Raw genomic sequence first — 144,179 nt, 5'->3', positions numbered from 1 at the left:
TGATATTCATTATACCGTATGTGGAAATAGTGTCCCAACGAGATATCAGCAGCTCCCTAAATTAGTGGCATGTGTCTGAAAAGTGTTGTTTTTGTCAGGCAGTTAAAAAAAATAATAATAAATCGGGTTAGGTCTAAACAAAGCATCCTGGTATGTCATATTTACAGATGACTGTTTACTGGGCCTTTCCCATATTTAGTCATTCGTTTCTACACTTCTTCTTTTTTTTGCTTATTCAATAGAGCTATGAGTCGTCCAGTGATGTCAAAGCCAGTATTTTTTTGCTTGTGTGGAAAGTCCAAGTGTTTACTTATCCTTCCCGAGAATTGACTGTTGCTAACTGTACTAACAGAATGACGGAGTAAAGATAAGTGCATTCTGTCTGTCGACACCGCTGAAGAATTACTCTCATCCCGGGTCTTTGCCCGTCCGTGTAACTCAGACGGACAGTACAGTAAGGGCTTGCTGTAAATAGAGGCTCTGAACAGCATTTGAATACTATTTGTTCAGTAAAACTATACTTAAGGATGGTGTTCCTGACAGCTGAATATCCCGACAAACTTCAACTAGTCAAATGAGTAATTTATTATTATTATTATTTTAAATTTTAAACAAGAAAGTATTGAAATCACGATGCGTTATGACAGTTTTCAGCCTGGTCTGCATTTGATTGTTCTAACAGCTTTGTAGCTGTGTCTATTTTTTTATGTTTGTGTTCCCAACTGGTCTTCTGAGGAGCACAACAGAAAATTGCATCCATTTCAGGGAGACAAGTGAGCAAAATTGGTGGAAGGATTTGCATCTCTTTTTCTCTAATAACTAGACAGTCCTGGGCCTTTGTGAGCCTCATGCGCTCAGAGTACAGGATTTTCCTCAGATGGTCCTCTGTTATTGTAGTCCAGCTGCCTCCAGGTTTGCTGTGTGATGCTTTTCAGCTCACCATAATTGATAGATTGTACTAACTGTAGGATTCCTGTTAGCTTGAACCAGGCTGGCCATTTTCTTCAGACCGCTCACATCATTAAGGCATTTCCTATTAAAGTAAGTGTACACATGACCCCGTCGATACCATTTAACGATTGCCGGTGTTAGAATCGCGGCCATGTTTTCACCATCTGCCAGGTTCAGGAGATAATGCAGACATTCCATCATTTCTAAATGTCCATTTGTTGTTTTTATTTTTCAGTCTCAGCCTGTCTTGGTAAGCTGTAGTAAGTCACCTCATCATTATGTTACTCTGACACGCCAGAATTTACACTGAGCTCGGTTCAACACCCTTGTTAACAGAAATCTGTTGTGAATCAACCCGGAATCAGTCTTGAAGAAAGCAGATTGCAAATAAGCCTGTGATGAAGGTTAATATCAGTTGTTTGTGGAGTGTTAATGTAGGTGTCGTTTTGGTTTCTGAGCACTACCCTTGAGAAAAGTGTTACCCATTTGGTGTGTAGCACATAGCAATTTGTCAAGTGGAAACGGTTTGTGTGGGGCTAACGTATAATCCTATTGCTAATTCAAACACCCCAAGATGGAATTTGTTTTTGTCTGTGTTTCCCAGAGGTACTCACTTCCACCCTCATGTCTCAGCTGCTTATGGACACATAGGGATCTCTCTAAATGCTCTCTTTATATTTAGCCCGCGGCTACTAAGTTGTAAATGAACGGTACACAATGTCGTCTTCTGTTCCGACACTGAGGTGACTTAGTGTTGTAGAGAGAAGTAGAAATGTTATAAACGCCAGCTCTCTTCTTATCTGCAGAATCTAGCGCTGTCTATTAGATCTAATGAATTCCTGCTTAAAATGACTCGGGGCTTTCTTTTTTTTTTTCCTCCTCAAAGAGGCGGACTGTGGGTCAGGCATACAGCGTGGCATTTGAACCGCATCTACAAATAGTTTGGTCTTGTGATTGTGTTTTATAGGCTTAATATGGTCAAGGAAAGAATGTTAATGCAGGTTTTTCAGCCTGACTGCTGGTGTTAACGAACACCAGTTTACTGTATACTATGATACTTTTCCTGACCTCGTGTTTCTTTCTATTAAATAAAGAAGAGCATCTCGGTAGCATGCAGAGGGGAAAAAATCTCTTAAATCCGCCAGGCTCTGTCTCGCAGGATCCGGCTCTGCTTCCTCCACTGAGCTGGGACACGAGTCAGACTGGGTTCTCAACACCAAGGCTAGATCAACAGGATCATGTGCTCCAACCAGCACAATGGGGGGAAACCCACCTCTTGCCAAAACCACTTCAGCCAATACTGTACTGTTTTTTTCCCCCCTGACGTTCTAGAACTAATTATTTGTTTAGTATACTGGTAGAAGTCGGAGACTGGATTTCTGTTCAAGGCTCGCTTGTGGTTCGAGGCAGTCTCAAATAAAACCAGTGATAAGTTCGCCCTGCCCGAGTTTGTCTCCTTTTGACCCCCCCAGCTCCAATGTGTCTGTCTCAGTAGCAGCTACATGAAGTCAAGGTTGATCTGGGTAGAGAAATGGCAGGATATGCAGTAAAGCTTTTGATGTGGGTCGTACTTAATCTAACAGGAAACGTTAACTTTATTTCAAAATTAGTAACAATGCTGACCGTGAACAAGGCCTACAACAATTATCAACAGCCTATGATTTCCTGTCAGCAGGGGTAACTTGTGTGCCACTTCCACTGACTCATACCTGTCCAATGTTTCCCCCTGTGCATTCTGAAACCACAGCTGAAGGTGAGGCAGAAAAGCAGGATTGAAAGGACACTAATGAGACAGGATAACCACTACGTCCTACAGCTTCTTTGCTCCCTTGCTTGTTCTGCCTTGCTCCAGCATCTCTGTGAGAATAATGACCCAATGGAGAAAGGGGGTGTTGTTTTGTGTTATTGAATCTGCCAGCAATGATCTACAGGAACCTGTAATACCTTATTTCAGAGCCAAAGAATGTTTGGTTTCCCTAAAACCTGGACATCCAGTCTAATAATGAATCTCTTTGTTCTGTCTTATTCTTTCTCAGACATTCTGCAGACAGAACCTTTTTTGGTTTTCAGATTTTTATTTATTTTATTTTTTTTGTCACTTGGGTGGAGCTCTCTGACAAAACATCTGGGAATAGTTACTTAACACAAGCTGCAAGAAGCCAACAAAGCCACTACACATGCAAATGTAATAAGGTTATAAAAATAACAAGGCGATGCTCAGCAGCCGATAGAACGGATCACGTCCAGATTTTATTAGATTTTTTTTTTTTTTTTAAGTTAATGAGTGAAAGGTTTTGCCTTATCCCTTTATTAAGTGGACTTTATCATTTATTCTTAGCAGGTCATGAGAATTTTTGATCCGTCATTGTTTGATAAATGCAATAAACCTTTTTTTGTTTTCCCAGTTTGTGAAACATTTTTATTTCTTCTTCTCAACTTTATTTTATTTCATTTGGTTTTATCCACTAATATATTTTTGAAATCGGACCAATCCATACGCTGCGTTCACCTTGGACTTGTACACAATTCAGACGCACAGACGCGGGGATGCAGATGAACTCTGCACTAATTCAGGAGTGATAATCTGCCCTCTCAATTACCATGTGGCTCTGATGAGATTACAGGGCTGGATAATTCATTTCCAGCCTAATTTCCTTCTTAATTGACTTTCATGGTCTTTTTCTGAACATGAGCCATTGTGGCAGCTGCGCTACCTGACGTTGTTTTTCTGGTTTTCATTGGAGAATCTTTGTTCATGGATAGAAGGACCTTTGTCCTCTGTGTTGGGCCTGAGCACTGCCTTCCGGACACCAAATCGAGTTACACTGACTGTGTGAATTGTCATCCTTATATGATCTGTCCTGCATTTCTTTTTTCCTCAAAGAGAAATATTGCTCCATAAAAGTTAACTGTTATTTATGTCATTACCCAGCAGCCCAACTATTTCCATTCATTCCTTTTGTGAATGTGGTGCCGTTGACCAGAACATTGCAATGTGCCTGCAGCGGGGAGATGGGATGGGAATAGTAAGTTGACAGCTGAAAAAGGGAGAAGGGAGAGAATTAGATTTTCACCTTGTACGAGCCGTTAATCTCATGACCATAGAGCTGCGTGTTGTGTTTGTGACTCACCTCTTGAACTAAAAACTGCAGTCATAAGATCCGACATTCCATTCCCCTTGGAATTCACCAAATTTGGAAGTGTGGCTTGGTTATTCATCAAGAACTGAAAATAACTTTTGTTGCTGTGCAGTTGTGCTAAACTCTATAGATATTTTTCCTGAAGGTGTATGACATTTCTGTTTATAGCAACAGACACGTTTAACTTAAAAGTCCCCTTAAAAGATTAAAGACTTGAACTATTAGCCATTGGTAAATTTCACGCATTTGGAATAGTTCACAAGTGCAGGGTTCCCCCTGCAAGCATCTTTACCTTTATAACCATTTATGGGTCATAATATGGATGAGGATAAGATGATGGTTAAGACAGACTGTTATTACGAAGCGGCTTCCCTCTGTCTCATTCTGTCTCTTTTGTCTGAAGCTTTGGAGCTTGTGCCAGGGCATCTGAGTAACCCCTATCACGGTGATGTAACTATGTTTGAGCAGAGATCACGACCTTATGGATATGCATTACGCTCCTTAGACAGCTGTAATGGCAGATTACCCGGACAGGAATGTGTCTGGTCAGAGAAGTGCCGGCCGTAGACAAGTATATTGCTGTCTCCAAGTGCTTGACCCGCCCTGGCCTGTCTCACACTCCAAACTGTCAAACCAACTGCAAAGAGTCACAGACAAGCATGAAGTAATCTCCATCTTTTTATAACCCCTAACCTCTAATATGACAGACTGACATGCTTTAAGAGCTCCAACTGAGTCCATTATTAAGAGGATGGAGTGCATCATAGCATAAGGAGAGCTCATATCGGGAAGTAAGTTGCATCCACCCTTCATTATCCTGAAACCCTTTTCAGCCCCAGTCACTTTCACCTTGTCATAGGGATGCTGATGAAAACCCCAAAGCACTCCACTAGCAGAGGTTCTAGTGGTAATGGATTGGCAGACAGTGAGACTAACACTGGATTTGTCATGTTGCCTTATTGCCTTTACCTCATCTAGTGTAACAGTCATGGCCAGTTAGGGTCAAAGCTAGGCTGGGCCATATAAGGAGGTTCGCGCCTTTGTTGCAGGCTTGATTTACCCAGTTTGAAAGTGATTTTCCCATTCCATTTGGGAAATATGAAAAGAAAATATCACCCATGATAGCTAGCTAAAGCATCAGTGGATATTTGTGGTTTGAGCTCCTGGCTTTAAAAAAAAAAAGAAAAGAAGAAATTGTGCTGCTCCCTCTATTGAAAGAAGAATATGGATCAACTGGATCTCCACAGCAACTACCACTAATCTTGTACAGTGTTTTGGTAAGTCAGTAGTTTCCCAGTCTTGGCTTGGAAAAGGTGCTGACGTCTCTAGTGCTGACATTTGAATAGTGCTGGAGTAATGAATTCACAAGGCTTTTGCGTTTGCACATCGTTTAAAGTACTGCTTGAGGATGATGGAGAGCCAAGCAACATAACCTTTATTTAACTTGGCTGGCGAACAGTTGAAATGCATTCGAATGAAGTTTAGCTTTAGTTACATGAATACACACCCTCAAGTTACAAAAATACCCTGAAATGTAAATGGAACCAAAAAATCATACTTTTAAGTTCTTGGGGAAATCATGCGAAGACTGCAGTATTCTTAACCATCACAGCTCGAGTGGAGGTTTCACTAATATTTTGACAATGCCCTCTCCATAGAGACCTTTGGTTTTGTTATCTGTGAAGCTGATCTGTTTAAGGTTAATTATCGTGTTAGCATTTGACCAGTCGTGTGTTCCAGGAAAACAGTCTTGTTTTACAGGGCCACTGGAGACCTACATGTGTTATTCCAGCAAAAGAAACAGTGAAGGTTCATTTCGAATGTGCTGTTACCACACTGAGAGCAAGCACTAATGTGGAATTGAAGGAGATTGTGTTCTGTATAAATGGATCTTAATGACCCATGAGACTAAATATTTTATTCTTTAGCTTCAGCATACAGCAGTGTTCTTTCTATTATATTTCATATCGCAAAAGTTAAATATGGATCTAAGTACAAATACTCGGTTGGACCCCTGTATTACAGTACCAGAAAGAGTTTTAAAGGGTTAAAAATGAAAGTTAATTGTACGTTAATCACGAAGATCTTGTAGACTGAAACCCAGACTACAACATGCTCCAGTTTAACCTGTTACTTAAGTGGTCAAGGTTTTTTTTTTTGTTTGTTTTTTGTTTTAATCTTCATCAGTAAGGCCGTGAGAGCAGAGCAGCACAGCTCACAGCTGCCTGATTAAAGGGTGGGTCTGAGTTTTGATATAGTTGTAGGCTATGGCATAATTACAGGCCTCATAATTTGAAATGATGGAGTCTGTTTAGATGGTTGTGATACGTCTGTTGTTAAGGCGATCAAATGAAGTGGCTCTGGAGTGGTTGGAGTTAGTGACGGTTGGAGAGCCTAGAGAGAAGCGATGAAGTGGACATGTATCACAGTGTGTGTGTGTGTGTGTGTGTGTGCACAGTGTGTTTAAGAAGCCATGGTGAATAGGGAGAGGCATTTTCTGTGGTACAAAACAAGAAGCGAGAAATTGAAACAGAAAAAAGTGAGCGTGAGAGAATAAGGTACATGGGTAATACCTAATAATGTATAAATAATGGTTCTTTATCACGCGCAGCATTTGAGGCCATCGGGTCAAACAGCAAGGGCCAGGTGGGGGAACAGTTGGGTCAGATGACTGTCTAATCTTTTCGGACCTAGAGAGAGAAAGGCATGTGGTTGGAAATAAAAATGGAATTTTAATTGGATTAAAGCCAGGTTGACCTTTCTGTGCCCCACCGACAAAGCTCATCCACCGGCACTGTGGCTGATTAACACGCTTCCATCTTCTGTCTGAAGTCATGTCTAAGCCACACTGGATCTGATGATGTCTGCCTAGTTTCCTGTTAGCACAGTCAGCACTTAGGCCACTTAGTATTGGGTAACATGTCTTAACATGCCAAAGAGAGCACACACGTTATGTTTCATATATATTAAACCAACAATGGCCAGAGATCCATGATAACACATTCATTGTTAACACTTTCTCTTTTTTTTCTCCCCCCCCAAACCATTCATTGTACTCGTGTGGTTTGATACAGCATTATGTTTGAATGAGGGCTTTATTTATTCAAATCAGAATCATGTTTATTGGCTACGTGTGTTGGCACACACAAGGAACATACAAGGCAAAACAGACAATACAAGTATTACATAGGACCATATACAGAGTATATTAGAGATCAGTAATGTACATAAAGTGTGAGAGTGCATGGTAGTGCAAATAACAGTATTGTTCACGTACGATAAAGAGTTTACTTTAGAACTTTAGCACTATATACAGCCGCAGTAGTCTGTGTAACATATGGGAATGTAAAGACTGTTCTGATTAAAGTCGCTTATTTAAGCATATAGTTAAGGTCAGCTGTTAATGAGGGTGATTGCCTGGGGAAAGTAACTGTTCCTGTTTCCGGCAGTTTTGGTGAACAAAGTTCTGTAGGGCCTGCCAGAAGAAAGGAGTTAAAAGAGGTTGTGTCCTGGGTGTAAAGGGTCAGTAGTAATTTAAAAATAATTTTAACTGTTATATGGCTTCAACTTTGTAAAATTGCCCAGGTAACACAGGTCAGCAGAGAAAAGGCGGCAGTGTGTCCCATCGACTTTCATCAGAGCCGCAGTTAGATCTGGCTTTGATTAGAATTGGGATTCAGTGAATCCGCTGCAGGGGAGAGAAAATCAGTTAAAGAAACACAGGCTGCATGCTAACCCCTGCTAACCTCCCCATGGCCCAGAGGCATGCAGGAATAATCTGCAGCTCGATCTCACACACTACACCTAGGGAGTGTGTGATAACCCCCCAGCGTGGCTCGTGACGCGCTGCACCTTGACTTGGAGTGGCGACCCATACGTTTGCTGCCACGTGTTATATGATTAAAATGTTTTGGCCGCTAGTCCAGCTGCTGCCACACAGCTTCTGTAGATCATCCCAGAGGGAGTGGTAGTTTCCACAGCAAGCAATTACAGCAAGCTTTGTGATACAGCAGGCACCCCCTACTTGTTTTTGTCCTCCTCCCATAGCCATGCCTTTCCTCACTCAGGGACTTTGAACCAATTTAGACATTTTTTGGTCCTTATGGGAGTTCAAAAGCAGTAATTTATGGCTTTACATTCTCACTAAAACGCCGTAGGCGCACTGTTATGATGGAATTCATTTGCAGGACGAAGTCTGTAATAACATAACATGGGTAAATCGTCGTGGGACTAGCACGATTCTGACAACTTTGTGTTTTTTTGTTTTTTTTTTCCCCCCAAGATCTGGATCTATATATTTGTACATGGTGACATTTCAAACAAACTTATTCAGAGAACAGACAGTATCCTACAAAAGTGAGTACACCCCTCACATTTCAGCAACCATTTTACTATAATCTTAAGGGACAATACAATGGAAATGAAACTTGAATATATTTTAGAGTAGACAATGTGCAGTTTGTATTGCAGTACAGATTTACTGTCCTCTAAAAATAACTCCAGATACAGTTATTACTGTCTAAATAACTGGCAACAAAAGTGAGTACACCCTAAGTGAACATGTCAAATCTGTGTTCAAAGTGTCAATATTTTGTGTGAACATTATTGTCATCTATCACTGCCTTAATCCTCCTGGACGTGGAATTCACCAGAGCTGCACAGGTTGTTGCTGGGATCCTCTTTTACTCCTCCATAATGACATCACAGAGCTGCTGGATGTTGGATACATGGCGCTTCTCCACCTTTCACTTGAGGATTCCCCACAGTGCTCAGTAGGGCTCAGGTCTGGAGACATACTTGGCCACTCCATCATCTTCACCATCATCTTCCTCAGCAAAACAGTTGTCTTCTTGGCAGTGTGTTTGGGGTTGTTATTATGTTGGAAAACTGCAGTTCGGCCACAGTACACGTTGGAATCCATGTTTCCCTCAATGATCTGCAGCTCCCCAGTACCAGCAGCACTCATGCAGCCCCAGACCATGATGCTACCACCACCATGCTTAACTGTAGGCAAGACACAGTTTTCTTCGAACTCCTCACCAGGGCGTCACCACACATTCTGGGCACCATCTGATCCAAACAAGTTTATCTTAGACTCATCAGACCACAGTAATTTATGCTCTTCAGAAGCTTCAGAAGATGCTTCCTTCTGGGACAATGGCCATGCAACCGATTTGTAGCAGTGTGTGGCGTATTGTGTGAGCACTGACAATCAGACCTTTTGCTATAACCTCTAAAACAATGCTGCAGCACTCATGCAGCTGTTTTTTGAAGCCAGCATCTGCACCTGACGCACAGTACGAGGACCCAACTTCTTTGATGGACCCTCATGAGGTCTGTTCCGAGTGAAACCCGTTTTGGAAAAACTCTGTATGACCCTGGTCATTGTTCTGTAACTCAGTTTTAGGATGTTACCGATCTTTTTATAGCCTCAGCCCATGTTCGTGTCAATTATTATGTCATGTCACTGTGAATGAACCTGGTCGGGACTCGGGAGTGTGCACTCACCGCCCAGAGAAGTTCCCTCACTTAAACAGGCAGGGTTTGGGTGATGTCACATCAGTAAGAAGAACTGAACCCAAATTAAAATTATGGATGACAAAGAAAGCTCTAAACCCTCTAAACCCTTAAAAAAGAAAAAAAAAAAAAAAGGAAAAAAAAAAAAAAAGTAGGGGGAAATGTGCAAAAGATAATGGTGTGTATGCAGCTCTATCGCTCATCTCTTGTTCTTAGGATAGTATAAACTACTGCTTTTAATGAAATAAACAGTTAGCCTAACAGTTAGGTCATGCTGTGTTGCCTGCTATGCTTTTACGCATAGAGCAATAATATTTATTTTAGACGCATAACATAATTTATAGTATGTAGTTTATTATAATGTTTGTAGCAACAAAACTCCAACCAAACTAGTCTAGTTGGATTGTAGTTAAACTAGCACTTAGTGATTTTGTTACCTTTAATTGAGATGATGTTAAAAAGGTTTTCTGTGATTGTACTGAATTGGTCCAGTTCAGTAAGGGGAATCTCAAGTGCAGCTTAAAAGTCTAATTTTAAAGACATATAAGGATAGAGCTCTTGAGAGATCTAGAGATGTATCTTAGGACTACAATTAGCCAAGGAGTTTGTTCAATTCTTGGTTCTGAGAGTTAAATAAATGATAAATGCATTTAGGGTGATATTTATACATGTATAATACTCTCACAAATGTATCCAAATTTGTGGACTGCTCGAAGAATATCTCACTTATCCAGTGATGGAAGCTGAAGCAGACAGCAGCTTTTCAAAGCTGAAACTAGTCAATGGGAAGAAGTTCATGGCGTGTTTCACCCAGGGCGACATTTAAGTTAGAACCACTGCCGATTGGTGGTATGTACTTAGCACCAACATACAGTTCAGTTTCAGTTTAGAGAGGAAGAAATGATGGAAGAAACCCCTGACGCGAACTCGCCACAACACCCGTGTCCTTATTTGCATGAGTTTTTGTTTTGAAGTTTGTTGAAAAGGTTTTGGACTCATGATCATTTCAATAGATATCAATCAGTGTTTAACTCATTGTCATTCTGTTAGAGTGATGTGCTAATAGTAACATTGGAGTCTTTTCACATATACTGAGTTGATTAGGCAAAGAGCACAATAGACAAGAGGATAATAGGAACATTACAGCCATAATGAATCATAATACTTTGCATTTGAAGGGAAATACTTTAGTACTTTTTCTCAAGTGAGAGTTTAAAGGGACACTTATTTTTACTGGAGTAATATTTTACTTACTGCATCTCCACTTTAACTCAACTACATGCTTTCTGCACTTCGTCCACGCTGCTGGTGCATCTTTGTGAAGAACAACAATTCTAATTCTCAAATCAGAGCCATGTTGAACATCCATAGTCAGTGTGAGAGTTAATTGAACTCAAAGCACCAGATTTTAACTGCTCTAATACAAGATTCGACACTATAATAGTCCTAACAAGCAGACAAAAACATGAAAATGATGAATAGGACATGTGGTTTTGGATTTTTAAACAACGTACAGCTTTTTTTTCCTTAAGGGCAGTGACCGGCACCGGTCCATGGGTCAATTGGTACCGGGCCGCACAGAAAGAATACATAACTTACATTATTTCCATTTTATTTACTATCTGATTCTGAACGATGTTTTATTGTGGAAAATTACTGGATTCTCTCTAACACTGCTGTCTATGACTCACTCTTGATTCATGTCATGATGCCTCGGTCACATGTCTTACCTCCATCCTCTACCTTCTTAAAGGGGCTCAGGCCGCTAACACATAATACATTACCGCTAAATTGAAACCCCCACGCTAACAAAATGAACAAAAAACACCACAGTGGATTCACATTTATTATTATATGTAGAAAATACGTTTTCATGGCGGTCGTATCATTTTATTTTGTTGTATTTATCCGCCACACCTTAAAGGCCGGTCCAGCTCACCTTCATGAGATACTTTACATGATTCATGATCTTATGAAACATGCAAATATACAATAAGAAAAATAGCCAGTTTACTCAAATTGTGGGATTTCACTCTTTCTTTGGTAGCCTTTATTTTCAGTCTAATGTTCGTAATGATGCAGTACCTAGCCAACTGCAATTACGGTTTGAGACCCAGAGCTTTTTTTTTTTATGATTAAATATGGTCAGAGGTGTCAGAATTGGTTTATTATTATTATAATTTATTTTTTTTTAACAGCACAGCCGATAAGCTCTGCCTGCCAAATCAGAGATGTCTATCAGGACATAGCTTTAGAATTTTTCTTTTTGTCACATGATTGGATGAGTTCTGTTTTTACATGATTTTATTTTTTATTTATTTATTTTTCTTGTCGTGAAGCCTTTTTTTTTTTTTTTTTTTTTTTTTAAACATTTTTACCATTCACTGTAGTGACACAATCTCAAGATTTATTGCATGTGGCTCATAACTGCTTATAAGGTTACCCATATTTTTGGGGAATTTCAGTCACGTTATGTTGCTCAATCTGTTTATATATGAATCTGGATTTTCCACTACCGTGTTTCTGGTTGAGTCTAAGCTTTGCCTCTACTTTCACATTCATAGTTTGAGAGCTGCAGCGGCTGACTTTAATGGGCCCTCCTTGGCTCATATGGCACTTGGGTCGTAATGGCCGTGGTGGGTCTGTACTGCCGAGCTTGGCAGCACTGTGAATGTCATGACTGAGACCTGAGTGTGTAATGTTCACCGTGTTCAGCTCACAGTTCTCTGCACCGCTGTATAATGAGAAGCCTGGAGCTGCAGGTCCTCCTCTCATTGAATGAGCTGAATAATGATGACGGCCTAAGAGCTGCAGAGCTATCACACCCTCACACTCTCAGTCTGTCTTTCTGTTTCTCTCAGATCACCCACTCTAGCAGCTCTTCTCATTCTAACACCTGAATCTAAAGCAAAAAAAAACCCTACAAAAAAAAATTCAAGACACAGGGACTTATGTTCTTTTTCGTTAAAGAAATCTCTTATGTGCTTCACTTTCTTTGCTTTCTTGCAGAAGGTTATTCTGTGTCTGGGAAGTCCTTTTGTACTTTTATGTTTCCTTTTCAAGCCTCAACCATTAATCTCCAACTTCCCTTCTAGGCATGTATGTGATCAGTTTGGCAAGTTCTCTTCTGTCCATAAAAGATTTTTTTTCTGTCTTTTAAAGACCACTCTTTTTTTTTTTTTTTTTTGGCAGTTCTTCAGCTTTCTGCTTCTTATCATATTGTTGCCAACTCTGGATTTTGTTCAGTGTATAATTGAGGTTAGAGCTAGTTACAGTCATAGTTGTTAGTTGCTTCAAGATGGCACACTTTATTTTATTTATTTATTTATTTTTTTTATTCCAGGTGTGATATGTATAACATCACTTCCATCCACAACTTTAATGATCATTACAGAATGTGATTCCAATAAAGCATTGTAACAATACAACACGTACACTACAACAGAGTGTCCTTCTGGTTATATAGTGTTACTGTATTTTACAAAGAAATTCAAAGTTTAAAATCTTCCCCTTGCTATTTGACCGCTTCATTGGTCATGTGCTTTTTTTTTTGTTTTTTGTTTTTTGTTTTTTTTTAGACTTAAGATTTGGGTTGAAACGATTTATCGAGTAACTCAAGTAATTCAAATACATTTAGTCAATTTAACTACACACGGAGCACCGTGTTTCCCCACAGACCATTATTACTGACGCAATACCCGCTAAACTCTGGACTCTGTCGTTACCCTCATTTTGCACGTACGCCACGTTTATAAATGAGACCCCTGGACACGTAACACAGAAGATACTGCAGAATGGAAACTGGAAAAACGGAGAGAAAAACAGTGAGGGGTGAGAAGATGATTCAGGCCAAAGAACACAACAGAAAGTTTTTAAAGTAATTTAAAATGTACTTTTATTTTTATTTGATTCATTTTATTTTATATATAAAATAAATAATGGCAATTAGATGCACGAAATGAGTTTAGTTTTCACAGTTTGCAATTTCAGCAATGAAAATCTAAAAAAAGGAAACAAATGACTTGTTCATTTTAAGAGACCCGTCTTATTTTCTCTTGTATATTTAGTATTGGTCTTTAATGAAGAAAAAGTACTACTTACTCGATTAATCGATGGACTAATCAGTATAATACTTGATTACTAAAATTCGACAGATGCAGCCCTACTTGCAATTGCTAGTGCTTATAAATATACATTTGAATGTTACATTAAAGACCTATATATATATATATATATATATATATATATATATATATATATATATATATATATATATATATATATATATATGACACATCCTTTTTTGCTAGTTCATATCACGTCCAATAAACTACAGTTTGGAGAAAAAGCTTCTCATAGGCGGTGGGTGGAAATCTGAGTGTTACTTTTGCTACCTGATTGATTTTGAAGTTGCTCCGTTTACAGTGCGCTTTAATCTTCCACCTTCATTCATTTAAGTGTCTGACAGACAGTCTTCCAAATTGCAGCGTAAGCTCATTACGTGCCGACTTGTTGAATATGTAAAGAGTCAAATACAGAAAAAGATCTGCAACATCTTTTATCTTTGTGCAGCCCAGAAGTCAGAAAGCACTTTCATTATGTATCTGTCACCTTGTATAAGTGGGAGCTTAAATGTTGTGTTATAGCAGCGTCATAATAATTAACTCTCTCATTCAACATCAAAATGTACTTTCTGATCTTTTTTTCCTCATTTAAATTACTACTTTTGTATTCACAATTTATGTAAATGTCTTTCGTTTGTATTTGAAATGGGTATGAAGTTATATGGAGTGATTCTTTTGTGTTTTATACTTATCAGTTGTTAATTTTAAGCATCTACAAGCACAAATGTCTGTTCCCTCAGTTAGCCTGGACACATCCATTGCGCTCAGTTACTGGGCCTTTATGATATACACTTTGCTGTTTTCGCTGGAGAAACTCTCGACTCTGTTCCTTTAACAGGCTGCTTAATTGCCTCTGTAAAACCACTGAGCATTTGTAGGCACAGAGTAATAAACGTGGTTTGTGTGTGTGTATGGTGGTCTGGATTTGGTAAGTCGGAATGTCTGATTAATGTCTGGAACAATCAGGTCAAGGCACTCTGGCATACCAAGGGCATATAAAGCCACAGCGGGGCAAATAACCCAGAGAAGCCTTTTGTCAACATAAGATCTTCAGAGCTCTAGGAAGACTAGTATGACTGTGTACCAGTTTCATAGCGCACGCTGGTTTGCCTTTAACTCCTTTTTAGGGAATTATGCTTTTCATTGGTGCAGTGCAGCCTGAAGGTCGAACAGATCATGACTCTGTGTGCCAGTGTTTGTAAACCATTACAAATGCAGGAGTTTTTCAACCGATCTCCACTCTCTACGCGCCAGATTGAAATGCAGTCTGGTGACGTTCAGACATGTTTCACCGGCTGTCAGATAAAAGTGACGTCTGACCTTTTGCATCGCATTTGTTTCATCTTATTGACAGTAGATTTTCCTTCAGTGGGCTTTATTGCGCGCGTGGTATTTGAGTAATCGTATTGTATTAATTCAATTTAGCCGCATTCAGGTCAGCTTTCAGACTCTTAACGCCAGTGGACAGAACATTGTATTGTCCTGTGTTAAACCTAGATTGAATAGAGTCCTACAATCTCCCTATTCAATTTCCTTAATCCATATCCTGCTTTCAGTCGTCAGGATTCGGTCTGAATGGCTGTTTGTGTGCCCTGAGACTGGCCTTTTTCTTCTTCTTCTTCTTCAACAATTCTCGAAAAAATGGTGGCAAGAGTCTTAAATATCTTCTTCGGGCAATCAAAGTATTTATGTAGCTGTGAATGGTGATATACGTATATATACATTTTACACCTCGGTGTAGTTGAATTCTCAAAAACTGAAGGTGTGGATTTCTTTTCTATAACAGCTCTGACACAAGTTGCAGCTGAAAGGTTTACAATAATGTGCTAGCTCTTATACATTATGTTGTGAATTCATAACGATTTGTACGGCAGAGGCTCCATATAATCTAAAGCTAATAACAAACATAATGAAAATAAACTGTACATGTTTGTCATTTGTTAAATCATCACTGATATGTAAAACTTTGTTTTATGTTTTCATTTATAGCCCGAATGGAAGAAAATTCTAGTGTCATTTCTTAACAATATTAGGTTTTCCCCTTATGACCTCATCAGCACAGAAAAGTTTCACTTTCGGGTTTTCTGATAGCATGACAAGTCTGCATCTTTGTTCTTTTACAAAAGTGAGGGAAAGAGTGCATGGTGAGGAAATGACTGTTTATAGCTACTATAAAGTAAGTGAACAGGAAGAGGAACTCAGACATACCATTAAATGGATTGTATCTATAAATTGTTAAAAGCACAATGTGTCATTTCTTACAAGCTTGAAACACACTGAAATGTTCTTTTTCAGAAAATAATCCACTTCTGGGTGGTAGCAGTATGATATGATGCGACACTACATTCGTATGAGTAATTTTGTCTAACAGCATACACCCTTGTGTTCTTTTCATCCTGACCTGGCATCTTACATATGAAACTGAACCACTTTCTGAATCAGAGTGCATGCAGTCTGGGAGTCAAGGCCTCCAGCCAGCCAGAGTTGAGTCGGTCATGACTCCAGCTGCGTTCTTCTACGCAATCTGTGCTAATTGGCTTGCTGTGCTTCCCAGTATGCATGAGTCGGGTCACTGATCACACCCATTAACCCCTGCAGTCAATGACCACCAGCATAGTACTGAGCCTCTAACCCCGGGGCAGCTCAAACACAGACCTTACCACCACCATCCTCTGTGCTGCTGTGTCCTTCAATCAGCCCTCACAGCAGTGGGCATCATGGCACTGCTGAAACCAGACTATTCCATCTGCAAATGTATATAGGGGTCAGAGACAGGGATGGGCATTACTACAAAATTAGGCACGTGGTCACGGGATAGTGTGGAAAGAGCGCATTGAGTCTTCTGTGTACAATTAATGAGCATTGAGAGATGTTGCTTTGACGGAATGTCTATCGCCTCAGTGGATTATCGCAGGAGGACTTCAAAGGCCAGAATGCCTTGTGTAGTTCAGGAATTCACAGTTGAGGATTTAAGGAATTCAGAAAGGAGTAAAGGGATTAGCCGTCCTCTATCTCTAGCTAACCACGGTCACTAACTTTAAGGCAAGGAAACTTTTGGACTAAAATGACCAGCAGAGCATTATTCTTAGGAGAGTTAATTAGATTGGAGTTTGGATCACAGCTAAGTAAGTGTACACAGTATACATGTTCCGTGGGTGGAGCATCTGAAGCTAAGACTATCCATCATCTGCCTTTCTCCATAGAAGACCTATATGCTGTAAAGCCTTGATAAACAAGGCCAGCCTGACTGAAGCGGCACTCAGATTTTCATATATTTGCCTCCACCTTGAAATAGGGTATTAGGCAGAACATTCAAAAGTAAAAATTGAGGCCAAAATATAGTTTGCGGTTAGTAATTTTTTCCTTTTCCATCTGTAGCCGTTAAAGCTTTGAGAGCCTTTTACATGAATTGGTTATGTACATTTGGCTGAAGTTGGTATTATGTTCAAATGATCACCGACTTGCCTTGTACACTCTGGCATTACTGTCGAAAACCGTCCATTTGGACCTTTAATACCCACCGTTTCTGACGAATCCTGACTTGCAGCAGAGTGTACTTTCTGCCGCCGAGTGCTGATCTATCTCTTATTTGCTCCCTCTCCCTCTTTCTGTATTCAAAACTAAATGGAACCACTGTAATGGACAGTAATTCACTTTAATGTCATGCTGTTGATTGCAGCGCTGCTGAATGTCACAGGAACGCTTTGCTTAGCGCTGTGCAAATTCGCGCCCCAAAAAAAAAGAGAATACCAGGCAATTACCCTCGAGAGAACCTGACATCTCCTTCTGACGTGACATTATGAAGATGGACCTTTAGCTTTTTAATACTTCAGGTGCAGTTTTATATGTCACAGTTGCTCCTGTACTGTTGGGTAAAAAGAACAAACATTTGTTTGTCACCACCTGCATATTTGCACGATATCTTTCTTTATTTTACAATTATAAATGGCCTCACTTGTGCTGCTTTTATAAAAAAAAAAAAAAAAAAAAAGAAAAATTCTGATGTGTAGGCAGAAGCTTGTGCTTTTGAAATGCAGGCTGTGGCGTGTGCAGTACCAGGCGAGAGTGATAGATGATTTGCAGACAGACAGGGGTCGGTGGTGCTGCAGAGCTATGGGGATTGGCGCTGTGAGGGAGGCTGCATTATAAACCAAGCGTTCTCTGACTGGCAATCATCTCCATGAGGGAGAGAAAGGAGCGTCGCTTCCATCCCATTACACCTTCATCTCAACCTGCCTGCCCAGCCAGCTGCTACTCACTCTCTCACACACACACACACACACACACACACACACACACACACACACCAGAGTACTTTCACAGATATAGTGACTGCACCTATAGAAAAGAATAGCTCAAGCAGAGGCACACAGAAGGTCACACACCCTGGAATGGAAATGCACCAGCTATATTCTCTTATAAGTACTGAAATACAGCTAAAACAAGTCCTGCCCTAATCCCTGCACACAGAATAGTGCATTATGGGTATCCTATACCAGCTGCATATGTTGGTCTTACTTATTACTGGATCTTTTCTCCTTGGCTTCTTGTCATCATTACATAGTGTGTAGCTGTCTGAGAAAAAACACTCAGTCACTGAGATGAACTTTTGTTAACATAAATACATTTCTCTAAATTGACATGGAAATAAATCTCAAGTAAAATTTCCCTATTTTGTCATATTACAAGGACCCAACAGTCAGTCTGCTTATATACGTATATCTTAAACTTTGATCAAGTTGTTGTATAAGCTACAGTTTGAGGGTAAACTGTCCAGTCAATTAAGAATCAGTTCAGTAATCTATGCACAATTGCAATTTTTAAATGCGTTTTTCAACTAGGAACTAGAGAGCAACGGTTTTAGGCAGGTGTAAAGACATGCTATAAAGTAGGAATGCTTATTAATTAACAAAATGGCAAATACATGAACAGAAGAGAAATCCAAATCAATATTTGGTGTGACTATTTAGTGTGAAAAGCAGCATCATTCTTGGTAGATTTCCTTTTTTTTTTTTTTTTTAAGGAACTCAGCAGGTAGGCTGGTCCAAACATCTTGGAGAACTAACCACCGATCTTCTGCAGATGTAGGCTTCTTTAAATCTCCTCATGTGATCGCAGACAGACTCAATGCTGTTGAGATCTCTTCTAAATGCTGAAAATAGTTCTTAATGACATTGAATGTACATTTGGATTCTTGCTGCAGAATAAGTTTGGGTCCAATCAGGCGCTGTCTTGATGGTATTGCATGATTGATACGAATGTGCATTTAGGACACCATTAATCCTGACCAAATCTCCAACATCATTTGCAGAAATGCAGCCACAGACTTCCAAGGAACCTCCAGAATGCTTTACTGTTGCCTGCAGACACTCATTACATTACACTACAGCCAAATATTTCAGATTTCGACTCATCAGTCCAGAGCACCTGCTGCCATTTTTCTGCACCCCACTTCCTATGCTTTCATGCATAATTAAGTTGCTCAGCCTTGTTCTCATTTCAGAGGTGTGGCTTTTTCTTCACAATTCTTCCATAAAGACCACTTTTGGCCAGACTTCTTCAGACAGTAGATTTCAGCCTGTTCTTCACTAATGGCATATCTTCAGGTGTTGAAGTGAGCTATGAATGATGATATACAGTATAGCTGCCTCGTGTCTTATAGCTGTATTCATTCTTGCCATGGTGCATGTCCTGTCCATGAAACTGTCTTACAAAACTTCACCTTAGTAGCAGAGTAGCATAAAGCCTCGTGCCCAGCTGTTTCTGTTTCAGTTAATGACTGCGTTTCAACCTACATATGGAATTAAAGATCATTATTGATGATCATTTGTACCAAGTGGGGAAAAAAGGAAGAATTTAGGAAAAAGCATATTGATTTCTTTTGGATTTTATTACATCTGCTGTATTACATTTTTTTAATTGCTAAAAATAATTAGAAAAATATATAGCTTATTTAAAGAAATATAAAAAAGAAATATATTCATATAGCATTTCCCAGTATTGTACATGCCAAAGACAAACAGATAGTTAGTGGTTAAAAACTGTTTATAAAGTGCCACCATGTAAAGGGTTTTCCCAGACTGTCGCAAATAAAGTAAATAAGATGCGATTCCAAACCTAATGTGTCTTTTGCTCACAGTCCTGCATTCCTCTGTACTGTAGATGGCTCTGTTCTCGAATGCTCACTTGCGGTTTGTACGCTTGTCCTGTGCAAAATGAAAAAAAGGGCATGCCTACTCCACTAAGACGATATGAAAGCGCCTGAGATTTATTCGCGAGGCCCGTCAGCTTTAACCTCCCGCTCTGCTTACAGAGCCTCTTTTCTCTGTAAATTTGCATGCTGTCTTTAAAAGAACTCAAGGTGGGTACCTGATAAGGAGAGAGTGAGAGTCTGAAAAATGAGGAGGGGGGCTGCCACCCAGACAGAGCAGCACCCCAACTGCCTAAAATGGCCACCTTCAAAGTTTCCTTCATGGATTAGAAGAACAAAGGAAGGTGAATTCCCAAGAAGTGGACGCGATGTAGTAAGAACGATGGCGTCAGTAATCAGAGTTAAGCTTTTATTTATGCAATTACGAGTTTAAGGAGATTTATCTAAAGAATACCAGCAAATATCAAAAGGTTTGATTCGAGAGAGATTTTTTTTGTTTGTTTTTTTGTCTGTGTTATCGTTTCGTGAAAGAGGAATAAATGTAACAGCCACTGGAATCTATTCAAGACAGAATATGTGCAAAATCCTCAGTAGTTAAAAGCACCATTCTTTTGGGTAATGTTGTTAATTGTCTGAATAATGAGAACTTGTGCAATGTGTGCAACATGTGTATTTCGTTCCCATAGTATCCAATTCTATCCTGAGTGAATTTGACATTCGAAATTGGATATTAACCCGGAGTTCAGATTTCAGATACAAGATCCTTGGTGTCGTGATACAGTAAATAAATAAAACTATTCTCTCTCTCTCTCTCTCTCTCTCTCTCTCTCTCTCTCTCTCTTTCTCTCAGATTTTTTTCCCTCTTTCTCTAGCTCTCATTTAGAGTAATTCAATTCGCAGAATCCTCTCTGAGCCTAAAAGGGTACGATTTTTTTTTTCCGAGTGACTGAATGGTTCTGCATAACTCACCAGAAATGAAAATTAGAGAGAATAAAATGCTCTAATATCATGTGGGAGCTTCTAAGCTTTACTGTTTTTGCACTTCACCGATCCACACACACACACAGTTGCAGAAAGTGAATTCTGAAGTGACATGAGGTTACAGCACAAGTGTTTCATATACTTCCTCTTGCCACATGGTCATCATGTAAAAGTAAAAATCAATGCCATCTCATTAGAGGAAATGATGAAAAACTGAAGCTATCAGAGAGATCTTTTGTTGCTGGGTAGGACTCTCCTAGCTATTGCATCTGATACCAGCGGGACTGGCGTTCAGAGACTGCCGGGGAGATTTTAAGGACCCTTACTAATTAGGATTGAAAATTGATGGCTTTTCACGAGGCACGGCAATTACTGCAGTAAAGGAGAACAGCACGGCAAAGTGGACTTAAATGAATGAGTTTGTTTTTAGCCCACAGCTTTATTGAGCGCAGATGCCTGCTGACATTCAGGCCGACTTTGACTGTTAGTCATAGCGATGGTATGTGGAAGGAAAATGAGAGCTAGCAGAAAGAAAAATGACCAATCCCCTGTTGAAGAAAGAGGGTGAACAGGCACTTCCCGATGCGAATATGACACCATTGTGTTTCCTGAGCTTGTCCATGAATTTTCTGTTGTTGTGTGTAACACAGTCTGAACCTCTGCACAGATTTTAGTTTTCTATTTTTTAATCCAGCAATTAAAAGATCACAAAATGATCATCATCGGTCAATAGTATGTTTAGATTTAGTATTTCTCAAAAGTCTTCTGTCGTGGTAAACCACGCATTTGAGAAACACCCCACCGTTTTAAGCCTAGTTTGCTAACAACTCAGTTTACGAATATTTTCTAATACAACAATGACAAACCAACCGCAGATAAACCTGAGGCTAGCAAACATAGAAATGTTTAGCAGTTGTCGCTTTGTTCTGGATCTTGCTGCCTTTTTTTGTGAGGTAGATTATTTTCTAAACTCTAAGAAAGGTAGGAAATCGAGCACTTTTTTCCGATTCGTATGCAGCCCGTGTACCATAGGAAGGACAGCTGGCAGCAAAGCAATATGAGTTCTCGGATAACAACAGAAACACCACTATTATACATACGAAAGGGGTGAACACATCTTGGGGGGTTGCCACTAAACACTCAGTGCTTATTGTTTTTTTAATAGGTGTTAAAGAATTAAGAGTAACTAGATTCAAGTAAAAAATATACATGAAGGATGAAGTCTGTGTCTCACATTTTATTGCACCCATTCTGATGTCTCCAGTAAGCAGAAGTGCTTTACACACACTTGTACTTGTAGTATTGCTGTGTGGTCTTCTGGCTCTGTGCACTTAATTAAATGGTAGCGATGGTCAGAGAATGGCTCAGTCTCCTTCACTCTCCAAACAGCTCATCGTGTCCTGCCCCATCCTGCCGCAAGGGAATCGATGGCGATGCAAAAGCTTCGTATAATCTATAACTCGCATCACTTGTGCAGTGCCAGCAGTTCAGCTAAACTCAATTAGGAAGAGTTGCGTTTGGGGCTGATTGGATGCATGAGTGGGCTGTGTGTTAGTGTGATTGTGCACTAAGTGTGGGTGAGGGATGGAAAAAAAATAAATTGTGTGCGTATCTTCATGGAGTTTATATTCAAGCATGTCATCAACGTGGCCCCGGTTTTAGAGGGGCACAATGAAAGTGATTTTTGTACTCAAAAACCCTGAACTACTTAGACGTTCCTTTTTTTTTTTTGTCTGCAATCTGGATTCGTTTCTCAGAACAGCTAGAAGCTTATACTCTGTGTATCCGTGTGTGTGTGTGCGCGTAGTCTTTTTGTTTGTGCAGGCCCAATCCCCTCCTGGCTTCTTTTTCGACAGTCTGTGACTGTTTCAGCAGGCGTCCTAAAATAAAACATCTCGCCCCGATCAGCGAATCGCTTCACCTCCCTGCCTCATCTTTCTCTCACCACCCATCCAAGGAAGGGAAACGATGCATGTGTTTTTGCGCATGTTGAATTTATACTACCAGCTCAGAGGAATAAATGATTGCCTTTCAGTTGGATTTGACTTGGCCAGTAATTCATGTCTTCACAAGAACGTGATCAGATGTGTGTCTAAGAATAATGACCAGCACACTGTTCCAACAAGCTTCTGCTGAAGATGAAACGCCCAAGTCTGTTGGAAAAAGAGCAGCAACTGATTTTTATTATTATTTCATATTTTACTACACCCTGTCCTTTCTGCCTGCACAAAGCCAGACCTTAACAAATTAGAAATGCATGCTATTACCTGTTTTTTCGTCTGTGGGCCGTGCCGTTTCTGCTGATAATTGCATGTTCCCGGTGCTGACTGTATTTTATAAGCACTGTTCCTGATCGAGTAATGGAAGCGATTTCTCAGAGCTGATATTAATAACCCTCTAATCCTTCATGTGCCAGAGATGGACGACTGGCTTTTAAAATGACCCGATGTGAAATCTCACCATCTTCATAGTTCATTCAGCATGGACATGTTATTTAATTAGGATAGCTATGTATTATTCAATTGAAATAATATAACACGTTTAACCACCATTCTGCTTAGTCTGTATCGCATTACACAATTGTTTTGCATTACAAGGCTTCATTGCTTCGCAAACATCTGGGCTTTCATGAGCTGTGTGGTCCCATGTTTTTGAACCTGAGATAAACACAGGTCTTTGTTTGGATTTTGATAGAGATTGTAGAGCGTGTAGGATGGCCAGTCCGTGTCTGCTGAGTCAGTCAGTCTCGTCTGCGCGAGTTCCTCCACGGACTGTGTTCTCTTTCTGCTCGGTATGCCGTGAAATGGCTTTCTGTAGGCCATTAGCTCTAAGGAACTGAGGTGCTAGGACAGTCCTTCTCGGTAGCCTTCATTACACAGAGTGCTCAACTTCACACTGTGGCTGCTGCTCTTGCTAGTGCTGCATGGCCATATGTCAGCCACACAGACCCTTGAAAATTCACCATTGATCTAAAGGAGCTCTAGTCGCTATCTTTTTATGCTGCTTTTATATGCACCAGTGGATAAACATGGTTTCATTGAGGTCCCTGCTGTACTGGAGGGTTCTGGCAAGACTGGAAAAGTTTGCACTTTAAAGTCATCCATGGACCTTAAACGTACACTATATTGCTGAAGGTTTGCGGACACCTGGTCATAAGTATAGTATGTGCTTTTTTAGTGTCGCATTCTACATTAAGTCCCTATCTATATATATATATATATATATATATATATATATATATATATATATATATATATATATAATAACTCTTTCGGCTTCTCCCGTTAGGGGTCGCCACAGCGGATCCTCCGCACGTTTGATTTGGCACATGTTTTTACGCTGGATGCCCTTCCTAACACAACCCTCCCCATTTATCCGGGCTTGGGACCCGCACTGAAAGTGGCTGGGGCTGGTTCCCTGACCGGGGATCGAACCCGGGCCGCAGCGCTGAGAGCGCCACATTAAGTCCCAATACGCTCTTATAATTCCCTCCACTCTTCCGGGAAGATGTTCCACTAGAATTTGGAGTGTGCTTATGGATATTTGTGTTCATTCAATTAGACACAAGGGTTCTAGTAAATTAAGGTACAAATGTAGGTGAGGAGGCCTGGGGTGCACTCAGCGTTCACCTTTATCCCAATGGTGTTCAGTAGGGTTTAGGTGAGAGCTCTAAAACAGGCTATAATGTATTATATCATGTATATAATGTGAGAAAACGTTTTGGAAAATGAACGCAAGCATGAAGTGACTAAAGATTGAGGTTTTGCATTTGGCAGATTGGAGGTGAGAGAAACATTATATGTAAGGCGTACGTTTGAAACTTCGAAAGCATTCCTTTAAGCTCATGTTCCGCTCCCCTGGTTTGTAAGTTGGCAGAACCTGAAGATTGATTTCTTTATGCGAACAGGCCAGGAGTAATCATATTCGGCCATGTACTTACTGCAGGACCAACACATTTATCATTGAATGTATCTTAATGTATGTGTTTAGGCCTGAAATCAATACGCCGGGAAAAGAGCGAGCGCGAGATTAATTTCAATGCAGGAAAAGGTTTTTCCATGACCAAACTCATTTAGAGGTTATTAACATTTAACAAGTGCCATTTTCAGCCTGAAATGTTGGCCCTGTTTGGACAAACACTCGATAATGCCACAGGTGGGTGTTTTAGGCGGTCAGATGAGATTTGTTTGGAGCCGCCACCTGTCTGCACAGCTCTAATATGGAGATTTGGTGACGGGGTGGAAAGTCTCATATCCTGCCATTCGGCCGGGTTGTGACCTGGCTCCTCTCTGCGCAGCTCTGTTTGTTTGGCTCGCTCGCTCGCGCTGCGCTGCGCTGCGCTGGTTTAATCGGGGTGATCGAATATTCATGAGCTCAAACCCATCATCTTAGGGAGAAGTGGAAAATGCACTCATTCCATTGAGAGACCTGGACCTCACAAATGAACACACAGGAGACACTGGATTGCACTCAGACAGACACACGCACACACAATCACACTGATTATCTTTGAGATACACATAAATCTGCATATAGTTCAACCAACAAGAGGGTTTTTGTAAATACCTATGAAACAGGCTTATTTTTTTATTTATTTTTTAAACAGTTATCACCAGTCATGTTTGGACAAAGGATGTATTTCATCCCACCTAAGAGCTGCTTTTTAAGTCTTTCTTTCTCTTTCTCACTCTGTTCATCACTTCACCTTGAGGTTCATCTCACCTGACTCTCACTATCTTTCACATCCAATGTGGTGTCTGGATTCGCAAAATAAACTTTGAGTGAGACGCTTCAAAAATCAGGTTAAATTCAGGAACAGCGTCATTATCTCATCCCTGCCTCACTCTATTACCTGCTCTCGGGAGTCAGGGAGCTGTTAGAAGTTGTTTCTTTTCAAGTATGTCCAAAGAGATCAGGTTCTTTTTAAACTGAGTTCAGGCTGGGTTCAGATGAAGGCACTGGACTGGAAAAAAAGCTAATCCGGAGTTAATCTTCGATTGTGGCTGGTCATCAAGAACAACATACTGGGCGAGGTCTGTTAGTTTCACTTAATCTTGCGTTGCTCGACGTCATACCCTGGCTAATATCACACAGTATGATCTGGTATTGGATGTTGATGTGGGAGTAGCAGGTGTTAATGAGCGTAGTATTGGACCGATATCAATGCCTCTCTTTTAGAATCAGTCTAGTCAAACGACTGTTTAGTCTGGTGCATAATGTGTTGCTTTGCTAAGATGGTAATGAGAGTGAATGTGTGAGCTATCTGCAATCTTTGCCAAATCATCAAGGAAACAAGGTAGTCCAAATGTATTCGAAATCTTTATTGCGCAACACTTTGGAATACGGGATACCCGTGGGAAAAAAAATTCGAGTCCTGCACTGGCACCGAGTTGTAATATCAGGCTCTAGGAGCTGACTGTTCTTTCCCAGTCTATAAGTGTTTTGTTCCCCTTGGGCTTGCCTGCTACACAGTCTCATCCTGGCCTTTTACCACACTGGCCTACAGGACTGTTTCAGCTAGGGGCAAAAAGATCCTTGACTCCATCTCAATTCAAAACACTTGATTCGGAAAAGCCTGTGAAAAATATAAAAAGGTGGAAATGCTGAGCATCTGACACTGAATACAGGGAACTGTATTTCCCCTCTCCCTGTTCATCAGGAATGCTTTGTCATTTACCTAGTCCATTCTTGCCCTGCTCATAACCTGTTTCTCAATTCCTAAGTAATGCATGCCTGTCCCTTTATCTTCTCACTGTGAAGACATGGCCTCAAGACATTTCCATGTTCACAGCTAGTGAGGAGAAATGTGCTTAATATGCAGGCAGTGGGCCAGCCATTATGAGCACGGCAGAGAGAGGTGGCAGCTCAGCGAGCGTATATTTAAAACCAGTTCATTGAGACGGATGACACAATTTCCCACTTATTGCCCTCGGAAAAGCAGCCAGTTTTCCATAATGGCTCTAACCTTCAATCCGTCAGCCGCAACTAAATCTACTGGAATAATTTTCTCATGGATTATTTGTCAGTATTTATAATTTATTAAGTTGCCGATATGTGTCAGGCTGAGATTCTCACCTACTGAAATGTCTATCACACTTGTCTTGTTTATATGGAAAGAAAAAAAATTGTGCAAGAACATTAAAAAAAAAAAAAAAAAAAACATGGGGATGCTATGTGTCTCTTCCTCAGAATTGAGACAGTGGTTAGGACAGGATGAGTGCTGGACCACTCAGCTCCTTCCTGTTTTTAGTAACTTAATCTAACCTCCTACAAACCCCCCACCCCCCTCCTCATGACTCCTGATGTTAAATCCCCAATAAGCATCCTTTGTGAGCTGCTCTCTCGCAGCCTTTCAGGCCTTGATTACAGAACCGGCCGGTATTTCAGACCGAGAAAGGGAACTTTCATCACTGCTCTTAATGCGGAGGAGGAAGGGAGCCGAAATAAAGCTGAGCTTAGGCGGAACCAAAAATGACTTGCGGTATTCATGTCATCTAATCAGTTCTGTAGTAATCCATCGCAAACCGTATGCGACAAGAATGGATGAGTGTGCTGAAACTCTGTGTTACAGTGAAAGGCTTTGTGTGTGGAAGTGTTGGTTCTCTGTCTGACTTCACACTCTGCTTCTTTTTTTTTTTTTAACAGATTCCTGTCAGGAGTTCTGACCCCAGAATGGCTCCCCGCTATGAGGATGTGGAGCGTCAGTATGCCTCCCTACCCAGGTATGCTCATTCATCTACCCATCCAAGACAGTGATGGAAAGATCAGCAATGAGATAAGTGTTGGGGAGTGAAGGATGGAAATAACTGACTGAGAGACCAGAAAAAAAGAGAGAAGTGTTGGATAGCAATAAATAAATGAGACACACAGAGAAAAGTAAAAGAACCATGATTAGTCAGAAGTGCAGAAAGAATAATGGAGCAAAACACAAAGGGACGTGGAGAATGCAACGAGGAGAGAGGATCGGAAAAAAAAAAACGCGGTTCAAGGGACGAATACGAATGGGAGCGAAAGAAAGTGGCGAGCCGTGGCCCTCACTGCGCAGTGCTGAGTAATCCTCTTTAAAGCTTATAATTAAATCTGGAGTGTCTGCCTTCTGAGGCCCTCTCCGCCTGGGAATTCACCTGATCCTCTCAGGGGAGACAGGCCGGCACTGCAACCTGATATCACACTGCATTTCTGGGCCTGAATCGGGTAACGGCATTGTCGTCTCTTTCACAGCATCTGCACGAATGGGTGTGAAACCCAGCTCGACTGATTAGCATCAATCAGCAAAATAAATACTCGCCAGAATAAAGGTGCTTAGGATGACTTTATGAAAGTGCCACTGCATGACGTATAATACAGGGATGAATTCGAGCTACAATGCATCTATCATCTCAGAAATGTTTTTTTTTCTTCAGTACAGACTTTTGCATAAACCCAAACACCCCCAGAGCCCACTTTAAAAGGCATTTTCAATCTTAAAGTTACCCCGTTACTCCAGTTCCATTACAATGAGATGTGTTTTTATGCTGACATAATTGCGATGAGCCTTCCACACAGCCCTTTGCTAACCCTAGACCCGCTTGTTATTCTAACCCAGACTGCCGAGCTGAGGTCACTGGTCCTCGCAGGTGGAGGAAGGTTGTTAGACCGATTGCACGCTCCTCCACATGCGCCCAATTATAACCATTAACCAAATAATACACACGCTCATTATCCAGACTGCTTGTCCAATCAAAAGAAGTGCACGCCCCTCCCCATCCGAAGATTATTGGATTAGCTGGCCAAGTCAAAGTTCCGCTTGATTCCGGAAGGGTTTTCATTGGATAGTTGGGGTGATAATTGGGTGATTAATGTGCAGATGGTGGCCTCTTTGGATGAACTCGGGGTGATGAGACACAGTGACGCAATTGCTTCCAGTTCTATAGAGTGCAAATCAGTCGCCACATCACCTACGCTTTCTCGCTCGCTCTCACTCACACTCGCATGCTTCTTCCTCTCTCACAGTTATTATTGCGACCAAACAGGCTTCTTCAGATTTCTTCAGCCCACTAGCAAAGGGGTGTGTGTGAGTACACGTGCGTCCTTATGTTCTGGTGGGGACTACAAAGTTAAGGAATATCAGACAGTTTTTCTCAATTAGACAGAGAAACCAAAAAAATTGTTTGTTTAATTGTTCACCAGACAAATTGGTAGCATGGAGTTAATTAATGCATTTATATTCCTAGCAATGGAAGGTCTTCACAAGTATAGTGCAATGTGTGTGTGTGACCAGTCACTTACACTGTGAGGTCCCATGTCGAGGACCTGCTGGCTCGCCTGCACAGCTCAAACGAGTTTAAAATCTGCTGCTCCGAGGTTTTAACAGCGCTTAAGAGACTTGTTGGAGCAATTTTGGACATTTGTTAGTACAGCATTCACATGTCAGTCAGACGTACAGGAGAGCTGTCAGATTCAGAACTGAAAATGCCAGAAAAAGAACTTGTGACAAGAAAGGGGGGGAAAAAAAGGTTACATTTGACGAGAGCTATGAAAATAATGCCATATTTCCATTGTTCTGCCTGTTCGATGTTGCCTTGGCAACCAAGCATCCACCATCTGTGCTAGGCTGGACCTCCTCACCCCTTTTTTTTTCCCCGCTGTCTCTCTCTCTCTTTCCTCTTCTTCTCTTCGTCACTCTTCCAGTGCCTACAATTTCTACCTCCATTTATTTCCTTTTTTTTTGTTTTTTGATTGGTTCTGTAGCATTAAAGGAATAATCACAGTCCTGGTGTATTAGTTTTGCAAGTATCCATAAGGCCAGGTTTATAGACCATCTTTATCAAATATGAACTTAGTCATACATGTGTATGTCACCCAACTTTCTTTCATCTGCTTTAATCATTTTGAACATTTTTAGCAAAACGCTTGTATCTTTAAATGGAAATATATGAAACTAACTTGCTGCCTTTTACCTTTTCTGCGTTTTCTTCTTATTCCTTAAAGGTTCTTTAAAGATCTCTTCTTTAACACTGAGGAATAAATGACAGAGCCCTAATACTCCTCTGTGTAAAATTTAATCTGAAGTATACAAACAAAGATCAGTTATTACACTTTGCCACCCAGTTCTCCATCACAGATTGCTGTTTATGGAAAAGTTTTCCTGTCATGCTTCAGGAGTTTGTATGTTTGCAAGTCCTCTGTTGCTGCAGCTTGTTTTTGCTTCAGCTCCGGCTCGTTTTCCCTCCAGCCGCTCCACTTAGCCCCACCTTTTATCGCAGGTAGATTCTAGAAAATAAAGCTGCTCTTTATATCCAATCTGCTGTAAAATCCAGCTCCCTGCTCCAGCCAACTTCTCCTCAATTGCATCAATAAGCGCGCAGGCATGAGTTTATTAGAGCAAAGCTCATTTAGTACAGCTCGGCCCACCAGGCATCAAACAACATCCCATTAGCGCGCCAGGCAGGTAACAGACGGAGAATGTTAGGTTAATGGTGTAATCAGGCATGGGTTAATTTATCGATGGTTTCATTGGCTGCTGCAGTAGAGAACAATCAGTCGTGATTTCAGGCGCTGAATGAGTTAGGAGCTTGGTATTTCTTACAGCAAGCGGAGCGGCGATACAAAAAGCCGTCGGCCTTTTTCTACAGGTGTCGACCTTCAGCATTCTTCTGCTGCCTCTCGGAAGGAATTCTTTCTGCGTGGGCAGGTTTCAGATCAAAAATACACAGAACTGTTTCTGCCTGCACAGCAGCATAAACACCGAGACCACTTAACCACCTAATTCATCCTTTCAACCATGCGCTAACTGTGTTTAGCTCTTCTTTTTTCTATACTGATTATTTAAATGCCACTAGAAGTGTTTGCTATTTCTCATATTTTCTTTTCATTGATATTAATACTCTTAAATTGACACTCTTTAGCCAAAGGGAAAATATTTCTTCATGCATATACATTAGAACTGACAGCTAAAGCTTTTAATGGTAGCGTGAATGTTTTCCTGCTTTCCTTTCTCCCAATAAAAACCTGGAATTCTAAATAATCCTGCTGGGATCTGGCCTCTGAGCCTCTCTTTTAGAGTGCTGGTGGTGTCTTGTGACTCAGAGGGGTCAGCAGTGTATGTGTGTTTGTGTAAGTGTGAGGGGTAAGGTGCACGGTTCCCTGAGGGCAGCTGTGCAAACATTGGCCAGCCTTAGAGGGTCCGGGGCGTCACTTCAGCAGCCAGGTGCTCTGTAGGAGATTAACACACGATCGCATCTTTACCAGTATAACACAACTGGGTTAAGAACATTTCAGGAGAGAACACAACGCCGACCGACCAAGATAAAAATCGAACAGTTCGACAATAATAGAAAGAAAGTACCTTCCATAAGAGCATCATATCAAGCAGAACCCTGCGTCTATATTAGAAGAGGAGCGTTTGAGAAAGACGCGTTGAGTGTGTGTACTGCTCCCTCAGCAGTGCTGGATGATAAAGCCATTTATCTTTCATTACACGTCACTCGAGCTTTATTGCTCTTTTGTTTTGGTCTCTCTGTCGTTAGTGCCTTATCAAGTTGGGTAATGAAATTTCACTCTCAAAGTGAAACTTTGTTACCTGGAGTTTTATGAGTACATAACTGGGTTAGAAACCCACATGAGCACTCGGTTCAGGATTGAACTTTGATATGATGAGTTTGTGAATGAGACGATCGCTCTATTTATTATAACCGAATTGGCTTCATGAGTGTCATCGCTGTTTTAAAGCGATGATAAAATTGGCTATATATAATTGGTAATATTTGGTCATTTCATGGTGGGTTTCTATCAGGTGGGGTTGCTTCTTTAATGTATTTTAAGGAATGAAGGAAAATGGTATTCGGCTGCATCTACCCATGTTTCAACAAAATGAGTATTTACAGCGTTTGGCAGGAGTTGAACATCCTCATGTTTATTTAAAGTGGTTATGGAGTAGAAATAACATTGAGTTTCCTAAACCTTTCTAGAAAGCATCTGGTTAGTACAGCTAAAAAAAAAAAGTGCACGTTTTCGCACAGTATGTGAGGATTTCTTGCAGTTCAGTCATCTGTTAACTGAGCTGGTCAGACAGCCGACACTAAGACAGACGAAACATACAGTTATTTCAGAAAGTATCATTGAAAGAGGTTTTCCAAACTGGCCAGAACTCTGCAGTGGATCACTGGCATGGTCTAAAATGTCTATGTTCCTGGATCTATTTTGTCACGTGTGATGGTGTAGGGTTTTCGCAGTCGTGGCTCTGAGATTTTCAGACAGCTGTTTCCCACTGACACTCCAGAAATCCCACTGCGAATAAGTACCAGCAATTTGGTGACTCTGGAATGTCCTCCTAGTTTCAGAGGCAGGTGTGAGAAATCCCAAAACAAGAAAAGGATTTTAGCTCCGTCACTGACACCGAATTCCTCCCAGATGCCCGCCATAACACATTAGCGCTGATGTACAGCAATAAATGAGCGACTGACAGATGTAATGCTCTCCTGCATGATATTTTAAACATAATGGGACTTATTATGTGTAATAAGAGTGTTATTACTCAATCCCCCATTGCAGATGGCTGTATTAAATGTGCAATTTCCAGTCTTTTCAATGTAGGTACTGGAAATCAGATGGGATATGACTATGGGCAATTAACTGGACAAATTTTGTTAATACCAAGGATTAAATAAAAAATGGAGGAGATTTGGATTTGAGTGTGTGCATATGCTTTGCAATTTAACACGCCAGAATTGGGATTTCTAAATGCTTCAGCTATTTTAGATTAGTGTCAGGGAGAAGGGCAGACATGTCTGAGAATTCACAGGGAGAAGAATATAGGTTTATTGTAAATATTTTTGGGGGGCGGTGGTAGAGGGGTGGTGATGGCGGATTGGACCAGGTGCAGACAGCCGCTACATGTGCCAAAGCTGATAATCTTTCACAGGAAAGATATAGCTGGCCTCTGCACTCCTCTTCTCTGTGTACATGCTTATCAGAGCCTGAGGAACTTGACATGGCAAGGCCATGTCCAGTATGAATGGGTTATAGAGTAGGAGAGTGTGTGTGTGTGTGTGTGTGTGTGTGTGTGTGTGTGTGTGTGTGTGTGTGTGTGTGTGTGTGTGTGTGTGTGTGTGTGTGTGTGTGTGTGTGTGCGGTGTGTGCGCATGCAGACGTCCGGCTGTCTTGCTGAATGTGTGGTCAGCACAGAAGAGAGATTAAGGGCATGCTGATGATTTTTGGAATGCCTGCTTTCCTGCCCTCTAAGTTGCAGTCCTGACTTGTTATAGCCCCCCATTCAACAAAATGTAGCTAAGATAAGCTGGAATAGCAGACGTCGTGCTAAGGACTCTTGAATCTAATGTTCTCCACACTCAGCAGGGGGAACCGAAGATATACACTTTGTGATATGGAGAATATGAGGGCTAATTGATATCTTGAGCGGCAGCTTGTTCGCGGACATGTGGCAGACACGTAAACATGGGAAGGGATCTACTGTGAATAGTTGGACTAATGTATCCTAGATTTTTAAGATGTGTCACATGGCTGCACTGATACTGACCCTGAAATTGAGCTATGAGTAAAGATGTGTTGCAGCTTAACAGAAGCAGCCAAGCTCATGACTGCATTGAGTTTCTTATAGCTTCCTCACACACTTTTTTTCAGCAAATGTCTACGCCTGTAAAAGGCACAGAGTGCTGGATTATGCCTGCCTGCTCTTGTGCTGCTAAACAGATGATTCCCTAATCAGCCACATGGGCCAGAGATGTCCAAATGTTTTATTGCCACTGGTTTTCCACTTGGTTGTAGAATGTGTTCTGATAGATGAATAATTGACGCACTTTAAAGTTTCTCTGATACTTTACTACATTATGAGTAAAATATCTGGTCGGCAGAAAAACTAATAAAATGACTTGGGCTAATAATATGTAACCAATCAACACAAAAAGGTGTCAGTTACAGTATGTTTCAGTTCAAAAAGCATCCCATCTTCCTTAAGAATTGAGGATTTCTAGCCTATTGACGGATCTCTGGGAACCTTAAATTTGAGTTTCTGCGGGTTTAATCCAAATTGCTGAGTGTTCCTTTAAACTTGTCATCATTCCTTTGAAGCATGTCATCTTAATCCTAAACTTTATGCAACAGCAGATTGAAGATGCCATTTTTGGACCGTAGCATTTTCGTTCACAGCCTCCATCTCTGTAGTTCAGCTGCTCGGATTAGAGGTCATTATTGTATTCCCCTATCTCCTCTCCCTCAGGGTCTGTATCCCCTGCCAGTATTTCTCTACCTCTGCTCAGAAGTCCTGGTGTCAAACACAATTCAGTCCCTCCTTTCCTAAGCTCCTATTAGCTCCTCTATTGCCACAGGAGTAGGTAGCGATTCTCAGGCACACAGAGAAAATGTTGAAGGATTTTTTTTTTTCTTTTCAGAAAAAAAAAGCTTTACTTTGTAGTTTTTAACTTTTTTTTTTCCACTTGCTCTTTCTTACAGAAGGGGGCCAGTGGATTCTACCGAATACCCCGGACAAGCTTGGCCTGTGCACAGGGACCCTGCTCACTATACCACCCCACAGCCAGGCTACCACTCCAACTATCCCCATCGCCCCCTGGATCCTCGGCACAACGACCCAGGCCTCTACCACCCCCACCCTCCACAGAGAGGCCCCATGCGCCAGGACGTGCCCCCCTCACCCCCTGTGGCCCTCCGAAGTGCCCGGTACGACACCATGAACCGTGGAGGCTTCAGACACACTAGTCCAGAGCGATTTACCTACACGGATGGTCGCCATCCGGACCCGCGACAAAAGAACGCCATGACTGCAGCCGTTTAAACACAGCAGTATATATCCTGCCTGGTGCACAACCACACAAAACAACATTCAACAACAACTCTGTGTTTTTATGTGCTTGACCTGTGGTTCACTTTGCCTCATCCTGAGTGACTTGCTGCCCAAGGCCACGTCTTAAAAAATAAAAAAAAAAGCACATACTACATTCCTGTCTTCCTGCCAAGTGAGCATTAATGTAACTACATTCAAGAGCTTCTCTTTTTCTCCAAATCTGTGATGCGACCAAAGGGTGGTGTATGTGTACGAGCATACCTGCTCCAGCTTCCAAGTCGAGCGAGATTCCTATGTTACCATGCCTATGTGAGCCAAGGCTTGGACGCTTCTTCACTTTATTCATCAGCTCAGTCTAAAGAGTGTATTATTGCCTTCTTTCCAGTGCTATCATATTTCGATTTATCCCGAAAACTTCCATTTTATTATTTCTTTCTTGATCTTACATGCGTATTATTCAGTAAATAAAATAAATACAGAAGGCACATGGATGTAATTGGATGGGTATTTTAAAGGGGTTATAGGTCACCATATACACTTTTGTGCACACCTTCAGTCCTGTCATATTAGATAAATCTGTTCACCGTCACATCCGTTGCCTTCTGCCTGTACACTTTAAATCCTTTACTTTCTGCATGTACACAATTATTCATTTACACTAGGGCATTTATTATTATTCACAACCACACTGTTTATATGCAGTTGTTGGTGACACTTTCAGATAACATCATTTAGAACCACTGACACCAGTAAGAGTCTTTTTCTATCTTAAAGGGTTTTTTCTTTTCATTAAATGTTATGTGAAGGTACTCTCTTCTATCTAGTCCTACTGTTAATGAGTTTGTCTTTTATATCTGTTCGATTGAAGTCTTATTAACCAAAAATTGAATGTGTTTGTCAAGAAAGGAACGAAGGAACCACCACATCGGAAGGACGAGAAGACGATAGAGTTGTTGCTCCACACGCTTCTTCTCAGCAAGCGGCAGCTTTCCGTTCTTATTTTCCGCCACGCTATTCGCACGTTTCGAACGTATAAACGACACAGTGAACGTTTAGAAAGCAGATAACGGACAAATTCGATTGTAATACCTTTGATGTACACGTATGACTCAAGTATATTTTCATAGCTCTGTAACAAACCAAACAAATGTTAATTGTGAACACATTTTTTACTAACCCCTTTTATAACACCACGTTATTAAATATGCATTGAAAATAGAATTGTCTCGCTTGAATTCTTTCGATAAATGTTTTCTCTTTAAAGTGTACATAACATTTTACCTCTGTGTTAGTAATTAACATCTGTCATTATCAGTTTAGATTGTCAGACCTACATAGAGATACGTTTGTGATTACAGGCAAGTTTCTATTCTAAAGAAGCTTCAGGATTGGAGAATTAAGAGTACATATTTGTAGATTTTTATGCAAACTGTGATATCTGCTATTGTATTGGCTCATTCCTCTGGCCAGGGAAACATGCACTACTTTCACACACAAAACCCACGAGTTCATTTTTCCTGGATGTTCCCTTTTTCACTTTCATAGACTGAACATTGCAAACTGGTGATAAAACAAGCAGACTGGTAAACGGAGTTCCTTTAAATGTTGTCTGATTTCAGTGGCGCAAGTGAAGTCCAGCTCCAGTCCACCAATCACACAAAGGATAAAGAGGCCTGAGCAGCCCTGAGACCATTCAGAAAAACGTTGCCACTGAACAGTTCGAGGAGTAAAGTAGAACTTCTGTGTTGGCGGCGGCATCAAGAGACACTGCAGGTGGTGATCAGGCGCTGCGCTCAATCTACAGCCAGGAGACACTCAGCAGCAAAACAGGGTACTGTCAGCAAAATGTTTAAAGGAGTGTAAGATAGCAGCTCTCCAGGAGCTTTACACATTCTGATGTTCTATTTTCAGCATATTGGGACAATTCTATTTGTTATAGTTTTGTATACATCTGCGTTCTTCAAGATTGGTTTAGGAAGTGCACACTTCCCATTTCCAAGCTTCCTGGTTTGACATTCTCTTTAAACTCCAGGTTACGCAAACGTCAGGTCTGATTGCTTCATTTCACCAGGTCTACACATTCCTTGTGCCGGTCTTGTTCCTATACGGAAACAATTTCACTTGGTGGATTTGGGGCAATTTCATAGATTCAGGACTATTTTTTATTCAGCTAAATGTTTATTTGTAAGCCATGATGAAATTCTTGCTGCTTTTGCTTTATTATTTCTGGTAGGGTTTTTTTTTTTCTTTTATAAAGTGGCAATTTCATTCATACCGCCTTCAAAAATATTTCTGGCGTAATTACTCCGTCCTCCCAGCTTTCCCAGAATCCATTTGGGCCGTGTAATTATTAGAAGTTATTATTAGGTGAACTTTTAATTAGCATCAGAAGCACTTTTGTGTTTGATGTGGCTTGTTCTCCACAGTGTCATGGTTGTCAGGAAAGGAAAAAGAGTGCGTTGTTTAATCGTCACCCCACATTGTGATGAGTGGGTCGTTTACACGATGGACGTTTTCTATGTTATTTGTGCTTTTTTGCTTGATTTATTTGCAAATTGTTCGATTCGCTGCTATAAGGTAAATTATGCAGGGTACAACAGTATCATTGTATAACGCTGCTGGAAGTGTTACGCAACTCTGCCACCGAATGTTTGAAATGGATTTGGTCTCACGTTGGAGTGTTTACAACTCAATCAGTACTTTTGGCAGCGTGTGTTATCTGGAACGTTTGTCCTGAGCTGAGTGGGGAACGAGGCATCCCTTGGAGAGATGTTAAACTCGCTTGGTGGAAATGTACGGTGAATTGGAAGTGACTCTGTGTATGTGTCTGTGAACGAACGTCGCAGATCGGATTTATGAAGGGTGGGACGGAAAATCTACACCCATTTCTTTCCTCATCAGGGCTTTAGAGCTTAACACCAGAATGAAAGTGCTTTCTCTGCCATTTTACAGTGGCTATCATTTTAATGGGAGCGGTGCTGGAGCGGGGTGTGGGTTCAGATATTCATTTTAGTACGCATTACTTATTTCTTTAATCATTTGTACATTCAAATCTCTAAAATGAATGAGTCCACACACACACACACACACACACACACACACACACACACACACACACACACACACATCCCTGTGTAGACTCCTGTGTGCTGGTCAAACTGCTGGTTCACATAAGTATGAACTGGTACTGAGAGTAAGCTAAGCATCTCCTTCAACTTCACATCTGCTGAATTGGACCTCATTAAGGTCACTGTTTGTGTATTATGTTAGCGCACATTATCCTGTTAAAGTGCACTAGCATGCGGCCACTATGCACACCGTGTTGTGTTCCTCGTATCCGTCTCAGTGCCTGAGAACATCACAGCAGCTGTTTCCTTCCCTTCTCTCCTTGACCCAAGATTACAGCACAGAGAGATTGTGGTTTGAGTTTCTTCTTTCAGTGAGCATGCGTTTTTAGTAGCGGACAGACTGTTCTTTGTCTCCTGAGCCCAGTGGCTTGGGGCTGATGGGCTTATTTTCTTTCTTTCTTTTTTTTTGTGTTTTGGAAAAACGCTTCTTTTCTCGCTCTCTCTCTCTCTCACAACCCATTTTTGGTTGAATTTTTTTTTGTTTGTTTGTTTTTGAGAGATACATGATTAAGGATTATGAGCAATCAGCTTTGTAATGGACAAATTTCATGAGTGAACATAAGTGGAGAATTATAGGTAAATTATGATCACAAACAAAAGTAAAAACAAATAAACTCGATGGGAAATCACCCAATAAGATAGTATCTTTAAAATATATATATATATTTGATTTTATTAAAAATTTAATTGGTTTTATTTTTTCATACCTATTTCTATTATTTCCAATATTCAATTTGTAATTTAGCTTAACCGTAATAACTTTAATAATGCACCAAACTCTGTGGTCTACATTACGTACAAATGTATAATGAAATTCTGTTTTCTTCTAAAAAAGAACCAAAGATGTATAAAACTGAATGATGTAAGGTAGGAGTGGCTTTTGCAGTAATATAGGTGTTTTTTTTTTGTTTGCTATCCGATAACGTCCTCTATGAACGTTCTGCTTTCTCCCCTGCGCTATCTTCATGCAGTCCGATAGACTATAACATGATCCTGATATTCGATTACAATCTGTGCTGTTTGTGCCTCGTTAACATGAATGCTCTGTGATTAGGATCAGAGAACTGAAACTACAGGTTATTGGAAGCTATAAATGTTGCCAGTTTGTTTGCAAGTTTAATAATTCCAAGTGCATTTCTCACTTTTGTTCAAATGTAGAAAAAAAGAAACAAATAGGTTTGCATTTAAAAATCAGATCTTTCTCATCTTCTTTTCTTTTCAACCCTCTGACTGCTGTTTGATAAGCTGGCTGTTTTTGGGGGGGGTTTTTTGTGGAATTGAGTTTGGAGAAAAGTGGTCCGAATAGTTCCAAGCTTTTTGCGAGAGAAAAATAATGAGGCTGGCAAGCAGGCAGATTTGTGCATTTCAAATGCCAAAGGAGTAAGGACTCACTCATTTAAGCTTCCTGTTTTGTTTTTCCATCTCTACTGAAACACAGAATGTGATTATTAAATGTTTTTTTTCCAAAAGCTTAGCTGTGATTAGACCCATGTCCATAAATGGTGTGGATAATATAGCAGATACCAGATGGAAAGAAAAAAGACATTAAAAAGAAAAAACGAATGACCTTGCATAGAAAGAATCCTTTCAGTCCTGATATGGGACTTAATGGATGGTACCTGCATGTCATAGAGGTCAGACACTACCTGCTCGTACAGTGCAGAAGGTGTGAGTTCCACTGCACAAAGTCTAATAATCATTTGTTCCTCGAATCGTGTACCGGTAAAAAACTCACGGATTTGCGATAAGTGGTCGAGGTCAAAGAAAATGTTGTTGAAAAATGCCTGAGATTCCTTTCCCTCTCTGTGACAGTGGAAATGGCCTTCACAGCCACATACTAGCATTTAAAATAACTTTGGATTAGTGGATGTTGAAATCGGATCCAAAAACTACTGAAGTGCCCGGGCAGCGTGATTTGAATATGTGAAGTTGTTTGAATCTGCTCTTCACGGATACCGAGCGTCAGAACCGCGCACGAGCTCGCGTTTTTACAAAACTGGCAGATCACTTTCACTCTCCACAGGAAATTATTTAAGTGAGCAAAAAGCCAAAAAGAGATTTTCCACCCCCGAAAAAATTCCAGGCCTAAATTACTGCCATGTGTTGTTTTGTGGAAAGCACGATAATGGAAATAAATAATGAAATAACGAGCGATGATTGCGCAAATAAATCCTGGATTTCACACTTTGCCACAAACTTGAATGTTTCCCCCAGCTCAGATGCTCACATGAAGGCAGGGTTGAGGAAGAGAGACCGAAAGACGAGGAAGAGGAGAGCAGAGAAGAAGGAGACACTTCGTTAACAGCTGCTGTGGCTGGTAGGTGCGAGTCGCTGCTTCTCGTCACTCCGTCACGCACACACTCCACGTTAATCCTCTGTGTTGTGGAGTTATGCTGCTTGTTAACGGGGTGTAAATTCAAATCCCCTTCAGTTGGAAAGCGTTGAAGTATTATACTTCTTTCCTTAACATCCATGCTTGTGTTTTGGATCTAACAGATAGGCGAGTAAACGTGCCAGGGATGCCAGCCACCATCTTACAACTAGCAGTCGCTATGGAAACCTCACGGCCGCTAGAGTCGACCCAGCCTCTTTGGTTGTCTTGGCTGGTGTGAAGGCTGGGAATAATGGCCGCTCACAAATTCTCTCTGAGGGGAGAGAGTGAGATGAGATCATGGTGGAGTGGTATGTGAGAAAAGCTCTGGATAAAAACAGTGGAGTTTTGAATACAGTCATGTTTGCTAGGGGATTTTTTTTTAGGAGTTAACTGTTGTGTATCTCACACCTGTTAAGTAAGACCCCGCACCTCATGCTCAAATCTCAAGGCGTTATCTGTCAAGATTTCTTGGGAATGCTCTTATAATGGACTGTTTCATTCAAGTTAATACATTTGGTGGTATTTGTATTAAACACACTTTATTAGTCATCCTCTCTTTACTTCTGCCACATTCTTAAAGCCTTATTATTCCACAACTTTGACCTTAACACAAACAGCCAACAGTCCAATTCCACTGAATTCCTTTAGATTTTTACTTGTATAGCATTTCAATTCAAACAATAGACATCCACTATGCAGAAGATGCAGAAGTAGATTTAGATCCCTAATGATTAAATTAGAGGTGACTGGCTTTTAGAAAAATCCTCCCTGAAATGACATAATGAAGAAAACTTGAAAGCAACCAGACTCAAGTGTCATGAGCATGACGATAGGTAGTGAAATTATAACTCATTACCACGTGTATAAGCGTATGCTGAAAATTTGAATTGTGAATCAGAGTCCTGGAATGATTAGAGTTCTTAGGTACACGTCTACAGTATCCATATGTTATTTACTGAAGCAAGGGTGAGAACTAAGCATAACTTTTAAAGATTTAAATATCTGTAAGGTGTCTAATGGAAATAATAGCAGCAGTAGAAACTGAGCCAAAAGCTCCTTTATTTGTAGATTTCCCCAATTTTCAGTCATTTATTTAGATTTCTTTTTCCATTATTGATTTCCTTTATAGGTTTTCATCCCATTGTGACTTAAATTTAATGTATTATTTAAAAAAAAAAAAAGGTACCTATGATGTGTTTTCCTTATGTTAAATTCCCTTTCTTTGCAGTAATTTCTAGGGACTTGTGTTAGGTCTCACAAGGTCTTCATCAATCTACCCAGAATTGAACACCGGTTTGTATTAACATTTAACTCTATCCAGATTGTGTGAAAAAGGCTATAGGCTGAGAGGATAGTCTGGCCAACAGCTCTATAAGTTCAGCATATTCCTGTGAAACATAATCTTTTCAGTCTTCTTCGAGGGTTCTTTAAATGTTCTCCCAGAGAGACAATGGAAACTCCCTTGTTTGAGATTAAATTCTTTGCTGAGAGAGTGCAGCACTATTGTTTTAGGACTGAACGTTCCAATCTGAGAATGTTTTACATGGTTTAAATGTTTTATGGTGTTTTGGAAGTTATAGTCTTTGGAGCAGAAACAAATCTTTTCTGCCCAAGTGAACTTGAGGACCATACAAAGTCTCACACTCCTTCACACACACACGGGTGTTTATGATGCAGCATGCCTTGTATCGTTCCTCTCAGTGAAATCCAAACATGCAGTTCATTATTATTGTCCTAAAATCCATTTTAGTTACAAACTAAAAATAGAGCACTGAGAAAATAGTTTGAGGAACCATTCGCACATGAGCAGGCTGTTGGTTTTCTACTGTAATGGATGTTCAAGAGGATTATTCCATTCGGCTGAGTGTATTTGAGGATTCATTTTTCCTCTTAAACACTTTCAAAGGGGATAAAAACCCCACCGAGAGGTGGAATTTTCGTTTTAAACAAATGGACAGCTCAAGTTAAACATTGTGAAGTTTTAACCCTCCACTTCCGTGCGTTTGGACTGTGTCCGTCTTTTTGTTGACACTCTGCTGGGACAGCGTGTCTGGCAAAGAGATAAGCGGATAGAAGAACACACCAGCGCTCTGTTCCAGAGGATGTAAACAACCTGACACCTAGTTTGACGATGGTGTACTTGTCTCGATCGCTCTCTGTCACTTTCCTTTTCTTTTCTTTTTTTTTTCTCCACAAGCTTTCTCACTTCCAAGCTTTCTCACTCTTAGATCCACACTCTCGCTCAGGTTCATCATCTCCCCTGCTGTTTGCATATATGTCTCAGTTAGCGGGTCTGAGTGGGCTGTCATGGTACACAGCTTAGCCCTGTTCCCTAGAGAGTGACCATATGGCATTGTTGTAACAGTGGGGTGTGTTTGAACCAGCAGTGTGTGCTTGTACACACGTAGCGTGTGTTTGTGCAAGACAAGGTACTCGCTTGGAGCATGCCTGCGGCTTTGCCGGCCTCGTCTACAAGCTGCAGAGCGCTAAAAATCGAGTGGCATTGAAGGTGATATCGTTGATTACCTGTAGACACAAGTGTGAGAAGGATCTTCTTTGTTCGGTCTCAGTGAAATCAGAAGCACTGTGGTGGTTTGTGGCCAGACATGAGTTAAATGAGACACGACCCACCAGTCTGTAACTGCTGAGACGTCACTTCATCAGCACGGTCTCATTAGCAGCACTTGGCTCTGGTTTGGTGGCTGCTGTTCCTGCAGATGGCCCATGTCATGAGTTTTTTTGGGCTTGCCAGTAGGGCTTCCAGAGCTCAGCTTCAAGTGTCACCGGTGCGCTGTGACTCATTCCAGCCGAGCCGTGAATAATGGCTCTCACCTGGACACTGACTCGGTTTCAGGCATACAACTTTTTCCGCCAACTGAACTACCCTCTGATCGTCACCTTCCTTTGACACCCCCCATGTTTTTCTCTCTCTTTGCCTACTAAATGCTTTGACATTCTGTGGACTGCTGGTTTTGGATATATGGTTACTTGGACAGCTATTATCTAAAACCTTGAAACATTCCAGACTCAGAAATGTAAACAAATGTTGTTGTGGATAAGAGTGATGCGGGAGCCCTTCTCTAGGTAAAGATGGATGGATTTCACCCCAAAAAACACTCTTCCTTTCACTTCCTGTCCTCGCTGATATCAGACCCTCACTAGGACTGAAAAAAATGTCACCTTAACTAAAAACGCAATTAAGATTAATTGTGCCCTAAACTGAAAATATAAACGACAGGGTCGTGTTTATTATTTTACTCTCACCTTAGACATTTCTCGCTCCTCTTCGATTGTCACAGTTAGATTTCACTCTTCACTTTTCCTTACAGTTGGCTCTTTTGTTTTTGCATCAAAGTGCTGATTTGTGATGTATTTATAACTTGAATACAGCTTTCTTTAAAACCCTCCTGTTTGACTCTCATCTCATTGAGATCAGTAAAGTTTTCTTCTTTCGGATCTCATCCAAAAAAGTGTTTAAACAGTTTCTATTGCATTCCAACTGCAGAATTTAGAGATATTATAAATTCATTAAAATGCCAGGGTTTTCAATGTGATGTGGATTGAGCACAAGTAAGATTGCCACACTAACTTGATCCCCGAGACATTTCATTAATACAGGCAATAAGCTTGAACTGGTGTAAAGTCTAATTGCACACAACTAATAAGCTGTAAATCCAGGGATCAGTCAATTTTTGAGGGAAAAGGCAAGTCATTTTAATGGTTAGTAATTAAGTATAGGCAATAACATTATTTAAGCTACAGCAATGTTTGAGTAAACGGTGGCATATTTTAAACAAATAATATAAGACTGTGTGCATATATCTGCATTGTAATGGTTCAGATAATGTTCTTCCTCAAGATCCTGCTTTGCTTGAAACTGGCCCTGATGTTATCTATCTCTGTACTCAGCAGCTGAATCCCTTATCTTTGTATCTTTGTGTCTTTGACTTCTTGTTCGTGTCTTATCCTTTGGTCCAGTTGCAGTCTCACATACACTCCGCATGTGACTTACTAGACGGAGGTTAGAGGAGACATAGATAGTTAACTTGAAGTTGGGTTTTCTAATGGAGCCGAACTTGCTCTGTGGGGGAAATGGAACATTTAGAGATGAAACTCCACAAGAGGTAAGAAATGAGGAAAAGACAGGCTTCTCAAAAACAAAGCTCTGGAACCCTCCGTGACCGGCAAATTTTTGGCTGGAAATCTGGTGATCATTCATTTTATTTCTATAAAAATCGTTTCACCACTGTTTCAGTTGCTATTATAAGATACATATAGAACAATTTTTTTTTAAATGTCAAATTATTGCATGCTGTGGTCCACTATTGCCTTTGCTTTGTGGTCCTCTTACAGGTGATGAGTGGTATAGACAGTAAAATCCACTGGCCCGAAACCAGTTTGGACCTGCACTTTGCCCAGTCGGGCCATTAGCAGCGCTGTGCGAGCTGCTTTACTGAGCAGCCAGAAATAACAGACTGTGCCAACAATCCATGCACAGCAAGCTGGGAGAGGTCAGAGGTCAATGCGGTGGCGCTAAACCGCAGCTGTGCCGACACCAGAGGAAGTGTGGTAAGTCAATCACCCTTAACACCACCTCTCTCCCTCAACTCCCAACACACTCAGCATTAAAGAAAAAAAAAGAAAAACTCAAGCTCAAGCTGGACAAGCCTAGAGTTAAAAATTTTATATGTACTGTGGAACAGAGCCTCATAACTGCCATATGAAAGGCGACTATGAGATGTGCTGTAAATAAGTTGACCCAGAGCCAAAAACAGGCTGCGATTTTAGTGCAGAATTCTGCCATGGACACCTTGTGTAATAAGTGTTTGCAGTAACAAAAACAATCAAAGGCCCCATGACCTTTGACCTGACTTTTGTGGGGGACAGATTACTCGATTGATGTGCCTGTTGCTAAACCTTGTTAGTTTGCGAATGCAACGCAAATGAGCCTTTTCCATTATCTAATAACTCGGAAAAGCTCCCTCTCAGCTGTCGCCCGCTTTATCCAAACATCTGCATGCAACTGCACACCAATCTGCATAAGCTAATTACAGCTAATCTAATCCAGGAGGGGAGAGGTGGCTGAAAAGACCTTTACAAATATCAGCTGTACCCACAGCTTCAGTAATGAAGAAAATGGCTAGCTTACAGATAGAGTGAGAGGTTGAGCTGGTGCAGCTTGTGTTGATTTTCGCTTGTGTGTTTTTGTGAGTTCGGTGTTAATCGCTAACGGACATTCGACATTTACTGTGGCACGCTCTCTGCTCGGCCAGAGGTCACTATGGCAATGGCCGATGAATACTCATCAGTTTACTGAAACTCGGCCTCGGGTTGATGTTCACTTTAATAAGCTTCCTAGTTCAAGAGAGAGGAAGAGTCAGGGAGATGTGTGTGCTGAACTACTGAACTCCTGACATTTCTGTGGGTCCTATCTAAGGACAGCACTTCAACACATTGTTCAAACCTCTCCCCCCCCATGCTTTTCTACACTTTAAGAGCGTCTGTTGGATGACGCATAAGAGGTGGAACGATTTCTTACACACAAGCACCGAGTTCTTATCTAATCTGAGGTACTGCTGCGTCTCTCTCGTAAAACCAATTCACTGCAAAGCCTGTAGCTTTATGCATACACACTTTACCAATACAGTGCAATCATACACATTGCCCACATTAACGTTCTATTATTTCGCATGCATTTATTCTCTTGATTTAATGTTGTGATTCTGTTAGGAGTAACACATAAAAATAGATCATATTGATATCTAATACGTAATTTCCAAAATGCGAACCCCTGCATACCATAAATGGTTTAAAGTAATTGATATTCAGTTATGCTGCGTGCACTGCCAACACTGTGTTAGCCACATGGTGTAAGTGCAGGAAATTCCACTTCCCAGGGGCACCCCAGCTCTAATGAATGTATAATAGCTACGTTTCTACTTGAAGTGACTGGTCCGAGTTTGGTACATAGTGCGCTAATGCCTCTTTGCTGTAAAGACTTGGAGATTACCCAAAAAAAAAAAAAAAACACTTCTATGTTGTAATGAGAGGAAAAATGGCTTAAAATTTTGAGATCACTGAAACAAACATTTTCCCCATCTTTGTGAGTGAGCGATTTTCTAAACTACAGACTTCAGTGTGAGAGGCTGGCTGAGATGGAGCACTTGTGTGTGCCTTCTCTGTCTTAAAAAAAAGTAAAAAAAAAAAATGAAGGCGAATTCTGTTTAATCTTAACTTGAGAGAACTTCTTGTGAAACTCCATGCCATTATCTTCTCGTAACTCCCTCATCAAATCACCCTACCCACTATCAACAACACCGCGAGTGTGTGTATGGATAGCTGGGATGGATGGCTGACCGCTCATTCAAACAAACATGATCTCTGACCTCTTGGGTAAACATGGCTGAAAATTGGCTTTTATATACACCTCTTATCTATCTTTCCATCCAATCACTGCCTAGTCCCCATCAGGGCAGCCAAACACACTTTAAGCTAAAGGCCTTGTGTGAGGGAGTGTTTGTGTACATGTTCAGTAATGGTTTTTACAGAACGTCATGGTCAGTGTGAATGCAGCCACTGAAGCCAAAGCGCATGCTGTTCAAAGCTCCACACAAACAGAGGCTGACTGCTCTGAAGACCAGCCTCAAGCTCCTTCAAGTGTTCCATGAGCTTTTATATGTACTTTTGGCAGCACTCACAAATAGGGTGCAATTTTTCCTTCTTCTTGCTTTGGATCAAGATAAGTGTGGAAAGAGAGGGGTGTTTAATTCCATAAAAGCACAATAGTCCTATTCTAACCAGGCAAAAGATTTTGCCATTTAATATCCTCACTCGCTCACCCCCCTCCCTAGTTATTAATCAGGATATTATAGCTCAGCTGTGTGTGGATATGCTTTAGGAGAAAATCTGTGACTTACCTTCCTCATACATATCATGTGTGTGGATTTGTATTTGAAGGTCTATTTGTGTGTGTGTGTGCATGTGATAGCTTTAGGTTATAGCTCTGAAGTACTGTGTGAGCACTTTCATTTTCTGAGGTAATTCTCTCCAAATATCCTCTGCATTTCCCTTCACTCTGACGCATGCAAAAAATGCGCTTATACACCGAGGAGACTGCTGCATCTATTCACAATACTTTCCTCCCTCTCTTTTACACTCTCTCTCTCTCCATAGGAGTAAAAGATGAAAAAAAAACATGCAGTGATTTCCTCTCTAATTTGTTTGTGTTTGCTTACAGTTCGTCAGTGATGTGCTGACTTAGCTGTGCGTTTTTCATGGGAAGCTATCAAATTCATACGGTAGGAAACACACTCCCAAGACAAGATGCCGCTGTTTTGTACATCATGAAGTCCCATTAGCATGAGAACTCACAAAACACATTGTACTTGCTCGGTTGGGTTAACTGCCAGTTAGACTGATGTTCACATTGAGAAGAATCTGCTGACCATGTCGATGCTGATTTCCTGTGTGTGTATATGTATCTGGATGCATATATACAGGTTAAGACCGGTTAAATATTGTCAAACAAATATTTCTACAGTAAGATATTTATTCCAGGAATGATATTTATATCTTTTAGCCAAAATGAATAATACAAAAAAAATGAATTTCGCATGTACAATTATATTTTTTATATTATACCGTTTCTGTGTACAGGTGTACAGACATTATGACCACCTGCCTGATATTGTGTTGGTTCCTCTTTCACTGCCAAAACAGTCCTGACCTGTCGAGCAATAAGTTCGTCAGCAGTTTGAGCTACAGCAGCTCGTCTGTTGGATCGGACCACACGTTCCAGCCTTCGCTCCCCACGTGCTACAGTGAGCCTCGGCCACCTATGACCCTGTCGCCGGTTCACCACTGTTCCTTCCTTGGACCACTTTTGATAGATACTGACTGCTGCAGTTTGGGAACAGCCGTCTAGCCATCCCAATTTGGCCCTTGTCAAACTCACTCAAATCCTTACGCTTGCCCATTTTTCCTGTTTCTCACACATCAACTTTGAGGACAAAATGTTCTCTTGCTGCCTAATATAGCCCACCCACTAACAGGTGCCATGATGATGAGATCATTAGTATCATTCACTTTACCAGTCCTAATGTTTTAATGTCAATGTTATGCCTGATTGGCCTATGTAAACACTGCTTTGACCTATTCAAAATTATATCATCCTTTTTTGTTGATATAATCAACTTTCTATTCTATTTCAATGTTAGACACCTGATAGAAGTTATTTTCAAAGCAATTGGCCACTAATGATTTGTTAGTATAAATGGATCTATTTCACTTGCATGATTTAAAGTCCACAAAACTAGTTATTTTTTTGTAATCTTGTTAAAGCAGCTATAAACAATTGTTCTAGAGTGTTATAGAGCACCTGGAAAGTACAATGTCCTCTGGTCTTATATTTCTTCAGGGCAGACAGCATAAAGAAAGAGCTTTACCTCGCACCATTAGAGCTGTTATGGAGCTGTTGTTATACAAAACTAGTTAGCACCTTCAGACCAGCCATATAGCAGAATGCTGTTATAAATGATGTGATGCAGACATACAGCATCTGTACATTAGGGTAAACCCCTCGAAAAGGTTAAAAATGCGTCCATTTGCCAAATGCATTGCGGTGTTGTAAATAAATAATTCAATAAAGCTGTAAAACTCCTGAACACTTTACACCCTCCTAATATCTATTTTGCCTAAATTATTTATGAACACACGTAATAAATACATACATTAATGTTCTGCACATGCACGCATGTGTGGTTAGCATGCTTGTGAGACCGTTCCATGTGCACTTTTCGCTTGTTTATAGCCAGGCCGGTAGTACAATAATGAGAAGCTCGTGAATTATGAAATAAAGGACAGTGTGCATCAATTAAAGCCATTTACAAACGTGCACGCACACACTCTTGTTTATGCTTGCAGTCTGAGAGGATTTTTGTTTATCCTGGCATAAAGGTTTGTGTGTGTGAGTGCACACATATGTCTAAGTATGTATTTGTTTTTAATGTGTGTCAGTGCAGCTAAGTGTGAAAGAGAAACAAAGATAGACAATCAGCCAATTAATTTTTATAAACACAATCACTGCAGTGTTTAATAGTGAAATGATTTGCACGTATTGAGGATTGATGTTCTTGCTGACAGTCACACACGGTGTTATTTCAGCAGGGGGTGGTGTCTTACTTTCCCCAGTCATTGTAGAGTATGTTATGTGTGGGTGCTGGGGATATCTGATGATCTGATCTGATAATGGAGACGGAACTGCTTATTTTTCTTTTCACCCTCTGTGTGTGTGTGTGTGTGTGTGTGTGTGTGTGTGTGTGTGTGTGAGAGAGAGAGAGAGAGAGAGCGAGAGAGACAAGAACCAATGTAAGAGCCTTCAAACCCAAACTTGTATTCTGATGATGAGGGATGTATACTTTTTGAATTGGTTTGTAGTTTCATAAATTACAGTGAAAATACTGACCTGTACTTTGTATAAATTATATTATTGAATTGTTTATTATTGCACAATGTAAAATTAGGTTTCCCCACTGTTTATTGTTGGTTATTGACTGATGGAGGCAGAAGCATTGCAGACAAAAGACAGGCATCAAGTCAGTTCTAGCTGATGTCTGTGACAAGCCCCTCCCCCTTCCATTTCATGGTGCATTATAGGACAGTGCAAAAGTGTCCTTCTTTCTTTCTACACATCAAACTTAATGTTATGCATTAGTATGTAATGTTCGGGTGAAGGCAGCTAACAGTTTTAATTAAATGCAGAGGTTTGCACACTAATAATGTTTTCTCACTGGTTGTAAAAATTGGTGTGTGCTGTAAGATAAAGATTTTGATGTGAGCCCTCTCTGATTTGAGACAAGTTTATCTTAAATAATAGCTTTTTTTTTTTTTTAGGCATAATATATTGTACTATATTGCACAAGGTATTATTCTGAATAGAAAATTATTTGGCCATAATCAATACAAAAAATTAAAAAAAATATTTATATAATAATTAATACATTTATATGTACAGTTTGTTGCATGTGTTCACAGTAAAGCAGATTCTCGTCGTCTCACCCAGACCGGGCACAGACAGGGCACTGTACTCACTGGCACCAGCTTGCTGCTGGACTTGGCAGCAGGTTACACATGCTAGCTTTGAACAGGACGCTGAAAAGTTCATATCCATTACATAGCCCAGTAATCGTTTTAAATGGTAAATGTGATCCTGGCGCAGGGCTTTTTCTTGAGCCCTATCGTGATGAACGTAACAGGGCCAGAGGGAGAGATGGGAGATATAGGAGTACTGAACCCAGCCAGTAGCACTGCTCCTGTTACCAGGCAGTCAGGACACAATTTTATACGAAGTAAAAAAAGTACAATTTGGAAAAGTGGTGGAAATTTTTTTTTTTTTTCTTTTCACTACGTAATTAAAAAAACAGAACCCAACAGTATTTAGGACTCTGGTTCATTTTCTGGTATTTTATTTTTTTTTAGAGATAACTAGATTGGTCACAGTGACAGAAAGAACACATTACATATACATATATTGCATTTGGCAAATGCCCTTTTCCAGAGCGACTTACATTTATCTTATTCATTCAACTGAGCAGCTATGGGGGTAATGGACCTGGGCTTTGAACTCACGACCTTCGGATCCAAAGTCCAGCACCTTAACTACTCCCCAGACTCCCGGAATGACCTACACATATGGTGTGTTGATGCAACTGCAAATCGAACATGGAAGTAACACTTGAGTATCTTTATTTGGTTATATATATTAGAGTTGTAGATCAAAGTTGTAAAAAAAATTAGCACTGTTTGCATATGGCGTCATTGTGTTTCTTGCCCCACTAGTTAGCCACAATTAGTTCCTGTTGGCGTCAGAATTGATCATGTACTGAAGCTTATACAAGCAAATATTTGGTGTTTGACTAGTAACAAAATGAAAAACCATAGTTTCAGTTACTGGTGCTTTGAGTTTACATTAATGTGCAATGTAAACTATATACCTGTGTGTGTGTATGTGTGTGTGTGTGTGTGTGTGTGTGTGTGTTCGGTTCTGCTGTTATTCTATTTATTTTTTATTAAGGTTTGCTCTGCAAACTCCCTCCCTGTGCCTGGCTGCTGCTGTGGTGCTGCAGTAATTTACTGACAGCCATTTGTCTAGTGTCTGCATTTTACAGCAGTGTTATAAAACTTGTGGTGTTACTGATGCCATAAAGAAATGGAGTTGTGTGTGCAAAAGCGCTTCATTAAATCCATTGTGACTGGCCTGGGCACTCTTTTGGAAAGGGAGAAGATGAAATTACAGTGTGCTGTTGGTTTCCTGGGCTCATCAAGCTCCCATTCCCAACCTCAAATAAGTCACACTCTTTTTAGATAATGCATTAACTACCCATCAATACTCTATTACTCTGCTGTGAGGCTCTTTTTTTTTAATGTAAAATGAACTTTGCTTTCATTTTCTAGTATTCACAGTGCAGGATGGCTCTATCTAGTTTTTGTCTCTTTTTGAATGCACAGCAAACATCTTTGAGGAGCAGATATAGAAGTGTTTTGGATGAGCTCATTTGTGTCCTCGTTTCATGATGAAAGCTGTTTCTTGTTAATAACAGTACTACTGGGCTTGGGAACATGATTGTAGCCCTATTCAATATGGGAACAACAGTTTGTTTCTTCGTGTATTATTATGTGTCTAGAATTAGGTTCTTCTCTTTTTTTTTCTTCTGGACGTCTTCTTAGCATCCATATATTACACTCCACTCTGCAAAATGCTAAGACTTTTTTTCCTGTTTTGCTCAGCACACATACACTTAAATGCTTTTTTTATATCACTATGTCTGTGGAAACTGCAATCACCCTCCTACCTCCCAACTTCCGAGACTAATGGAGGGACATCAAAGTGTGTATTGAGCAGCCTCCCCAGGTCTTCTTTTCTCTTCACTCACTACTCAGGAGCTCATTCACTGAGCCAGCCGGCCGCACATCAAAGATCGCCTAGCTACTGCGCTTGGCTATTATGCTTCCTTGTTAAAAGAGCACAAAAGCAATGAGATTTTAAATGGAATTATATTGGTGTGTGTGCGCGTGTCCGTGTGCGTGTGTAAAGCATCGAGAAAGACACCATATGCTGCTTTCGAAAGACTGCGATGTTCAGTGTTTATCGAGTTACCAGTAAACTGACGAGTAAAGTAACCTGCTAAAGATGAGCAACACTGAGCTCTTACTCATTGACATCCGTTGCCCACATGTGCTTTGAGTGATTGGTTATCTGTGCATTATCATTGTCACAACACAGCCTCCTCTATTGAGCCCTTCATTATCAGCTTCTCATTCTCACAGTGCACTGTTTTGATAACCTGCTCTGCACGAAGGCAAACCCCTCTTCCTCAGTCCACTGTCTGGGCTTTGATTAATATTGTCAGGGAGATAAATTTTGTAGGCTTAGCTAAAGTCAATAATCAATAGCTATTCATTTCTGTATCTGAGTTTCCGCACAGTGCCATATTAATCACAGCCTATTTAAACAGGAGATTTTCAGCTCCAGTAAATTTACTCGAAGTCGTACAGTGTTGAGGTCCGAGGATGTGTAAAACTATATAACAGATGTGGTAGATGCAGTTTCACCAGAACAGTGCAAAAAAAAACAGCGTAATTAATCTGTGTCGTTACTGCTCGTGCTTATTGATTGGAACATTGTTGTAGCCTTGGGCAGGGTTTTTAACCCTACTGAAAAGTTAATGGGAAAAAATAACTTGATTTTACAGAGGGGAAAAAAGTTTGTGGACATCTGAGTATTATACACTGTTGTGGAAGCACATAATTCAATAGGATGGCATTAAAATTTCCCCTTTTCAAGAAAATTAGAGACTCAGACATGTTCAGGCATGACAAGGCTCCTGTGCACAAACTGAGCTCCACAGCTGAAGTGAAAGAACTCAAGTGGTTTACATTTAGCTTTGAACTCAACCCCACTGTATACATCCGACTGAATTAAGTAGTTAAGTGTGAAAAATATATTATGATTCTTGATTATATGATGGGTCAAGTACTGTGTCACTGCTATAGGTACCTGATATTCCACACTAGTTTACAATTTATTTTGTATTATATATCATATTAAAGTGAAATTAACTCCTTACTGTAAAAGCTTTATCTTCTACTGGTGCATGTGTTCAGACATTGCACAAGATTACACATCATAGCACATAACATTGTTTTTTTTTTTTTACAACTGGTAAAATCCATGCAAGTTCTGGTGCATGATGTCATTAAAGCAAAAAGGGCAAGAAGTAAAAAAAAATAATAAAACCCTGTCTTAAACTAATAAAGAAAAATCAGGTATTGAGAAAAGCTTAATGTTGTGAACAGCAAATTGCTGGAAGAGAGCTAAGCGACATAATATGCATTTTATTTTATGATCCTTTCTCCATCTTAGATCAGACACAAACAAAATAGCTAATAGAAACCCTAATCATAAATTGAACTTCAAAAGAATATTAATATTAATTCACATTTTTAAAAATTGATTCCATAATGACAGTACTCTAAGTTTAGTTGATGTGGAACCACCCTTTTCTTTCATTTCTCATCACCCTTTTTTTTTATTTATATCTATTTATTTTTTTACTTTTGTTTGTTTCTACTTCCCTTCCTATGACTCCTGGCTGCTCCTCCATGCTGTATGTGTCTGTTAGAGCCTTTAGGGCCACAGTGGCCTTATGCTTGCTTTAGGGGTGAGATCTAAGGTGAAAAGGGGGGGTTAGTTTGGGAAAGCAGCAGATGTTACCCCTCATCCCTGTGATTCAGCCTATTGCTGCAACGCTTTTCAATCAATTAAACAGAGTTAATCAGTCACCCACATCAGATGGCTAGTGAGCAATCTCACCGAGACTCCAGCACCAAATCAAATCTGAGAGGCACACACTCATGTCTCATTTCCCATTCTCGTCTCCTGTTTCCTCTCTCTCTCTCTCTCTCTCTCTCTCTCTCTCTCTCTCTCTCTCTCACACACACACACACACACACACACACACACACACACACACACACACACACACACACACACACACACACTGTATGCATGAATCAGTGCTTGAGCTGCATAAATAAATGTGAAAAACTAGCACTGTTAACAAAGAATGTTAAGTTCACACAAGCATCAATTCACACAAATGTCAATCATTTGGCAGTTGAACAATGGACAGAAAAAGTAAACTGGATTTATTTTGTTGACTTTCAGAATATTAGAAGAAATTGAGTTTTCTCCACATATTTAGATTTGTATATGTACATTTTACTTTGGATGTACACAATGCTGTTATAACTGCTTAATGTGAATTTCTCTCTGTGTTTTCTGTCTGTCTGTCTGTCTGTCTGTGTCTGTCTGTCTGTCTCTCTCTCTCTCTCTCTCTCTCTCTCTCTCTCTCTCTCTCTCTCTCTCTATCTATCTATCTTGCTATCTATCTAGCTAGACAGACAGACAGACAGACAGACAGACAGATAGCTATCTATCTATCTATCTATCTATCTATCTATCTATCTAGCTATCTAGCTATCTAGCTATCTATCTAGCTATCTGTCTATCTATCCTGGGCTGATTGATCAGAAGGTGTTGATATATTGTCATTAACATCTTTATGCAAGGCTTACTGTATATTATTGCGCTCATTCTAACACTTTTTTGTTTCTATAGTAACAACTTACACGGTGACTTATATGGCACTTGCTTCACAAGAATGTGTGTAATTGATGTGGTGAGGATTTCTGTGAGGAGATGCTTATTTAACATAAGGAGCTGTGTTGTTTGGTACTGTCAGATATAAAGCTGTAACGTTATTGTTTTCCATCAAGGGATGGTGAAGTTTGTGGTTTCTCTCTTAACGTGACAAGTTGCATTTTATAGCTGGTACAGTGGCTGTCAAAAGTTTGGAAACACCTAGACTTTTGTTGTTTTCAATACACATGGGTGCTTCTTTTGTTTCTATGCAACAAACTAGGTAAGACGTGGAAAACACAAGGATTGGACAGTGAATGACTAGTGAATGTTCTGTGCACAGATGAGTAACATGAATGCGGCTGATAGAAACCAACTTGGTGATACAGCAAGACAATAACCCCAAGCATTTGTCCAAGCTCTGTAAGCGTTATTTAGAGAGCAAACATCGGCTGGTGTTATCTATCATGGAATAGCTTTCCCAGTCACCACACCTAAATCCTACTGCTCTGGAATGAACTGGACTTCAAGGTCAAAAAGAAATATTCTACTAGTCTAAACCACCTTTGGCAAGTTTTACAAGAGGCAAAGAAAAGTATTTCAGCTGATATTTTGGAAAAAGAACTGTCTGGATGCCAAAAGTGTCTAAAGCTGATATTCACGCTATTATTTAATTCAAATAAAGTTTAGCATCTGTACATTTATATATTTGTTTGATTGAAGTAAATCTTCATACTGTTAAATTACTTAGTTTGTTACATATAAGCAAAAAGAGACATGCACGTGTCCCTCAAAAGCAGTTTTCACATTTTTAACGAACCTTAACATTAACATTAACATTAAATTAAACAAATAAAAAGTATGAGGTGCCCATTTCTGATTAATAAAGGATTGATCTAATTTGAGAAAGCAACAATAAATGGCTCTGTGCCAAGTTTTATTTTCTGTATACAGTACAACTGTAATCTACTTTCTTATATTCATGCTCTAATGAACCATGATACAATCAGTCTCCATTTGTCATTACCTGCCTCTTGATTTTTTACTGCTGTTCACTGCCTTTCCTTTCCTTTTCCAGAGGTTAGAGAGCAATCACACCCTGCTTACCCTGAACAATGGGATGAAGAGATTCACTCAACTAAAGTGAGGTTTATCATTAACATGTCCTGTCCTTCATTGTTATGTGCAGAGGATTTGTTAGGGGCCGCTTCTGAATAGTTTAGACTTTAAGATAATCCCAGGGCTCTAAACTGTGGTGGCCTTTTAAACTCCCCCGTAGTTAATTTCCTTTCCTGGCATACCACACCTCTCTAAAATGTCACTAATCTAACTTCTATTTCTGCACATTATTTCTTTTGGAAATATAAGAGCTATTTATTTTTTGGTAAAGACAGATAGATTGGACGCCAGATGAAAATAATGAACACTAGCTGCAGGGCTTTAATTCAGTATTTATTGATTTAATTCTTGAATTAGTCACACACTGAGTACAGTTCTAACTAAAACCATGTCAGTGACAAAATAAACACTTCAGTTCTGACATTCATTGTTTGAGTATTGACACCTCATTTCTTTCTTTTATTATTATTTATTTTTTTATTGAAAAAACCTGGAATGTGTAGTTTAGCTGTGAAGGTTTCAAAAAAACCCACCGGATTTCATTTCTACAGTGCAGAAACAACGAACAGCTCTCATGTGGTCTGTCAGACACCCAGTAAATCTGTTTTTACTGCTTAAAGCCACCTCAGGGCAGACTCGAAGCGAAGTGGCAGAAGGAGAGAGAAAACGCAGATGTAAGCCGTATTTGTGATTTTATTAATCAAATTAATTACACAAATGGTTACTTCAGTTGATGAAATCCTATCAACATGCAGGAAAATGTCTGAATTGCAGTTTGGGTGAATTCTTTTAAAAGCCGCATATACCGTAGCGTGGTTTTGTGATTGAACACAGGTCGTTGTGCCAGCCCGAAGTTAATGATGTTTAGTGGGAGAATGCTGTATTCAGTAAATATCAGGTATAATGCAATCTGGTGTATGTATTACACAAACCAAGTAATGCACAGTCATCACTATCCACAGCTATTTTTGTAACTGGTGCTATATACTACATAAAAAAATCTGCTGATGTGGACACACAGCTCTTCCTTTTGAGATATTGTCTTTGAAATTTGGCTTTCTTGTTACAACCAGAGCACTGGCCGATGTACTGAGGAGTTTCATCCTGCCAATATAGCAATATACATTTAAGTAAAAAAGTTTGCAAACTCTGAGAAGACAAATTAGGAGATAAAAAAAAAAGATTTATACTCAAGTGTATGTCCAGTCAATCCCATTTTTTGTGTTTTAAAAGACATGTACATAACATATACATTTTTCAGTATAACAATGTGGAATACGGATATTGCTATGGAAGCAAAATTTTAAGGTACCCTTTTTCCTTTTTCCTTTTTTTTTTTTTTTTTTTTTTTTAGTCCATTCAACATCCATAATGTTATAAACTTTTGCACCCAAATGTAGGTGAACCCAAACTGTGTTACTCATACAACTCCAGTAAGTGAGCTACAGGTAATGTCATCTCAGCTTTTTATCTAGTTTTGCTTTGTTTTGCACAACTGTACATTCAAACATTTATGCTTCCCAAGACTCAAAAGACAAAAGGGGGAACAGCTTGAAGGCACTGTAGTCACAAGACTTACTTCCCACTGTCTGTGCATGCTCTCCAGAAGATGAGATTTACCGTAAACAAGCTAACGGCTTGCAGACAGAGGGACTAAGTGAACACCACTGGTGTAATTAGGACCAGAATAAATACCGAGCTCTAGGTGCAGGAGCCACAGCTGAGAGCATGTCGTGTTTTAGATAAGCATGCTGTAAAAGAGACAGAGACAGGGAGGGCGTGAGGACGGATGAGGTCGCTCTCATTGTTTGATCAGTGTCCCATCACTGGCTTGCGTCTCCGTGCTTGCTCAGATTCCAATCAGCCCAGTGGGGTTCCATAGACAGCCTTATCAGTGTTTGAAACCCTGACCTGTGACCCTCAGGCTTATCAATGGCCAAACTAACCCTGATGAATAGAAGTGTTGGGCCAAAGAAACTCATCACCGAATACTATTGCAGGCAGTGGTGTGCTGTAATGGAATCTCCTTGTGTAAGCTTCATCAATGGCTGTGGTGATATTCAGTACAGGCATAGCTTTGTGTAAAGTGTGTATTTCTGTCATTGCTACAGTGGTTGTAAAGGCACATAATTAAAAGCAAGATTAATAGATATGTAGCAATGATCTCAGTGTCCCTGAAAGTAAATGCACTTTAGAAAAAACAGTAAAAAGGCAACAAAAAAAAAAAGATAACCTGCATTAAAAAATAAATAAATAAATCTTTACTCTATTGCTTTTATCTATCATTCTAATTGCTTACTGTTTATTGATTCATATAATTAGATAAAAGGGGTGGTGGTGGTGGGGGGGGGATTATATGAAGAAACATGTGAGACCTGTGAGAGACCAGAAATAGCTGGAGGGGAAACAAAGAAGAGCAACTAGAATCGGATTAAGACTGAGTGTGTGATTATCATAGAAATGTGCAGGTTCCAGCATATGCATAAAATATAAATCTCTCTTCTTTCTTTAGCAGTAATCAGCACTGTGCACGTTTAGATCTACCTCTAATAAAAGCTTTGTACTTCGCTTTTTTTTCTCCAATCATCAAAGTATTCCTTTGATAGTGGTGATGTTTTCTTGTTCAGGCTTTACTTGACCACTTGTTTCTCCCAGTCATCCCTTGGCAGACATCTGCCCCCTTATGGATCAGCACAGAATTGCTGTCACCAAAATACGGGCTGAAGACTTGACACTAAAGAGGTGTTTCATTGTAATTTTTATTGTGTGTACCATACAGTATAATTTATTGTTAATTATCATGCAGATGCAGGAAATATCGATCACATTTAGGTTTTCATTAAAAACAATAGAAACCGAAATAATTCTCTGAGTGTCATTAAAAAAAAAAAAAAAAGGCCTGCAGCACATCTACAAGTTGGTGCCGTGTGCTGGTTGAATGAATGTGAGTGTACAGAGTAGATAGACCTCGGGAGGGCTGGATAGCTCTGTTGATAATGAGGTCTGCAGTTTCCTCAGTCACTATTGTGCCGCAGGAACCCCCGGACACCGCTTCATCCTACAGTGATAATCATGCCAGAGGCAGCAGCAGTGACACATGGCTGTAAATAGCCAAATAAAAGGCTTCTCCTGCAGAGACCTGGCCCAAGATGTACTGCGCTGTGATCTCGGCCTGCTGCACACAGCCTCGGTGCTCTGATGAACAGATCAGACAAGGAACGACGACCCGATCGACAACCAGCATGCGTATGTGGTCCGTGGGCGGGTTTGAAAATTTGGTCACACGTACAGTTTAGCTCTTAATGAACATAAAAAAAATGCAGTGGCAGCATGTGTGAAAAGAAAATGAACCCAAGACCCGAGTGTGTACATGTGTGTTAGTGTGAGTTTTTTTTCAGTTAAGGGAGAAAGATATCTATCAGCACAGCCAGGCTGTAAATTAGATTGTCACAAGCATCCATTTGCTGTTGACATAGTAATTTACTGTTCTCATAAGGTGAGGTCAGTACACCTCACTGATGGTAGCCTAAGGGAGGCTGTGCGTGTGAGCATGTAAACAAGAATGTCTCGACACATACAGAATTCTTACGCTGTGAGCACTGCCGCATATGGGGCTATACATGCTCCATAGACCATCAAAGGGAGAATGATTGACGCCATGTTTTCTTTAAGACGCCATCCACTGAGTGTTCCACCCTTAATTTGCCCTCAGTGGGCATGCCACATTATAACTTCTGATAACAGTGAAGAGAGAAACAGCGGACATGTTGTAAACACTGATAACACTGCTTTGTGTCTGACCTTTGCCCTATCTAAGGAATTTCTGATTCAGATTTGCATCTTAGAATAATGTTGTCCCCGATTTTTACATTCCACTCCAGATACTTAATCTTAAAATCAAGTGTCAGACCAGATGAGGACGGGTTCCCTTTTGAGTCTGGTTCTCTTTCAAGGTTTCTTCCTAAAAATCATTTCAAGGAGTTTTCTATTGTATTGTAATGAATATCTCAGTAGTAGATATGGGGACATGACACAGGGGTCTGTTGCTTGTATTTCCAAACAAATATTATTATTCATTTCTGTGATGCCTCCCAAGATCCCAATGCAGTTGTATCAGCTAATTTCTGATTCTTCTGTTACAGTAAATGAAACTAACTTTGATTTATGATAAAGATTTTGATTAAAAGGGGAAACAGGAGTGTAATCACATGGATGCCCAAGGAAGCAGCTACTACTCCTAAAGAATGTGGACAAGAAGCCCTAAATTCCCCAACCTTTGATCTCTTTTTGCATCTGTTTTTATTACTGTAATTCACCTTCCTTTGACCACCTTAAATGCTCACCCTGAACCACATTTTTGGATCATTAAAAATGATGTGATTACCTCTAATTTTGTGAACCGATAATTGTTAATCTGGATACACTGCTGTGTGAAATATGTTCACCTGTCCTGGTGTGTATACTGAAACTCAGACATCCTAACACATGCAGGGGGTCTTTGAGCTCCTTTTCCTGTGAGGCGGACGGTGCAGACAGCGCAAAACACCAAGCACAGAGTCTTCACTGTTCTTCACAAAGATCTCCATACTCAGCCTGCCAATAGCCCTAAAGATGGATGATTTTAGGTCGGTGGAGGGTCGAGCTAAGTGTAGAGAGGGCTGTCAACGCTGAGCCCAGAAAACTGTTCTGTTCTGTCTCCAGATCGGCACCTCATTTTCAAATATAAACTTTAACCATGACGACAAAAAAAAAAAAAAAAACCTGCGTGACTGATTTCAAAACATCTGACAGACAGCTTCAGTCAGCGCTACTGCTGACAGCCTGAGGTTCTCAGGTCAAACTGGTCAAACTGTATCACCTCCAAAGCTCAGAGCTCAGTCTTGGCAAAAGCCGACACTCTCAACTGTAGATAAGGACATCATAGTGGATCCTAGAGGCTCCCTTGAGGATCCATCATGCTGACTCATTAACACAGAGAAAGCCAGCAAATCTCTCTATTACAACAAGAGGATTTTATTCATGTTTCTTCAGCCTGCCACAATTACTGACTAGTCATGTGACTTCAGTAAAAAAAAAAAAAACATAGGACAAGACACGCAAAGCCCACAAATCATGTGCAGCTTTAGAGTAATTTAAAGTAATCTTAATGACACATTGCTTTTTGGTCCATGCTCAGTGCATCAGTGGGTGTTGTGGTCTGAAGCCGCTGCTTTGTCGTATGCTGGTTAGAATGCTTGAGGAGGAGCAGCTTTTGGAGTTTATTTTTGGAGGCTGCTGTGTCATTGAGGTCTGTGTGTTGTATATATTTAGGGGGCCAGTGAGGACCCAGCGCTGGGTGCAGTACATGTGAGCATGACAGTTGGTTTGGCTTGATCTTAAGGATGGATGCTAAAGACTTTGATGTGTGCAGTGTGGTATACTACAAGGTTTCATCTATTTTTGTTCCCTCAAAATGATCACTTCTCTTTTTTGTTCTCTTTATTGTTGAGCCTCATCTCCATAGTGTTACATCAACATGCACATCGCAGAATTAGAGACTGACTAAAGGTGGCGTGGGTGGACGCTTCTCAAAAATCTTTTTTTTGCTCATTACCAGAACAATGACTACATCATAACCTCACTGCTTTCCTGTGTCCGTTGAGAATTTCTGCATGTGCGACGGAACAGGAAATCAGTCATAAGAACAGCTAATGGTACGACGCAAGTGTACCAATTGACCACACGCCTTAATATACATCCAGTAAAAAAGGTTTTCGTTTTACGTTTTGTTAGTTTTCGATCAATGCTGTGAACAAAACATGACTAAAATTTTGACACTATAATAATATCAAGTCAAGAGTCAAGAAGCTTTTATTGTTATTTCAACCATATATAGCTGACACAGTGAAATGAAACAACGTTCCTCCAGAACCCTGATGCTACATTTAACAGCATAAAACAACAATCACAGAAACAGAAAAACACAGGGCCAAGGACTAGTAAGTATATATGTATATCCATGTATAAGCACCTTGACCTTGCGTGATCAAGTACATGTTCATGAATTCCAGCTCAGCTACGCATCGCCATATCCATCCCCTTCACCTGGCCCTCGTATATATCGAATCCTTAGCTCAGCACTTTAGGTTTGTGCTACATCTGTATTTTTATCTGAGTTTTTTTAGCCTGAAGCTGCTGAGCGGTATCGGGTTCTTAACTCCGGGCAGGACACCACACTAAAGACATGGCAATGTGGCCAGTTACCAGAACCATGTGCCTTTATGTCTCCTGAACTTTTTTTTATGTTGTTGTTATTACTGTTTTATTATAGTGTTATTAACATGGGTGAGGCGGTGCCTTGCTTTCCAGAAATACTCTCTAACCGATATGTGGCTTTTCTTTTCTTTTCTTTTTTTTTTCTTTTTTTTTGCGGCGGTGGACGTTGGCGTTTGCGAGTGTGTCTTTCACCCTGTCTTTTTATAACTCGGCCGAGCGCTCCTCTTTAATCACACACCGGGGGAGAGAGAGGGAGAGAGAGAGAGAGAGAGAGAGATGGAGGGAGGGAGGGAGATGGAGGGAGAAAGAGATGGAGGGAGGGAGGGAGGCGGGCCGAGGCGCTGCGTGTGTGTAACGCGATAGCTTCGCCGTCCTGATGCCGTTACACACACACACTCTCTCTCTCTCTCTCTCTCTCTCTCTCTTTCACACACACTCACATGCCGTAGGCTACAGCTCGGAGCCGCATCTCTCAGTGTTTGCACGCGCACGGAAGGAGCGCAAGGCAGCAGTACACCGCGCGCGCGCTCCACGGGAACGCCGCTTCTCCTCGCCAGTTTCCGATCTTCTCACGGGGTTTACGCACATTTCTCTTTTCTTCAGGAAAACTCAGAAACAAAAACCCCAGACAGATAAACACCTGGCGTCATCTGGATTTGGATAGTAGCTTTACTCACTTTCTCCAACAGCTCGTGGGGAAATCAAGCGAGTCGAACTTAACGCAGCTCGTTTCCCACACTGTCCTGCTGTCACTGGCATGTTTTTTGGTCAGACCTCAGCGAGAAAAAGTTCTCTAGAAAGCTGTAATGTTTCATTTGTTTGTTGTTTCTTTTGCCTGTACTGCTGCACGGGCATGTTGTTAAAGCGCGCGCTCTGATCTGATCTGAGTTTTTCTCTGCGTGTTGAAGAGCAGCGCGTGGAACAGCAGAGAGGAACAGCTCAGAGCAGAGTACAGAAGCGATCAACACCGTGCACCAAAGCTCTTCTCGGTGGATAAACCCGTTTCTCCACGCCGTTAATAAAAAGAGGGCCAGGATTCAAGAAACAAGAGTCCACTTTCACGCTTTTTTCCCCCTCCCAGGGTGGCACACTTCACCCGGAAAGATGGATTTAGCCACCAGACTCTATGGATGCTTACTCGTGCTTTATTTCTCATCTCTGGTTCGCGCAGATGAGGGTAAGTTCAATGCACGTTTATTCTAAACCATTCATAATTTCAGCCACATGTTTATATGCAACAGACAGATTTCCCCCAGTTTTAGTGTTTCGTGTTTGCATTATAGATGCAAATATAAATAGAATGTGCAGTGTGTGTTTTATTAACAGGTGGCAACTGGTGTTAAACCTGCAACATCCGTTTAAGATCACTATATATATATATATATATATATATATATATAGTGTGTGAGATTTTTTTTTTACTCAAAAGAAAAGAAAGTATAAGTGCATTAGGACAGTGAGCTTTTTTTCACTATGAGATTATTAATATTTATCAGTAAAGAGCTTTGTGTGTTAGTGTTATAGAGCAGCGCGCGCTGGATAAACATCAAGATGCCCAGATGCGTTTTTATTTTATTTCATTTTTGCATTTCACGTTGTAGGTGTGAAAGGTTTCCGTAGTTCGATCTTATTTTATCTTTATTAAAATAAAAAAATAAAAAAAATGAATGATTGCCTTCACCACACCGGGGAAGTGAATGGAGTGGGATTTGCGAGCTTTCGTGAAATCCAGCAGATTTGATGTATTTAATTATATATTTACTTGTATTATTTATTTATTTATTTTTTTTTGCATGAATGGGCTCGTTTCTCCAGGATTCATTAAGTAATCGAGTGCACACGCGGTAATTAAAGCTGTGCATGGACTGTAGAAATACACTGAAGAGATGGATTATTCATATTCTGTATTATTAACACCATCACTTTTTTGTGTGTGTTATGGTTTATCAGTTTTTTGTCCACAGAATTTCATAGATTTATTTACTAAAGACTCGTGAGAGTGGGCATATGAGGGTAAATCTCGTGTTTTCGTGATCAGTTTTTATTCCAGACCCTGTACCTGGGCTCTTCTTTATGAAGAGCTGGTGTTAGTCAGACCGAGCATTAGTGTTAGGATCGGATTGTGTGCATGTGTGGAGCGGGACATGGTGTGTGTGTGTGTGTGTGTGTGTAGAGCATGTTCCCAACCAAGTACAGTGTTTAAGAGGAAATACATTCACCCGAGACCTAAAACACACTGTAATGGATCTGCTTTTTTCACTGCAGTATCAGTTTTGGACTGGTGACAGATTTACTGATTTTCTAATGTGTCTTAAAAGCTTTGGATATGAAGAAGCTACAGGTATGAATAGTAATGTAACAGTGAACTTGTCCAAATCACTGCTATTAATTCCATTTTTCATGTGATTTTTTTTATCATAACCATTTGCATTTGTTGTTTTTAATGTTCTGAGTTGTCATAAAAGTGCAGCTGATTGATATCCATCATTTTAATTTAGTTTGAGCATAGTTTAGCATAAACAATTATTTTTATATTTCCCTGCTAACAGCGTAAATAGCGTCTTTTTATTTAAAATTTATTCTATTCTGATTTGACCTGTAGTCACCGATCCACAAGGGGTTTTTCCTCAGGGGTCTTTTCTGAAAGCCCAGATTTCTCCCCCAAAAACAGCCACTTCATTAGTCCAGTTATCGTTCTGAATGCCTTTATCGGATCTGTCAATGCCAAAGAGACATGTTGAGGGGGGAAAATTTTTTCCCCAAAAGAGGATACTTGTTTTCGAGGTTGCACTCTTGCTGAGAACTGCTGTGTTTGCGTTGTGCGGAAGACTTCAGTTTCGCATTGAGCTTAGGAGTAGATGAATGATATGCGTTGGATAACGCCTTCGATTCGGGAATCAGAAGGGACTGAAGAGAGGCAATGGTTATTTGACCCGGTTGAAGGAGCGGTTCAGTCATCAGGGATATGTGATAGCATGGAGGAGCTTAAGCTCTTTATCTCAGTGATTAAAAAGAAGTTAATTATCAGCTGAAGTCCGCTTGTGGAAATGGAAAACCCTTGTCAGTCAGCCTCTGCTGTTTTCTTTGTGCTTGGCTCTGGTAGTAGCTCTGCTCAAATCATCAGACCTGCTTCGTGTGTGTATATGTGTGTGCGTATATGTGAGTGTGTGTGTGTGGTGTGTATGTGCACTCTGTGTGTAAATACTTGTGCGCTGCACTTTTTTGACCGATTGTTGGGTCACCTGTGCCTGCAGGTAATGCTGGTGCTGGTGCAAAAACACACACTCACCTGGCCACCTGCAGAGCACCAGCACTGTAAACAAGCACCAACACGGCATGTGCAGGCTGCTGCTCGTGGCATTTGCACAGCGTGGCTGGAATTTAGCTTTAATATCTGCTCTTGTTGAGTTTTCTATGTACTTTCAGTTGGCTGATTGCACATTGGCTGCACTTTCCGCTGCCTTTCTGAGGGGAGTTGGAAAATGTTTATACTTTCGAGCCAGTTGTTTCACAGGATTCCAAGGGGATATGATTCCTTTAAAATTTCATCAGAGGGGTTTATCGTTGTCCTGCTAAACCCATTTGTCATTTTCTGTTTTGTTGTTTAGAGGTTTTGTGTGTGGTTTTTCCTCCCTGTGTACTTTTCTTACATATCGCTGAGGTTTTCTGTACCCTTTCTATGTTTGCTAAAGTAAGTCAGCAGTATGTTTTCTCAACCCATTTGTCTCTGCTTGTGTATGTGTGTGAACGGAGAGAGAGAGAGAGAGAGAGAGAGAGAGAGAGAGAGAGAGAGAGAGAGAGAGGAAGAGATGTTCATAGTCAGGTTCTGCCCAGTCTCTCCTCTTATTTCTTTATACTGTTGACACACACACACACTGATGAGACACAGATGTAAGACTTTGGCAGCCACCGAACAGCACCTGTGTGTGTGTGTGTGTGTGTGTGTGTGTGTGTGTGTGTGTGTGTGTGTGAGCACATATGTGCTAACAGCAGAATCACAGGAGAGAGCAGATCAGTGTTTTCCTGCATTCCAGTACAGACCCTCAGTCAAGGTTATTCCATGGAACACTGTGGGTAGTCAAGAAGCCAAAGCTCAGAGGCATGAATGGTGATGCCTCTCTGTGTTGTCTTCACTCAAATTTGCTGCCACCCCACAGTATCAATTCAGTGGGCAAAGCCAGAATAATTGCCGTAGGTTGAGTGGCAAGCCCGTTAGAACAGCATCTGTTGCTGTCAGATCTAATTGAGCAGAATTGGATAAATGTGTGGTATCTGTGCGAACAACAGCCATTATGGAGAATGTAGTTGCCTTCTCGTGTTGCTTTGTTTCTTTTTTCACATCTCTTTTCTTTTTTTGTAGAACAATAAAATCCTCTTTAAAAAGATGAGTCTCTAAATCTGAAAAAAAGAATGTCAACTATTTGCATTTGGGCCAGTAAACAACTATTCATGTATTTCATCTTTGTTTCTCTCTGTAGTTTTTTTTTTCTCTCTCTACTTCTTCTCATGAGGCGATAGTGAGAAATGTGCCGAAATACCCCTATTGCAATGAAATTTAAAACAAGAAAGAAAACCATAAATAATGCAGCCTTGTTCTCCTTCTCCTGTACCGTTTACAGTTCCATATGGCTCGGGAAAGGGTGATGAATGAGATAAGTTTAGAATTGCATGCGTACGTACAAGCAGCAAGTGCAGCTCTATAATCAGACCCGAATGCAGTGTTGCCTTTCCAAGGAAAGGAAATGTGGGAAAAAAGGGGGGGGAATCTGAAAGCCTGTATTGACAAATCATTGATCTTCTCTATTTCAAGCCAGGGAAACATCTCTGCTCAGCAGATCTTCATGCTGTCGTGTTTGCATCCGCTTTGCATGTGCGCATGAGTAACAAAACGGTGCACATTGATGCAATAAATCAGTCCTCGGTTGATCAGTTTATTGGAATTAGGAAATTTTTACGAGCATTTGTGTGGGCACTACTAAGATATGCTGCAAATTTTCCACTGTCAAGACCCAATAATCTTTTTACTGAGACACACAGCAATGCAGCTATTTGTCATTAATTTATGCAAATTGGAAAAAGGAAATGCGTCATTTCTGAATCTCCATAGTGCAGTTTTACAAATTTGCATTTCTGTAAAATCTACATTTCACTTTAAGAGTAAGGACGGCATCATATCCGTTTTGAACTCAAGCACACACACACACACACACACACACACACACACACACACACGTGTACACAAACCCCAAGCTTTGAGTGTGTTCTTGCTGTTGCCCCAGTACCCGTGACTGTTTGTTGCTATGATAGCATGTGGCACAGTGTGTAGATGGATCTACTCTTTTAGCAGCACAGGCACAATAATTCATGAGGCCATCACACTGCACAGCAGCATCTCTCTCTCTCTCTCTCTCTCTCTCTCTCTCTCTCTCACTCTCTCTCTCAGTCCATCTTTTTTATCTCCTTCTCTCATTCTTTCCTTCCTTTCTTTCTGAACCTATATAAATTCTCATGCAGTGGCAGGCTGGTGCTGCTGAGACATAGAGCCAGCAGAGGAAGAGCACCCCCTAATGAGAGCCTGCAGCCTATCGAACCTAGTTGCACCACACACACACACACACACACACACACACACACACACACACACACACACACACACACACACACACACAGACATAGAACAAGGTCTGTTAAGAAAGTGTTGAGGTGGCAGGATTTCTAAAACAAAACCCTGTACATGCTAAACAGCACTGAAAGAGCTGCAGGCAGTGGTGGGGTCACTTAATTGCTGTCAAACAGGCCGAAATGTTTCAGGCTATTGTACATATTTTGTGTGTGAGAGAGATGTAGTGGCGTGCTCTGTGGCCATCGGGGAAATGGGAGAAGGGCAGTCTGGCATATCAAATGCAATGGAGCAGAAAGCACACCTTTAAATTTCTAATAGCCTTCCAAATGTCACCCCTTGAAAGTCTATTACATCTCAGCCATCTGAGTCTTTTTTCCCCCAGTATTTGACATGAAGGGCTTTGGTGAAGGGTCCAGAGCCTAGAACAGTCATCTATATAAGCATAATAGTCAGAAATCTATAGCGATTCCTACAATTGAATGTCATGTGAAGGATATGGATGCTGCTATAAAGTTTTTGGGGTCTGAATAACCCCTGAGTGAACATATTTGTCATATACATACGACTTCACAATGCGTTGTGGAAACCTGCCATAGCACTTAATCAAACCTGTCACTTCTTTTGAACACATTGCCAGCATCCCCAACTGAGTTTCTCTGTGTGGCACTGGATCAACCCCAGATTCGTACAGTAATGTACAAGTGTGAGGCTATGTATGTAAGCCCTTGCTGAAGCGTCGGCAGTTAACTTTGATGGGTGAGTGTGTATTTTTAGATCAGAATGTGTGCGATTCGTCAAGTCATGTGAGTCGTTTACCTCCTATCAGTGCTAGGCATGGCTGCAATTTATTAAGCCTCCCACCCACTTGGTTAATCATTAATATGTTAAGTTCTTCTCAAATCTGAAATATGCAGCTCCTGAGAGTTATAGCATAAGATATACAAACAGAACTGTACACTCAGGGGGGGTGTATTTCAGCTGAGTTACCTGACATCTTGTAATAGATTAACCTGGTGAAGACACATCAAAACGGAGGGAAGAAATGGCATAGAGAAAATAATGAATGAATCAATGAAGGAAAGAGTGCCCTCTCTGTGCTCCTATTACAGAAAGGCGTCTTTGTGACCAAATGCTGATCTCACAGCATTAAGGTGACCTTTGACCTGAAGCAGACACACAGCCTGTATGTCGTTTCCTGTCACAGGATAGTGACTCTGTTTACTAGAGGGCTTATTATTTTACTGATGTATTATTCTGAAGATTGTATCAGAGATCATGTCCTAATGTTTGCAGTCGGCATGTTCTGGCTTTTACATGACAGGAAACGGACTCACTAAAGGACGCAGGACAAACAGTTTATAAACTACACTTTACAACTTTGATTCTGATGTTTTATGCATCAAATGCATCATATTCTCTGATTCAGGTGACAATTCAAATATTTGAACAATCCTGTGTTATACACTTGTGAAGCCTTTTAAATGACTTAACCATAAAGAACTCAATCATCTGAACTGTATTTGACCTTGTGCTTCATTTACAGAGCCTTGTGGTGGGCACCGGGATGCAAGCGATGCAGGCTATATCACCACGCCTGGTTACCCCCAGGAGTACCCACCTCACCAGGACTGCCGCTGGATCATCACAGCTCCAGAGCCTTCGCAGCGCATCGTCCTCAACTTTAACCCTCACTTCGAACTGGAAAGACTGGACTGCAGGTCAGAGGATGTTGCGTAACACACACAATTAACAGACGAATAAATACCTACTATATGCATGAATACATGCTTAAATTACTGCTTAGGTATGGAAAGTCTATTCAGGGTATTTATATAACCTATATATTCATGTATTCTGTTAAATATGTTATGAAGCAAAAACTTAGGTAACAAACACTGAACTGATCTTCCACTGAGGTGTGAGAGCTATGAATCATGGGCTACGTAGCAGATGGAGGATTCTGAAGTGTTAATAGACTCCGGACAGAAAGCCACTGATATGCCGATATTTCGTGCTTCCTTTTATTCTTTAAAATTGTTACATGTGAACAGAGTCTCTGATCTGGCACTAAGCTGCATTTAGAGAATCTCCCAGTGCTCAACTGGGGAGTATTGAGTCTGTCTTGCATTCATCTCAAAGGACGCATATGAAGCTTACACTATTACATTAAATATCCTATAAACACAGCATTGCTGAATCCCAGAGATTTATTGTAATGTATATTATAGATTTGAGAGCATTTCACAGGCTTGGTGGCTACTGTGGTTAGTTCACCCCCTGTTGGTCAGTAGTGGAACTGCATGGATGATGAATCAGAAATTAAGTTTATTTTAGGTTACTGCTCTGCTAATACAGATGTTTAGTGCAGTTAACCTTTATGATATAACACTATAGGATAACTAGGTCGTAAAGCTGTTTGTACCAGATTTTGCCACTTTTTTGAGTCTAGATGAACGTTTTTACTATACTAACCCTTAATGCATTTTGTGTATTTTTTATGTACAAGGATCTTCATAAACAGGCTTGACATTTCTTTGTTAGAATTAGTGCATGAATATTTTACTAGTTGTTGCTGAAAGACTTCCTGTCAGGGCTCTCTATCTTAGCTAACATGAAAGGAGAGCGAGCGGAGGGAGGGATGTGGATTTCTGATCTATTTCTCGTTCAGAGTTTTAGTTACTCCTCATTGTACATCGCTGCCATATTTTGTACTTTTCCTGAATTTCGACTTGATTTTGTTGAGTTGGCATGTTCCATTACATCGCACTTCTCACGTGGAGAGAAGCTGCTTTTTTTTCACAAGTGCATTAGTAAACACTACTCAGTAGGAAGACTCTCATTTATTTATGGAAACCTGGTGCACGTCATTCTTTTAGAAAAACAGGTCAGCGTGTGTTTTCCCCAGTTACTTGGAGAGGATGTTCTTCGGTTTAGATAAACAAAGCTAAAATCAGCAGCTAGGAGCATTTCTTTCCCTTCTCTCTCCTATTTACCTCCCAGCATGAAGGTCTCTGCTATATCCCAACTTCACATTTTTTCCACACGGAGCTTAAATTTTAGATTTCGTAGGCCGTTCTTATACTGATCTGAAGAGAAGTGGTACATGTTGGCCCACTGGTATGTGTTGGATTGCCTGCTGGGTATATTGCCAGAACTGGAAGCAAACTGAAAGCTGGTGGCTCGTGTAGAGATGAGGGAAAACCACATTTGTCGGTATAAGATTTTGAACACTAATTAAGGATGCTAGTTGTCTTGTTATCTAGGGGTACTAGTAAACTGAAGCTGAAGTGAAATGCTCTGTTTCTGTGAATGGTTAAGCCAAATATCAGCAAGCTTCTGTTGGCAGGTTATGTGAAACATCAGAGGTATAATTGTAGTGTGGTTTAGGGCAAGCTGTATCCTGTGTTCATGCTCATAATAAAATGATAAATGTTTGTGGCTTGCAATACATCTGTGTCATTACCCTGTTCAGGCTAGAATACATTTTACATTTTTATGCATTTGATCCAACCTGAATTAAAAATGAACAGTTGAGAGTAAATACTTGCTTATGCACCTAGCTTTCATGTCTGCTTTAAACTTGCCAGTATTTAATGCGAGTGTCCAATCGATACATCTCTAAATTTAGAAATAATTTTCTCTCCTGATGTTTTCTTTATTAGCATTACTACAGGTCTAAGTAGGCTTAGTTAGTTCTCTGCTATCTTTTGTAGTTCAGTGTTGTTTTATATAGCACTGTGTTCCTGGAGGATCGTTATTTCATTTCACTGTGTATTTTACTAGCTGTATATGGATGCAATGGCAATAAAGCCACTTGACTTGAATTCCCTCTATCATTAAGTACATTTTCTGGATCCAGATGGCTGAATTTAGGCCCGAGCAGCTACTACTGACACTGCTTATATAGCTAACCATGATTTTAAGTGAGAAAGTGCAGTCAACACAAGTGTCTCATTAAAAACAAGTAATAAAACTTGTACCCACTGGCACATAGCAACATTCACAGCTGTTTGGTTAGAGGTTTTCTATCTTACTTCTTTGTTAACTATCTTCATGAGAGTAAATAGTGTGTCCTAGCAGGATAGATAGCTGAAGGGGCTGCCATATTGGATATTTATAACACTAACATCTTTGTGAAGTGGACAGGCTTTTCTATTGTAGCATACAGACTTATAGTTAGACATCAATATGTAGTGTGTATGTGTGAAAGAGAGAGAGAGAGAGAGAGTCAGGGGATTTTGAAGATGAATTAAAAGCAGTGTTGTTCTGATGGCTCCTGTTGTGCCAGCCCCTCAGGCTAGAGTCCAGACTCTAAGGAAGCTGAAAAACAGCACACTCGCCCATGCACATGAGGGTAGAGGGGATTCCTCTACACCGTTCAGTATAGACTGCATAACCATTTGGGTAGCAAAGGCCACTTAGCCTGTGGCGGTGTGTTTCTTTAGCTTACTTCAGTGTGTATATCCCAGCTGTCTAATTTGAGAGCACATAAACAAGTGCTTATTTAAAACAGTTGAGGAAGAAGCATGACTTGGTGACCTGACTTCACATTGCACCATATAATTCTTCACTTCACAGTCAGTCTCTGGATGCATTTTCCTCTGCTCTACTGTATATGAATCACACCAGCATTATATGGTGTAGACTTTGTGAGCAGACTACTGTATTGTATATCTGATCCGCAGGCCCCATTTAGCTCTCTCCTGGCCACAAAGCCACTCCTTAGACAGCTAAGTGCCCTATTTAATTTATTTAACGTGAGAAGTTTTAACTGTCAGATGTTATTATGGAGCTCAGGGATCATGTCAGTGCCAGCCAGACAAGTTGAACCCGGTCTGGAGTAAATGTATACACCGATGTAACATGACAGATGTTACCAGATAGAGAGAAAAAATTTATCACCTTGCACTCAAACTAAAAGTTCAGTCTTTAGCGGTCTGGTCTACAGCCATACCTTTTGCCCTCCTTTATTTCTATTTTCCATTTTGTCATCCTCATCTCTGCCTCTGCTTTTTTGTTCTAGACCACTCCTACTCCTGTCCAATTTAAATAATTCATCTCCAAAGGTGAATCTCATTCTTTATTCCTGGTTCTCCATCACTGATCCATCTGCGCTGCTTGCGTTTAGCCTGCTTACTAAAGAGACTTTAGTTTAGATCCTGTAGTTTGTCTCATGAGTGGGGTAAAACTGCGAAGGCTGTTTTGAACAGTTTTCAAATAGCTGTTGGAGATGCATGCCAGAGTTCATCTAGAATGGATGAGTGTGCTGAGCAGAGGCAAATGGTGTTAAAAATGCAAATGCATTCACTCTGCCTCACAAACAATGGAGCAGAGGAAAAGAGATGAGAGAAAAAAAAACAGTGATCAGAAGACATTATTGTTTGTCAATAATGCTGTAATTTATTTAAACTTGCAGCGAAACTGTATTTTAAAGAAACCTGAACATTCAGATCTGCACATTCGAGAACATTTTCACAGGATCCTATACAAGAATAAAAATCCCACAAGTAATAGATTTATTCTACCTTCTTTGTACTTACATTCTGTTATCTGTGCAGGCTCCTGATTCATTTTGTCAAATTTCACATCTCGTGAGGTGCCATTATTAAAGCCAGTACAATAGTGTTATTTAGTATTCTTAATTAATATATTCGATACTGGTGTGTACGCCCACCATTGAATTCTAAATTGTTCCCATTCCCAGACATTTCCTCTGTTCTTTTGTATTAACTGTGGATTATCTTCTTGTGGAGAGTTCCCAGCACTAATGTTTTAAATCAGCTGCCTCAAAAAGGTGTCAGCATATTGTGTCATGGTTCGTTTTCCCAGTAATGTTTTTGCTTTTGTTCACTTATGAGGCTCTGGATAATTTTCCGTGCATTGTTCTCGTTGATTGTGGTGTCACTCTTCAATGGACTCTGCATCACATTTAACCTCTTCCTGATTAATTAGTATTTCCCACATAAAAGTGTAAGTGTAGAGTGAAATGATGGGAAATGAGAGAAAACCGGGGCGTCGTAGAAAGCAGCAGGCGCCGTGAGAAGACTGCGATATTTGTAGATAGGGCGAGCTGCAGTGTCAGTGTTTGCAGTGACAATATTTCATTGATTGTATTTGCATTGGGAAGAAGTGCAGTGTCAGGATGGGCGATCAGGTCTGTGGCTCACAGCTCTAGGCTCAGCTGGAATAATCATGACAACATCGCCCCTGTGCCTCACTCTGCAGTGTGCATTATAATTCAGATCACTCCACACAAACCTGGCACAGCGCCAACAGCTTCCCGCCCCTCAGGGTTATAAATAGATTGATGCTGAATGAATATAAAAAGAGCTACATGATTTATTATGATATATCTGTAATTCAATCAAGCAAGCCACATTCCTGAATGGCATGGATAATGGATATAGAGCGAGGATGAGCTGGCTGAAGGTGCTTTTCCGCTCTCTTTGTCTGTCTTTCTGTCTGCTCTTTCATCTCCTCCTTTATGGAACCCTCTCACTTTGGAACTCCTGCTTTATCTCTATGAAGTAAATAGCCTTTTACTTTTTGACGAAAGATTTCATTCATATGGAGTTTGATCACCGTATAAAGCACAAGGTTCAAACATTGTCATGGAACATGCCTGGAAATTGCTTGCTATCATTTAGTAATGAATGCCATGGTTAGCATGCACTGTGCATTAAGAATGTTAATTAGGTTCCGGTTTGGGAACAATTGGCAGACAGTAGTCTTTATTTCTTACATATTACAATATGTGTGGCACTCTGGGTGTATTTACCCTGAAGATTAGCACTAGTGCCACAACTAACCAGTGTTTAAACACTTCACATGTGTTCCACTGAGGGCTCTGTGTGCATCATTGGCCCTGTTTTAACATCTCTCAACAGTGATCTTGGATTACTACAGTAGCCTTGGAGCACACTCAAAGTTTTGTTTCCTCACGCATGCAGAGCTGCAATGACAGAGCCAGCGGCATCTTAATGTCCCCCAGCTGAGGACAGGAGACTTGTCTGTGGTGGATGGTTCTATGACAATTACATGGATTTAGATGAACTCTAATCTACCCTGACTAGGCTCAATGCAATGAATCAGACTCCGTTATTAGAACTATGCTGCTGTACATAAATCCAGACAAACAGATCCCCCATCTCTTTTCCCTTTTTTTCCCCTGATTGTTTTTTTCATTTTTTTCTTACTGTACAGTGCACAGAAAGAGCAGTACGGTACTGCTAGCTCTTCTGCAATGTGAATTGACACATTGATGATAACCTTGTCCTACACCACTTCCCGGGGGTCCACCTGATCAATGGTTATTTTTCTACATGTAATGAAGAATCAATGGACGGCATGAAGGAGAGCTGGACTACAGGGGACTCATTAATGTCCCACATGTATAACAGTCTTACTCAGGTTGCAGAAACATTTGTTACAGCCATTGAAGACGATTAACTTTTTCGTCGCAGAGCCGGAGGACCATGGCCTTGTCTAAAAGCACGATTTTTCTGAGATATAACACTGCCTTAATTGACTTAGGGGGACATACATCTATAAAGTCACTGCTATAAAATATTTAAAGCCTCTCATGACAGTTGGTTCTTGTCACACAGACACTAGATACCAGAAACTATGTCTCTGCCTTTTTTATTTTATGCAATTTCTTTTTTCTTTTCTCATTTCCCTGACTGACTGTTGGTAATAAGGAAAAAAAAATTACACCCAAAAAAATGACCAGTTCAAGTTTACACTGTGATTTACCTCAAACACAGAGTTAATGATTTGCAGCCAATTCCAAAATGTTTTTTTTTACCCAAAATGTTTTTACAGGTTCTTTGCAAGGTCTATTTGGTTTTCTTTCTTTTCTGAGTAAGCTTTGTACCGCAGGAAAAAGTGTGAAGACGTTTATATGCAGATACTTGGCAAGGCCTTGGGCTGTTTACCAGGGACTCTTTTCTCATTACTTTTTTTAAAAGCACTGTTATTTGTTAACATTACTGATGTTGCCTTACTGTAAACAGATCATTGCTTTGGTGTGTGACAGTGAAACAGTGATGGTCATTGTGTGGCACTGTGAAGCAGAAGGTGGCCGCTCATTAACCCAGTGTTACCAAGGGTGTGTGTGTGTGGGTGTGTGTGGGTGTGTGTGAGAGAGGGAATGAGAGAGAGAGGGCGAGAGAGGATGAGTGTAGCAGATCTCTGAAGCTTGATGGGTGTGTGCAGGTGTGAAAAAGATTCCTGTTTGAAAGATAGAATGTGTGAAAGGCAATTAACAGGCAGCTCAGAGAGCAGGAGGTGGTGTGTGTGTGCGCACACACACACACACGTTACCCTGATCATGTCAAACAAAAACTCCATGAACAGTTCCCACAGACACACAGGAGGGAAAAAAAACATGGCAAAATGACAGTAATAAAGGAGCGATACAAAAGGAAATTACAAAACGAAACTTTCAGTTCAGGAATAAATGTAAGCGAATATTCCAATGCCTCTCTCTAACTGCTATGAAACCACAGCAACGGCATACCATAATAAAATCTATGGAAATCGAATCATCCCTTTTACTTTAATGCTCCTGGTCATGTGACTGTCATGATTAGAGAGCAGGTATCGCACCCCGTGTGTCTTCATCACTGCATGAATGCTGCTATTGTAGCCTGTGTGTGTGTGTGTGTGTGTGTGTGTGTGTGTGTGTGTGTGTGTGTGTGTGTGTGTGCGCGTGTGTGTCCGCTAATTGATGGGTGGGCTGAATTGGAGTCTGAAGGCAACTCTAACTGCTCAAACCCCCCTGGAGCTCCCTCAAGAGTACCAAACCAAATAACACATTGCTCCTGGCTGTCAGCATGATGAAATTGTACCAGAATGAAAAAAAGATAGAAAGGATTCTGATTACTATTATTGTTATTACTTATATTGCTGTTTTTTTATATCCTTTATTTTTTAAATGCCAATGCCATGTTCTATTCCTGCTTTAATTATTCTTTTATATCAGAGCCCACACTTCAACAATGCAAATGTATCTTTAATTGTCATGTCAGTACAGAATGTTTAAATGCTGGAATGTCAGAGTGAGAAAATCACATACTCATTATGAATTCTGCCTTCTGAACCTTATCACATGAGACTTGTAAAGACAGTGCACACTAATGTTTCCTGCCAAGGACCACCTTCGATCCACAAATCCACAGACCACATTTATTTTATCCAAATACTGAGCACATTAGGCACAATTAAAGTTCCTGTATCCACAGATCCCATACCATTACACAGTGTTAAAAAGCAGCTTGTTTTCTAACCTTGCGTTAACATGCAACTTCATGTTATTTGAAGTTATTTTTACATCAGTTAGGTTTCAATTAAAGTGTTTTTTCACAATTTGGAATCCATTTAGTTATTTGGAATACATTAATTCATAAGAAATTCTTTACAAATAGCCTGCACAGCAAGGACTGCTGCTCAGGATGATTGCAATCCCCACATTCATTTATCTTTGAGCTATCACTGTTTTCGTTGTGTCATTTTTGTGCTCATAATGGTATGTACATGCTTAATGGTTTTGAAGACACCTGGTGGTGTCTTTCACGTAATGAACTGAAAACAGCGTTGGGTTTCGGTGTATCTTTTCCTTCCCCTTCCTTTCTTGGCACACAGCCTCCGCCTTCTAAACTGTGTCACACCTTCATCTTCCAGCAATCAGACTCACTTTGATAGTTATAAAAGGATGGGAAAAGGAAATAGAGAGGTGTCTCTTGCTGGCAGGGGTCCTGATGAGGCCAGTGAAGCATGTAGGTCAATGACAGAAGATAATGTATGAAAAGTAGTAGCATTAGAAGAGTAGAGTGCTTTATTTTCATTCTAGCTGGCAGAGTGAAACAGCGTTCTCCAGTGCCAATGCCTGAGATATTGTGGGAAATTGATAACAGTTTGGTACAAGATAATCACTGGGCAACATGCAGGGCAGATTAGGAAAAGTTACAGTGCAAACTGACAATAGAATAGAAGACAATAAATTTATGCTGTGCAGAACATTAATCACAACAGAGTCGTTGGAACAGTTTAGAACATACAGTACATACAATCAGCAACAATATAGTAGTTGGAATAGTTTGTGTGATAAGTAAAGTCTTACATTTTTGAAAGAAGTTTTAGATAGTAAGAGTTTTTTGATAATAGAGGGAAGATGCAAATCTACTTATTTGATGATATTTTCTCTGTTTTATCTATTGGAAGTGATTATTTTTGAGCCCCACAGCCATCCAGAGCCTAACCTAATGACTGGCAAAACCAATGGAATTCATTTATACATGCTTGATGGCAGCATTTAAGGAGAACTTAACCACACTTGCTGCTTCTCATTTCCTACCCAGGAAGTCCGAACCATCCTAAGTGATTCAGTTTTGTGAAGACGGAAGCCTTCAGAAGCATCTTTGCCTAGCAGAGTTAAGCAAAGACACTCGTCACTTAATTCTAAAAGCCTTCTGTGTGAGAACACGACTTGTCTTCCGAGTGCCTGATTCATGTGTGAGCAGCTGGAAGAAGAGAATGAGAGACGAAGCTCTTCACATTGGGGCTCATTGACTTCTCCGGCAGGCGACTCTCGAACTCTTCAGCTGGAGTTGATTGTTGAACAATGACTCTCCTCAGCTCAAGTGCAGTGAGGAGTCACAGGCTCATTAGACTGCGGTTAGATCAACCTCAACACACTGGCACCAGTCACGCTTTACTGTTGAACGAACTTGTGTGAGCAGTTCTATAGAAAAACCGTCTGTGTTAGTGTGATTGCACAGCGCTTAGCAGGACAGCTGTCTTCCTTTACATCCTCATTAGACTTAATGGCAGCTCAGCAGTTCCTTCTGTATTGTTCGGTCCTTTTCCCTTTTAAGACCAAAATTATTTTAATTTAGCTTGAGAAGGAAAAGCAGATTAATCAATTTGATCTAATCAAATTCCTTACAATATGAACTTGTAGTGAACCTCTGTCTCCCTTACTTGCTTTGTCATACGTGTTGCATTTGAGCTGTTTTTAATTTACTTGTCATTTAGGTCAGCTTTTTGTGTCTTTGAGGAATGGAGTCCATTTTGTGTAATCAGACAGGAAATGTTTGAAGTGCATAATAGGCGTGTTTTTTCCTTAGTTAACTGAGATCGAGGCCCCTTTGACCACAGCGAGCGTAAACTCCTCAGGCAACCGCTGCTTTTAAACCGAGGATGTAATGAGAGAAAAAAAAAGAGAGCGAACTCATTATAGTGGGTGCTGCTGAAAAAAAAACTGACAGTCTATAAAGACGTACGCATTGTGCTTTGAGTGTTTGTGTGTGCATACAGTATATCTGTTCTGAATATGTATGAGAACGCGTATGTGTATTTTGGCCTTCAGGGTCCTTTATAATCATATCAGGTTTGGTCTTATTCTATTAACACTAATTGTGTGTATTACTTTAACCACTGAACGCCTGTGTGTTATTCATTTATTCATCTCAAATCACATTATTGCTATACATTTTTCAGTTACAGTGAATCTAATATAACAGTTTATATTTATAGAAGTGAGAAAGTGTACACTTTGATTTATTTTTGTGTGGTGTCTGTTACATTGATTTTTTTTCCACTCCCCTCCAACTGTGTTGTCTGCTGCCAGGTTTTGTTAGAACAAAGATGCATCTAAAATCTTAGGAGAAAGATATATATGTTGCCAGCCCTCATTTTCACTGACAGACAGGAATGTGTGTGTAACACAGGTCACAGGGTCAGATAGGCTACAATTACTCAAGCATTGACCCCACTGGAGCTCTGCCCTTACATCTGCCCTGTGTGATTGGATCTGTTTTTCAGATACGACTTTGTCGAGATCCGTGATGGAAATTCAGAATCTGCAGATCTGCTGGGGAAACATTGTAGTAACATCGCCCCGCCGGCCATCATCTCATCAGGACCAGTTCTCCACATCCGATTCGTGTCTGACTATGCTCACCAGGGAGCCGGGTTTTCGCTCCGCTATGAGATCCACAAGACAGGTAAGAGAACTACACCACTAAGGCTGAACAATATGCTTATGTAATAGTGATATAGTGGGGAGGTGGTGGCTCAGTGGGTAAGGTGTTGCTACAGATCAGAAGGTTCAAATTCCTGAAACATCTGAATAAAATGATTGGGTCCTTCAGCAAGGCCTACTTCAGAAAACGACTTAGTTGTATCCCATCTCAAGTGTAAATAAATCTGCTTAAAAACCATTAACCAGGAACAAAAATGGCTATGGATTAATGTTGCATAAAAATTTTTCTTGTGTGTCTGATCTTTTTTGATAGACTCCCACTGTTACTATCAGATTCGCTTGTAGCATTGATATTCATCTTCAGGTATTATGGTATAATATATCTTTGACATATTGCTTTCACTTACTCACATTCAACAAGTTATGATATTGCCTTTGCATGAAGGTTTATTTAGTTTTTTCTGCCTCAGTTTTTAGTGTTTTTTTTTTGTTTGAGTATGTGAAGATTGCCACCACAGTATGAGCTCCAATGGAGCTGCCTGTATTAGCAGGCAATAAAGGACTCTTTCACACAGGATACACACACTTTAACCTTCCCTCTGATCAAACCAACATCAGCAGCAACGTGCCAAGTCCCACATAAATTACAAGTAGTGATTGGCTTTTGAAAACTGGAGGGAAAGACTCTCATTGGTCAGGTTGGTGTCAAGTACTTTTTTGTTAAATCCTGGAGGGAAATAATGCCACTGGTCAGGAATTGTCTTTGTAGCAGACAACAACATTGCGAATTGAAGGCAAAGTGTTCAACTGGTCAGGTTTGGTTCAGTAGCAGGAAGGTCATTGTTACGGTAATGTAGTGTCTTGTGACACTGCATAGGGCTAATCACAGCTGCCCCGGTATGACCCTGCCACCATACCCACTCTCCTTCATGGGTCTGTTTGACACACAGTGTGACAAATTCAGATCAAGGCAGCAGCGGGAAGAAAAAATAAACAGCGGGCAGGAATCTACTGTTCCCCGTTTCATCCTTCAGAAAGCATTCCAGGAATGCCTCTTTAATTGAATCCTGATCTCTAGGCTTTAAAGCAAGCAAGGGAACTAGTGTTACTGACATAATGTCTGTCTGTGTTACTGTGTATGTGCTGTCAAGTTCAAACAGAAGCCGCCTGACAACAGATACCAAAAATCACAAAGGCCCTTTTTCTACTCTACCAGATAACAAGAATTGCTTTTTAAATTGGCTAATGGCATAGTAATAAATGTTTAAGTAGTATTTTTTTCTTGTTTAAATTGGTATTAATAAAAAATGAACAGCACTGTAGTTGGCTCCTGCAACAATATACACTCATAGAGTAAGTCCATTTGATATTTTTCAAAAATCATCACAGTTATTGATGTCTGCAGCAGAACATTTTAGATTTCATATTATCAGTGGTGAAACTTTCTATCAGTAATTTCATTATGGCCAGTGTCTGATCGTTGAAAGCTAGTCAGATAAATATACAATGCTTATTGATGCACCTCATTCTCATTGAAATAAATATTCAGAAGTTTGAGCAGCACTCATTGTTGTTTCCAGTTTTTGAATATGCCATTGAAAATGCCTAAACTGGCTAGGAACTAGCTGGCCAGAGCCTGGATGAAGCTTAACAGATTGCAAAGCAGCCAAACATTCTCTAGTGCTTGATACCATCCTCTCTGTGAAATCCACACTTTACCACTAGTGCACAATCTGTAACTTCCTCTCTCAGGAAGAACTAACGACATGCAATCACAGGTCCCCTGATCTTAGATTGAGAGTGTCAGTGATGCACAGGAGTACTTCAGTGAACGCATCACAGATGCCAGGATGAGTGCTATCATAACGGCAGGTCACAAGCTTTCCATCCTAAGCAAGCAATAATGACGAAAGCCTGTGGGATATGGAGGCTTGCGGTTGCCATGGCATTAAGAAAATTCTGTAACACCTTAGAGGATTCGGGTGAAATTGTGTGTGGGAGAATGTGTATGCTGGATTTCAGCACAAAGATAAAGAGATTTATAGAATTTGAACGTGTGTGTGCTGGAAAACCCAATTTGATAATGTGTGGAGTGCCTCCCGCAACCGCTGCTGTTTAATTTGAACTCGCCAGCCTGTTGCCAGAGTGTGCTGGCAAACCATGTTTTATGAGATGCAAAACAAGCCTGAGGAAAGGTAAGACAAAAAAAAAAGACAAGCAGAAACAGAAAAACAAGCAAGCATTGAGCAAAAATCAAATCAAATGAAAGAAGAAAAGGGCTAAGGCATGGGCTCTGGGCACTGTTTACCATGACTATGTGTTGGCAGAAGCAGGCCAGTATCTCCATCAGCGATAAAAATCTTGAGTAAATACACAGCCTGGAGGTGTGTCTGCCCAGCATGGCACAGATTGATAGGGGAAAAGCCTCTATCAAACTACCTCCTTCTGTGGAAAGGAAATTTTGTCTCCACTCCACTGACTAGGTCAGTGCAGGACAGCTACTTCTCAGACTGCTTTCAGCCACACCAAGTTCTGTCTCGCAGCAGGACTGAGTGGTTCTGTGTTCCTGCATTTTGTCATCAGAGGTCCTGGATGGCTCTCCTATCTGTCATTACACAGCAATTTGTAATGTGTTGTATTAGCACCTACAGTGGAAAAATCCCATGTGAGCTAACAGCTTTCTGATGAAAACCTGCCATTTACAAGGTTTTATATTTTTCAAGTGCAAGGGGAAAAAAACGATAAATAAAGGGCCTGAAGGAGCTGTTAAATATTGGACAGGTCCTTTTTGGCTCCCCAAGGTACATTCACTGTAAAGGTACCCTCACACAGTCTCTGGTCCTTAAATGTAGTTTAACAGCACATTACGTTCACTGTTCCAGGTAATGAAAGGTACAAAAGATGTACCCTGGAGAGTAGCTTCTCTGTGACATTCTTTGTTCCCTGAGGGCTGATTTACACTCCTGCAAGATACACCTAAATGTGTTTGCATCTAGTCACAGAGAATGGTATTATGGGTAAGTGGAACTCAGCGGAACCCACAGGCATACTTCCAAAGCCTGCATGTTGAATGAATCTGAGATGCTGTGAGTAAAACAAATTCTGATTAGTTAAGTCTGAAAGTATATCTGGTATTGTTAAAGTCGGGACTTAATCCAAACCAGAACTATTGCTAACACAAGACAGAGCAGATCAAAGAATGGGTAGGTTGAAGAGGGTTGCAATTATAAGCTCCATCTTTAGATCATTTCCATAAAAGGGCAAAGTGGGGATCATAGGCAAGGATCTAAAGGTGTACACAGAAAATGGAAATCAATACTAAAACAGAATTTGGTATAATACTGTCACATATTAACACGTCTCAGTGCTTTGCTTGTTCTAACTCTTTTCCATGCTATAGGTATTTGATTGTTTGTATAATGAGTCTTGGTACATTCAGTTTATTCTTGCTATGTATTGTATGTTGAAAGACACCTATATGAATACCTGCATGTACATGTTTGCAGATTTGCAGTTGCAACATGTAAACCAGCCCTAAATTTTCGACCCTGTGGAGTTCCTTTAAAACTCCCTCACAAACCACACTATAGTTTACTCAACTGTGAATATAATTATGTTCTACTGTTGGGGAAACTTAACCAATTTGTTTTTCACTATTAGAGAGCTTGAACAGTTTAGGAATTTGTTTATTTATTAGAGGGACAGCGCATGTAGGACGTTTTGGTGATGAGGTGAGATTGAGGCGAGATTAAGATGGTTTGGACATGTGCAGAGGAGGAACTTGGGGTATATCAGTAGGAGAGTGCTGAGGATGGAGCCACCAGGAAGGAGGAAAAGAGGAAGGCCAAGGAAAAGGTTTATGGATGTAGTGAGGGAAGACATGCAGGTAGTTGGTGTGAAAGAGGCAGATGTAGAGCACAGGGGGGTATGGAGACAGATGATCCGCTGTGGCGACCCCTAATGGGAGCAGCCGAAATAATAATAATAATAATAATAAGAAGAAGAAGAAGAAGAAGAAGAAGAAGAAGAAAGTAGCTTGAACAGTAGATGTAAGGTGCCAAGGAAAGCCAGTGAGCTCTTACTATCCAGCTTCCCCACAGCTATTACTATATCACCCAGCTGCCCCTTCTCTCCTTCACTTCCCCAGGCTGTACAGACCGGACTCGGCTGTGTCGTGTGCTTTTGTAAATTAAAGCTTGTTGACTGATGGTGATAATGCTCTCGGGTGGTTTCTCTGTGCTGTCTTACTGATCACATCACACAACAGCAACTACTTATTATAGTTCAAGATTGGTAACGATGACTAAGTTTGAATTTTTCTTTTACTCTGAACTGTGTCTCCAAGCCTAGTCAAAAAATGGTTTCACTTTGAGCTCAAGTCTATGTAATAATTTCTGCTGCAGACAATGTTCAGAATTGTGGAATGTTACTGCATCAGCATGACACGAATGCTTAGATGTGAATGAATGCCGACTCCCAGCTCTAGCACCCTCCAGACACTCACTCGCACACATTATATGGCAAGGAGAATCTGTCTAACACACATAGAGTTCACTCATCCATGACAATCGTTTCCAGTTCTACCCAGCAGCGCTCTACAATAACAATCCCTCCCTTTCCCCCTAAAGCTACAGACAGCCCAGGTTCGAACACATGACCCAGTTACGGCACTTCTTTGCCGTGGATCAGAAAAGAACCCCCTGTGCACTGAGCTGCCAGTTTTTCCAGGCTCACAAACATGAATTAATGAGTACAGACAAAAGGCTGATGGCGTTAGGTTTACTCAAGCGTACACAGTGCAGTACAGTACAGAGACACAGCGAGGGTCTTCTGTACTGTCTGTCTCACCGACTACGTAGGCGAAGGAGGTCATCTTGGGTCACACTAAGACACATTTTCCCACAAGGATTCCATGTAAGAAAATTGCTAAATGGTTGAGGCTATGCTGGGGTTTCTGAACATATCTCTTACTCCAGGCTAAAGCTTGAGCAGAAGAAACCAGCTCTCCAGCGAGGAAATCAACAGTTGAGGCATGCAATAAATGCTCATTTACAGTTTGTGATAGTGTTTTATGGGTGTGGCTTTGAAGGAAGGGAATAATTGGTTTGTTTGGATTTCAAGTATCAAAACAACAAGCTTCCAGCTAAATTCTGCTAAATCAGTGACTATAACTGTAAATGTGTCACAGTAGGCCACATCAAGGTCAGACGGTCTTGTTCTTTACATAAGCAAGTCTCCCTATTAACTCACTGTGAAGAGGCGTGTACATCTGTGTATGTGTTAAACTTGAGTCTAGGACAGGTCTAGGCTTGTCCCACTGGAGGACTGTAACCCCTCACTAAGTCTTCAGACTCTGGGCCACTGTCTCCTGCTCTAAAGCCTTATATAGAGTTCTGTTGATCTCCACATGGTGCCAGGAGCCCTGTATGGACTGGGCTGCTCATTGCAGAGAGAGGAAGAGGTAGCCTTGTACTGTGTGTGTGTGTGTGTGTGTGTGTGTGTGTGTGTGTGTGTGTGTGTGTGTGTGTGTGTAAACATGAAAATTCAGGTGCAGGTCTGTGTGTGTGTGTGTGTGTGTGTGTGTGTGTGTGTGTGTGTGTGTGTGTGTGTGTGTGTGTGTGTGAGACTGTTTATAGCGCAGTTATTGCACCCTCTTAGTCTGAGTATTGTGTGAAGCTGCACGTGTTGCTGTCAGGCCTGCAGATGGCCAGCAAAGTATAAATAGTTAAAGCATTACGGTTATTTAGGAGTTAAGAGCAAGAAATTACTGACTGTTTGTTCTCTGATGCCCTGATATTTACCCCCTTCCTGAGCTCACACTTCTATTTCAGGCTCCTGTCAACAGCCCACATGCATATAGATACACAGTACTTATATTAAGTTTCTTTTAAGCATTTGAGAGAGTAACTAGTAACTGATCATTGCGTAAATTATGAATGCTCCTCATTTTAATTTTTGGTCAATATTGACTATAAAAATCTTTGAATTTAAATTTTCCATCCTATATTATGAACTGATTATAATGTAATATTATAGGACATGTTGGTGGAGCTGGAAATAATTCTGAGCATTGGTTGTTCAAACACAGTTGTTACAGAATTGTCACAAGTCATCAGTCAATCGGATAACTGCTATTTTGAAAAAGCTGAAGTTAGTTAGAATGAGGCGCACTATTCACATTGACCATATGGCAAGGCACTTTTCAGAAGTGCCTGATACGATTCTTGTTAAGCACAAACTGAGCACAACCTACAAATCTGAGGCTTATGTTTTTATTTTTTACTGTTTACTGTTAACAGCAGCATCACATTGGAAATTTTGTCATCACTAATGGATATGCCATAGGAAACAGATTTCCAGGTTATGGGTAGTTCCGGATTTAGTAACAATGTATCAGTTCCATCTATTTTGGCAGTGTCCCGATTAGATGACTAACAGATTTAAAACCTCCTATGAAATATCATATTGTGTGTATGCATGAGTGTTTCTCCTTCTGTGCACATTAGTTTTAATGTGGCGACTGTGTGTCAGCAGAGGGGTGTGCCACCTGGCACTGTGTTTCGAGAGCTGGAGAAGAGTTGGCATGTAGAACACGTGTAGAGCTGTTAAAGGTGAAGCATGACTGGGCATACATTTGAATACCCAGGATGCATTGGGAGTGCAGCCTGACCCTGAGTGCCTCCTTTGGGATGGCAGCTTGTTTGGTTGTTTAGCTATCTCCATCTCCTTGTAATGAAAAGTCAGTTTTACTTTAACATGCTCTGCACTGAGGAAAGGGCAAAAAAGTGGAGTGAAAGAATACTAAGGGGAAGGAAAGAGCAGGGGTGGGGTCATCGAGAGACACAAACAACAGAGATATAAAATATGAATTAGAGAATCGCTATGCACGCTTGCCTGCTCTAAGCGAACTGATCACACAGTCATAGATTTCTGCTGTAGCATTCGGTCACACCTCTTTCATTGAAGCATCCTGGTGCACTCAGAACAGATCCCCAATAATGCCCGCTGTCTGGGTTTGAAACAGTAACACTGCAGGTGTACTTATTTTGTACTTTTTGCCTTTATCTTCACAAAGAGGAGTGCTTATGTATAAAAAAGGCAGGTGGTCTCATATTCTGAAGTATGCATATGGATAAGACTGTAAGACAGTCAGTCAGTGTCTCTACATATAAAAACTTAATAAATACTTCTTAAACTATGAAGTAATTCATAAACATAAACTACTTGAACTAGTTGCATCATAAGCGAAATGGTAAATATTGCTTAAATGGTTTGTTAGTTGTGATATGATTCTCTATTTTAACATATTACAATTTGAAACATTAATTGAATTCAGAGATCTTGTTGAAGTGTTTGACTTTAGCCACTTATAAATAAATATTAGATTCAACGACGAGGCTATAATATTGTAGCTGAATAAGACAAGAAGATTTTAGCATCAACAAGCTAATAAGCCCAAACTGTGAACAAAAAAAAACACAAAAAGCAATGGGGAGCAAAAGTATATTTTTTCCATTTCTGTAAAAGTGTCAGTATTATCAGTGACTAAGAGTCTGCGCTGCAGCAGGCTCTCTATGCAGGCAGCGAGTGAGTATTGACAACAGCTCCAAGGTCAGGATATTACTGTCGTTTAGCTTTTTTGCAGATGGAGCATTTTTCAGCGTTTATTGAATGCTAGGCTGTGATGAATGATCTAATATTCACAGGCTTCAATGTGTTCCATCAGGCAGATCACTCCCTTACTGTCGACCTATGCTTTTGTGTGACTGTATGTGCATGTAATGGATACACTTAGCAGTCGGCACTTAGATTATCGCAGCAGTGAGTGTGTATAATCTCCACTGTGTGTTCTGTTGTTCTTTAACCCCAGTTATCTCCTGTGTTTTTAGGTTCTGACTGCTCCAGGAACTTCACCAGTCCATCAGGCATGATCGAGTCACCTGGTTTCCCTGACAAGTACCCTCACAACTTGGAGTGCACCTTCATCATCATTGTCCCTCCCTACATGGAGGTAACACTCACCTTCCTGACCTTTGACCTGGAAAATGACCCGCTGCAAGGCTCAGAGGGCGAGTGCAAGTATGACTGGCTGGAAGTGTGGGACGGCCTGCCGCAGGGTAAGTCTAGACGCTTGTAATCCTACAGTATGCAGAGTGCCGTGTTTTTTTCTGCCAATTGGGATTAGCACCCTGGTGTTGTTGAGTCTGGGGCCGCCAGTGGCACACAGCAGAGTGTATTTAAAAAGGTTTTAATCCACCATCCTTTTGACCTCATTATATGGCTCCATGCAAATCTGGAGCCTCAGTTCCACATAAAACCATAATTCAGTCATCATGCCGATATTGCGGCTGCATAGCAACATAGTGTGCTGCTCTTGCTAACCATCTGGCTAGGCGGTGTGCCCATCTCAAAGCCAAACGCCTTGTGCCCAGACTGACAACAGCCATGCCAGTGTAGAACTGAGCCATGACGCTGCCATGATGCTCAGCCTGCACGTCTAATTGTTATTTTAGCACAGTGCGTTGGAAGATGAAAGCACAGCCTCAGGCACTGCTGCCTTATCTCTACCAGTCGGGCCACAAAGCCACAGCACCCATGTTATTCTATAAGGAGAGGGACTGAGAGGATAGGCAAGACAAAAGACACTGGAGAAGAGAGGAAGAGTGGTGGTGTTAACCCTTATCAGTAGAGAAAAAACAGGGCATGAATAATACTACAATAGGATTTAATTATTGTCTTTTACTCTTTTTTTTTCCTCAATCTGGTGTAATAGTGTCACATTCCTGAGTCATTTGCTGATCCTTAGCCCACTTCAGCCAACATGGAGACCCAGTTGTATACTGGAGCCAGATTTCTCTCTCACACCTCATACAGATGAGTGCTACTCTCTAGATAAGCCACTATAACAGGACTTGAAGATGACTACTGAGTACTGCAAATCATTGAAGTCTAAAATGACTTTCACCATCAACTTCATTACAAACGTTTATCTTTCACCACTCAAGAGCTGAAGCGCGCCTCCTCCGTAACATTCTGCAATCGATCAATGGGCCGTCCACTCATATACGAGTGGATACATCCAGAGATCTGAAAGCTGTGAGTCCTCTGAGGATAGAACTTAGCTCTTGGATCTAAACTGGCTGCCTCACATTTATTTCACACTACATCTTGTTTCGCCGACTGTCCTAGCTGTCAGCAGAGAGAATGAGTTATCTGGTGCGTTTGTTCAACAGACATTTCTACTTCAGATCTCCTCTGTCTCGTAAAAGGGAGGAAAATCAATGTGTGTAATCAATAAAGGGCTATTTCTCTAGCATTTGTGTATGTGTGTTTTTGGCTGTTATATTATATATTTTAGGATACTAGGTCACTAGCAGAGGCATAGGAGCCCCTTTTAAAAGTGTGGGCACATCTGTAAAACCATAGCACTGGTAATACTGAAGGGTGTAGTTTAAAGGTGTTGACATTTAAAGTTTCTTTCATTCTTTTACTGAAATTTTCATCACAATACACCATGTATTGTGATTAAAAGTAAATAAATGAACTATTTACAACTTCAAGTATAAAAACAAGTTCAAGTGTGAAGGACAAAATCATCCTTATTGGGAAGTGGGGTGGTCACGTCCCATCGTTTTATAAAAAGCTAAAAGTGAAGCATAGGTTAGTTATAGGTAAGAAACACCTATGATAAGGACAACTCTGTGAAATGAGTAATTCTTTGTGACAACTAAACAGCCATATAGTAAAACATCAAACTGTGACTACAGAACCATCACACCTGACACACACTGGTCTTTACACTGGTCTGTTTTTCCTCTTGGGCCTCTCCATCATCTGCCTTGCTGGATTTAATGCTTTAAAGTCCAGCCTTGAGTGAGTCTGTCTGTGAAATATCAGGAAAAAAGTCTGTTGTTCATTAAACAACTGTGGGAACAGCTCAGGATGCAGGATATTGGTATAATTGCTGAGTAGGATGGTCAAATTTCTTTCATTTGTGTTTTTTCTAGTTGGACCTCTCATCGGACGCCACTGTGGGAATAAAATTCCCCCAGAAATCCAGTCGTCTACCGGGATTATCTCGCTCACCTTCCACACTGACATGGCCGTGGCAAAAGACGGCTTCTCTGCTAGCTATAACATGACATTAAAGGAGGTTAATGACAGTGAGTATTGTTTGTTCTAAGGAGGTTTTTGAGGTACAGGGTATCTCTGCCCACATTTACAAAGCATTTAAAGAGCAAGTACAGGACATAGCCTTGTTTGTCCCTTTGTTCTGCAGAGGTGGAAGAAACACAGTCAATATTAGTAAATACAAAAATATGAATAATTACTTCTCCCATGAATAATACTCATCATCCTCATCATCAGCAGCAGAAGCATTATGAAGTATTTTGTATATCTATGACTGGATTGTATGTTCCTTAAGCAACTTTTGGGGCGATATATAGCAATGTTTTAAGCGGTGGGTGAATGGGACAAAAACCAAAAGAAAAGCTGTTCATTTGCTGGGGTCTCTTGCAGATTTACATTTTACATTTCAGAATTTTTAAGTAAACTGCAATAGAGCACACCAGAGAACACATAAATATTTCATAGTGAACAACAAAGAAGGTACTGTGTTCCACAAACCTGTCCATCAGCATTGCAAAAATGACTAATGTTTATAAAATGCTAGTAAAAGAGCCATAATTTGTTTGGCTGTCGGTCAACATACTGTGAGCAGTAAAATATTTAAACTACTTTTTAATAACAGGGACCGCACATCATTTATCATTCACTCAGCACTATAGCTAAAAGTATGGAACAGTTGCCCCCGTTTTGGTCCAGATGCAGAAAACCTGGAGCTTTCACAGCGGTTAAAATATGCTTTAAATCATCAATTTGTGTCTTTCGTAGCAATCTTGTGCACAAGGAGCATTTTTCTTAGAGATTGCATACACACATGAACAAATAAACCTGCAGCAGAAATAAAGCAGGAAGGATATACTCTTTGTGTCTAATAGCTGATGTGCTGCTTGTCCTATTTTAGATTTTCACTGTAGCAATCCGTTCGGGATGGAGTCAAACCGGATTACAGATGACCAGATCACAGCATCTTCATCATTCAGCGATGGGCTGTGGTCTCCTCGACAGGCTCGTCTTAACTACGACAACAACGCCTGGACACCCGGCGAAGACAGCAACAAAGAGTACATCCAGGTGAGCTTACCTAAGCCTGGTTCATTCTTGCTGTCTTTTACACACATTCATTCTCTATTTCTATCATCTTCTCTCTCTCATACACAGGAGGAAAATGCCATAACCTTTTCTAGGTTCCTCCTCATTTTATTAACAGGGCACACAGGCAGTGTGCTCACAAGGCTAAAGGCTGAAGCTTGGGAGATGTGGGGCTATTGTTAGTGTGGAGAGTAATGAGAGCTATATTCTCTCTCACACATCAATCTGTCCTTTCTCATTTTACACCATGTTGTAGAGTCCCAAAAGGGATTTGTGAAATAAATTATTTTTCAGAGATATAACAGCAGGGTTTATAGCAGGGTATATATATATATATATATATATATATATATATATATATATATAAAAATTGTAATTTCATGAAATTCCTTGCTTTGAACATTTTGGATGAGCAACTAACATGACTACATGGCACTTTCATTTTAATACTTAAAAATTATTGATTCTTCATGTGTTATATTTCTTACTGCTTTATTTCTTAGTAGTTTTATGTTTCCTCTTTTGACTAGCCCTATAGACTTAACAAATCAAACACTTCAAACACAATTTACTGGCTTAATATCTGTGTCCCTGTAGCTCGATTCTAGTTCAATATGCCTCCTTTAGTTAATTAATTTACATTAATGCATGTACTTGGAAAAGGTGCAAAAAAGGATCTGCTACAGGAACCATGGTGGATCATGTTTAGAAATCTGGAGTCACAGAAGTATCGCTAGTTCACATACTGAACACTCAGCTACAGTATTCTTTCAGTTCTGGCTGCTAAAATGCTTTTTATACGATTTCACACCAGTGCTGTGCAAGCAGAGAAGTTTCTATCTGACAGATTTGTCTGCACCTATGTGCTGTTCAGGCTTGTATGTGGAAAAGGCTCTGTCTTGGCATTTGTATTCAGCTACCGGCTGTTGTGCTGCATTCACACCTCACATCCCTTTCCCTTGTGACCTTGGACCCTCCTAGCCACACCACATCTCACTACAGTGGAAACTTGATTTAAATTACACTGCATTACAGAGGAGGTGGGTATTTGTGTGTTGCGAAAGAGATGGTGCATGTATGTGAGTCCATGCACATATGGGCTTTGGAGGTGTGCACACAGCAGTTGCATTCACACTGTTTTCCACAGTGGTGGGTCACTGTGTAAAATAGGTAAGCTGTGTGTGTGTGTGTGTGTGTGTGTGTGTGTGTGTGTGTGTGTGTGTGTGTCTATTTATGTGTGGGTTTGTCTCAGAGGAAGCCTTCTATCTGAAGTGCCTGCGGTAGACATTAAGATCTCATCACTTTCCTCCCCTCCTGGCTGTTTTTCAGGTGTCACTGAGACAGAAACAATCTGGCCCTATCTTCATCCCCCTGCCTCTTTCTTTTTTTTTCTTTGCATGCGCTCACTCTCTATTTTTCATCACTTCTCTTCAACAACTGATGTGTTCTACAATGCAATGTTTGCAACAAGCTCACTCTTGCTTTCTCTCAAGATTAAGAAGCAGCTGCATTCCCCTCTCTCTCTTTCTCGCTCTCTCTCTCTCTCTCTCACTCTCTCTCCGCCTTTCCCTCTCCCTTTCCCTCTCTCTCACACACAAGCAAACACATTCACTCACTCACTCTCTCTTGGGTTGATGATGCGCACCCGGCTCTGATGGTAACAGCCACTTGATTGATGATGGTCCTTTCCCAGGAATAAATAGTTAGCAGCAGTCCTCTGTGCTATTGATTTTTTTTGTGTAGGTGTGTTTCTTTGTGGCCCTAAGCTCTGTGTGTGTGTGTGTGTGTGTGTGTGTGTGTGCGTGTGTGTGTGAATGTGTGTGAGTAAAAATTATGCCAGACGTCTTGACAGATAACAAATGTTACAGTTACCCTCCTTGCATTCACATGACACCTAGCTAGGACGATAGAGTATTATGGGTAGCCACTCCTGAATAGTCTTGCCAGTGTGTATGATGAGATGCCCAAATGAAGGCAGGAAGAAAAGGTGTACATCCTCATGCTCGTTCTCATCCCCGATGCTGTGATGCAGTTGGGTGTGGAAGGGAAAGAAGAGCTTCGCCCTGTTCCGTATTGATCTGAGAGAAGTGATTAATGTGACTAATGTCAGGGTGAAGACTGATAGCACTGCATCTGCAGTAAGAAACAGAACCCTCATATTTCCACAACTCACATATTTTTCTCACATCATGACTTCCTCTCTCTTAATATATTTCCTTCTCTCATTTCTTGTTCTCATTCTCTCTTAATTCCACTTCTTCAATTTTCATCACTCCTCACAGAACAGGAAAACCATATCATGATGCATACTGTTGTAAAACATACAAAAATGCTATTTGTGTTTGCTAAATTGGTGCCTAAACAAGTTTTACATACAAAGAGCTACGTGTAAACATCATGCAATCCAATAAACTGGTATTATTAGTGACAAAATATTCTAGAATAATCTCTGAAATGTATTGTGACATATTTTATTCAATATCAATAAATCAATATTGTATTGTTACCTTAACCAGTCCTTTCTCTCACATTCCTTCTATCATTCTATCATGATTTCTTTTTCTCCCCCTGTCATGTTCCTTGCTTATTTCTTATTTTCCTCTTTGTTTAGGTGGACCTGCACTTTTTAAAGGTTCTGGCTGGCATTGCCACCCAGGGAGCCATCTCTAAAGAGACGCACAAGTCTTATTATGTCACCAGCTTCAAACTGGAAGTCAGTACCAATGGTGAGGACTGGATGGTTTACCGCCACGGCAAGAACCCCAAGGTAGGAGGACACAAGTTACATAAAATAAACTAGAAAGTAATGTGAGGATATTTGTTGTTATCTTGTTGGCGCATTGGTTATCATTGTTTTTTAAGTGCTGGTCCCAAAAAAACTGCCCAAGAAATCCAGGAAAGGAAAAACGTTGCTACAGGTTAGTTAGGTGATAGAGTTCATTCCTTGGCCTGATGGTACCCTATTCTGAGGCAGAGTGGAGAAACTGGAGAGGGTAAGTAACTAGCAGACATTCCCAGAGGACTCAAGTCTCCTGCACTCAGCTTTAAATGATGGAGTGAACAGACAGGCAGATGTGAAGGGATCAGGGAGGGGGCAGGGGACAGCAACTAAAGATACAGTGATTAGGCAGAAGCTAATAAATGTGCCGAATGCATGTTTAAGGAAGAGTGGACAGCAATATACTCTTGTTTTATTACCCGAGAACAAATCTGGTTGGATCTCTAACTTACTGAAGAATGTGTAAAAAGATTTCTTTTGGGTTGATGGTTTCAAGGGGAAGTGAGTGAAGAAAAAACATTAGCAACAGCTGGGAACTGGTGTTGGAGTCAGCTGTGGACTCCCTGCAGCTTTAATCCCTCCAGTAAATCCCTGGACACAGTGCATCACAATGTGTTTTGCTGATCCACTTTCTTTATGTGCAAAACTTTATTTAAATGTGGCATTCTGACACACATTGTGTCCATTTCTGCAACAATGAACCTATTTTTATGTATGGGTAATTTATTCAAAAACCTGAAGTTGTATAAAGTATATTTATGTTGCCATTCTTTTGGAAGGCACAAATGGTATCGCTCTATGGACAGATTGCGTCTCTGAGTGCTTTTGGGTTTGTTTGGTTTTTTATTTTTTTTAATCCCAAATGCTACAATTTGGATTGACATAGAAAAATGTGCCAACAATGAATATAATCCAGACTTATACTCAGTGATAGGCACATCCTCCCACGCTAGCACCGGTTCTGTAGTCGTTAATGTGATGTGTGTTGTCATGGATTGCACTCAGAGGTGCATTTTGATTTGTTAACCTTTTGCTGGAGAAAACGGAACTCTATGAGGAGGAACCGGTGTTAGACAAACATCATAACCTCAGCAGGAGAGCAGATGACCGCACATGATGGGAGTGTATAAGTGGAATGACAGGTCCTTTGGACTCAAATGGATTGGGAAAGTGTCTGTGTGATTTTTTTTTTTTTATGCATTCCATAAAAAAATGCAAGTATAGAGTGTAGAACAAAAGAAGACAACACAAGGGTATATCATTGTTCTCAGGTTAGTTGTGAGTTTGGTGTATTTAATATCTCTATTATAAATGTGATTTAAAACATTTTTTATTCATCTTAAAAGTTTTTTGCTATGTGTAGTGTTTTTTTTTGTGATTTCTTCTTGGTGTAGAAATTATTTGGAGCAGGTTTCAGTAATGTATTAATTTACATTTATTATTTTAATGACACGAAATAAAACTGTTTCAACATTTGTGGTAAGTATCGAGCTTAACACAGCTATGTATCTTAGTGCATATTCTGACAAAAAATTTAAATTCTAAGGATAAACTATGAAATGACTCTGACAACTATAGCAGTGGGTTCTACTGTTATCATACCATCTGTTTTGTGTGCGTGTTTGTTTGTGTGTGTGTGTGTGTGTGTGTGCGTGTCATATTGAAAGTGTGGTATCAGCATTGCAGTGCTTAATGGCCCCTCTGGTTGCCACCATCTCTGTGGCAGTTCAACAGAGATGACCTTTCCTTCTCCCTCTCTGTCCTCGAACCAAATTACCTGCACCAGCCTCATTCAGCGCAAGCTAAATCAGCTCTGATAAGAGCTCTCTCTCTCTCTCACACACACACACACACACACACACACACACACACACGCACACGCTGGTCTTTCTGCAAGTAGGATAGACAGTTTAACATGCTGAAGGGATGTGTACACTCAGGCCTGGGCAGAAGTCTTTCCTTGACACAAGCACACACATGGACACACATACACACACACACACTCACAAGTCAATCTCGCTTGCCTTTCTCACACACGGTGGTGACCAATCACTCCCTTGCTCCTGCAAAAGAGCGAGTGCATCTGATAAAGCCATCACTGAAGTGACAGGAAAATTTATGTTGTTTCCACAAGTGTTACTTAGTTTCAGATCAGCGGGAAACATGTACTCTCGAGGGGTCTTAATCTCCATCCACTCAACAGGAAAAAAGGAAAACAGTACCTAAGCCAAACATTTGTGTTTTTCCATCCATATTTGATTTACAGTTGAGCCTCGCTTCCTCCTCACAGCCCCTCAACACCCCGTGTGACATCCTTTTCAAATTCCACGCTTGTTCTGGATCATTATGTGGGTCTGGTGGATGCGTTTTGTGGCTTATTACTGCTTTTAGGACAAGATGTGCAAAGCATATGCTATGTGTGTTAATACTGAGCGCTCCTGAGGCGGCGCAGCACACAGAGGCGGGACACCAAGGACAGTTCATGGCTGTGATGAAGACAGTAGTCGTGCAGCTCAGTCTGTCTCTCAACAGATTTTGGATTCGGACAGAGTGCATCGATTATGCAAGGCTACAGCCCTTCCCCAAGACATCCCTCTTGCCTGGTTTTCTGCTTTTTGTGACTTTAGTGTTTGGCACACAGAGAACAGAGTGCCATTCAGGAGACATGACAGCTGGAAGTGATGAGAAAGGATCAGTTCTGCAAGCAGAAAATGAACTTCCTGAGTATAGGTTTTATTTCCACTGTCAGCAGCTTTTGTTGTATCTATAGTTTATGTTTATTGTAGAATACAGGTTTTATAGCAGAGAATGTTTACAGAAGGTGCCTCAACAGTTCTTTTATTGTCAAGTCAGATGTTGGAGATGCTCTTGCAGTATAGACACCATTCCAGTTCATTAGTTACTTCTGCAAGACAATGGGTTGGGAACACAAGGCAGTTTTCTTTCATTACTTTCCAATCTAAAGGAAGCTAAATATGTAGGCTGTATTTTCAGGGAGGTTAGTTATGTGTTTCCAAGATAATGACTATGCCTGTCCTTTGAACACATGCCCACTGAGGTCCCTTTTTTGTTGCCATATTTGAAGGCAGTAGCACATGGATTCCTCTCTTTGTGGACTCCATCCATTTACAAAAGTAAACGGTGTGTCACTTAGCTATCTAACAAGCAATCATATCTGTGCTTTTAAGTAGCCCAAAGAAATCTGCCTCAAAAAATCCAATAAACAAGTAATAGTGGCTTAGCAAACATGTGTAACGTCTTAAATGTTTTTTATACCCCATAAGTATTCAACAAAAAGACGGGAATTAGTAAATGTTATGGATTTTACCCTATATTTATATTGGTTTGGAGAACAGCAAGCACTGGCTGGATGAGAGATGGATCTAGCAATATATTGATAAACGCATCTGTGTTTATGGTTTTGAGGAGATTAGGTTTTTAAATTCATTGCGTAAAACTGTGATTTTGTATTGTCAAATGATTTAATTTTGAGATAATGATTGAGAAAAGTTGTATAAGTAAAGATTGTATCACACAGATGAACAGAATCTATTAATAAAAAATTGTGTATACCTACGCTATTGTGTTGCCTTAGTCTAGACTCCTGGCTCCGAGCCACACTGAGACAGGCAATGATGGAACATCTCACCCCTCTCTCTGAAAAGTCACATGGGCCATCAGTCAGCAAGCACACTGACAACATTCAGCAGGGCCACAGAGACGCACGTTGGCAGTGGAGAGAAGCCAAGGCCAGTGATCCAGGGCCAGTGTGGAGCTGGAATGGGATGAGTTTTTGTGAAAGCCATAAAGAGAGACAGGAGACAACAGATGGATGGGGATAGAGACAAAACATAAGAGTAAGACAGAGAGTAAGAGAAGAGGGATTGTGTGCATGTGAGAGGAAAGACAAGAGAGACAACCTGGGAAGAAGCAGGCACTGATAATGTCCGCTGTATACAAACAACATCAAATCCCTTTCAGTGTTTGCTTCTCATTTCTCGCCATCTTTCCTTCTCTCTTACTGAGTCATTGCTGGCTTTAAGCCAGCTGGAACCAGTCCTTTCTGTCAATGTCTTCATCTGAAATGCCGAGGTGTGGGAGAGAGTCGACGAGAGAAGGCCATGATGACAGAGCGGGAAGGAGAGAGTAAGAGAGACGTGAGATAGAGTAATATAGAGTAATTGCTGGAGCAGAGAAATGAGGGCTGACTGCATTTCCCAATGGTGCTATCATTTTAAAGGGAAACAGTGCGGCTGCATGCCAATGCAAAGGCAGCAAAGGAGGCAGGCAGTAAAGAAGGTAGCATTCTCCTTCTTACTGGTGTTGTAATTCCCCTTCTGGACTCTGTATATCTTCTCTTCTATAGCTGAATAAGAAATAGGGGGTGAATAAGACATTTGATGAGGGCACTCAGGTGCTGACTGCATTAGACATGAATGTAAAGGTTAAAATGGAGTCTTCCTCTAGGTAACTGCCATCCCCGCTGTTTTATATGATGAGTTTAGATACTTGGTGTGTCTTTGCTTGTCCCGTCCTTCACATACCTCAAGTGGCTTTCACTATAAGTCCTTCCTTTTGCCTTTATTCAATTTCAAAATTAATCCCTCAATAGCATACACAGTCCTTTTGTCATCCTACGCTTTCTGGGTTTTTTTTTCTTCCCATTTCACTTCTCTTCACTAGGCTTTATTTTTCCTTCATATTTTTCTCTCAGTTGTTGTTTGCTTTGATGGGGAGGGATGCTTAAAATTGAGCCTTTCTCTATTCACTAGACCATTTACAGTTCTGAAATGATGACAGACAGCTTTCTCTCAGCTTCCCCCCTACACACACCCTCTTCATCTCTAGGCAGGGGGTCTTTACTATTTCAACCATTCCACAGTGCCACCAGACACAGTCTAAATAATTCAGGCTGGAATTTTTGCATCTCACCTCAAATATTCTTCAATAGATCCTATAATCTGAGCACTAGAGACCACACACACTCAAACACACAGTCCTGCTCATGCCCTGGTATATGTGTTCTGTCACTGTCAGCCACCGATTCCCCAAAGAAGGTGAACTAGTGAACTATCAGCCCTTCACTGTTCTCTGAGGAGCTATCTGAGGATTCAGGGGAAAAACCTGGCAGACTTCCGTTTTCAATTATTCACACAGCTGTTTACCTCCACCCACACTTGCTGGCATGTCCATCTGTCTGAGTAGAGTTAGGCCCTTTATATCTACACACATAATTATCTACATTTTTGATGACTGCTTTAGTAAAAAAAAAAAAAAAAGAAAGATGCCTCTCGAACGTTGTTTGCACGCATCCTAATTTCTTCAGTTTTTTTAACTGTTCTGGTTCGTTTTTTTGCAACTTGTATTTTTAGGGAAATTAGAGTATCTTATGTGGTGGATTGAAAATGCTGCTCACACAAATGTTTTTTTTTTTGTGGCCTTAGAATCCGGTGAGTTATTTGTCTTGTCTCTGTAAATCTCCTGCCGGCTCTGCAGAGTCATGTACTGTATATCAGCGTAAAGGTGGCACTGCAGTCAGTCGTCTCTAATGAGATCGGCTCAGCACAATCCTACATAGCTGTAAAACCTGCACTGCAAAGAGGCAGTGCAAGTGGAAGAGAGGAAAACACAAAGAGATGGAGGAGAGGAAACGATGAATGTCTGCCTTCCATAAAAAAAGAAAATGGAAAATGCCCCTCAGCCAGTACCACATTTCAGGTCTAATATGTAATTATAATGTGTGTGTGTGTGTGTGTGTGTGTGTGTGTGTGTGTGTGTGTGTGTGTGTGTGTGTGTGTGTGTGTGTGTACTCAGTGAGTTCTGTGCATATACTAGCAGCAGCATTAGCAGTAGTGCTTGTGGCTTAGCTCTCAACACCACTTCTGTTCCCCTCTCTGCTGTGGATTATACTTAGACCTGTAGGCCTACACATCTACAGCACAGTCCCTTTAGTCTCCTAAAATTCCACTTAAGGAATGAATCATACAGTAAGGTTCTCTTTGTCTTAAAGAGACAAATATAAAAGTAATATTTTAAATAACTTAAATTATGGTATAGTCCTGAAAATAAAACTGCTTACATACATACTCATGGCTATATTCAGAGAAGCAACTCATATTGATATATGGTGTGTCTGAATTTCCACCATAAGCTTTTTAGCATTAATTGCATGGTGCTAGGAGCAAACTAAGATCATTGAGAAAAAACAACAGGTGGCAACAAATACATATTCCTTCCTTTTGTTTTAAACCCATTCACTGGTTGTCACTGTTGCACTAAATGTGTTTAGAGACACGACTGGAAAACTCTCTCAAATTATAATCCATGGCAAAACTTTGATTCTGGTATTAAGCTAACTGGCGAGTAACTCTGCGGGTAAATGTGACCACAGTCTGAACAAAAAAAAAAAACATGCTGGCTAAATGATATGACCCTACACTGAGCCCTAATATATCATGTATATACCATCTATATATGCTTCAAGATACATGCAAATAAGTAGGCTGTCCTGCTTTATTATGTTGATAATAACTTAAAAAAACACTAGGATCTGTTTTTCACTTTCTTTGAAGTTACTACTACTACTTATTATTATATCCTATAAAATAATTTCTGCAGGACTGGTAGGAATACCGGATGTGCAGTGCATGTTAATGCACTGTTGCAATTTAGCTGAAGCCTTCGAATGTCACAGTGATGTGCTGCAGCCATTTGTTAAAGCAGCGGTGCTTATGCACAGCAAGTGTGTGAGTGACAGCTACTGCAGAGCCTGTTCTGTATGAAAGAGAGATAAAGACAGATAGAAGGGGTAGGGTGCATGTGGCAAACTCAAACGGAGCCACATTGAGTAGGACGCGAACAAGAGAGATCGTGGGAAAGGGAGAGAAAGAAAGAAAGGGAGACTGATAGGGTGAAGAGAGAGAATGGAAGAGTGAGTAATAGATGAAGAGAGAATGAGAGAGTGATGGTGGCCTTGGATCAGTAGATGGCGGGCAGCTCATGGCAGGGCTTGACAGCAACTCTCCTGTTTCAGGATGTGGGAGTCTGTCACTACTGGCACCTGTGTGTCTTTCAATGCAGCACCAGTCAGGGGCCAAGCTAGTGCAAGGGGAGTAGTGGCAGGTGTGTGTAAGAAAGAAAAAAAAAACATGTAATATGTGTTTGTGTGTGTGGGTGCATGAATGTATGAATTGCAGAAAAATGTGTAAGCCTATCAGGAACACTAGCTTGACTGAAGACAGATGCATTCCAGGCCATAAGAGCAAATTTCATTGGGTAAATTGTATTTAGATTTTATACATATTTAAATAATCAAGGGCTAATGATGTACAGTGTAATGTTTAAGTTGTTTACTTTTTTGACTAGCAGTACACCCAGGTTAAAATACACACACAAGCTTTTATTTATTGACGGGCAATCCCCTTCACTCAGGTCAACAGATGGTGACGTTAAACTAAAAACAAACAAAAGGAGAGATTTTTAGTTTGCTCTGTGCTTATCCTGCTTAGTGACACCTTTGCTTAGCTCATAATTGCATATACACTTAACCCCCTGTTCAGTGAAAAAGAAAAACGAACAAAAACTGAAATATCACAGGCATGAAGATTACATCAGCCACCATCCTTTTGCTGTTTTACCTAAACTACACAATCCCATCTCAGACTCCCACTAAGGCACACCCGACCTGCCACACCTATATGTTTTAAGTCTTTTGAAATGTGTTTTATTATTATTATTATTTTTTTTTCCAAAAGCATTAAAATGTAAATATTTGTTCCAGTTTGTAATGTAAACCCATGTAATGAGTCTCTATAGTAATAATGAAGCCCTTTGAGATTTGGTTTAACTGGGATTTCATGGTGACTAATACTTGAATCCTGATTCCATAAAGCAAACCAAAAACTAGTATTGGCAGTAAATAAATAAATAATACATAGAAAACAAAGCAAATATTCTGTGGTTTATACAATTTGAACACAGTAGAGCAGTTCTGATACTGCTCACTCTGTCTGTGCTAGTATAAATCTGCAGTCTCATTAATATTTGACTGCATTCCGATATTAAATCTTTAATGTAATTAAAACTCGAATGCAATTTTTAAATTTGACATTCTTACCATCTATAGAACCTGAGGGAAATCATAGCTCTTTGGTCTCATTTTAACCATTTCCCCCCTTTGGGCTCTGCTAATAATTGGACTTCCCAATCCTGTTATACACTTTTACTGCTTTTCAGTTATTTTTTTTGTTTTTTTTGTTCTATATCAGTGGTTCATTTCTAAGTCACTAAGCTTCTTACATTTAGCTGGACTTGGATTCCAAAGATCCCATTTTATAGCAGGGCTGATTGTGTAAGCTGTATGCAGCTCTTGGTTTATGCGCTGTATGAGCAGAAATTGGATGATATTTTATCAACAACTGTTAGTGTTTGCCTGTGCTGAGACCTGAAGGTGCCCTTTACTTTATGTTTCTCAAAATATATCTCTAAAACTCAAGAGTAAACAGTGTGCGATAAGTGTATTGTTTTTTTGTTTGTGTGTTCTTTAAACTAAGCAGGGTGTGTGTGACTGGAATGTGGGAAATAGTTTTCTCTCATACTTTGAGGTGATTTATTACATGTCATTTGCCCTTGGTCCATATACATGTACACACCATGCTGTGATGAAGCACTTCACATATAGACGGGGAGAAAGGTCACACATAAATGAACTTATTAAAGAAGCATAATTTTTGCTGTGCTTGTGTGGGTTTCCTGTTTCTGACAGCTTCTCATTGTTGCAGTCTGGGAGAAGTTTTTCTCACAGTGCATCTGAGATTGTGTGTGTGTGTGTGTGTGTGTGTGTGTGTGTGTGTGTGTGTGTGTGTGTGTGTGTGTGTGTGTGTGTGTTTGTGTGTGTGTTTGTGTGTGTGTGTGTTCGCGCGCGCTTGGGCATGCGTGAGAGAGTAAGGGGAAAAGGAGGGTTTGATGTAGTGTACTGTATACAAACATCAAATCTGAAGCAGCCACTGTGCATCATTCTGTAATGTGTGGTGTGTGCACAACAGTCTCTTTCCCTTTCTTTTGCTTTGACTCTTTCATCTCCATATCTGACTTCCTTGCTCTCCATCTCTCTCATTTCCTCACTCTTGCTCTCTTTAATGCATTTTAACAAACCATCTACTCAGTGATTAATGACCAAAAGCCTTTGGTTCTGTTCCTTCTCTTTCATTTAATGATGTATTGGGAGTTTGTGCCAAATGTCGACTAGGAAAATCACCTCACATCTCGCTTTTCGTCCTCCTCCGCCTTCAGTCGGTTTGCCATTTCACCCTGCTTCCTTTGCTTCCTACACAAACACACTAAGGTCTGACTCGGGCCGGTCCCAGGCCATCTGGCTGCGGAGTCATTGGATCCCGAGGTGGGTCGTGTCCTTAGGGTCCGGCTTTTCTGTGTGTGCAACGAAGCAGAACTTATACTGGTCTGGTTCTTCTCATCTTTCTCCCTCCTCTCTCCTGAGACCAGCCCGAGACTGGCACATACACACAGAAACAACCGAGTGAGAGAGGGAGATGAAGATATGCTATCTGAACTTGTCATCTTGTCTCCTCTCACCACCCCTGGACCTACTGGTTTAAACACATGACTTTGGTCAATAAGAGCCAACTTATTTAGGAAGTGTAGTTGAACCTGTAGAAAAGTATTGTAATTTTAATCATTATAATTATACAGTACAATAGAAATAATAAACTGTTATATGCAAAACAGGAAGAATGACCAAATAAAGTATACATTTAAAGAAATTGTGTGTATAGACTGTGTTTATGTGAGCCTGTGTGGCTTTGTTACTATATCGTATGCTCAACATGGTGCCTGTGTCAAAATGTACTCATTCGTCCATATGCACAGAATAAACACTTATTTATGTGTAAGCCATAGCTGCATGTGCAGGGGTGTGGAAGTGGGTGTCTGTTTGTCCAGCAATTAACAAGATGATCTTTCCTGGCCACAGTAAAGACCCGCTGATTGCATGTTTGTTTACAGTGTGTATGATTGTGTGTGTGTTTATTTGAGTTACTGACATTGCATTGCAACCGGGGCATATTTTTGTACTTTGCTAATCTGCTCTTCTCTGTTTTGTCTGTGTAGATTTTCCATGCCAACACGGACCCCTCTGAAGTGGTCCTGAACCGGATCCCTCAGCCCGTCCTGGCTCGATTTGTCCGAATCAGACCGCAGACTTGGAAAAACGGCATTGCTTTGCGCTTTGAGCTCTATGGTTGTCAAATCACAGGTGTGTATATAGTCTCCGTGCATCAGCACAACACTGCTGGTATTGTCATGATTTATCCTCTGTAACTTATATCCCAGTTTGTAGAACTATTTCTCTCAGCAATGAACACACAGCTCACTCCTCTCTTCAGCATCATCTCTAAACCAAGCAGCTTCTGGTGTACAATAGATGATGACTATCATTCCAGACGTCACCATTGTCCCTGTCACCTGAACTCAGCACTGTATTTATCTGCTCTATTCAGGCCGTGTAATTGAGTTTGGCTATTTATGGAGATGTGGAGATTAGAGCACCCTAATTCTGTTTGTTTCCCCTGACACAGACGTGAGCTTTTTTTTGAGCTGATGCTATCACAAATTTCCATCACACTAAATCATTATAGCGTTAAGCAATGATTCGCTCCTATTTATATCGACAGTAAGCAGGACAAATGCGCTTTTAGGGATGGGGCCTTTTTCAACACTGACACAAATGATACATAAACATAGAACTCACTACCATATTAGACCCTGCTCTGGTCCTGCAGGGGCCCATGCTTGCGGGCACATAGCCGAGAATGGCTTGCTTTTAGTTGGCAGAGGAAGTGCCCTCACTGCCTAACTTATATAGACTGGTATCCACCTTGAATGAAACTAAACAGTGCCAAGCCCATAAACGCAATAATGAACACAGTAGCTCAGTGATCTGGCATTATTTACAAAGTTTTATTTTTTTTTTCCTTCAAGTGTGGGTGGAATACAATAGAGATAGTGTAGGATGGGGTTCTACGTTTGTCTCATTTTACTTTAGTTTTGTTTTTAAGCCACAGGCTACAATCAATCATTTATTTCTGGAATCATCTGTCTTTCCCGGCCCTATGGCAGAGAATGGGTGCTCAGAGAAAGTAACATCTAAAGAGTAGGAGTGAGAAGAATGGTATTTTTTATAGCATTTTAGATGCCCTTGAGTGGAGTCATCTCTCTTTGGGAAGAGCCTCCTAACACCTGAGGTCATAGGTTACACCCCTATCCCCGCCTCATTTATTATTATTTTTTTTTTATGTTGTTTCCTTTGACAGCAGGAGATTTAAATTCCTCAAGCCTTAAATTGTGAGTCCTCCTCTTTCTTACTTGTCTTTTTTTATCTCTTGCTCAGATGCCCCATGTTCAGAGATGCAGGGAATGCTCTCTGGGCTGCTCCCGGACTCACAGATCTCTGCGTCCTCCATGCGGGACATCCATGGCTCCATGGGTGTGGCTCGGTTAGTGGCAAGCCGTTCTGGATGGTACCCAAACCCCACACAGCCTGTAGCCGGGGAGGAGTGGCTCCAAGTGGATCTAGGAGTCCCGAAAACAGTGCGGGGTATCATCACACAGGGGGCACGCGGTGTTGACGGCAGCACCAGTGCCGAGAACAGAGCCTTTGTGAGAAAGTACCGGCTGGCGCACAGCATGAACGGAAAAGACTGGAGCTACTTCCTTGATCCTAGAACCGGCCACCACAAGGTAAGGGATTAATCACTGATCCGGTGTTCATGTTAATCCTTGAAAAAGCGTGACTTAATTTAAGAATGCAGTCATCACTGCCTTGGTTTATTAATGTAATGTGAAATTTACCACAGCATTCAACTAATAGTCTGCTGTATTCTCCATTTCTGAATCAATAGCAAGTAACAGCCATTTCATTCATTTTTGCTCCTCTCAGCAGCTCAACACTTGCGCCATCCTTTTTACTCGATCCATTCTAAGAACAGAATTCAATTATATTCAGTTATGCTGCCAGCGTTGATAACATTCCAGCGAAATCATGTACAGTTGTGTTAATTAAAACTTGTCTAGCTGAACTTCCTCCTCAGGCCATAAGAGACTCCTAAATCTAAATACCCCAACAGTTTATCCGTTTTTTCTCTCCCTCTGGCTATTTGTCTTACTCTGTTCATTAAATCTCTGATGCTGTTTATGCTTTTTTAGATTTTTGAGGGAAACACACACTTCGACACCCCAGAGATCCGCCGATTTGATGAGATTGTGACACAGTTCATCAGGGTGTATCCGGAAAGATGGTCACCCCCTGGCATCGGGATGAGGCTGGAGATCCTGGGATGTGAACTGCCAGGTTAGAAAATGCACATGACGCATGACCTATCAATCACAGATAGATGACACATTTTATATGCTTAAAGACAGACAACATACAGGCAACATTTCCCTGCTGAAATTAAGTACTGGGTGCTCATGTAGCTGAAAATGCCACTTGACTTGTCCTTTGCCTCTTTTCCTCTTCCTCCTCTGCCATGCTGAATGCTACACCTGTCGTTATATGATGAACAGTGGCATGGACAGGTGCCCACTCCCCTCGGGGCCTGCTGCAGCTCCATAAAGAAAAGCCCGGGGGCTGCGGCCGACAGCCTGTCGCTCTGACTCTGTGTCCACATCACTATGAGGAGCGCAGGGGCTCGAGTGCCTGAGGTGGAGCCTTGGGGCATTGCCCAGCTTTAGAAAAGTTTTATCACAGTGACAAAAAAAAGAGAGCGAAAGCTAGAGGGCAAAGAGGACTGTCAGCGTGGGGGTTAAAGACGGTCTTTTGTGCAGAGATTGGACAGGGTTAAATATTTTTATCCAGGCTACCTGTATTAACAGTATTTTTCATGTCATCTGTATTATCAGGTGTATATGGAACTTGGGTTTCGAAAATATTATTATCAAGGGTTAGCTTGATGATTTCTAGGAGGTGGGATTTTATTTATAAGCAGCTCCTATAGAAAGTACAATTTTCCTTGTGATGATTGATGAATCTCCAGACAGCGCTGTGTCACTGTATTAAGAGTGATGTCTGTGCAGCTTCTGCTGGCTTTGAGTAATAATACTGCAACTCAGTGCTTTGGTTTTAGAGTTGCAAGTTTATTCAGGTTTACACTTGAGCTCTATTTCTTTAAACTGACAGAACAATAAACATAAGGCTTATACTGTATTTATTGCAATCTATGAGCAGTATGCTGTCTAGACCTTTTGATTCTGTCTTAAATGTTCCAGCTTGGTTGTAGTGAGACTTCGGGTTTTGGAGAGGCTTATTATCTGCTTTTAAACACTCTGTACTTTGCTTGTTTTTTTTTTTTTTTTTACCTAATACCTTTGACTTTTATTGTTTGTTGTATGGAACATAATTAAAAACTGCTCTAATTTTAAATCCTCACACATTTCAAAAGCAGAACAGCATGTGGAGTTGAAACGTCACCTTGTTTCAATATTTCTCCATACTTACGAAGGTAGCACTTCAGTTAACACTGTGCCAGATGTTTTGTAGATACGTTGTGCAAGGCATCATGGGATTGTGGGGTATTGTGGATAGAAGAAGGGTGTGGTTGTGTGCTGTAAAGTGAGTTTATACTACAGTGTGTGTGTGTGTGTGTGTGTGTGTGTGTGTGTGTGTGTGTGTGTGTGTGTGTGTGTGTGTGTGGTACAGTGTAGTATGTCAAGTTGAGGCAACAGAATGACTGATTCAGTGAGTAATAAAGCTGTGCAGTGCTGTCTGTGCACCAGATGTGTAAGACACAGGGGGTCGACTCTCCTCCTCCCTGCTCCTACAAACCCAGCAATACGCTTACCACTCTACACACACACACACACACACACACACACACACACACACACACACACACACTCACACACACACACACTGCTTTTTTCCCTCAATCTCAATTACACATATGTAACCACTTGTGTGCAATTTCTTGCTTTCTGTTTATTTCATTTGCTTACACACACACACACACACACACACACACACGCACGCACACAGAATCCTACACTCTGCTCTCAAACTTGTTCACGCATACACCCAGTGCGTGTCTTTAAAAATAATTAGTCTTTTGCGTATTTTGTCTGTTTGTTATTTTCAGCTACAATCCCACTTCTTTTTTAAATGTAGTTCAACAACAGATGCCATCGAAAGCATATGTTATTATTAGTATGCCTCTCAGCACAACACAACACTCCAGAAGACTCCAGCATGACTGAACTGTTGTTTTTTAAGGAGTTCTGCTTGCTTAAGCAGCCAGAAGCGCAAAGACATAAGAGGGGACAGAGGACAGTGCTGAGTGGACAGCACATGGTGGCTGTTGGTTTCGGGTGGAGAGAGAGAGAGAGAGAGAGAGAGAGAGAGAACGGGGAGGGAGAGAGATGTTAAATATTCAGTAGACTAACTCAGTTTCACTTCACTGAGCAGCATGATTTTCCTTACACACATCTGCTGCTACTATTATAGCCATAACCTGCTCTGATAGAAGCACACTGTACAGAGTAGGGCTGCCAAATTCCTTTAAAGTTTTCATTTTCTTTAAAATTCCAGTACATCAATAGATGAAGCACTTCCACACTTGATAAAGGGCTTTTATCTGAAGCATCTTGTTACCCTGAAAACTTTCATCAGCTTTAACGTACAGGCCTAACCGGCTTTTTGTTCATTTTGAAAAACCCATAACACCATTGAGTTTAAACTATTGACTTATTTAGAATATAGACCCTAAATAGGGCAAAATACATGACAGATTAATAATTATAGTTAATTTAAGCGACTGAAAAGTGGTTTCAATGAGTGTCTAAAATTGATGCTGCCTTTATTAGTTTTAGATGCGAGCAAGAAATTAAGTAATATACATAATGTCCTTGTTTTGTAAAAAAGAACATTATACTTTAATCATTCAGCGATTCAAATTTCTTGAACTGCAATTCAACCTTCACTTTTCAAATAGTGTACTATCTGTAAAAGCTGAAGCAGAGAATATGATTGAAGGAGGGGCAGATATAATGAATAGATGAATAAGTAAAAGCCCTTCAGAGCCACCACTGAGTGAAAGCGTGAAAGACACACAGAAGGACTTTGGACTATTTCAATCTGACTGGTCTCTCCATTATTAATCAACAGCCCCCATGCCATGACCTGACACAGTTGCCTGTGCTAAGAGGTGAGATGATAAAGAGAGACAAAGAAAACAGTGACCTCTACAGGAGCTGCTGCTAGACACTAAAAGAAAAAGAGCTCTTTTTCTTGTCCTTGTTTTGAAAAGTTCAAAAAAGTACAGTTTTGTTCACTTAATGTCTTGTCTAGCCAACGTTTTTAAACTGCATTGATCTGCTGTGATAAAATAAACAGTGTCGCAGCAAAGAGAAAGAAAATAAGGAAAAAATAAAAGTGTATAACGTCCGATATAACACATAGAGAGCTCTGTTTATTCTCACATTTGTGGGTGGCCAGTTTTTGCTGTCAGTCAAGGAATGGGTGAGTATAGTTCAGTTTACTACCTTCTAGTCCTGAGAAAGTCTCATAGGAGCATACCTAATAGACTGGTGTTAAGAACATTTAAAAAACTTTTCATTTTCTTATCGACAGGGCGTATCCAACAGTGGAAAATTCCCTGAAATTGAATCACAGTGCTCCTCTCTGCCAAGGATCGTTCTCCTCTTATGAAAACCAAACTTTCAGTAACCTCTTTAAAATAGTTCTGACTGAATCTAGAGCATATCCTTCCCTGGGCTGCTAGGCACAAGGAAAGACTTCACTGTGAGGTAAACAGTGTTGGAGCAATTTATAGTATAGTTTTCTGTTGTTTAGATTGTTTGTGGAAGGTGGGAGGGAACCAGAGAACTGTGAAGAAACCCCACATTGATGCAGGGCAAACTGGCAAAACTCCCCACAGACAGTAACCTGAGCTCAGGATTAATCCATGGAAGCCTAGAGCTGTGATGCAGCTCTACTCACTGTACCACTACTGCCCTCCAAAAAAACATGAACGCCATGTCTGTCATTTTTTTATTATCAATAACAAAACAGGTAACATAATCAAATTCCAAAGGTAAAACTTTGAGAATGTAATGTTGAAGACAACTTGCTTGGTGTACATATCTCTGTATGTGAAGAGTAGGTGTGGGAGATATTAGGTCCCAGCCTGCAGCTTGCTTTTGCTCTTTGAAGCTATCTTACACATGTTTCTGTTTAGGTCTGGGCACCAGCTACTGGCCCAGGCTTACACAGACACACACACCACACACAGGTTCAACAGTCCTTCTGTAAACACTGTCTGTTCCCAGCCATATGACTAGAAGCACCCCATGTGTATTCCTCACACATTCTCCATTAGTAATATCATATTTTTTTAAACCCCTTTCAGGTATATGTGTTTTAGCTGCTGGTCCCAGGTGGCAGAATGTGTTTGGGATATTGTGCTGTTGTTTGTACAATGTATCTTGGAGGGAAAGTATCTTTCGCTTCTCTCTGTAAAATATGAACATCAATAGTCCGCTTTCAAATGTTCTTGGATATGATATTTATCACCTGGAGATGATGTGCCGTTGTGTTTTCTTGGCTCTTGGGCAGAGACCTTATCACAGGCCAAACAGGCATACCTGCCAGCTCTATCCCTTTCTGAGTTTGTATGTGTGTCTGTGCGCATTTTATTAAAAAATCTCAAAGAATGAAATATTTTGGGGGGGAGATAAGATTTGTCCTAGATTTATTTTTGCAATAGCATTAATTAGCTGCATTATGTCAGTGGATTTTTCTTAAAGGGGGGAGTAAGACAACCATGTGTGTGGAGGTGCAGTTTATTAGAAGAATCCTAGACAATGACCTCCTTGAAGACGAATGAATTCTAATATAAGGACAACATTTAAGAACATCATTCATGTTTTGTCTGCAAATTAATTAGATATGAATGTTTTAATTGGCTTGGTGCTTGTAGAAATTTGTTTTGTTTTTTATTGAATCGTGGAGACGGAGACGCATTGTCTCGCTCTGCTTTAGTGCTTGATTAGGTGTGGGTGGGATGGAGTGTGTCTGTGTGTGTGTTCTCGTTTTTTCCCTGATTCTCTTGCATTTGAACTTTTATGCCCTCTCTCAGACACTTTTCTCTATTATTGTTTACATCTTTTTATAAACCAGTCTTTGATTTTCAGTCCCACTTCTCATCTGCTGACCTGATTGGTCTGCACTTCTTTCCTGGAAACAAAACAGATTATTTGGTAATGCTGCATCTGCTGCCAGAGTCTGCACACAGACATCAAGTGTTTCTCTCTCTGCCTGTCTTCCTGCTTGCCAGAGGTTCAGATTAAGGTTTTCTACATAATTTAACTTATTTTTTCACTCTCTTGCTCAGAAAGAGCTGAGTCAATAGCCATGGAGCCATGGAGCCATGGAGTTGAGTGGAGGGTTAATGCTGTTACTCCATCTCAGCATACCAATGCATGAGCAAAGATGACCTGACTATCAGCTCCTGCATATAAACTAAGCCTCACACATGTTACTGGGAATCCTCTGTGTTTGCTGTGAGAGTTTTAAAGAGTTTTAAACATTTCACCTGCCCTCTGGTCTGACTTCATTTTGCGTACGTATACCAGCCGAAAGAAGAAGAAGAAGAAGAAGAAGATACTTTCTTCTTTGAGTCCAAAACTGATCAAGTGTTTATTCTTCTAGTCAAAAACGAGTAACTTGTTTGAACCAAACTCATAGAATAATCAGTCCACGGTATTTCTTATTTTTTATGCTACTGCCCTTTTGTCATCATTAAAAGGTACAGTGCATCTAAAGGGTGTTGTCTTTGTACTCTGGATACAGGTGACCTTTAAACAAAGAGGGGACACGGGTTTTCAAAATCCTACAGGGGCCATGTACGATCGTGCACACTTGCTCTGACTAATTACAAAAGAGAGAGGAAGAGTATGTGTATGTGTGTACATGTCTGTGTGTGTGTTTGCCTGCGTTTGAGCTCACTTCCCCAAGATGCAGCTCTTGCTGTGGGTTAATTGCATTTGTAAAGGGCATCAAATTAATGGACTTTAATGTCAGAAACCCAATCAGCTGGGGCTCCTCTTTCATGTCCCCTCCTGCTTATAGATATTAATAATATATTTACATAGCTGCCCTCTCTTTTCATGTTCCACAGAAGTGCCAGCTGGATTATGAGTGCTGTTCACGTATTTGCCAATTAAGCAGCAAATTGTAAAGTGTAATGACACTAATGAAACTAAGAGCTGACAATCATTAGTCACTTACCTGCTTGTTTTTCTACGTCTGAACGCATGAACAATGGTGGGACTGATTTAAAAAGCGTTCTAATAACAGTTGGACTGGATGTTTCATGCATCTGAATAATGCCATATGTGTTAGCAGATGAGAATGGAAAGAAGGAGTAAAGAGGGATGAGGATTTTAACCTTTATCCGAGAAAAATTTTTGCAGAACAATATTAGTGTCTTCACATACAGTCTGTTTAGTTCACAGTTGTTCTCATTGGCATACCTTAAGCACGGGGCACACGTTCACATTTCCTGTTACACAGGAGGTGACGAATACGTGTACGTGACACATAAAAAAAAAAGTATTTATGCTGAATTCCCAGTGTCTGAATCGTTTCTTTTGTTGCAATTTTTCACTTCCACCTTTTGTCAATTCATTGTGCTAACGAATTAAATCAGCCGCCTCACAAGGTTTTAGGTTGTGAAATAATCATCAGGATGTGATCCTCTTTTTCTCTAATATATCAGCTTCCTGTTACCATGTAATTTTCTGTAAATTGTACATTTGCGGTGACAATCTTCTCGAGATTTTAACTTGCACCCACATTTAACCCCTTTTTGATTATTTACAGTTGAATTCCTGCATAAATGAGCGTGCTTAAAGAGAGTTTAATGATCCATGCTGACTCATGAAAAAAGAAAGAGACACAGAGTAGCAGTGGTTTGGTTGCGGTGGCAGGTTTTGCTGATCCATAAAAAGAGCTCATATGGGTTGATGCTGCAGCCTCAGGTGCTATGATGGAGGTAAAGCTGTAAAGCTGGCACTAATGGGGTAAAGCTGTAAGGCTGGCACTAATGGGGTAAGGCTCTTTTGGAGGTCTGTCAGTAATCGAGTGGGAGGTAAGGGGGGTTTGGATGGGGAATGATTGCAGATTGGCATAGTGATGTGAAGAGGATTAAGAAGGAAGTGCCTATGTTCTTTCAGGCTACTCAAACTCAGCTTAAACCTTCTGCTTAATTACATCACTCTTTCGGCATGTCTATCTCCTTCTCACTCTTATCTCTTTCCCCTCCCACTCGGCCAATAAGTGCTGGTTTAATCCTGCATTAGCGTTCACTAACCCTTTGCAGAGGGTTGTGTGCTTTGAATTGATTTCCAGCTGTGTGTGTGTTTTATTCAGGTTGTTTTTGAAAATGAATTATTTTCCTCTTTATTGTGTATCAGCATGTGATTCTTCCTGTCTTTGGCACTTATATGCATACTTGCTCCTCCAAGGTCAGTGAAGCTAAAGCATTCATCAGGAGCAGCAGGAGCCATATGTGTGTGCACAAGAGAGGGCTTTTTTTTTTTTTTTACTGTAAAAGATAAGCTTCTCATGTATAAACCAGTATTTAACCTTTCCAGATGAACAAGCTGATATCTGAGGCTACAGTATATTAATTTATCGTCAGTATAAAATTCTTATACCATGATTACCTCAAATTCTTATACCATTTATCTCACTTTATTTCACACCTCTCTTCATGTCATCTGTCCACACCAAAAATAAAACAACTTTACCAAATTTGTGTTCTCTCTCTGTCTCAGAATCCACCACTACTGTTGACACAGCCACCCCAACCCTCGCCCTTCAAGAAGAAACCACCACAGTTCAGAAGACAGGTGAGTGACAGGCAAATCAACCAAACATGACACTCTTAAACCTGAATTTTCAGCTAAGATAAATTTGCCAAAGTGTTGATTGGGACTGCGGGGGCCCTCAGCATGCACTGAGCTCTTCTCATTAGAGCTATCAATAAATGTTGTTACTTCTACTGTTCTGTACAATATCAGCACAAGCCTGACATTGAGAAATGAGTCCATCACTTCTGTTGCTGATTGTGTGCATTGCTTGTGTTTGTGTATATGCTTCCTCAGTGGTGTTATGGATGATTAAATGCATGGTAGAAAACATCTATACTTCCTGAAACACTTTCTATTCCTTATTTAGTGTTTTACGTATGAATCTTTTTTTCCCAAACTGTAAGCTTGACAAGTAGGGGATTTATGAAAGAGAATGCGACACTCTTTCTTATACTATTTGACAGAAATAGCGAGTACAGAATAATTTTGGACAGTTTTATTTACAGTACACTTTCAGAACCGCATGTTTTGCGCCCATGATAATAATAGATTGTGGCTAGATTTGTGGAGACTTATGTGTCGATAAACAGCAGAATGCAGCAGGAGTGCTAACATTATGCTAAGCAGCCTGGCAGTGTTTGTGCCCTGTGTTTGGATTGATTGCTGATGGAGGGCTGGTGCACAGCTCCATATAGATGAGGCCAGTGTGGCTCTGCTTGGCTCAGGTCCCTCTCTTATTTTCTTTCCCCTTACTCTTCCTAGCTCAAACAAGCCACAATAACTCTTCCCGCAGATAGGTAATCCGCCTCTGCACTCTACTTAAGACTTTCTGTAAATGTTAAATATTAATCTGCATACAAAAAAATCCTAATTACAGTTGAATATGCACACACATTCTCTGTAAACGTTTCTCAAGTGTCTATGTGCTGTAATAAGACTTATTGTAAATGATATTTAACGCAATATGTCTTTATAGTAGTTGTGGCTTGCAGACTGTACGGCGTGTTGACATGCTCAGACCGTGCCAAACTTTTTCACACCTACTCAGAGTGCACGTAGAGCTGATAGGAGCTGAGAGATGGAAAAATAAAAGGCGGTGCACGTCAGCATTCACAGTGAGCACCGAAATAACTGGAGTGGTAGCCAGATTAGTTTTTTAACGACACAGCAACGTGTTTATTTGGAACAAGCGTGCAGTGGGCCGCCGGTTAGGAAGTGCTGACAGTGACTTGAGAGAGAAACTTGGAATAGGAATGACATAAGATGGTTATTTATACATTTCCAGAGTTAAACTGAAGAACTTCACTTCAGACATAAATGTCAGTATCTCATTAGGTTTTTGCAAAATCTAATTTTTGCAGCCAGAAATCATCACTGTTTGAAAATAAATTACAAACCTGCTAATGAATTTCGGACAGATTAGGTTTAAGATTAATATATAAATATACTGCATTTTAGAGCTTTTTCTAAATCTAAAACACATCAGGTGCAGTGTGTTAAAATATATATATTTCAAGCAATTTCTATCATACTTGCTGCTTTAAATTGAATATTTTATCATATTAACTTGTATTAAAATCCAGTTCATGTTAAAATAGATAGGTTATTGAGCTTAACTATAATAAGTTGACTTACGTTTAATTGCAGTTAATGCTGATCTGCAAAACTGTAACATCATTAAAATATGAATAATAAAGTTGTGGACCCTCAGATTATTTTAGAAGAATCCCTGAAGAACCATGGTGTTAAACAACAGCACAGAGAAGAGAGTGAGAGAGTGAGAGAGTGAGAGAGTGAGAGAGAGAGAGAGAGAGAGAGAGAGAGAGAGAGAGAGAGCGAGAGAGAGCATTATTCCTCTCAGGGCCTGTTAAGTTCAGTTTCTGGAACGGGAATATGGATTTCACTGGTTAGAGGCTCAGGGCATTGATCAAATCTGTGAAAATGTGTGTGTGTGTGTGTGTGTGTGTGTGTGTGTGTGTGTGTGTGTGTGTGTGTGTGTGTGTGTGTGTGTGTGTGCGTGCACTTTTAAATAATTGTATAATTTAGATGGCAGGATATGGGTTTTCTGAAAGTAATGCGTATAACCTTCTTTTTCTGTTTCTGCACTCCCTGTTTCTTTCATTCTTTCATTTCCAGCTCCCACCACTGTGTCGTCTCTGGGTGGGTTGTGTGATTTTGAGCAAAATATGTGTGGCTGGACCCATGACCCCACAGGTGGTGTGAACTGGGCTTTGCATAGCCCCTCCAGTCCTGGTCTGGAACTGCCCCTGGGAGTTGACGGTATGGAAATCTTTCACATATTTTCACATATCAACCATATGCACATGTGCAATATCCCATCACAAAATAATCCCATAACATTATATTAAGTGTCTTCTTATATGGTGCATTTATTGCACTTCTCTATCTTTGATAAAGACATAATGGAAAGAGATCTTGCTCTGGCAAATGGCTACTTGTCTATCGTGCTTAGAGATTATGTATAATTAGATTTGACCATAATTAATAGCGCGCACTATAAACAGAAACCTGTGCTCTGTCTAAAAGCCAGGGCTGTATATCTAATTTAGGTAGGTATATAGGTAGATAAGAAATAAATAGCAGCATGTACAGTGACTCATAAAGACTTTCATTTGCCTTTGCAACAACTACACACACATGCACACACCCCATGCTTCAGCAGCCTGTTATTGCTGGAGTAATTATTGTGATAGCTGAAGTCTGAAAATAGTCCCCTCACTGTCACCTCTCTTCTGTGTAAAGAACTCTGGTCACTTTTTCATATCCTTGAAGCAGTGGGGCAAGCGTTTCATGTGAACCATCAAACCTATATACATACATACACACACATACCCCCTGCTCCCAAGGATCTCCTATGCAATATACCATCTGTGTTTGTCCATCTGTGAACTTATTTAAAAACAGAATCAGAAGCCGAGAGGAAAGAATTCTCTTCTGTTTAAAACATTACAAAATCAAATATTCTCCTATTCTTTCTTCCAATCAGTATCCTCTCCTCTCTCTCTCTTTTTTTTTTCTTCTTTCTTCTTTCCTCATAGGGAATAGTCCCTTCACATTTGATACATTTTCCAAACTAAGGCTTTGTCCTGTTTAACCCATTCACTTAATGATTCTCTATCTTAATGCACATATTCTGATCCCTCCATGTTGTAACTAAAAGAAGAGCCGAGGTGAGAGGGCACGCATTCCCACAGCTTAATTAACTTCAATGGAACATTGTAATAATGCTCATCGACTAGCCTGTCCTGCTCCTTTCCTCCTCTATAGGCACATCACTGTGCTAAATATCCACTCAATCACAGTAAAGCCTCTTTAAAAATGGCTAATTCATTCTTATTCCTTGGATATAAAGCAGTGATCCTTATTGATTGGACACTCAGTAGGTTGTTACAGCTCACACCTATTATAGTCATGGTAAGAAAAGAATTTACCAAGTGTAATAGGGTTTATGGATAAAGCTATTTACATTGTTTTAGATTGAGCTTTTCAGCAAGGTTAAGTGATCTAAATATGACTTATGGTATTGTATCTTTAAGAGAAGAAATGCTGCACAGTTATATTTAAGTAAAGTGCCTGCAATGACTAAAAACAAACGCTGAGTTTAAAATTATACATGTTCATTTTTACATATATATAGACCTTTTTTATTTAAATAGATTTGCGAAATGCTGATTACAAAAAATGCAGATTACACAGCACCAGGTGTTTCAGCAAAGTTAATTTCAGTAAGTAGTAAAGCTAAAAGCTTCAGTTTATTTACATGAATAATGCTATACCAAACATATACTGTTTATAAGTTGTGTAACCACCATCTTTTTTCCATTCTCATTCTCGTATGAAATCAGTCACACCTGCTCCTGATGCAGTGATTGCTATGATTACTTGCTAGAAATTAAATACAAGCCATTTTTTTTTTATATTATTATGCTATGATTGGTAATGTGTATTTTGGTATTCAGGTTTCTTTAGCATATTTATTTGTTAATTTTTTTTCTTTCTTACTGAAGTGACATCAGTGTGAATGCAGACACTAAGCTCTATAATTTCGTTAAATAAAAGCCAATACAACAAACCTGCTCTTGTTTTGAGAGTTTCCTCTGCTGACCGATGAAAGAAAGTGGCACAATCATTCATTTAAATAGGCCCTAAACTGAAGTGTTGTTCCACCCACTGAGCCATGCTGAGACACAAACAGGGCTAAATATAGTTATGGCAGCATTCAATAGCTCGTGATCTCTTTAGTGCAGATCTGGTGATGATAACGGTTGAGCTGCACCCGAAAGATACAGTGACACCTTTTAGAAGTTTAATGGAGTTCCACGACCCTCAGCTGGTAAGAGGACTACTGTGTCACTCAGTCAGTGAACTATGGAGTTTAACACAATCCCTCTGGTGGAACGATCCTCTGCTATGCATTCAGATAGAAGTGCAAAGAGGAATATGAGAATCCTCTATTCAACACATCTATGCTGGTATATGCTGCATAAGAATAAGAGTATTCTTTTTTTTCAGACTGGTGTTTGTTCAAAGATTTATTAATTTGAACAATTACGGCCTTCAATGTACTATGCAAGAAGGGGATGTTTTTTGCTTTTGTCAGTATTAACATTGTATGAATGATTTTAACAAATAATTGCTTTTTGATTTTGAGCAAAAATAAGCAAGACTATTTTTTTATCATTATTATGCAGTACTCTTTGTGTGTCTGGTGTAGAAGTTACACAAGTTTGCATTTGCTCCCATCATTCTTACTGTAATGAGTCAGGGTGTGTGCAATTAGTTGTGGCTTGTCAGCTGTCCTAGGGGTTCATGTGTTCAGACCCTGCCAAATTTTTTCACACCCTCTCAGTCTATACGCACAGATCTACAGGGAGTATATTATGTGCACAGAAATAACACAAGGTTTGACCTGCAATAATTTTTTAGTCCTCTCCCTCGCTATCATTAACCTCCTTTTCAATCCACATCTATTGCAGATTATGGCGGCTTTCTATACCTGGAGGCGAGTCCTGAGACTGAGCATAAGCGTGCAAAGCTCTTGAGCCCTGTGGTGGGACCCGAGCAAGGACCACTCTGTCTGCTTTTCCGTTACCAATTCTCAGGAGAAGCCCAGGGACGGCTGCAGGTTCTGATTCGCAACGACAATCAGGATGAAACCCTTCTCTGGACTCTGAAAGCAGATGAGGACCAAAAATGGCAAGAAGGACGAACTATCCTGCCTCAGTCCCCAAAGGAGTACCAGGTGAGGAGATGTAGTCTGTCAGGTCTTTCCTCAGAGTCTAGATTCATCTCTCAGACAGGAGAAGGTGTGAATCTGTTCAAGCTCTTTTGGTTTCTCATTATCAAGTGCTGACATAAGCTGGCGCTCTATCCCAAAAGTATATTTCAACATTGCTGTAGGACAGAGCAAGTAATTAGTAACTGAGAAACTGACTTTAAAAAAAACTTTTTACATGCAGATCATAATGTTATAAACTCCTTAATCATCTTATATGCATACTAAGTGTATTTAGTAACTACATTAAAACTAATAGGAATGATTTGTGGTTGTAGGAGCAAAGAAAGTATGGTCAAATTTTGTAGAATCTTGGGACTTTTGTCCATTTTGCATGTTTTGTGCAGTTCCAGAGATGGCACATGGTGTGCAAGTGGTTTGCCAGTGTTCAGTGTTCTCCAAAGACAATGGGTGAACAAAACATTTGTGAATCTAAAAGACATTACACCACATTAAAAAGAAAAATATTTTAATACAAATGAACAAAGTAACATGGTGTAATTTTTAAGTACATCATAATATAGAATGTATACATTATTTTAAACCCATAGTATTTGGTTCAATTGTAATAACATTAATACGACTATATATCTAATATTTCTGACGCTCTGTGTTCTATCAGGTTGTCATCGAGGGCTTGTTTGAGCACAGAAACCAAGGCCACATTTGGATCGACAATATCCATATGAGTTCTAGCACAGAGCTGGAACAGTGCACTGGTAAGTCAAAAGTCTTGATTATTCCCATTTTGCCCTTTTTTTTTTTTTTTATCTTTTCACCTTCTATATGTTTATCTGTTTATCCATGGCAGGTAAAATATCTTGTGACATCTCAGGCTCATTCAAGTTCACTGCAAAATGAGTGAGCTCTCATAGTTAAGTCTTCACACTGCTCAATGAAACTAGGTCACACTTGCCTTGTGGGCTCTGATCCTAATCTGGGTTTAATCAGATTTTTCTTCTTCATCTCACTTTTTAGCAATTAGAGCTTTCCAGAGTTGAGGAGGGGAATTATTAGACAGCCGTCTTCTCAGCTAGGAATAATTTTTTTGTAGATACACACAAGAGACCTTGCAGAGAAGTCAGCATTTGCAGTGTAGCTCTGTACCCATTATAGAGAAAAATACACAGGGTTTTCTCTGTGGAACATTCTCTTCTCTTTCGCATGTGATATGCATAAAAGGCCAGATAATTAATAACTGTTGCATTGCACACTTTCTTTTCTTAATGTGACGTTTGGGAGTACACTTATCAATTAGTGTTGTGCATCTTGGACACAACAGCACTCGCACTTATGCCAAACCAGCCCCTGCTCTATGTGCACAGCTTTTTCTAATTGTGTCTGCATTCCAGACTTTTCTAAACACCCCTTCTGTTTTCTGAGAATGTGCAGAGCACGCAGGCGCCTGTTCCTCTTCGTTGTCTGTCTTTTCATTTTCTACTCTCTCCCACTCTTTTTTCCCCTCATCAGCATAGCTATTCCCCTATGTGTTTGTGCAGATCTGAAGGGCCTCAAAAAGGCATCCTTTATGCTCTAGTCAACTGACATTCACACTTAAAGGAAACTTCTGCATTTTCAACCAAACTATATGAACAAAAGTACTGGGACACCGGACTTATGTGTTCAAGCCATTTGTGGATTGGAACATTGACTGCACCCCAGGCCTTTGCAACCTACATCAATACTTGACTCTGTGCCCTTGTGGATGAATGAGCACAAATCTTCACAAGCACACTCTAAAATCTAGTGAAACATCTTCCCAGAAGTGTGAAGGGCATGACCAAAACAAATAGGGACTATGTGTGAAATGGGATGCTCAAAAAGCACATATGAAACTTATGGCCAGGTGTCCATAAACTTTTGTCCATATAGAGAATTCTGGGTTTGTTTGAATTCAATTTTCTAGAAATGGCGATGCTTCCCTCCATTAAGAAAGGCACAAAAAGCATTTTGAACTGAAAATCAATTATATTAAAAGTCTTAGGGCAGTTGACAGGGTATCAATAATGATTTGTACAAAATGTATTTTTGTACACCCGTCTTCTTCAATTTGGCATTCAAAAGGTTTTGTAAATTAAGCTCTTGTGTAATTTGTTTTCTAAGACTACATCTCCAGTTTGTGGTTATCCGTTTACAGTGTGTTTTTAAAGTTATGATTGCCTGTGGATACCACAAAACCTAAGGGAAATATAATAATGCAATTACTTTTACAGTATTGCTTCAGTGTGAAAAGTTGAACAAAAGAAAACGAAAAAAAACAAGTTGGTAAAATGTGTTTTTATGTCTGCTACATCCGAACACAGAAGTCAACAACTACCTACAGGCTTTAATTATAAGTGAGTTCATATTGGAAAAAAGGCTTGTGGGCTTTATTTTTTGTTTAAAAATTCTTGTCGAAAAATAATAATGAATTATTTCTTTAAGGATTCAATACCAATGAAAGTTAGCCCATTACACATCAATGCTTAACCTTAATGAAAGCCAGTCTATATTATTAACTCCAGGCTTTTGTATTGTATTTTACTTTTAATTGGTTTATTCTGCAATCTAAACTCACTTTGCATATTTCTCTTATTTCAGAACCCTTCCCTGCCTTTCCACCAGAGATGACTGGTAAGTCTTCTTGTCATGTATTCCTGTGCAGATGTTTTTGCTTCCTGCTTGTTGCCCAGCACAGCTTGCGGCAGCTGATTTGCTCTGTCAGAGACCATCTATTGGTTGAGTGTTGTGTCCTTATTGTGATCGAGCTCCACAAATACGTTTATAGCAACCTGAATCAGATCCGTTGTCTGTGAGACACATGTGTCTGTGTACTCTTCAGCATCATCACCGTTATCATCGTTACCTTGCCATTCGCAGCATGGACAGTATCCCAGCATGCAAATGATGTTTCATGTGAAATACTCTGTGATGTTTTGTCGTTAGTATTGTAGTGATGAACTGTGATGATCGTGGCATAAATGTGGATGCAGCACCAGCACTTTTTCGCCACACATATACTGTAGCGCCAGTGCAGCATCCTGACCCTAAACAAGCAGGCAGCTTTCGACATTAAGTTTAGACGAGTTATCGCTCTGTAGTCAGCATGAAAGGTTGTGAGGAATGGAGACAGTAGGTTCAGTGGGCAGCAGTGCCATAAGTTATATTAGTGCACAGGCTCTCTAAATGACGTATTCCTCTACTATCATCACATGCTCTTCTCTATCTCTCTCACTCTCCATATATTTTCCACTGCCTCATATTCCTTGACTCTCCACTTTTGTGGGTTTCCTTCGCTTTGTATCGGCTATATCTTCCTCTCTTCATCTCTCTCCCGCTGACTCTCTGGATAAATTTAGCTCCATATAAGGAGTGCTCTTGACTCTGGAGAAATGTGCGATTGATTTTTTTAGTGGAATTCGCTTTGGTTTCTCCTTATATCCTTAGACAGCTTACAGCTTAGCACAAACATGGACAACTTGAATTACACGCGCTTTAAAAAAAAAATTTATGTAGAGATGGAAAATTAGATTAGATGAAGGTGGTGATATTGGGAAGAGGGGGGCTTTGTTAGTGGCAGGGATTTACTAGAGTTGGCGTGTGTGTGTGTGTGTGTGTGTGTGTGTGTGTGTGTGTGTGTGAGGGAGTAAGAAAGATGGGTGACTTGGTTCCTTGCAATGCTGAATGGGGTTCATGGAGGAGTTTGGCTTGAGGCAGATGAAGCTGGCACTGATCCATGCATGAAAGAACAGACAACACACACAGACACATAACAACACATCAGGACTTTAGTGTATGCATGTGCACGTTCACTCACACACTACCATACACGATGACACGTTAATAAAATCTCAATCTCTCTCTCTCTCGCTCTCTCTCTCTCTCTCTCTCTCTCTCTCTCTTTTCTCTCTTGCTCTTTCTCTCTCGCACTTTCTCTCTAGCTGAGAATTTGGCTTTTTCATAGAGACACTTCCTGTTCTTATATAACATTTAAGCGATTAGGAAAGCTCTGTGATCTCAGTTAGGTTAGATTAATGGAGCAAGCTAAAAAAATATATTTTTTTTACCACACCATGTAACATTTTTTTTACACATAATTTATTATTACACAATTTAAGATCTGGTCCAGCGAAAATTTGGAAAAAGCTTGAATCAGCTATCGGCTTGAACAAATCATAAATAACAAGGGCTCGGGAGAGCAACATGCATGCACATCTGCCTGTCTGTGTGCAGCAACTGTTTGTTTCATTTCTGTGCAGCAAATCAGAGCCAAAAGCAAATATAACAAAAAATATATATATATATCTAACAATCGTAAAATCAGTCATGCTGGCATTAAGCATTGCAGTCTGCATGCTTCTCTACCCCAAGCCAACTTTTCTGTGTCTGTCCATTAGGGGGAGCCCTTCCAGGCATGAGTGATCCCACTGTAGACACTACAGTGTCCCTGCAGCCCATGCCCACCTACTGGTATTACGTTATAGCTGGAGGGGGCGCACTGGTGTTGCTGACCTCCATCACACTCCTCATGGCGCTGTGCTGCCATCGCTACCACCTGGCTGCCAAGAAGAGCCAGCACTCTGTTACCTACCACAGCACCCATTACCCAGGTGGCACCGCTACGGCACCCGCAGTGGAGCCCATGCTGACCATTAGACAGGAGAAACACGAGCCGTGCTCCCAGTGCTAAATTGAGAAGGAATGATGGAGACTGAGACAATGAAGAGGGTTTTAGACTCTCACTCACTATTATTCTGCTGCTTCATAACTACCAACAGGCACAGACGCCCAGCGATGCACCCGCAGTGCCCTTCAGGAAGGAGTTTGCACCAAGGATGACCTACACACCAATTAATATGGAGATATTTGAAAGTTGCCAAGAAGACTTTTAAAAGCTCTTAGACGCTTAAAATTAGTAGAAAGGAAGGTGACACGCAATCGTGGCCCTTTCGAAACTTTGGACCTGTGTGAAGCTCTGATTGGAGTTTTGCAGTGTTTGCATTTCCAGCTCGGAGTTTGTTGAGAAGACACGTGTGTCTAGCCAGAGTCCTGATTGGCAGAAAGCCACCTCTGTGTGTGTGTGTGTGTGTGTGTGTGTGTGTGTGTGTGTGTGTGTGTGTGTGTGTGTGTGTGTGTGTATGTGTGTGTGTGTGTGCATGCACTTCTCTTGCTCTCTGGGTCTCCCTGGAGAGAGTGGCTGGATGAGAACCTGACTTGGCAGGGTTCAGGTCTCCTGCTTGTGACCAATCCTGTTGCCAAAGGAAAAAGGGCTGTGCAGTGCTGCCAGAACTACTGAGAGAAGAGAAACTGAAAAGTGATATAAGAAAAATGCACGAAAGAAAGCAGTATAATGCTGTGTCACATTAAAGCGTTCGCATGTGGACTGAATAATGCACGCACATACACTCATACACACCCTTTGACAATGAAGAGAGAGTAAATGGGGGGGAATTAAAGCTAGTTAAATATGCCTTGTAAGCAGCAGTGTAACAGATTCACAGTTTTTTCTTTAGAAGGAATATGTCTTGTGTGCCTTGTTGGTCCATGTGTGTGTGTGAGTGTGTTTGTGTAGTTGGGTGGGTGGATGTATGAGTGCTAGGTGGGTGCATGGGTGCAGTTGCTATCTCAGACTCACTCCACCTACCGTTTTACCTTCATCCTCCTTTCCCCGGTGAGGCTGTCTCCCAACTGAAGGGCATATTCAGAAGGAAAATCTACATATATCTGTCTTTTGATGTGTACATTTTATTTCTTGACTGTCTTATGAAGCTCTGTAACTTGCTTTGGTACACCTGTCTCTAAAGATGTTTGATTTTTCTATATGCAAAATTGATGTGACCCTGCCTTAGCCAGTCTTACACCTCTGAGCAACCCACAATCTTTAAGTCTCATCATTGGCCTTAAATATCCAAGTGGCACAGGGCTGTTCAATGCCAGTCACTAAAGAGCCTCACTTTTTTGCAGAAAATACTTAATGTAGTTTACTAAATGTACTTTATATGCTAGTTATTTTCTGTAATATTTTTATATCACACTTGATATGTCATGGTTGCTGACTGAAAGGCTAAATGGAAATTCATATGCACATGACTGATGCACTGACTAACGATCAGCATCCTCTGGTAGCCAGTCACGTCTGTTGACTTCTGTTGCTGTTTTGACTGCTTTCGGCTGTTTTTATAGTCTTGTATGGAAGCGGAGAGTGAAACTCAAGCTGTGAATGTGTGGCTTTGCTTGGCTGCTTCGCTTCATGTTTGACAGTGGTGGGGCTTTGCCATGTTTGATAGCACTGCAGAGAGTGAGAGAACTCACAGACTCTATATGTCTCAACACACTGTGTCAAATCTGATGGCTTTCCTTACGGATGCTTCTCTATCACAAATATACAGGATTATTTTTGTGCAATTATCATATTTGGAAATGCATTTATATGGCATACAAATCTTGATGTTTAATGATGTGCATACTGTAACACATGTTCATCCTGAAGTGTCTGATAGCTTTAAAGTATGTGTTTTTCACTTGATTATGAAGGTTTTAGGTTTAAAGGTTTTTTGACAATCCCCAACTAGATGTATTTTTTTTCTTTCAAAAACCCACTGATGATCTAAAGATCTTGAATTTAAGAATAGTGTGAATCAAAGACTGGATTCATATTGTATTCATAACCAATAAACACACAACACAGCCAAGATACGCAGCCTAGAGCAAGATTCATGAACATTCCATAAGCATATTCCCTTTAGTGTAAAAGAGTTTGAGGCATAATCTATTATAAAAGAAAGCTGGCCTTTAGGTTGTGGCTTCAGGTTTTGACAGCATCAGATGCATTTTTGGGATTAAAGGAGAATGTAAATCCCAATATCTTCTTATGTCCTCCGTATGGCAGTAGGTGAAAATAATCCTCCATTACAGAGATGCAGGCCATTTCGCCCCATTAATCTGCTCTTCACAAAAGAATGCATAGAAAGGTGGAAGAGGAGATCAAAGCGAGAGGTCAGCCTAAAGATACACCAGCTTTGGTTCGGCCCAGAGTCTGAAGGGGTTTGCTTAAGAACACAAAAGCACATGAAAGTCGCTGGCAGGCAGCCAGATAGAGCACCTGACCTGGCACACCCGTGATGACGCTGGGAGAAAAAAATAGTACTCTCTCACTCCCTTTTCCATCTTTCTTCCTTTTAATCCCTGCGAACATTAGATCCCTGTTAACAAAATTACAGCCATTTTAATGAGGCCACGATTCAAGCAGGCCTGTCTATCATACATAAAACAGCCTGTCATTACGGCTTTTGTTTAAGATTTTAATGCTAAAAGTACAATAGCAGGGTTTTTTATAGTGATGGCAGCCCTAACACTGGCTTCCAAGCTTTTTTTCCTCGCAAACAATGCAAAAAATAAAAGCCAACCCACATTACCACACTTACCCTTTCTATAAATAATGATGTTTGTCAATTTGTCTTATATATTGGCAGTAAGAAATCCACATTTCATTTTTTTCTTTCAGAACCCTTTATTTTATTCTACCTGTGAGTCTAGCTTATAGGCTCATGTGTTTCAGCCTGACATAAGGCTTTTAACACAGACTACCCAATAATAATGTCTTCAAAGTATTTGATTTTCCTGTAGGAATGCCAGCTTTGAGTGGTTTTATTTATTAGCAGTAATTTTTTCCCCCACCTACTAAAACTGACAGGTTCGCAGAAATACAATCTGGTCTCAATGTGCTTTTATATCAGCCATGCCTGCCTCGTGCGATTTCTATGTAGCACTAAATATTTCTAATTAGATAATGGGTCGATTGCATTTTATTAAGCCTGCCGTAAGCATTCTTTCTCTGGACCCTTTTCCTTTTGCTGTCCATCAAAGGATATTAATGAGCAAAAGCACTTAGGTCCTCCTGGCCGTATACAAACCCCACAGTGCCAAGAGCCTGCCTCAGCACAAAAACACACTGCGTATGCACAGACTAATATGTGGTTTTAGAAAAAAAAGAAGTTATTGTAATGTTATTTAAGGTTGTCATGCTTCCATCATCGTATAATAGAAGTTGTTTTGTTGGAGATTAAAATTTCATTTGAAACCAATTTGACAAAGCAGCATTAATAGTTTGGAAAACATTAATATTCATCTTAAATATATTTTGATCCTGGTGTAGTGTATTATATTTGTGTTTCGCTTCATATTCATGGTCTCAAGATTTCTGGTACATTTGTGGCTGTGTGCTCCCTGCATCCTCTCTCTTTGTGTATATTGGGTCTTGACTGGGATTGTCTCTTTAATGTGCCATTTCTGCCCTGCACTTCAGCCTGTTTCAAAAAGATTTGAGGAATATTTTAGCCTGTTGAATTTTATGGTCTTGGAAAATGTTGTGCGGAATGTAATAATAAAGTGATATTTTTCTACAAACTGCTTCCGGAGTGTTTTATGGTGCTAGCAATTCTACACTTTATGTGCATTTGTTAACTGATTCCGGGTGACGTTTTTTTCATTATGCCGGTGCTTAAAATGTAAAATATACTGCACGTGTCAGTTCTGCTTCGGTGAATAGCCAATAAACAGTGTGTTACTGAGGCTGCTTAAACTTGTATTTTCATGCCATTAGAACGTGAGTCATAGCACACAGCACACTCTCATTTAGCAAAAACATGCAAGGATGTGCTCTTATTTGTCTTTGTGATATCTCAAGCTAAACCCAAATAAAATGGCTTCTTATATTTATTTTCTTTTCAGAACGAAGACCTGTCGAATTTGGAAACAATCCTCTGTTTCATGATAGAAATCGCCTAGATCAAGGTAAGCCCAAGCAAGGTGTGGTAGAACATTGGCAGGTGTAGTTTTTTTGTGTGTATGTGTATATATATATATATATATATATATATATATTTATATTTATATATTTTTTTTTAGATCCACAGATGCAACAGTAGAGAAAGCTATATAATTGTATTCAAATAAAGCACTGTATAAAACACTAAACAGTGTAATGTGACTAGTCATGTCCTCCATATTCTCTTTATAGGTTTTTCGTTTTCTGCATGGAGCACCCCGGAGCCTTCCCGTAGTCCTCCAGTGACACGTGTCTCTGAGAAGGACAACGCCTGGCTGTTAACTCTGGATCCAATCCTGGTCACCATCATTGTAATGAGTTCTCTGGGTGTCCTGCTGGGCGCCGTGTGTGCTGGCCTCCTGCTTTACTGCACCTGCTCCTACAATGGCCTCTCATCCAGGAGCTCCACCACGCTGGAGAACTACAACTTTGAGCTGTATGATGGTATCAAGCAAAAGGTGATCAACCAGCAACGCTGCTGCTCGGAGGCCTGAAGTCTTGTCGCAACTGTTTCAGCCTCCCTAGAGCTCAATCACAAGACTGTGAATGGACCTCACTTTCCTGCCAATGGCCCACCTGCCACTCAGAGCAGTTCTCTGATTCGCCAGTATGATTCACAGGTGCTCCCAGTGGACAGTGGGAAAATATCGACACATATCAATTGAATGCCTATCCCAAAAAATCATTCACAAAATAAAAAATAAATGTATATGACTATAGATTTGTAAAGATAAAAAAGATCTAAAAGTGGTTAATGGGAGTTAGAAGTGAGTGGCACTAGAACTTTGTTAACGGATCATCGCTTGTGAAGTCTTGGCCTCCATTTTGTGAAAGACGTGGTCTAGAAGATTGTGGACATGTTTAGTTTTTAGACCTGTGTCTTTATGCACATCTGCTTGAGTTATTGCTCTGTACCATAGCCATTCTTCTGCCATCTTTTTGAGCAGTGTCAAACCTTTTTAAGCCAGTCTTATGCTTACGTTCAGTCTGTTTTTGTTGTGATTCATTGTTATAAGACGCGGTTAGATGAAGAAGCCGAAATGTTGTATTATGTTTGGAAAAAAAAATGCTTTGGCTAAGTTAGATTCAAGTATTAAGATTGTCTATGGTGTTCTTTTGCTTTTTTTGTTGGATCTATACACAATGCAAACCGCTGTGTGAACCACTGAAGCATTGTTTTAATTGCAACCTATGGATTGCGAAAGGAGATAAGAGCCAGTGAGTTCGAGTGTTGGAGACAAGGTGAAAGGCTTCTCCACCCACAGACCGACGGTCTTCACTACATTCATGTTTCTTTATCCCATCCCCTAAAGTAAATGGACTTGGCAAAGAAATAGAGACTTAATTGAGGAAGGCGGGAAAAAATCCCCAAGCTTCTTATATGGACCCACAAGTGAGCCTTAAGCGAACAGTCTTTGGAGGAGAGCCATTTGGAAACGCCAGTTCTTGGGTTTTAAACCTCCAGAGCGTCGGTGAAATCGGGCCTTATGCTTTCTTTCATTTCACACATTTTCACACACAATGTTTGTTATGGCTTGAAAAGTAAAAGGTCAACAACACCACAAGTGCGGGTTTGCTGTAGAACAGAAACACGGGAAGAAATTTCACAGTGTGTTTGTCTCATTGTGAAATTGGGAGAGTGAATGCAATTAAATGTGATTATTTCTTATTGCACCCTCTGGCTGTCCCTACAGTGCCCTACAGATGCATCCTAGGATCTGGTGGAATTGTGGTGGGGTGTTCTGATTAAGACGTGCTGAAAGCTGAAACAGATAGGAACTGCTTAGCTGTTCTGGGGGAGTGAAAGAGACTGAAACAAAAAAAGAAATAAAAAGAGGGAGCGAAGTTTTGTTCAGCTCTGTTGTCACTGGACGTTGTTGAGTCTTTTCCAAGTGCCTTGGAGCTCTGACCTGTTTTAGCTTTGCTGCAGAGCTGTGAAAGTATTACCTCTACTGTCTGGGACAGGGGGCCAACACCAAAAGACATGGAAATCCCGGCACTGGTCAGATGATTCAGAATTTCCTGTTTGTAGACTTTGTACAGAAATATGTTCTTTTTATTGGTATTATTATTATTATTATTATTATTTAATAAAGGATGAATAACTGATTTACATGCGATGTGGAATGTCATTTTACTTTATTTTGCATGAATGAGATAATGGATAAAACTATGGTTATTTCTGTATTTCTTTCTGTCTATAAAAATCATTCACTCATTTAAACTCATATGTTGAGCAGCCTGAAAGCTTTCTCCCCAACAAACACACACTCCCCCGCCATTGCAGTCTCCCGCCCTCATTTCCATGTCCCTGTGAGGTCATATTACTCATCACACCAGGCCCTGTTCATTAGGAGTTAGTCATCTAATTCAGTCAATCTGTTTAAGGTTTTTCCTACTACATTCACACACACACACACACACACACACACACACACACACACACACACACACACACACACACACACAAAACATCTCAGGATCAGTAGATGACTTTCACCTACTCCTCCCTGTTTTTCTCTTCCTGGCCGGCACAGAGAAACAACAGAATAAAAAATATGTTTCAGTGTTCTCTAATCTTGAAGGGGGAAAACAGAACCATTGGTTTAAGGATGCTTTTATCTAGTATGCTTTCATCATGTTCTCTAACATCAGTATCAACTCGCAGCCTCTGGAGCTCAAAGTGGAGTGAGAAAGGGCATGAGTGCTGCCCCAGTGAGGCGTACACTGTAATGCTAAGGAAACATTTTATACAGAACATAAACAACATCATAATTTCATCATTTAAATGAGCATCATCTGTGACTCAGTATTTGTTAATGAACCATTTTGCCGATTTTTATTAACAAAAATGTATTGCTCAACAATAGCTTTCCTTACTGGATTCAATGCATTCTGAATGAAATTTTGAAGCAATCCAGACAGCAATCCTTTCATTTTTTACATTCTTGAGCTTGCTGTAGACATTCATTTGTCTCTCAATGCCCAGATCTTTCAAAAGCATAATCAGCTTGGCATCAAAGCAGCACAATTCACAGAAATGGCTCTTATGGCTCTGACTGAGAAGCTTCATTCCACTTGATTAACCAAACTGTTATCAGACATCATCCCTCTTGACCTCTCAGCAGCCTTGGACATCGTCAATCACAAGACTGACAGGCATTACTGGTACATCATGGTGATTTGCATATTACCAGGATCTACAGTCACATCAGGTAACTACTTTATACAGACATTTTACTATTAAATAACAAGTCTAAGTGCTCAGTCCACTTCTGTTCTTTTGTTATACCTGCCCTCTCAGTGTGGTAATATCCTCATGGATTTTCATTGTGCCAGCTTATCACCCGTAACCGAATTCCAGTAAAGGCCTGAACATTTATATCTCCATAGAGAGGCCTAAAAGCTCAAAGCTGACTGTCTTTATTGCTGAAAAAACTAGTTGTACTAAATTCTATCAAATGATTTTTAGTATTTTTTGCCATACTTGTACCATAATGACATATTGATAGTTGATTGAGACTACAGAGCACTTCGGCAAATTACCCTGGATAGAGATGTCTGCCAAAATCAAGCCACATTTAAAGAAATCAGATTGATTAGATTTTAATGTCATCAGTCTCCTCAGAGTTGTAGTATGACCGGGTTCAGAACTCCCTTTTTAAGTATATTGAGTTCTGAAAGGAAATTCATACCATTAGCAATCACATGAATTCCCCCCTTTGCTGTTATTACAGCTTCAGCTCTTCAAGTATGGCATTTCACTAAATTTTGGAGTGTAGTTTGTGTGAATTTCTGCCCATTCAGCCACAAGAGGTTTAATAAGATCAGACACTGATGTCAGAGGAGGGGGGGCCTGGTCTGCTTTTCTGTTCATCTGTGGCAAAGTTTGTCTTCATGGAGCTCGCTTGGTGTTCAGAAGGTTTGTTATGCTGAAACAGATTTAATGAAGGGAATTCTTAAAGCCCTAGCATACAAAGACAACCAAAACATTGTGTGATTTAATCTTTGTGGCAAATGTTCATGAAATTGTACCACATATAATGCCCATAATGCCCCAGGTGTCCACATACTTACAGTATGGCCATATAGTGTAAGCACATTTTCACTGGCTAGTCCATATCATTTATTCATTATACCCATCTGCTATAACTGCTTTTTTTTTTTTTTTACTGAATTTCTAACAATTCTCACTTTTGTACTCTTTGTAATATATACACTGTCATTGTAAGAGGCTAGAAAAAGAGCAGCCATGCATATATATTTATACAGAACCCAGTGACAAGTGAATGATTTGAACAGTTTTAGCCTTTGCATATTCTTTTTCATGATAATAGTGAGATGTGGTATTCTGGTTTAAGATTAAATATTGAGAGGCATATATTTTGAATGAATACAATTTACTATAAGTTCATACAAAGAATCCATTTCCTGCAGGCTCTGCTTATTTCTGTCATTTTTTTCCCTTCTCGCTCTTGTGATGAAGCGCAGATACACCCAGATACAGAAATATGTTTGTTTGCTGTGTCTAATATCCCATATGCATAATTACATTGTGTTGAATTTTGACAGCCTGGAGCCCAATAATGTAATAAACATGGGTCATGTGCTGCCATTCCTTTGTATTAACATGACATCATGATAATGAGAGGAAAATCACACTGTGTCAAAAACCGGCACAGAGGAAGCAGAGAGAATGTGTGTGACCAGGTCACTGCCACATGTAATGTCAGTAACCAGGCTTAAACGTTGATCTTTACTCCATATATTATACATTTGTAAGACAGGACCCGATTATCAATGATGTTGATATGTGATATTGAATGCCAACAGCCAGTGAACTAGCAGAACTTAGCTTTTCTCATAGCCTAGATAAATGTTTATAACTTTGGGTAAAAACGGTGGTTGCATTGCTAAAAATAACACATACTCTTTAATGATGTTTACTTTAATTAAAACAACCTTGTGATTCTGTTCAAAGTATATACTGCTGCCATGTAACTGCTTAAAACACTGGTGCATCAAGTGTTACCTTTACCTGACTTACCGGAAAATTACACTGAACCACTGAACAATAGACCTAAAACTTTTAATCCTATCTCTCAATATAAATGTAAGCCACTTCATTAAAAATCTGTCCAATGAACAGGTGTATGTATCTAAATAAACTCTCGTTGTTTTCTTTTGATTTTGTTAGATCTATTAATCCTCAAAAAGGGAAACTGTGATGCATCACTAAGTGGTCATTGATGTTTAGATTTTAGATACAGTATTAAAAAACAATGTTATAAAAGCTATTATAATTATTACCGAGTTGTTATAATTTTTATAATAATAATTAAATAATATAATAGTGTCATTTGAATCAAAGCCAGCCATTAGGGTTGCACAAGCCAGTGCACTCTTAGTGCCGCTCCCAAGTCCGGATAAATGGGGAGTGTTGTGTTAGGAGAATTTCTGATAGGGTGATGAATGTGAAGCTGGAAGTTGAAGGGGTGATGATAAATGTAATCAGTGCCTATGCGCCACAAGTGGGTTGTGAGATGGAGGAGAAGGAAAAATTCTGGAGTGAATTAGATGAAGTGGTAGAAGGTGTACCTAGGAATGAAAGATTGGTGATTGGGGAAGACTTTAATGGGCATGTAGGTGAAGGGAACAGAGGTGATGAGGAGGTTATGGGTAGGTATGGCTTTAATGAGAGGAATGTTAAAGGGTAGATGGTGGTAGATATTGCTAAAAGGATGAAAATGGCAGCGGTAAATACTTATTTCAAGAAAAAGGAGGAGCAATTTGTGTCGTATTGTGACGTATAAGAGTGGAGGAAGGTGCACACAGGTGGACTATGTTCTATGTAGGAGCCTGAAAGAGATTGGAGACTGTAAGGTATTGGCGGGGGACAGTGAAGCTAGGCAGTATCGGATGGTGGTCTGTAGGATGGTCTCAGAGGTTAAAACGAAGAGGAGAAGAGTGAAAAATGAAAAAAGAATAAGATGGTGAAAACTGAAGGAGGAAGACTGTAGTGTGGGATTCAGGGAAGAGGTCAGACAGGGGCTCGGTGGTGGTGAAGAGGTACTGGATGATTGGGCAACTACTGCAGAAGTGATAAAGGAGACAGCTAGAAAGGTACTTGGTGTGACTTCTAGAAATAGACAGGAAGAGAAAGAGACCTGGTGGTGGAACAAGGAAGTGCATGAGAGCATAAGGAGAAAGAAGTTGGCAAAGCAGAATTGGGATCGACAGAGTGATGAGAAAAGTAGGCAGAAGTACAAGGAGATGTGGCAGCAGGTGAAAAGGGATGTGGCGAAAGCCAAGGAAACAGCATAAGCTGTATGAGAAGTTGGACACTAAGGAAGGAGAAAAGGATTTATACTAATTGGTCAGGCAGAGGGACTGTACTGTAAGTTAGAGCAATAAAGGATGGAAATGTGTTGACTAGTGAGGAGTGTGTTGAGAAGATAGAGGGAATATTTTGAGCAGCTGATGAATGAGGAAAATGAGAGAGAGAGAAGGTAAGATGGTGTGGAGATGGTGAAGCAGGAAGTGTATAGGATTAGTAAGGAGGAAGTGAGAGCAGCGATTAAGAGGACCAGATGACATACCAGTAGAAGCACGAAGAAGATTGTTTAACAAGATTTTGGAAAGTAAGATGATGCCTGAGGAACGAAGAAGAAGTGTGCTGGTACTGATCTTTAAGAATAAGGGAGATGTGCAGACCTGCAGTAACTACAGGGGAATTAAGTTGATCAGTCACACCATGAAGTTATGGGAAAGAGTAGTGGAAGCCAGGCTAAGAGAAGAGGTGACCATCTGTGAGCAACAGTATGGTTTCATGCCGAGGAAGAGCACCATAGATGCAATATTTGCTTTGAGAATGTTGATGGAGAAGTATAGAGAAGGTCAGAAGGAGTTGCATTGTGTGTTTGTGGATTTAGAGAAAGCGTACGAAAGGGTGCTGAGAGAGGAGTTGTGGTATTGTATGAGTCAGAGAAATATGTGAGGGTGGTGCAGGACATGTATGAGGACAGTGTGACGGCGGTGAAGTGTGCAGTAGGAATAAAAGACTGGTTCAAGGTGGAGGTTGGACTGCATCAAGGATTGGTTCTGAGCACTTTCCTGTTTGCAGTGGTGATGGACAGGTTGACAAGCGAGGTCAGATAGGAGTCTCCATGGACTATGATGTTTGCGGATGATATTGTTATTTGTGATGAGAGTAGGAAGCAGGTTGAGAAGAGCCTGGAGAGCTGAAGGTACGTGCTGGGGAGAAGGGGAATGAAAGTCAGTAGGAGTAAGACAGAGTACATGTGTGTGAATGAGAGGGAGGGCAGCGGAGTGGTGCAGTTGCAAGGAAAAGAGGTGGAGAAGGTGGAGTAGTTCAGGTACCTGGGGTTAACAGTGTAAAGTAATAGAGAGTGTGTTAGAGAAGTCAAGAAAAGAGTGCAGGCAGGGTGGAGTGGGTGGAGAAGAGTGGCAGGAGTGATTTGTGATAGAGAGAAGAGTGCAAGAGTGAAAGGGAAAGTTTATACAACTGTGGTGAGACCTGCGATGTTGTATGGTTTAGAGACAGTGGCATTGAGTAAAAGACAGGAAGTGGAGCTGGAGGTAGCAGAGCTGAAGATGGTGAGATTTTCTTTGGGAGTGACGAGGATGGACAGGATTAGAAATGAGTTTATTAGAGGGACAGCGCATGTAGGATGTTTTGAAGACAAGGTGAGGAAGGCGAAATTGAGATGATTTGGACATGTGCAGAGGAGGAACATGGGGTATATCAGTAGGAGAATGCTGAGGATGGAGACACCAGGAAGGAGGAAAAGAGGAAGACCAAGGAGGAGGTTTATGGATGTGGTGAGGGAAGACATGCAAGTAGTTGGTTTGAAAGAGGCAGATGTAGAGAACAGGGGGGTATGGAGACTGATGATCCGCTGTGGCGACCCCTAATGGGGGAAGCTGAAAGGAGAAGAAGAACAAGAAGTTTCATTTGGACCAAATGCGCTCTGTTTGTAGAAAGTTTAGGACTAAGAGGTTATTCAAAGTATAAATATTTAAATATAATATACAAATATTATTGCACACATTTAAACACTGTGCATTGCTTAATGGCTAAACTATTGTTCATCTTATTCAAATATAGATAATGTTCGAAAAATTTAATTCATTAATTTGTTGCTATGTTTTTTATTATTAAATGTTGTTAAAAAACAGAGCAAAAGAAGGCACAGGTTCCCTGGTCTTTGAAGCTTTTTTTGTTCTATCACACTCAATTCAACTTAGCAAATGCTGTTAATTAAGCTGATTTGAAGTCTTTAGAGAGAAGTAAAACTACTTTTCCTAATGAACATATCCTTTTAAAAGTTTCAGTCTAGAATCTAGATTTTTCTTCCATCTCTCCCTCACATGGAGCTCTTAAAGGGTCTAAGAAGATCCCCTGCAACAGAGGGTTTGACTTACAGAACTTTTCAGACTTACCAAGTCAATCCTTTTGGAATGACTCTAACAATAAGCATATAAACAAATCTTCAGGATTTTATTCTTCATCACTGTGTGAAGATTATTTGTTGACTCTGCCATATCAATCAATTAATTCTAGTTCTAATTAAAGTTTACCCTTCAAACCAGTGCTTCACATTCAGTCTTCCAAGTCTGTTTTCTTTCTTTTTTGCGGTTTCTTAAGTGCGTTTAATCCTTAGGGATGAACAAGGATGAATCACTCCTTTCCCTCTTTCTAATTAGGTAACTACAAACAGGAAAACACTTTTCTGACAAGATTTAAAAAGTGCTTTAAAATCATCAGAATATAAATGATGCTATTGTCTGTCACAGTGACAAACTAAGTTGAGTAGATGTGAGCTGTAAATAGGACACGCTTCATATATATGTAAACATGGTTCATTACAGATTGTAGAGAGTGGGATGGGTGCAGTGGAGAGTGACTAAGATCTGTTGGGACTCTTTTTGGATGGAGCTCAGTTTCCCAGTGGCAGATGGCTGAGAGATGGACTGATCGAGCAGTGATGAGAGGGAAAAAAAGTTGTTTGTTGTGTTGATTAGTTAAGCAAAGAGAAAGACTTTCATGAGTGTCCAGACTTTTCTTAGTGCCTGTCGTGTTTACTGGAAATTGGTCCTGCATAGAAGAGCATTTTTTCTCCTTAAAGCAGCGAATTTTATCCAAGAGAAATTACTCTCTAGTTTATAGAGTTCTTTGGTTCTGCTTGAAAGCCGTTACGAATGGAGTTGGCTATGTAGGTCAACTGAAAGCAGCATGCGTTTTTCTCTCTTTCCAGCCAAAACCAGCCACAACCATTTATTGGTTGGTATTTCAAACTAGTGGGATTCTTCCCTATTAAAAGGAAAAGATTGGTTTTAAACCAGAATAAAAATGTTATCTAATTCATTCAAATGAAAGTTTGATTTTTATTGCTTTTTAATATAGCTTTAAAGATCAAAAAGCTAGTTTGTGCAAGATGTTTCCCATGTAACTCACCTGTTTTTTTAGCACTGTTTTTTAGCACTTTCTGGCTCCAACCTCAGGAAGATTCCACAAGGTCTCTTTTATGTTTGGCTAAGATTCGCCGAATTAATAACATCACGTTGCTGTGTTTTCTCACTAGAAAGTTAATGTGGAGTGTCCTGTAGTCTGTGGGAGTTAACATTTTAACACCTGCTTGCAAATGCACAGAAAGCCCAAATTCACAGTCATTACTTTCATTGCATGAGCATAAATATACCAATATGCTCTTTGGGGTGTGTACAGGCCTAAGGCTGAGTGTGTGTGTGTGTGTGTGTGTGTGTGTGTGTGTGTGTGTGTGTGTGTGTGTGCGTGCGCGTGCGTGTGCGTGTGCGTGTGCGCGTGTGCTTGTATTTAAAAAGAAGGCCTTTCGTCAACAAGGATGTAAAAAAGATGGCATGGTTAAGTTTTCACTGAGAGTTTGTACTACAGTTAATGCTTTGACCGGAAAAATTTCAGACCAAAATAAACTGGTGCTAATAAGAGATGGGGATTCATCTTGACTGATGATATTTGACTCATGATAATATTTAAAAGCTTATATGTAAAATAAATAAATAAATAAAATTATATATATATATGTATATATATATATATATATATATATATATATATATACCCAAATGAGGATAGTTCTCCTTCTGAGTCTGGTTCCTAATTATATAAATATATATATATATATATATATATATATATATATATATATATATATATATATATATATATATATATATATATATATATTTTTTTTTTTTTTTTTATTATTTATTTATATAATTAGGAACATAATAGGAATATAAGCTTTTAAATATTATCATTATTGGCAGGTAAAAAAAAATATTTTCTTCTTCTCTATGATTTCTTTGAAAATAATTATTGTGGATGCTTTTTTAATAATTTTTTAATTATTGGTGAAAATGCTGCTTATTTGTACATTGTTTTTGCTCATGCATTTTAAGACGGTTGTAAAAATGAAAAACTCGCTGTTCTAACGACACTATAAAAATGGCTTCTATTATTATTGTTAAATCATATTTTCTGCTGATTATTTATTCAGGAGATAATCAAATTCAGATCTGAAGCAATGATAATGGTAGTGTGTGTGAGAGAAAGGGAGAGAGAAAAGGGGGACAGAGTGAGGAAGACAGGAGGGGAGAGTGATGAAGAATAAATTTTTAAGAGAGATGCTTAATTGCAATATAAATAATGCATAATTTTATTCTGTTAGTGTTACTTTGGGATAGACGAATTAGACATCACATTCATTGCCTCAGATTTTTCCAAGCAGAGGCAGGGAAGGAGAAAGGGAGAGCGAGAAAGAGAGAAAGAGAATTACAATAGTTATGAAGTGTGGCCTGGGAATTCAGTATCTGACATTTTGACAGCTGTTCTGGGAAATTGTTCTTTTCTCTGTCTTGCATTTCTAGCTCTAACTTCCTCACACCCTTCCATCCTGTTTCAGGAGATGTGTAAGTTAATGGCATGTCTAATTTAACTATACAAAAAGTAACACTTACAGAATTAAAAGGTTTTAAAATTACACCAGTCTTCTTTCTCATTTGTACTACTTTTGTACAGCTGCAATTTGTTTGATCAATATCAGTCGCAGATTTGTTGTCATCCGTTTCTCAATCATGGATCCTTCTTCAAATAAGATTCTGATCATTCCAGAGGACTGACAGTCCCTTTTATTTGGTTACTGCATGATTTTAAACAGCTGGCCTCAAAGCAGGAATCTCTATCTGTATGTGTTTAGTGCTCCAAATATCCATATCTGTATCTACATTCAGTTTTAAATGCAGGTGGTTTTGGCCTAAACACTATAAAATTCTGGAAAAGAAAAAACAGATGTAGAAATGGTATCAGAATCAACATAGACCACCTCTGACAGTTCCTCAACCTCAGTAATATCGCATTCAAGTTGGTTAATTTTTTCTGAAATATAAATAAACTAGTAGCCTAATTTAAACAGGTGCTGTAAATGCATTGTGCTACATCATCACCATATTCAGCATTAAACATCACTTTCCACCATGTGGCCAACAAATATGGCCATGAAGAATTACAGTAACTCCCAACCACCAGAAAGACTGTCATGTTCACATTCACCATCTCAGTAATCACACACAGGTTCACAATCACTGCCACACTATTTAAAGAATTCTCTCTTACTAACAATCATACACATGCACTCCCTTTTTCCTTCTTTTGCATATGCTTGATGTCCTAGTCACCAATTGATATCAAGCCTTATATTCAACATTATTTATACCTGTTTTTTACGTTATGCTTCTGGTTTTTGGTTCTATGATACTTACCTAGCTTAGGTAATGTTGTTTGTATTCCTGAACCTTGCCTGTTTTTTGTTCATGAATGTGCACGGTCTAGCATTATCCGAAGATTCCTTTCATTGCACTTGCGTTCTTGACACATTGCTTAGCAACACATGATTGTATTCATAAAGATTTTCTTTCTGCTTTTTTTCCCAATCCCACAAATGCTAATCTTTTTTGATCCCTCAGGATCACAGTACTTTTCGAAAAAAAAAAAAACAAAGCAATTAATAGTGTGCTTCCTAATTGTAGCCTGACCATGACACATACAGTGAATTGCAAAAGTATTTATACCCCTTGAATATTTCCACAATTTGTCTCGTTATAACCACAAACTTAAATGTATTTTGCGAAGATCCATTTCAAATGACACATTCACACACTCATTGGCAATTTTGCTTAGCCAGTTTATCTACATGTTTTTAGGAAATAAGTGGGGTGGGATACCTGGGGTGAACATGTATAACTCCTGCTGAGTATAGTTCAGTACAAGATTGAATCAGGACCCCAAGATCTATAAGGCGACAATAATACCAACTGATCCATCCACCAAGCTGCCCACATCTGATATTTTAATTTTACATTTTAGTGTATAGGGCTATTACAATTTGCAATAGTAATCCAAATAAAGACGAGTTTGTATGAAGAAGTGGTGTTTATAAAAGTAAAATAAACTGAATGAAAAATTTCTTGGCAGATAGGAGACCTAAACCACTGGGCAGATGAACAAGCATTTACCTACACACTTCCAATCATACATGCTTGGAGCTAGTATTTTGTGCTTGACAGACAGTCCATTACCCCTTTCATTTAGTTTATAGTCTGTTTCCAGAAGTTTCCAGCACCCTATTGTGGTCTAGTGCAGCCTTTAGCATTGGAGCCCACGGCCCCTATGCCTGTGTGTCCATGGCCACAAACAGCAGCTGCACAACCCTCCTGGGAGCACAAACCACAGTGTGTAATACAAAACAAACACACTTGCACAAACTGCTTTTCATTGTGCCACCACTCTTACTCTTTCTCTCATTTATTGGGCTGATTGTGAAAATTCCATGGGTAGTGGGGGGAGACATTCCCCCCAAGATTACCACAAGATTTGTGGAAATGCATAGGAAGTCATTACCCTTCTTCCTATCGCTCTCAGCTAGGCCAAGCCTGCATGTCAAGTTTTATCATTTACAGCCTGTTGGAGATGGTCCACTTCTTGTGTGTCCTGGTGTATGTTTGTTCATGAGACCATAAATGTGTGTTTTATCTTCATTAACAGGATAATGATGAACAGGCTGAGGCTCTTGGTTTATGTACATATCTGTGTGTGTGTGTGTGTGTGTGTGTGTGTGTGTGTGTGTGTGTGTGTGTGTGTGTGTGTGTGTGTGTCTCTGTCTGTGTGTGTGTGTGTGTGTGTGTGTGTGTGTGTGTGTGTGTGTGTGTGTGTGTGTGCATGAATATAACTCTTTAATGGCACTTGTGAGTTGTGGGTTTACTCTGGTATGCAAAATAGAGTGGGGAGCTCCTATAAACCGCAGTATAACAGTCCCTGCAGGAGAGAATTTACTACTGTGCCCAGCTGTTATTGCCGGCAGTACACTGACACACACAGACAGTGTACATATGCTATATTGTCTAAGCCCTAAGTGCACATTCACAAGCATGCAAACACTATATTTATAATACAGTACAGTAGCTCATACAGACATTAGCCATATGTTCGGGTGCATAGTGTGATGTTTGCACATGTGCATGCACACAAATATTATTATACACAAAGAATAATAATCTTTATTTATTTAGACATTTTCAATTTATGCTTCTGGAAAATCATGCCATAATAGCAGTATCAATATATTGTCTAATATTATCAGATACAATAAAAAACAAATCTCCTTCATTGTTGGCATTGTTAGTGTTTACTGTTGAACTCCAGTGAACTCCTCCTACTTTGGTAAAATTATACAACAGGAACTGCTCACAGGTACTTGGGTACAGATGGCTTCACGCTAACAAAGAAAATCTATTAAACTGAATGTTTCACCTGGGAAAGTCAATTTTAAAATCTTATTTAAAAAGCAACCATGGCCCTTAAGGTCTATTTATGTACCCTAAATGGGTACGTTTGTGGACATATGTGCATACTTAAAAAGTACCCTGGAGGGTGCTAATCTATTAACAAGAAAGAAACATGAAGTTCATTAAAAAAAAAACCAGCACATCCTGGGAGTACTTTTCAGAGATTTGATTCATGCTGCTTAATTTGAGTTTATTCAGTCTGTTACAGAGGTGAGTCTGCACATAACATCAACAGGATAGATTTTATACATACTGTGTAGTACAAGTCAAAAAAGAGAGCAGTAGGGAGAAAATCAGTAAACAAGGGAAGATCATTAGCCTTCGGTGTGAAAAGTGGCCTCTAGGGCACAGAGAGGGAACTGTCTCACTTTTTCCCAGTGTGCGTGACCGACTGTGTGTCTGATGCTTTCTACACATAGTGAGATCTCCAGCAGTCACTGAATGTGCAGTATGTGTTACAGGTGGTTGGTCCTGTTCCTTCCTATGGTTTTATAGACTGGTCACACAGCTTTATTGGCAACACATAATATTTCTTCCTCTGCAATTTACACCACACACAGTCTACCCCTTATAAACACACTAAGTAATATCCTCTTATCTGGCACTGACCTATCTGATCTCATTCCCAACAGACCTGTTGTTAGTGTGTGCATTAATTGCTCAGAATGGGGTGCATCATTGGAGGACACAGACAACACTGTGTTTTGACGTGTGTGTGTGTGTGTGTGTGTGTGTGTGTGTGTGTGTGTGTGTGTGTGTGTGTGTGTGTGTGTGTGTGTGTGTGTTAGGGGAACTGGATGTACAGTTACAGTGAATAAAATTGTTCAGTAAAGCTAAGGTATTATTAAGCACTAACAGATGTGCACTGTTTTCTCTTTCCCACAGTCTCTCTCTCTCTCTCTCTCTCTCTCTCTCTCTCTCTCTCTCTCTCTCTCACACACACACACACACACACACACACACACACACACACACACACACACACACACACAAACAGCTCTTGTCCATTATGACAAAACTGGCAGGCAGTAGGAGGTTGTTTTTGTCAAATTTGTTGTTTTCTTTTGTAGGCAATGCAGGCGGATGCATGGCCTTCGGAGACATCCAGGTGGCTACATTCCTAATTAGACCCGAGGGTTTTGGGGAAGGGAGGAGCCAAGCATGTGTGATGATTGATGCCAGCAGACAGACTCTGAAAATCATCTTCAACTCACATAGAGCTCCTGTAAATAGACACAGGTGACATGTCATCCTTATGCTTCATAGACTTGGTTTTAGCCCATAAAATACAGAACTCCTGGGACTTAGAGACAGACAGGCAGGAGGGGAGGTCGGTCCCATGTGTCTACTATATCTTTCTGACTGATACAGCCAGCCTGGTACATGCAATGGAGGGTTTAAAGCTATGGGCTGTTTGGGAATAGAAGGCACTACTGCTGATTTCCTGCCTCTTCTTAGGGCGATTAATAGAGCATGACTTGAGAAAACATCAAGGCATTAAACTAAGGGCAGCTTGTTAAAACAGTCAAAGGTTTATGAAAAGGTTGCATTGATTCCCAACTTGAGACATGACCTGCAGTTATTATTTTGTTAATAAATGCATGTAAATGTTAATATCTAAATATGGAAGTATGATTAAAGATAGTACATGCAATATGACAAGACCCTTATGATTTGTTCAATGAGGCTTGATCTTTGAGGTTAAAGATCCATCCACTGAAATGGATTTTATTTCTGATGCTCAGACTGCTATAATCACTCTTATAGCCAGGTAACAGGATTCAATCACAAACAGTCTTGCCTGTATAATGAGGTTGAAACTAAAAACCCAAAACTAGAGCAACTTCTATCATAAAACATTTACCCTAGTAAAAATCACGAGGAAATACTTTTAATGGACAGGATTTCAAGAAATAACCATAGTTAGAGAAGTGTTCAGTATCAGGGGTTTTCAAATAACATCGCTCATATTAACTTTTTGGATCATCAAGGAGTGTAAATTGGGATGAAAATCAGTACCACCAGGTCTGAGGCCATTTTTTTCTCCCGGTAAAAGATATGATGCTCACTTCAGGTAAGAAGTGAGTCCTTGTCTATTGCAGGCAAACAGATTGGTTTACCAACAGTAGTATTACAGTCAGTGTATCAGTCTGTGGAGCAAGAGATCAGTTTGTGGACAAAGAACACGAATGCTGTACATCTCAATTCAGAACCTGAGCCTGCTGGGCCTGAACACCTCCCTCTGCAAATAGATCCTAGACTTCCTGACTGGGAGACCTTTGTCAGTCCAGAACAGGAACAGCATCTCCAGCACCACCACACTGAACACTGGGGTCCATCAGGGCTCAGCAATGCAGAGATGGAACCACATCATCAAGTTCGCAGATGACATGACCGTGGTGGATCTCATCCGCAAGAACGATGAGGCAGCATACAGTGAGGAGGTGCAACAG

General features: G+C 40.3%; 2 protein-coding genes and 1 long non-coding RNA gene across 6 annotated transcripts in view; all 3 read left to right on the top strand.

The window, feature by feature from the left end:
- Positions 1-35,883, top strand: part of pard3bb (par-3 family cell polarity regulator beta b) — a 256,037-nt gene extending 220,154 nt beyond the window's left edge. For both annotated transcript variants that reach the window (XM_046845136.1, XM_046845137.1), the window contains exons 23-24: positions 27,510-27,586; positions 34,314-35,883. In XM_046845136.1, coding sequence (XP_046701092.1) covers positions 27,510-27,586; positions 34,314-34,653 — 417 coding nt within the window. In that variant the 3' untranslated portion in view covers positions 34,654-35,883. The remainder of the gene's footprint in view (positions 1-27,509; positions 27,587-34,313) is intronic.
- A 2,178-nt stretch (positions 35,884-38,061) lies between these two features.
- On the top strand, positions 38,062-47,882 carry LOC124380340. 2 transcript variants are annotated; one of them, XR_006924665.1, is made up of 5 exons: positions 38,062-38,366; positions 40,005-40,107; positions 40,287-40,472; positions 44,518-44,733; positions 47,821-47,882. It is a non-coding gene; the product is annotated as an uncharacterized LOC124380340 (long non-coding RNA). The 2 variants fall into 2 exon arrangements; XR_006924663.1 differs by lacking the exon at positions 47,821-47,882 and having other exon boundaries at positions 44,518-47,801.
- A 14,762-nt stretch (positions 47,883-62,644) lies between these two features.
- Positions 62,645-129,937, top strand: nrp2b (neuropilin 2b). Of its 2 annotated transcripts, XM_046844596.1 has the most exons (17): positions 62,647-63,413; positions 69,403-69,577; positions 79,686-79,867; positions 87,735-87,962; positions 89,853-90,008; positions 90,875-91,044; positions 93,674-93,829; positions 103,967-104,111; positions 105,246-105,595; positions 106,061-106,205; positions 113,687-113,761; positions 115,859-116,002; positions 118,720-118,985; positions 119,641-119,737; positions 121,599-121,631; positions 127,728-127,790; positions 128,017-129,937. In XM_046844596.1, exons 1-17 carry the CDS (start codon positions 63,341-63,343, stop codon positions 128,316-128,318), a joined length of 2,760 nt encoding a protein of 919 aa, XP_046700552.1. In that variant the 5' UTR covers positions 62,647-63,340; the 3' UTR covers positions 128,319-129,937. The 2 variants fall into 2 exon arrangements, with proteins under 2 accessions (XP_046700558.1, XP_046700552.1); XM_046844602.1 differs by lacking the exons at positions 127,728-127,790; positions 128,017-129,937 and adding an exon at positions 123,395-127,403 and having other exon boundaries at positions 62,645-63,413.
- Positions 129,938-144,179: the final 14,242 nt, after the last annotated feature.

This window comes from Silurus meridionalis, chromosome 3 (assembly GCF_014805685.1).
Source record: "Silurus meridionalis isolate SWU-2019-XX chromosome 3, ASM1480568v1, whole genome shotgun sequence".
In the NCBI taxonomy this organism is placed as follows: domain Eukaryota; kingdom Metazoa; phylum Chordata; class Actinopteri; order Siluriformes; family Siluridae; genus Silurus; species Silurus meridionalis.
The sequence above is the reverse complement of the archived record's forward strand: the minus strand, read 5'-3'. Positions and strand labels throughout refer to the sequence as shown.

Bases quoted from the DNA above. Each gene is read 5' to 3' on its own strand.
- nrp2b (XM_046844596.1), top strand. From the start codon at position 63,341: ATGGATTTAGCCACCAGACTCTATGGATGCTTACTCGTGCTTTATTTC. The intron at 104,112-105,245 runs GTGTGTATATAG...TCTCTTGCTCAG, and splicing joins CTATGGTTGTCAAATCACAG to ATGCCCCATGTTCAGAGATG. The intron at 121,632-127,727 runs GTAAGTCTTCTT...TTTTCTTTTCAG, and splicing joins CTTTCCACCAGAGATGACTG to AACGAAGACCTGTCGAATTT.